Source organism: Sphaerodactylus townsendi, linkage group LG06, assembly GCF_021028975.2.
Source record: "Sphaerodactylus townsendi isolate TG3544 linkage group LG06, MPM_Stown_v2.3, whole genome shotgun sequence".
Taxonomy (NCBI): domain Eukaryota; kingdom Metazoa; phylum Chordata; class Lepidosauria; order Squamata; family Sphaerodactylidae; genus Sphaerodactylus; species Sphaerodactylus townsendi.
In genome coordinates this window covers 58,304,381-58,426,600 of record NC_059430.1, presented here as the reverse complement: position 1 = coordinate 58,426,600, position 122,220 = coordinate 58,304,381, and the positions used below count along the sequence as shown (strand labels likewise).

At 40.9% G+C, this 122,220-nt stretch overlaps 3 protein-coding genes and 1 long non-coding RNA gene across 5 annotated transcripts; 3 read left to right on the top strand and 1 right to left on the bottom strand.

Annotated features, from left to right (window-relative positions):
- The first annotated feature begins 15,844 nt into the window (after positions 1-15,844).
- TMEM19 (transmembrane protein 19) lies at positions 15,845-30,339 on the top strand. Its single transcript, XM_048501938.1, has 7 exons — positions 15,845-16,042; positions 18,692-18,845; positions 19,926-20,039; positions 22,328-22,465; positions 23,026-23,277; positions 25,792-26,001; positions 27,395-30,339. The coding sequence occupies exons 2-7, from the start codon at positions 18,713-18,715 to the stop codon at positions 27,556-27,558; spliced, it is 1,011 nt and encodes a 336-aa protein (XP_048357895.1). The 5' UTR covers positions 15,845-16,042; positions 18,692-18,712; the 3' UTR covers positions 27,559-30,339.
- Positions 30,340-46,706: 16,367 nt separating this feature from the next.
- Positions 46,707-57,140, top strand: RAB21 (RAB21, member RAS oncogene family). The gene is made up of 7 exons (XM_048501939.1): positions 46,707-47,114; positions 52,911-52,970; positions 53,096-53,203; positions 53,407-53,470; positions 54,286-54,340; positions 54,704-54,792; positions 55,340-57,140. The coding sequence occupies exons 1-7, from the start codon at positions 46,953-46,955 to the stop codon at positions 55,477-55,479; spliced, it is 678 nt and encodes a 225-aa protein (XP_048357896.1). The 5' UTR covers positions 46,707-46,952; the 3' UTR covers positions 55,480-57,140.
- A 1,630-nt stretch (positions 57,141-58,770) lies between these two features.
- On the bottom strand, positions 58,771-60,824 carry LOC125435656. Its single transcript, XR_007244899.1, has 2 exons — positions 60,122-60,824; positions 58,771-59,618 (listed from the first exon to the last, which is right to left on the bottom strand). It is a non-coding gene; the product is annotated as an uncharacterized LOC125435656 (long non-coding RNA).
- Positions 60,825-61,230: 406 nt separating this feature from the next.
- Positions 61,231-107,700, top strand: TBC1D15 (TBC1 domain family member 15). 2 transcript variants are annotated; one of them, XM_048500778.1, is made up of 17 exons: positions 61,231-61,380; positions 66,665-66,760; positions 66,945-67,019; positions 72,423-72,561; positions 80,091-80,301; positions 85,114-85,207; positions 88,338-88,535; positions 88,629-88,757; positions 90,047-90,150; positions 90,583-90,677; positions 92,699-92,815; positions 93,825-93,925; positions 97,118-97,217; positions 98,386-98,483; positions 104,247-104,363; positions 105,013-105,099; positions 106,292-107,700. In XM_048500778.1, exons 1-17 carry the CDS (start codon positions 61,357-61,359, stop codon positions 106,475-106,477), a joined length of 1,971 nt encoding a protein of 656 aa, XP_048356735.1. In that variant the 5' UTR covers positions 61,231-61,356; the 3' UTR covers positions 106,478-107,700. The 2 variants fall into 2 exon arrangements, with proteins under 2 accessions (XP_048356735.1, XP_048356736.1); XM_048500779.1 differs by lacking the exon at positions 66,945-67,019.
- The last annotated feature ends 14,520 nt before the right edge of the window (positions 107,701-122,220 follow it).

Sequence of the window (122,220 nt, the reverse complement as noted above, 5' to 3'; positions counted from 1 at the left end):
ATACTGCCTGTCAAAAGGCCTTCATGGGAGCATTTGATCCGGCAACTGGTATTTGTGTGCAGTTGCCTAATCAAGAAAAACAGTCTGGCATCAATGTTGAGGGCAGCCAGTTTTGCCCAGAGAAGTGCTCTCTGCACAAAGGCAGCCTTTAAATTAATAAAGGCAGTGTAGAGTTTATTATCTGAATTAATTGAGTGTTTACTGGCTAGGTGTAATAGCACCAAGGCATGGTCCAGAGGAAGGAGGAAAGACTCCAGTTTGTTTCACACGAGCCTGGGTCTTTTGTATTTACACCAAGCGTATCCGCACTTGTGCAAACATCCCCAGGGTAAATTGGTTCCCCCTCCACCCTGAAACATGTTGAGAGCCAAGGATCCCCCCTGCTGTTCCCCTCTGTCTGAGGCACAAAACAGGGGAATAGGCTGCGCTCCCCCTCAGCTCCCCTGCACACAGAAGTCCCCAGTGGGGAGAACCGGCCCCTCCCCCATGTTCTGTAGCTACCACATGTTGAGGTCAATGAATGTGCCTGGAAGCTTTCTCCTTCTGAGCTCTGTGCTCTTCTGGGGCCAGCCTTGCACAACAGCGACTATGGCGGGACACCTAGGGGAAACATGTGAAAAGACCCTCTCCCACAAATTCTGCTTGCCCGAGTCCAGGGGTCTTGGAGGGGGGTGAATGTCTGCCTCATTTATCATCATGAAGAGCTCCTCCGATTCCAGGGCAGGGGGAGCTGGGAGCAATAGCTACTCATCCACTCCAAAGCGTGTGGCTCTCATGATCGGGGGTGGGGGGGAGGTTGATGTTCCTGCCTTTCCTGACAATCCTTTTGAGCTACTCATAGAAGGGGCAGGTCGCCTTGTTGTTATCCGACACCCTGTTGTGTTTTACAATACACTTGTATTGTCACCACACTGTCTTGGTCTTGGTGCAGCATTCGACAGCACCAACTTCTCATCTCTGCAGCCACCTTCTCAAAAACATCAATGTTCCTATGGCTCTTGGTAAGGGCCCGCTGGACCACCCGCTTGCCCCAGATCCTGAGCAGGTCCCTGGTTTCCACCTCCTTCCAGGCGACACCTTCCCCTGGTCCCTTGGCAGAGTTCTCACCATAGACCCCAACAACAGCATTGCCACTTGTGCCAGCCATCATCATCCGTGCACGCCAATTGCTCAAAACCACACCAGCAGCTGCTGCTGACCCTTCCTTAACACTGAACTCAAACTGGCCATTTCCCACCAAGGTCCGTTTCGGGCCATTGCCACCCCCACAAAAAGGCTGCGCTTCTGATTGATTGACCCACAGCGAGTGGGAAAACAAAGTCCCCCCTTTTTTTCCAGTTCTGAATAGGGCCCGGCGTAGGCCTCAACATGGCAAGCGGCAGCAAAAAACAATGGGGCACAGCATCACATCACATTCCCACTCACGTTTTCATATTTTTGTGGGAAACGAGAGACACCTCCCCCCAATGATATGCCCACTAACATTCAGCCCAAAGTGCACATCTCCCTAGCTATGCGCTCCGAGCAACCAGTACATATACGGAAAAGAAAACGGGGACATTTTGAAACTCCACTCCTGATTAACCAGGCGAAATGGCACCTGGTTGATGCGATGAGCAGAAAACGTACTTGTGGGAACATTTCGGGAAGAGCAGGCTGCAATAGTCAGCAGGTGGGGAGATCAGGCGGCTGGGTGGAAAAAACAAACTGTTTCTACTCCTGTCGTGTTTGCACGTTAATGTGTTCAACGTGGGATTTTTGAAAAGAAACACCAAATTGGCAATTTTTGAAAATCCCGGGATGAGGGAAATATGGTGAAAACCGTGAACCATGAAACCGTGAAAATTGGGAACCGTGAAAACTTTTTGGCCAAACCAGGATATTTCCCTTGCTCAACCCTGAATATTTGGACTGTGCTGAAACAACCTTAGAATGAATGCAGGAGAGGAAACTCAGTGACACAGTCAAGGGCAACAGGGTCTGAAAATAGTTAGCAATTGAGACAAAATAATGAAATTTATGTAGAAAAACAAAATACTACAGAATTAGAATGCAGGATCCATGTATTGATTTCTCACAGCTGATTGTTTGCATTAATTTTGTCAGTTATTTCTGAGGACTTCACTGAAAGGCTGATCTTCACTACATTTTCGTGGAAGTAAGCTCTATCATTGGAACTTCCAGGAAATATAAGAATACAAAAAGATAGAAGCCCTGCCCAAACAGTTTAACAAAACTAAATGGTTTAACAAAAATAGAAAGCAAAACTGAGTAGCAATGCTAAATACATTCTGTAAGATTATTATATGTTCTTACCTTTCTGTGTTGTTAATGGATCACAAATGCCAAATTATCTCGGAATTACAAAAAAATGTGCAAAAATATTGTGTTCCCACATGTGCAAAAAAAAAAAAGCCCTCAAAGTCTGTTCCTCTTCTTGCTTCAATGAATGAAATGCAGTTATGGTCATTCTCTGATCAGTTTGTCGCTACAGTGCACTTCTCTTAAATAGACTTTTTATTAGCTGCTTTGCTGACAGTGTGACATAGCATTTTGGCATTTCCTTGCTAAAGTTGCTTGACAGGCTTGATTTGTAATCACCTGAAGGTAATTCTAGGGTGTTTACAGTTTCTCCTTATGCTGAAGTATTTTGTAGTGTTTGAACAAATGGAACCTTGCAAAAGGAATATTTGAATGTATCACTATCGCTCACAGATGATTTCTTATTTTCAGACTGCTGTTGATATCACAATCCTGTCACACCTTGAGTCCAACTTTTCCTAGTCCTGAGTATAAATTTCAGTATGAGCACGTTTCTCTGTATAATTAATAACCAAGGGCATACCTGCTTCCAAATGGAAAAATCAAAACAAAGGGTCAAGGCAATGGTACAATTTAAAATTTTGCAACCAAAGGGAATCCACAGGTTTGCAGAAATATTTTGTGGTATTCTTTTGTGGTACCCCAAGTTTTAAGAATTTTGACTGGGGTAAAGTGGGACCCCTAGGCACTTGTATCTATCACAGGGAATGTAGAGCTAACTGAGTTTTCAAGCTTCTAGACCACAAAGAGGAGTTCATCTCTTCACTATTCCTTATCACCTCTAAGACTACTCTTCAGTGCCATCAACAGGCCAACAGTTAGAGGTATCACTAGTGGTTTCCACACAGGGATGGGCTTGCTTGGTTTTCCTGATGCAGCTGCTAATAAAGTATAGCAGCAATAGGGCTTCTACATGGCAGGTTTCCTTGCAGTTTCCATGCCTCTGTCCTCATTCACTTCTGCTCCATTGGGCTACCAGAGCTTTTGCAATTAAAAAAATGGCACTAGAATATCATTATAGCAATATAATTCTAGTGCTGATTTTTTCAAAACAACAAGCAAAGGGAGGAAATGGCCTCTACAGGGACAGGGAAAATGCTGCCTCCAGATTTTCCCATCCACGAAACACTCATCCAAACTTTACTAAGATTTCCCCAAAAAAGCAAACCAGGTTTGAGAAAAATAAGGGGATGTGTGTGAGTGCGTATGTGCGTGCTTCACAACAGCACTGAACCTGGGGCACATCACTCATATGGGAATGGATTCTATCTGGCAACCTGACACCAGATCTTCTCTTCCAGTCTCTTAAGAGACTTTCCTCCAAATTAAAAATCACTCCCCTACCCCATACTCAATTTGGAAGTAGGAGAACCTCAGAAATCTAATTCTTGAGTCAGACTGCCAACCTCCAGGAGGAAACTGGAGATCTCCTGGAATTACAACTGATCTCCACACTACAGAGATCAGTTGTCCTGCAGAAAATAGCTGCTTTTGAGGATGGACTTTATGGCAGTTAATCCCGTTCATCCCATTCTCCATCCCCCAAATCTAAAGGAATTTCCCAACCCAGAGTTGGTAACTCTAAAGGTAGTTCTTTGCCTTCCCTCAATATTTGGTAACCCTGAGGCAAGTGTAGTCTTTACAGGGGTGCAGTGACCAGTGTGAGCATGCACCAGCAATGCAAAATAAATAAGAGAGTTCAAGCAGAATTTTAGGTTGCCATAGCAACTAAAATAGTACCCATAATTGCTCAAAGCAGCCACCAGTGGGAGAGGGAGGCAGAGTCAATGCCAGGAGGGAGAGGAGAGGAGACACTGGCAGAATGAAAGGAAGGGAAATTAGTTGAAGAGGAATGTGACTGCATCTTTTTCACACACAAGAAATCTTGTGTGTCTTGGCCTCTTTCATATAATTTGTTTGATCTGAGATAAATCAGAGACTACTTGAGGGAAAAATATTTTCCACAGTAATCTAAATCATGTAGCAGTAATGAATCTTAGTGATGATGATGATAATCTGTTCTGTCGCAGAACAGAACATGATACTCACTGAAAGGTTCAGGTAACGGCAACATTTATCCAGAGATTCTGGGCTGTTGTTGGGAGGTAGCAGTTATTTACTGGGTGTAAGGAAACATAAGAGCTGCCCTTGTAATCTAGTACCCTGTTTCTCCGAAAATAAGACACCCCTGAGAATAAGATGTAGTAGAGGTTTTGCTGAAGTGCTAAATATAAAACATCCCCCAAAAGTAAGACATAGCAAAGTTTTTGTTTGGAAGCATGCCCGTCGAACAGAACACCAGAGCATGAAGCTGTGGAGCGGAAAAATAAGACATCCCCTGAAAATAAGACATAGCGCATCTTTGGGAGCAAAAATTAATATAAGACACTGTCTTATTTTCGGAGAAACACGGTACACTGTTTCACACAGGGCCAACCAGGCCCACTGGAAGGCCCTCAAGAAGAACAGAGAGGCCAAAGACTCCACCCAGAGGTGGGATCCAGCAGGTTCTCACAGGTTCCTGAGAGTAGGTTACTAATTATTTGTGTGTGCCGAGAGGGGGTTACTAATTGGTGATTTTGCCATGTGATTTTTGCCTTAGTTACGCCCCTTCTCTCAGCAGTAGCACACAGAACTTGAAGCAGTCTAGCAGGAGGTGCACCGGCATGCGTGGCAGCCTGCGCCTGCGTGCATTCGTTTCCCGCCCAAGGACCAGCGCAGCGGCTGCGTCCTTGCCACAGCCCCGCCCAGGAATGCCCCACCCCTGGAATGCCCGGCCACACTCCCGTCATTCCCCGCCCAGCCCCATTGGCGCTACGCCACAGTTTGAATCCCACCACCATGGGAACCTGTTACTAAAATTTTTGGATCCCACCACTGACTCCACCTCTTGTTTTCTTTGCCAAGTAGGTATTAATTGAAGACAAACAACCATTTGACTGAATTCCAAGTCAGACAAATACATCTTCAGTGTCAACCTAAGCAGACAGTCTCCATTAAGTTTGAGAGAATTAGCTGAAAACAGAGAGCGAGAGAGGGTAACTGGGATCAATAACCTAAGCATACCAGCAGTGTCCAGGTGAAAACTCTTAAATGAGCAGGCAGCTGTACAATTAACAACTGAGTTTCATTAATAAACAAACAAAAAACAAGAAATGTATATTTTAAGTAAGGAATAGATACACAAGAGTTGGTGAAAAGCAAAAGGGATGAAGTTGGACAGGGTTACAGGGATGGGTGATAATTACCAGTCTTGAAGGGTTGTTCAGGGAAAGCAGTGCTGAAGAAAACAACCAGAATTTACAGGAGAAAAGGAAAGAGCCCACACACAAGGGTGTGTGTGTGTTTGCACATATGAATCCAGACCACATACACATTAGGAATGGCCAAAGGACTAATAGATATACCCCAAAATGGACTCTGAGGTGATATGAAGTAAGCTGACAGGAGAGCCAGAAACAAATAATTGTTTGCTTTTCCAGGGTTTAAACAATAAGCTGAATGGAGGACATTCCTCTACTGAAAAGGCCCTGGTTCTTATACTTCACTTCTGAAAAATGCATAAAGGAGGGCCTGTGAGCCATTTAGAGGAAAGGCATGCATATAAAGGAGCAGGTGGTCCGTCAAGTATAGTCCCAGGCTTTTTAGGGCTCTGACTATATGATCCCACGTTGTGTTAGTCCAGTCTAAGGCTATTGATTTCAGGTGGCTTAAACTGGAGTAACTCTGTAGAGAATTGCGCTGTAAAGGTCAAAACAAATTGTCAATCACTGCAATTGTCTGAACACCAGTGTCTTATCTTCTGCATAGGAAACACCCATCTGCAATCTGGCTATCACATTCTGCCTCAATTGCAGCTTCTGAATGTCTTCAAAGGTAGCTTCTAGTTAAGTATGTTATTGTAATTTAACCTGAATAGATTACTGTACCCAAATCTCACCATTCAAGGAAAAGCCACAGCTGGTGCACTAGCATTGGTGAAAGGTGCTATAATACTACAGAGGATATCTGTGCTTTCAGTTGTACATGTCAAACAGCACTCTCAGTCTGCCAACATGATCCTTCAGAGGGGAAGTTCAGTCCAGTTCTAAACAGGCTAACAGCTCAGCCCCAGATCGCCCTTACCGTAGACTAATATCACTTCCACCTTATCTGAACAGAACTTCAATATATTAGCCCTCATGTACCATGTTGCTACCTGTAGGGGTTGATGGAGTTGAGGTAAAAGATGAAGGTGGGGGTAGATGTTCATAGAATCATAGAGTTGGAAGAGACCCCAAGGGCCATCAAGTTCAACCCCCTGCAGTGCAGGAACACATAATCATAGCACTCTGTTTAAAAACCTCCAAAGAAGGAGACTCCACCACACTCTGAGGTAGTGTATTCCACTGTCGAACAGCCCTTACTGTCAGGAAGTTTTACCTGATGTTTAGGTGGAATCTCTTTTCCTTCACCTTGAACCCATTACTCCTGGCCCTACAGAGGTGAAGCTACCAGGGGATGGTGTGTGTGTGTGCACTGCACCGGGATCACGCCTGGGGGGGCAGCGGAAAATTGGCCCCTGTGGCGCCCCCCACCCTCACCCCCCATTTACCTAGTTCAGCCTGAAAGTGCAGGATGGAAAAAGCGGCCTGTTCACTTGAGGCTGAAAACGGCCTGGTGGGAACTACACTTCCCAGGAGACCTTGCGAGCAGAGTGCGCATCGGGCACAGTATGACCCAGCTATGCCTCTGTGGTCCTAGTCTCTGGAGCAACAGAAAACAAGCTTGCTCCTCACCAACATGACATCCCTTCAAATATCTAAACATGGCTATCATGTTACCTCTTAACCTTCTCTTCACCAAACATACCCAGCTCCCTAAGTCTCTCCTTGTAGGGCATGGATTCCAGACCTTTTACCATTTTGGTTGCCCTCCCCTAGACCTGTTCCAGCTTATCAATATTCTTCTTGAATTGTGGTGCCCAGAACTGTATACAATATTCCAGGTGAGGTTAAACCAATGCAGAATAGAGAGGTACAATCACATCCCTTGATCTAGACTCTAGACACCTATTGATACAGCCCAGAATCGCATTGGCCTTCTTGGCCGCTGCATCACACTGTTAACTCTTGTTCATTTTGTGGTCTACTAGGACTCCCAGATCCCTTTCGTAAGTAGTGTTGTCAAGCCAGGTGTCACCCATCAGAACATCTTCTCACCTGAATTAGATAAAAAGACAATTAAAGGTCAATATCAACCTCATATTGGAGATGCTTCAGTATAAAAATCTTTGGATGATCTCAATTAGCAATGGAGCCCCATGGGAGCCCATAGCACAAATGCTTGCATTTGAAGTGTCATTTCCCGGCATTTTCCCCGCTTCTAGCAGGCCAGGTAGGATGGGAAACACCAGAGTTCAATGCCCTCAGTCCCATCTCTGCTGATCAGCAGTGGCATACTAGGAAAGAAATGGGGCCTTGGGTAAGTATTAAAATGGCACCCCTCTCCCAAAAAGAATTGCACCCCCAGAGAAAGGCCCTAGGCCTAGGTCAGTGATTCTCAACCTTCCTAATGCCGCGACCCTTTAATACAGTTCTTCATGTTGTGGTGACCCCCAACCTAGGGGGTGACCTCCTAACATTTATGCATTTTACAGATGGAGAACACTGATGCAGAGAGTCTTAGGCGATTCCAGTGAAAGGGTCGTTCGAACCCCAAAGGGGTTGCAACCCACAGGTTGAGAACCGCTGCCCTAGGTAAAGGTAGAGGGAAAGGCTGCCCTTGTTCCCCTGTGGGGCAGTGGCAGGTTGTTTCCCTGTGGGGCAGGGGCAGGTTGGATTTTTCCTCTCAGAAGCCAGCTTGTTCTCCCACCAAGCTAAAGGGCCTCTGGGCTGTGTGCCAGCCAAGCATAACTCCTGCCAGATTCTGCCTCCTGCCATTTCCCCCTGCTGGGCTGGAGAGGTGGTAGCAGTGGCAGAGAGGCAGCCCCAGGCCAACTATGGGCTCTCAGAGGTCAGGCGGTGCCTAATTGTTTGCCTGCCTCCCTCCCTCTTCCCTCCCTCTTCCCTTCCCATTGAGCTCATACACAATTCTCTCTTGTGTATCGGGCACCTGGCCTAGCTTGGCCCTGACTGGCTTGCTCCAGAGCTGAGCCATTACCCTAGCTGTGACTGCTGGGCTGGCATTGCACAGTTGCTGTCTGAATCATTGAGGGAAATTCCACCAGTGATGTAGCAATGCATAGTTAGGAGGGAAAGAAGGAGGGCAGGTGAAGCAGCAGGCAAGCAAGCAGTGGGTTGGGCGTGCAACAAGTTGTTGTGGGGGGCAGGCAAAACGGCTGCTGCGGGCAGGCAGGCAGGCAAAGAGGCAGGCAAGCAAACAGCAAGCCAGGCTGGGTGAGCAGTGAGTTGAGGAGATGGGGCAGTCCAAAATGAGCCCCCAGGAGCCCCCCTGGAGCTCGAGCCTCCTTGTGCCCCCCCCGGCCCGTGCAGGTATGCTAGTGCTGATCAGCTACCATAGTTGATGATACCAAAGGTCACAGAGGGATCTGGTGGGATACATTCCCCTATCTCTCTTTCCTGGAGGATATCACCCAACAGGTCCTCAGGAAATCTTCCCCTGTCCCTTATATCTTCTGACAACAAAAGGCATTCTAATAGATGGACATTTGGGATGATACCTGATGTGGGAAAGTCTCTATAAGGTATAGGGACTCACTGTTTGGCCAGTATGGAAGTGTATTAACTATGTGTCTTTTCTGGTTCAAGACAACATTTTTAGAATATAGCATCAGCCAAAGTGTACATTGTTGCCAATACACCTGTCCAGTTTGTAAAGTTTAGAAACTCATTGGCCATTACATTTTTAGTCTATGTACTCCTGTGGCTACTGGACAGGTGTCAAGACTTGCAATTTAATGACTAAACTCCGGTCAGTACATTTTCCTTATATTACAAGCTGGGTGAGGATAGCTCATCAAAGAGAAGTGGTTGTTTGGTGGTTACTCTAATTGTACACCAGTCCCGAGATGCATAATCTTCCAAGATGACTGAAGTGTCAAGGCATTCAAATAGCAGGTCCCTACACTTATACTTACCATACCCAACTAAGGCTTCCCAGCAGTTATATTTGTCATTTGATTCCACCCCCACAAACTGATTGCAGCAGGAGACTTTTTGAACAACCTCATAGCAAACCTACCTATAGGAAGTTGGGATAGGTGGGATTGTGTTCACTAACAAACATTTAAATGTTTCTTTTTTAAAAAAATGGGGTTGTGGCAAATAATCACACCACTAGCCCTGTGAGAATTATCCTCATTAGCAGATCTGTGGAAGACTCTACTGGATGTGTCTAAGATAATGTGTCTGAGAGAGACTTATGTTTTATACCAAAATAAGGAGGAAGTGGAGGAGGAAGAGGATTTAGGCATTTGATTGTTAACCAGCAAAACTAATAGAGAATTCCTTTAACGACTTCATTTGAAAACTCTTCTTTTAGGCAAGAACTTGAAAGGTAAATACAAGTGCTAATTAATCCTGTTATCATAGAACAAATGCATGCAATCAAAATCAAATCATCTATATCATCTGTAACATTTCTAAAACTTATCTAAATGCATTAAGTTTAAGGCAAATTAGATTTTGGTTGACTGGCAGAATACTGTGCAAAGTTCTGAAGTCCTACACATGCACATGCACATAAAGGAATTTCACCTAAAATCTTCTCTAATAGAGCCACCAGCAGAAAAATGTTACATAGCCTTTTAACTGACACTTCTAATAGAGAAAGTGAAACAAAGATACATCTTTCTAATTTCTAAAACATGATTGTCCTCTAGAGACGATGATAGATTCTTCAAAGTGATAATAAACATTAGGGAAAAATAAAAGATCCTCTAGATTTTTTTAAACAGAACTCCACCAAATCCAGTATTAAATCACATGTTAAAGTCAGGAGCACAGACTTAACCATGAAAAAAAATGGATCCAGTAGTTCACAGGGCTTGCAGGGGAGCAAAAACATGAATCCAAAGCATGGATCCTCCTGAATTCATATTATGTTTACACTGAAACAAAATAAAGCCACCATCATATTGCAGATCATGTTTTTGTCCATAGGCAGCACCACAAAAATTGTACATATACTACAGACATTGCCACAGGGCAGAAATAAGTTTTCAAGCAAGGATCCTCATGAATCCTCAAGATTTTTGTGTGAGATCACACCAAAGTCACCATCAAATCACATAAGTCCATAGCCACAGATTGCACTACAAAAATCATACACCTGCTGTTTTCATGGCACTGCCAAAGTACAAAAATATGGTTCCAAAGGATAGATTCAAATGATTTTTGCATTATGTTACCAGACCAACCCATGGTGGAAGGGTCGGCTCTGTTTTAAGACAGTGATGCCTCTATCCATTGTGCCAACCTTTGGGGTGCCTAGCAGTGCAGTCCTAAAATGGGGAGCCCATGCTCTTCATTGGCTCAGTGTACCCACAAGGACACAGTAAGAACTTGTCTGGACTTGCCCTCGCCCACATCTGCCATGCAAAGCACCAATTTCACACCCTTCCTAAAGGGATTAAGAAAGCACAATAACCCTGCCCTGGAGAGCGTTCCCACATCCAGCCTTGGATCATACACCTGCAGAGACAAAGGACTTCTTAATGTGTTTGCCCCGAGTGTTTCTGCCTAATTCTGTATTAACACAATGCTTCTTCCTCTGACTAACCTCTCTAATGACCACCACATTTGCATTGTCATTGTTCTATAGCTGTAATTCCATCAGCTACCTTCCTGCATTCACGTGCACCAAAGCTTTGCCCATCAAGCTAATGCCTCAACCCATTAACTAACAACCCAACCATTAAGGTTGATGTCTGATCCTTGTGTCTCCACAGAAAGGCAGGACTCCCTCTTTGTTCTAGGAGATTAAGAGTCACTCTGCATAACCCTGAGGATCCCTTTTTCCCTATAAGAAGTCCCCTTGCCCAGTAGTCCTTGTTCAATATTTCTGGACACCTCTCTGTTTGTGATATTGTTTCACAACGCGTTGTTCTTCTGCCAAAGCTAAGTGCAGGCTGCTCAGCTCTCTTCATCAGACCATTCTGCTCCAAGATCAAGTGACTATAACCCTTACTCCCCAATTCCCTCATCAATTCCAGACTTATCTCCTCAAACTGCTCATATTTTAGGATTGTGTTTGTGTTCTGCTGTTTTGATTATTGTGTGTTTGTGTACCTCTATTATCCCTTGATAAAATTGTTAAACTTTATTTGCTGTCCTGTAGAATTTCTTGCAAAAGCTGATTTTTCTAAACATAGGCAATTAAGATACCGAGCTTGCCCAGCCTTTTGTAAAATCAATAACCTGCTCTTGCTAATTCCCCACTCTAAAAGGGAGACACTCCCAACATTTTTGATAACAGATTTCGTGGATTCATACTGGCATTGCCCTCTACCCTAGTATAATGTGCACTGTTCTGTGGCACAGATGTAGAAATACACTTTTAAGAGAAACCAGTCTGTGTGTGTGTGTGTGTGTGTGTGTGTGTGCGTGCGTGTGTGCGTGTGTGATTGAGCTCTGTGCGCTTGTGCCTATTGGTGACTATTGTGGGTTGGGAGGTTTTTTTCTTTACCACGTGAACCACCTTGTTCAGCTGCTAACACATGGCCACTCACTTTGTCAGTGACCCACGGTAGATTGCTAGTGGCAAGTATTGGTTGTATCCTGGCAATCCCTACCGCAGGGATGTAGCTTGTAATTAGTCTAGGGAGCAGTGTGTGTTAGGGTCTCTTATAATTTGTTAGGGTCTCTTTTAACTTGTTCAGGCCTCTTGTGAGTGATTAGATTGCTCAGTGCCATCTGAGAAAGGTTGCCTGTGCATCAGGAGAGGTGACAGGCCTGCCGTTATTTAAGGGTTAGCAGAAAATCCTGTCCCTGAGTGAGGTAGTCCCTGCACAGGTTCACAGTTGCAGAGGATCCCGGAATTTATGCCATCAAAAAGGTGGTGGAAGCCCAATGGGGGGCTTTCCAGCTGGGAGGCTTTTTTGCATTTTAAGTCTTCCTGTGTCACTGGGAAGCCTCCTTGGGGGCAGCAGGCTGGTGTGGCTGTGATGCCATGACCAGGCACCCAGCCCATTGGATGGGGTTGCCCAATTTGGTACTTGTTTGAGATTAGAAGAGCAACAAATCTACTATTCCTTCAGCTATATTAATTAATTGTCAAGATTAAAGTCCTTGACTTTTCCTGGGCACATGCTAAACCCTCTAAAGATTATTTTGACTACTTAGAAACATACATGACTAACATGAATACATGAGATTGCAGTCAGATATTGCACAAGGGCTTTGTAAATTACTATTTTTGTTTAAGGAATAAAGTTTTTTGATCAGTGGAAAAAAATTAAAACCTCATGATATATTTTATTAGGATCAAACAAAATATCTGAAAGCAGCGTGTAAGTTATAGAATTCTCCAGAACGCTTTGTCAGGCTGGATGCTAAAACATCAAAGGACAGACCTGGAGGGGGAAAGTATCTTATCTGCTTCTAGGTCAGTGTTTCCCAACCTTTTCGAGGTCAGGGTACCCTTGACCTCACTCTTCATATCTCACGGTACCCCTGCTGCCACCCCCACCTTCCCCTCCCATTGCCCCTGCTTGCCACACACCCCACCTTCCCCTCCCAGGGTGAAGGGAAGCACTGGGGGGGGGTGGCTGCTGACCTTGCGGCAGGCCCTGCCCCATGGGCCAGCTCCATGTCCTTGCTGGTGCCGGTGGGAGACACCACAAAAATGAGGGGGGGCAGTAGTGTTGCCGCAGTACCCCTGGGACATGCTCACGGCCCCCGGGGTACCACGGAACCTTGGTTGGGAATGGCTGTTCTAGGTAATTCCAGATGGGTAGCTGTGGTAGATGGATAACAGCAAAATAAAATAGGAGTCCAGGGCCAATTTAGAGAGTAAGAAACGATTCTATGAGTCACAACTTACTTCATCAGATACACTGAACTGTAACTTAGGGTTGCCAGACTTCACTTGGTGGTTGGAGAGCTCCTATTATTACAACTGATCTCCAGGGGACAGAGATCAGTTCCTCTGGAGGAAATCGCCCCATTGAAGTCCCTACCCAAGCCCCACCCTCCTCAGGCTCCACCCCCAAAATTTCCAGGGATTTCCCAGTCTGGAGCTGGCAGTCCTAGTGTAACTCCATTTTATATTCACAACAGAGGCAATAAGGTGGGGGTGGGGAGACAAAGAAAGTCTCATTTAGAAACATGTTCCAATGAAAAGTAATCGTGATTGGCTCTATTTTTGACCAATGGCATTTCTATATTATCTGAATTGAGGCCGAGTTTATTGGCCCCTATGAACTGTAATGAGAATTTAGTAACTCTAAAGTGCCTAGTACCAAAACAGTTCAGTACTCTTGGAACATAGGCAAGGCCTGGTGAGGGCCCTGCTAGACGGTAACCAGCCACAGCTGCCAACATACAGAACAGGTAAAAAGGGAAACTAAATCAAAAGAATTTCCTTAAAGGATAATCTTAAAATAACTCTTACAATAAGGGAACATCACCAAAAGTGCAGCTTACTAAGATATAACAGAGATTGCACTACTCTCCAAGAAACTGCCACATATGACAAAAGAAAAAAAAAACCTCACTTGGGAACTCAGTTAAAGAACTTCCAGTATTTTGTGTTGTTTGGCATCGTCGCGAGTCAAAAGAATCCCAACAGAAATCTGAGTGACTTCATGGAGAGTGTTTTTTATTTATTTTATTTATTTACATTATTTATAGTCCACCTTTCTCACTTGCACTTAAGGCAGATTACATCACAGAGAATCAATACAATCAACAGGATAGGTCATTCAGTGATCAATACAATAGGAATGTAGTGATGGTGAGGCTCTTAGTTATAATATGCTGGCTGTTGGCAATGTATGCTGATTAAAAACAAACACATTTATTATCTATTGCTGAAACACCAAGGGGGAAAAAATCTGGATAGCAAACCTTTTCATTCCATTGCCCTGCTCACTGATTTATAAAGTATGATTGAATGTCCTTAGCAGGCTTTAAGGGTAGCCCTTGGGTCACATAGTTCTGCCTGTTTGCTGAAATGACAGTCTGGAGGACAAGAAGGGTCTGTGGCAAATTAAAATTGTTTCTTTCTCAAAATCAGACCTCAGTTCTATCGTCCCTCTATGTCATGTTGCGTTTTGTGAAAACTTGAGAGAGGTAAACTGATAATGTAGAGGGACACTTTTAAAATCTAATAAACAAAAAGACTGTGATGTAGTTATTCTAAACACTCACATGTAGTCAGAACTGACCTAGAATTTAAATAAACACTTGGCACACATGTGCAAATATGCCTAGGCTTGTAGCACACTTATTAAAGCAGAGCCTGAGTTTACAGATTAGATGTACTAGATAGATAGACGTGATGCTAGAGAAACTATAGCCCTTGCCCATGTGACTCTGCATGTGGCAAGCAATGTTTTCTTTCCTCTGAGCTGCTGTCACCATGTCAAGCAGATATGTGTATTTAGTTTACATGAGAAAAAGGAGCTGTGCCGAACTGTAACAAACTCAAAAACTGAAAAAGCGAAAGAAGGTTGAGGAAAAAGGGTGCGGCAAACCTGTACTTCAAAAAGCTCTGTGTGTGTGTGTGTGTGTGTGTGTGTGCGTGCGCGTGCCTGCGAGCACTAAGCTTCTGACTTGTGGTGACGGGATCCTATGACTTAATTACCTTCCAAATGCCTTATTGTTAAAAGCCTTGCTCAGGTCTTGCAATTTTAGAGCCCTAGGTTTCATCTTGGGAAATTCCTGGAGATTTCATGACAATGCTGGGCATGACGGGGAAAGAGAGAGAGGTGACCTGGACAGATGGTGCCTGGGTCATATGCTCCCTCTGGCCTCCTTAGATACACCACTGGGAATCTCAGTAATCTGTCCTACACTATTTAACCTTCTCAAACTATGTCACACATATTAGTTCCACAGGAGCTGTAGCTGAGGGTTAAGTCCTTTTGATGGGGCTGGTTACTGGTCTGTTGTAATTTTTATCATATTATGTAATATTTGTTATCATTATATAATATCTTCTGTTCCTGCTGTTTTAACTACAGTATATTAATGGAAGCTACCTTGGATTCATTGTAGGAGAAGAGCAAGGTGTAAAGAATATAATGACTGAATTCTAAGTAAACTGTTTCCTACAGTTAAAGGGGGTATAAAGCCACGATCCCATTGGAGTCAGGTTGAAACATGAACACCAGACTTAGAAAAAAAAACAGGGGGTGGAGGTACGAACAGTGTAGGGTCACCTGCTGGGAGAGAATAATAATTTCAGGTGCTGCTGAGAGTGGAAGAGATAGTTGAGGACGCTCGGTTGTGACTGTGGGGAGAGGCCAAGAGGAGAGGGCAGAAACTTGGGTCGAGGGTGGGGATTGAAGAGGAAGTGAAAGAGAGCAGACTTTACGCTCAGCCTCGCCCAACAATTGCAGCGCATGCGCGCCGGAAGACGAATCGCGGGGCTGAGGCGTCCCTCTCTCGTTCCAGGAGCGAAGTGCTGCCGGGCGTTCTGAGGCGTTGGGGATGGGCCTTCCTTGCGGGGGTGTGGAGCGGGACACGTGTGTAGGGCCGTCGAGGAAGATGCCGTGGTTCGTGTGTATCCAGCGCAGTCAGCAGAAGTCAGATTCCGCGGCCCCAGCAGCATTCAGGTGCGTCCAGCTGTGGAGAAAACTTTCGTTTTATATGTATTGTCGAAGGCTTTTGTTTTATAGTCGACGGGGAGGGGGGAGGCTCTGTCATCTTCCACCTACTACCCACTCCTCCCTATAGACATAGGGCCAAAGTTCTACTTTGGTTCTCTGTTTTGCTTCCCGCTCGTTTTTCTCCGAGGTAACCGAGAGGGATTCCACACAGCATAACGAGTTGCAATCGTTATAAATGAATTCTATTCCATTTATAAAAACGAATTCATTTATAACGATTGTAACTCGTTATAAATATGCTGTGCGGAATCCACTTGAAAGAGAGACTGGTTATTTCTGGGCTTTTTTGCAGCTTGAGAGCCAGCGTGGTGTGGTAGTTTAGAGTAGTGGACCCTAATCCGGAGAACTGTGTTGATTCCCTACTTCACATGAGCGGTGGATTTGAATCTGATGAACTGGATTTGTTTCTGTCCCACACACATGAAACCTGCTGGGTGTTCTTGGAATAGTCGCAGGTCTTTCAGAACTCTCTCATCTCCCACCTACCTTATAAGGTGTCTGTTGTAGGGAGAGGAAGGGAAAGGAGTTTGTAAGCCACTTTGAAGCTCCTTACAGGAGAGAAAGGTGGGTATAAATCCAAACTCTTCTTCTCTTCTTCCCTGTCTGTGTGCTTGAGGTAGAGACCAAGCCAATATATACTGGCTTAAAATTATTTTAATGGTTGTAGTTTCTATCACTTTGGGAGCTGAACTTTGCAAAGAATTTGTGACACTGGCTGCACAGAACTGTGTTCTGAGGGAGGTTCGCTTAGGTAATGTGGTTTTGATGTGATGTAAAACATTCAGTATGGATTAGTCTCTGCATTGTATTTCAGTAGTTTTCTGGCAGTGTTCAGCATATTGTGCTGAAAGATGATGGTGCTAACTCATCCCAGATAACAATTGTGGTTGGGTCATTTCCATAGTCTTATTTGTAAAAGTATTAAATTTTCCAGCACTGTTCCTTGTATTGTATGTTAAATTTTCAAGACATATTGATTTTTCAGCTTTGAGTGGAAGCCTGGAACAAGTGGCTTAGTTTGCAGCATGAAAAAAAGGGGGGGGTGTTGCTGTCAAATCCCAGTTGACTTATAGTAGCCCCTTGGGGTTTTCCAGACGGGAGATGTTCAAGGGTGGTTTGTCATTGCCTGCCTCTGAATGACAACTTCAGACTTCCCTGATGGTCTCCCACTTCAGTACTAACCAGGACTGACCCTGCTTAACTTATGAGATCTGTCAAGCGAGAAGAAATGTACATATAAAGTGCTGCCAAGTCACAGCTGATTTATTGTAACCTGGTTAGGTTTTCAAGGCAAGAGGTGGTTTGCCATTGCAGTACTCTGCATAACAACCCTGATATTGTTCCATCTAAGTACCAACCAGGGCCAACCCTACCTTTTCTGGTTTTCTAAATACTAGAACCAGGGGGCATTCATTGAAAATGCTGGGGGAAAGAATTAGGACTAATAAAATGAAACACTACTTCACGCAGTGTGTGATTGGTGTTTGGAATATGCTCCCACAGGCGGTGGTGATGGCCACTCACCTGGATAGCTTTAAAAAGGGCTTGGACAGATTTATGGAGGAGAAGTTGATCTATGGCTACCTATCTTGATCCTCCTTGATCTCAGATTGCAAATGCCTTAGCAGACCAGGTGCTCAGGAGCAGCAGCAGCAGAAGGCCATTGCTTTCACATCCTGCATGTGAGCTCCCAAAGGCACCTTGTGGGCCACTGCAAGTAGCAGAGTGCTGGACTAGATGGACTCTGGTTTGATCCAGCAGGCTAGTTCTTATGTTCTTACCTAAGTAGGGTTGAGATCAGGCTAGCCTGGCCATCTAGGTCAGGGTGAGAAGAGAGATGAAGATAAATAATAATAAAATGCAACATTCATAATCGAATAGTGATATTTTCTGGGTTGACTAGATCTGTGATTCCTGAAAAGTAAAGGTTACTACTAGGTTGTGAGAGGATACATTATCAGGCTATAGACCTAAACTCATTAGGTCCTTGCACACCGGTGGTAGAGCTATTAGGAAAGCCAGAGGCTAATGTAACCATTATGGGTCTTCTTGACAGGCCCAATTTTTTGTTGCAAGCGGGTGACTTGTGTTTCATACAATATGTACGGTCCATGCATCACCTTGATACTGAGTTTTGCCAATGACAGATGCTAAATACAGTACTTCTTCCAGTTAATCTGTTCCCATTACAATTGCTGTGAGAACTGTAGTATGCCAGTATTAGACTATATTTCTCCCGCAGGGTAATGTCTTTGTATAGAATCAGATGCTGTGTTGAGACTGACAGATGGAACACATAATTGCCTGGGTAGTTATTCAAGTATTTATTCAGACATATAGATAAACAAAATGAGACTTAAATTCATCATATTTAATTTTCCCCTAATAAAGCAGCTCTCTGGTTTTCCACCACAGTAAAGAGATTCCTCACGCCACAGCATGCATTATCAAGCTGCTTCTCTTGGTTTATCTTTTAACTCTTCACTGACTTTGTATTCATTGTTTGGGAACTACCTTAATTTTACAATATTTGATGTATTCTTTATTAATGTGTTAAATGATTAACTGAACCCCTTTTTTGCTTGTGGCACACAGATAATACATCTTGGATTTTCCATGTCATTTTATTCGTGGGATGATCTCTACAAACAATACTTCAAAATGATAACAAATATTATCATATTGAGTGTTCTCATTTGTATTTCTTTATCCTTTTGGATTGTGTCCATGACCGTGAGCACCTATTATGGTAAGGCTTAAATCATTACTTTTTATCCAATATTACTAGTTGGTATGTTTTTACACAAGTATTTTACTAATTCTGCATATGCATGTTTACTCAGAAGTAAGTCCTGTCTTAATCATTTAAGTTTACTTCCCGGTAAGTGGGTTCATGAAGTCAGGATGGCGGTTAGAAGATGCTCTCAACCAATGGCTGCCATTGTATTGACAAGCTCTTGACAGTGTGTATGTGTAAAGTGCTGTCAAGTTGCAGCCAACTTATGCTGACCCCAGGAAGGGACTTTCAAAGACAAGTGAGAAACTAAGGTGGTTTGCCATCAGCACTTGGCTACTGTGTTTAAATTTCCTAGATTCAGAACAAATAATTATAGCTAAAGTAGATAGGTATTTGTATTTGCAAAGTGTGCTGATTTTTTCTTAGACATTCAAGACAGGTCTCCAAAGTTCTCAGCTATAGCCCTTTTTACCCCAGCTCTCCCCCCACCCTTCCCCGGTCCCTCTCCTAGTTACCATTATTGTCCTTCTTTCTCTCCTCAGTATGTGTTTTTAATATATCTGTTGTAATGCTAACCAAGATTTTGGCCAGCTTTTTCAGTGCAATCTTGTGCCGAGCTATGCTAGTCTAAGCCCATGGTAATGAATGGCACACTGAAGTAACTTCTTAGGACTGCACTGTTAATCTGTTTGAGTTCTGGTTTTAGACTTTAAAACTGTTTTTAAAGAACATTTGAGATTTTCATGGAACCCTTGAGGATTTAACAGGATTTACCAAAAAAAAAATATCCCTTGAATCTGAACATGGCATCACTTTGTAGATTCTTTGATCCTTACTCTGGGGCAATTGTTCAAGAGTGCATGACTGAATTGGAAAGTATCATGTTTGTGAAATACCAGTAATTAAAACTGAAGAACACTTGGTCTATTTGTCTAAATAAAGAGTTCAGAATGTACCTATTTAGGGTGCAGACAAAAGTGTTATGAGTTGTGACCCTTAGTCATTTGAGGATTCTTGAATCTGTTTTGTAAGATATAGAATGAAATCTTACTTTTCTGGTTTTCTAAATGGTATTTTCAATAACTTGTCTAGGTACTTTACGCCCTATTTCTCCATATCGCTGGCTGTTTTCAATTCTAATTCCATTAATGATTGCTTCACGAGGATTTAAGAAGAAAAGTCTAGATCATGGTGGAGCAATAGGAGGTCGGTTGTTGTGACTTGTTGACTTTTGTTTTTGTATGTACTTCTCTCAATTTCTTTTTCATCCTTCCATGGAACATTTAAGTGTTTGGTTTTAAACTTTACCATTCATAGGCTATTTCATATTGTAAAAGTAAGGTGCTTATCAAATGATACTATTTTCTCCCCTTGTTTCGCTGAAGATTTAGATGGTTGTTCAGATGGATAGGGTCATAAAATTATTTATTGAAAAAATAATAAAATTTTCAGGAAAGACACAAAGGCCCATAATGCATGGAATGCTTACCTCGGGGTTCTTTGCTGTGCAGTGAGGTTGTAGTGGGGTTCTTCGCATTTCTCCACTTACACATGATGAGACACTCCATTGCCTGGTGCACAGCTTGCTTGCTGAACTCTCCCAAATCTGTGTTTTTCTTGGTTCTCTTAACTCTGCCTATCTACGCACTCTTCAGGGCACACAGTCATATGTTTGGTGGCTTTGTTAAAGCTCTTTAAATTGCTGTTATATCGATATTGCTATTATTACAGTTATAATGTATTGTGGCCTCTTTCAAAAAATTACCCCCCCCCAGTGAGAGCCAAAGCAATTCCCTGAACCACATGGGCCAAATATCCCAGTAGGCAGCCAGGATACATGTCCCCCAAACTGTCCTGGGCTGTTCGCATGGCCCACAATAGGGGCCCACGGGACTGCAGTGGGTTGCCACCATGGCTCTGCACGGAGTGTAGCTGCCTCCCCGGCGACCTCCCCCCCAAATCAACCAGCGTCGCAGCTGCGACCAGTCAGTCATCACCGTAGGGTGGGGGGGAAAGGGGACGGTGCAGCCGCCATCAACCCAACTCCTGCGAGGACCGTTTGGTCAGCCCCGCCTCCATGCCGGGTTTTTACAAAAAGAATTGCAGAAAGTGCGATTCACGTAAAACCAGGCATGGGGGGGGGGGGTTTCCCCAGGATATACCCGGTTTAGGGACAGGAACTGTGCAAAGTTCCAGGCCAAACCAGGTTACATCCCATCTCCACCACGGGATATTTTGCCCTTGCAGAAGGGGTCTCTGTTGAAGAAGGGGGACCATGTCTTAGAACTGATATTCTCCCCACCCCCCACCCCCCCCACACACACACACTTCCTTCTGCTGCCTCTGCCTCAGGAGAAGAGAAAGGCTTGGAAGTTCAATATTTCTTGGTATTTTGATAGTCCTGTATTAGATGTATTATTATTTGGATAGATTTAATGTGGTACAAATGCATGGGCGCATTGGGTGTATGGCCTCTCAGTTATTATTATATCGAGATCTCAATATGAGAATTTACAGGTCGGTCTGTTTTGGCTAAGCCCATTTGGTTCAGCTTCTGTTTTTCCCCTTCCACTTGCTGACTACAGAAAGATGCTTTCTGTTGATTTGGAAGACTTTGTGTACGTGTCTGTGTATATGCACACACAGCCATACATTTATAAGTGTAATTGTGCATATTCAGTATTCTGAACTGCCTGCAATATTTTTATTGGGAACTTGGGATACAAATGTTAAAATTCAGCACAGAGAAAGACACCAACTGGTGTGTGTGAGAGAGAAATAGCTCACTTCGTATCCATAAATGCTGAGATTCTTTTCCACAACTTAGGAAGAATGCAAAGTATTTACACTTACAGTGTTTATAATGCTTTGTACACATTATCTTGTGAAACAGTCATGGAGGATAGTCCCTGCAGGGTGGATGAGGAGCTGAGGATGAATTACACAAAGTCACCTAATGTGTGGCAGATGTAAGAGTTGAATCTTCTGCTTCAGAACTTGTTCTTGCCGCTAAATTATTTCATTTCTGAATTGTGTAACACTAGCACAGGTTTAGAAGCCTTTGATGAACTAGGAGGGAGACTTTATAAGTCATCAGTCTGTGACACACAAGTGCATGGAAGTAGGGGAAACAGGTGGAAAGCCAAAAGAGAGGGTATCAACAGAAGCTGGAATTGATCCAATTTAAAAGGAATGCAAAAGAATATAAGTTGCTGAATTTGGAAGCATTAGTTCTGCCATCTAACAAAATATGAAATATTCAAGTGCATTTTCATCTCATCAGTCTTCGTAGATGAGTGTGCCTTTCTCCTGTCATGTTTTCCCATGTGAAGAAACCTGCGGTGTATACTTTTCCTTTAGCCTCCTCTTGAATTATTTAATCTATTTGTCTATAGACATAACAATATCATTGATAAATGCATCACCTTAATCTATATTTTTGAGTCAAGAAGTAACTTTGCAGGTAATAACTCTTATCATTTTTCTCTCCTCAGGTTTATTAGTTGGATTTGTTCTTACTGTTGCAAATTACAGCTTTTTCACTGCCTTGCTCATGTTTTTTGTTACATCTTCAAAACTTACAAAGTGGAAAGGAGAAGTAAAAAAGAAAATAGATTCTGAATACAAAGACGGTAATGGTTTGGGATTAGCCTTTTTGTTTTGTCTGTTTTTTCATTCCGTGTTGTTGCCCTTCCCATGGTAGTTTGACTCTCTTGCTGCGTGTGACTTGATCTTAAGCTGCTTTCAGTTTGTATCAATTTAAAATATTTTAATGTTTTTTATTATCTGTTTATATAAGCCACCTTGGATCCCATGTTGGGGGAAAGGTGGCATAGACACCTTAACTATATTTCAAAAGTTAGTTTTAAGCTAACGAGTAACTTTCATTTCCTCTTTTAAGTTAAGAGGGTAAAAGTTGGCACAGAGTGAGTGATACTGTATTAATGTGTTTACGCTGTTTTTTTCTGCTGCCTCAGTCATTACCAAGTAGCTGGATGAATATTATAAAGTACATGTTACAATAATAGCGCTCAAAAAGTTAGCAATAGTGATTGCATTCCTTGGTCCAATCAAGGAAAACTATAGTGGAGCAGACATCAGTATTTTAAGCAGTGAGTTCTTTCATTATAGCTTTTATTCCCTTTGTGTCTTTACTGATGCATTTATCTGTGATTTGCTTACTTGTACACAGGTGGACAAAGAAATTGGGTGCAAGTTTTCTGCAATGGTGGTGTACCTGCAGAACTGGCGCTACTGTACATGATTGAAAATGGACCTGGTGAAATTCCAGTTGACTTTTCCAAACAGTATACAGCATCCTGGATGTGCTTGTCACTGTTAGCGGCTTTGGCTTCCAGTGCTGGGGACACATGGGCTTCCGAGATCGGTACTGTCATAAGTCATGAACCCCGATTAATAACCACCTGGGAAAAAGTTCCAGTGGGTGAGGTCCTAATTTATCCTTTTATTTCCAGAAATCATCTCTACTTGAAAGGGCAGTTGGAAAAAAATATTTTTGTGATGTGGGATATCGTGAAGCACATTTTCATTTAGCCCTGAATTTGACTGTTGACGGGTTACTTTGTGTTATCTTGGATATAACTCAGCCCATTAGTACTAGATTTCATTCTCAAAGTCATACCACCGTGTAATTGGCAAATAAGGTGGAACACATTATGGCAGCTTGTGGGTCTTACTGTCTAAGCAGTGTCTAGTTTTATGCAGATTACTGCAGACATATCCACTGACATTGTTAAAACAAACTGGACAGTGATATTCCAAAATGTCTTTCAGGGTAGGAAAATGTTGTGTATACACAGGTATCAGAAAAAAGAAACAGTATTTTAAATATATCCTCATATTCTGATAAGGGATGTATATTTTAGTGTATCTGGTGTCTGCTATATTTGTTATATTTGCACATACCGGCCAGATTTAGATACCACAGCAAACCTGTGTTTAGCCATAACTGGCAAGTTCTTATGTACACATACTTTGTTCTTATGTACACATACTTTCTCGTACTCTGTCTCTCACATTGGATAACCAAAATTTTCCTGGTTTGGGAAGCCTTAATTCTAACTTGAATTTGCCATGACATCAGAGTGCTTCAGATTGGAATTTACTTCCTCCTTACAAACAGGATTAAAAACTGGCATTTGGGCCATGAGCACAAGTTATTCTGGTGCCAACCACAGATAAATTTGTCATGACATCTGCTGCTATATATTCCAGAATGAATTGGCACTTTTTTTAAGGCGCTGAATTTTGTCTCATAGCCCAGTTACCTACATAATTACATCTTTCTTCATCTTCGTCTTTCCTGATCATCTCAACTCAAACATTTTAATAGATTCTCAGTAGCTATATAGTTTATATCATGGCAGTTTAGTAACAGTGGTAAGTGACTTGGAATGTTTCAATGACTAACTTTGGGCACTTTTCCTCTCATGCAAATTTCCTCTATTCCTTCCTTAGCCATAATGGAACATTTCATTTATACCAGACACTACCTTTTAAGAAGAGTTTGCTAGCCATGATAAATGTTGACATTGAGTTTGCCAGTAGGTTTTTATGGAGATATTATGGATAAATGCTCCATTTATGGGAATCATTCTATTTTGGCTTTGGTGCCAAAAATTCACGTAGGATTCTTAGCGGACTCCCTTCAAATCTGGCAACATTTGGATAAAGTTGAATGTCCTTCTTCTCCTAAGCCACCATCTTATCTTTGAACCTCAATCAATATCAACAATTTAATAATACAGAAAGACAAGACCTCTATAAGACTTTTATACTTCAGACCCGATTGATGAGGAACAAGTATCAGCCACGATTCTCAGCAGAAAAAACTGTTTGTTTCAGCTGTATTAAGTCAAAACATTTTCTTTCAGTTCCACGCTAGAACAACATCATCAAATTAATTTTGAATCACTAATCTGTACTAATGCTAATATAGCCAAATTTTGTTCTCTCACATCTATGAATGTCTGGTTAATTGCATATGTTGTGACTTGAACAATTTTTGTCTTGTCTGAGATCAAATATTAAAAGTATTCTCTAGTCAGAGGCATAAAGAAGGGTCTGGAAAGCCCTCTGTCTACAATTAGATAATGTTTTTATACGGGTGGCATCTTTCTGCCATAATATCCCTTCCCTGCTATACTATCTCATGCTGTAAGATGTGCTGGGCATGTAAGGCAGTAACAATCTTTGGCAAGAAGGCTTTCTGCAAAACCAACAAGACTGGAAAAGCAGCCTAAACCCAAATTAGCACTTCAGACTGTTTACAGATGAGCACAAAATTGTAATGAGTAAACCTCTAAATTAATACATGCTAGGTTTATTATTGGAATATTGAAAGTTCTAAGCACAACTCAAAATACTCATGCGACTGCATCTGGAGGGTAGCACTGCTGCTTGATGAAGTGATCCACTAAATGAGGCCAATAAGACATTCAGATGTCTTGTATATGATTTTGTGACCATTTATCTTGTATGTCAAAGGAGATCCATGCCTGGTTCACCGTCCATGTAGTAAGGGTCCCTGGAAAGGAATTTCAACTATAGTTATTCTATTCTATGTGTACTAAAAAAAATCAAAACAGTATTTTGCAATGCTAAACATACCTCTATTGTACAATAAAATAGTAGAGCTATCTGTATTAATCTGTTACGAGTTCTAAAAAAAAAGACAATTTAACAAGGTTTAAACATGCATTTGCAGCGTCTTAATTCTAGTGTTCGGTTGCTAAAGACAAGTTTCTTCTGTTGCCTAACACATTTTGTTAATGTGTTAAAGGTTTGTTAAAGCTAACGCAAGGGTTTGTTAAAGGTAACGCAAGATTCTGCCTATCTCCAAATGAGTGATGGAAATGTATGTCTGATTTTTCTTTCTGCACTATTGAATGCATGTTCTAAAACATTTGGAGTAATTTCTGGTGTTTTGTTTGTTTAGGCACCAACGGTGGTGTCACTGTAGTTGGCCTAATCTCAAGCCTGCTTGGGGGCACAGCAGTAGGAGTGGCTTACTTCATTTCTCAGTTGATCTTTGTGAATAATCTGGATATATCTGCTCCACAATGGCCAATTATTGTGTTTGGTGGAATAGCTGGCTTACTAGGATCAGTGATTGATTCTTACTTGGGAGCCACCATGCAGTACAGTGGTACGTTTTTAATGTTATTCTGAAGTGGTGTGTCCTAGCTTTTCAGAGGTCATAACTCTCAGTTATTTTATTGTATGGGGTCTTCTGTACTTTGGGAGCCCTGTTGGTAAAGATTGAATTCAGATCATTGATTAATATGGAAGCACTGGAACTTTTCTCCACACTATTTGCTTCCTTCAGATGAAACATGTGTTTTGTAATCTTTTTATTGCATTTACCAACAGAAAGGAAATCATAAGTAACCAAGATGGGTGAATAGGATGAACTTGCTGTATCCATTATATAAATATGGTGATGCTTAAATCCTCCAAATTCACACTTTTCTTGTTTCAAAACAAATTGTTATATTTTAGTTTTGTTGGTTTCTTATGAGACTGTCACCTAGTTTGGGGTAGGGGAACCATTTAAATTAAATGGTTTATAAAGTACTTGTAGCAATATATCTAATTCTCAGTTTGTCCAAACATACTTAAATCTGGAGACTGGAACCATGGCAGATCTTTCTACAAACCTTAAAGCTCCAGGTTTGTGGGAAAAAATCTAAAATTGAATATGGGGGTTAACCCCTTAAAAACAATAGAAGCAGCCCTTGTAGCTTTAAGAAATGAATGCTCTCAGTGGCAGTTTCTAAGCAACCACAACAGTATGACTAGCCTTCAAGACTTGATTTCTATTAGTACAAGACACCAGGTGGGGGGACTTTATTGCAGTCAGGCCCAGCAACAATCACCAGGCAACTTGTTACCACCCAGGTTGCATGATTCACTTAGGCCTGGCTGATTACTACTGGTTGTCAGCAGGCACTCCACAAAAACCAAGTTTAGTGTAGTGGTTAGAGTTTCAGACTAAGATCTGTGAAGTCCAGATTCAAATCCCTACCTTGCTATGGAAGTTGGCTGGGTGATCTTGGGCCAGTTACATACTCTCAACCTAACCTGCCTTGCAGGTTGTTAGGAGGATAAAATGGAGGAAATGAGAATGTAAGCTGCTTTGGGTTCCATCTCGGAGAAAGTGCGGGTATAAATGAAGTTAATAAATGTATATCTGAAGATGGGGGCTGATGAAAGATAGGTTGTTGGGTAGGAATGAAAGTAGAAAAGGGGATAGGCTATAGGGTCTTTCCGAGAAGGGGATAAGGGAAAATGAGATGCCTCCTTGTGAGTCCCTGCTTGTAACTAATACTAGATGAATGATAACTGATATAGAATCATTAGTACAATTTGTGTGTTTATTGTTTCTACTGAAGGCACTGAACACTGAAAAGCAAGGGAGTTCCTTCATCGCCTGTGATAATTATTTATGGGATACACATTCAGTTAATGACACACATTATAATGATTGATAAGGATGTCTGCCTAACAAATTGATTTTGCTGTTTTTCCCCCCCACCCAGGTTTAGATACTCGCACTGGAATGATTGTGAACCATCAGACAGAAGACACAAAGCATATATCTGGAAAACCTATTCTAGATAACAATGCAGTGAATCTTTTTTCCTCTGTAGTTGTTGCTTTGTTTTTGCCTGGTCTGGCATGGGGATTTTGGCCAAGAGGGTGAAATCTCATACAAATATCCTGAATAAAGCTATGACTGAAGAATTCTTTACAAGACACCTTAAAACTTTTTGCTGGAGATTTTATCTTACAACATTTATGAAGGCATGAGAAATTTCTAAATGGCTGAGACTGGACTACCTACAGCAGTTGCAATCTTTGCTGGCAGAGGAGTCTAAGGAAACGGTGCTTTGAAAAATTATCTTCTGTAACAGAATACAATTGTTACTTGAGTTATGAGTCACTACAGTTGAATATTGGATCTCAGCACATTCCCAACAGGCTACCAGATAGGGGAGTATGATATGGGAAACCAAAGTTTATCTTTTGAAGCTTAGTACTTTGTTCATAAATCCAGTCAATGGGTCTCCTCCTAATTTTGCATTTATTGCATTGTTTTGCTATAGTAGGATTTGGAAATCTTGTATTTCTCCTACAAAAAGAGGGATGTGTTTGTGTGTTGGGGGGTTCCTACCTGTTCTTTTAAGAGGTATATGGGAAGTGATCACATTTAAGTTTTTGGTGATAGACTTTGAAACAACAAAACATTTCTGTACAGTAAGGATATATTTGTTAATGCTGGCTTTTGAAAGCATGTGTGATGTTTCTGTTGGCTGTAATCATACTAAATTATTGTTTTCTGAGGATTAATTTATTGAATAAGTATTTTGGAAATAGTTGATGTCTTTGTAATGTGTTTCCTTTCTTAGCTAAGATTTTTTTACTGGTGTATTGAGCAAATGGTGTTATTTGCATTTTTCTGAGTAGTTTTTTATGTTTTGTTTTTTGGCTTGTCTTTTTACCTGTAGATAGTAGTGGTGACTAAAGTGAATTCTCAGATTATCATGAAATGTGGTTCTTGATTGCTCATGTTAAATGGTCAATCCAGAACTGAATTTCTGTGGTTTGGGGAAGAGTTATTTTTAGTCATGGCTGCTGTAATGAACTCTGGTTAAGTTGCAGTCCATTAATACAGAGCATAACTCTATCTTTTAACTATTTGCATCGGTGTCATTTGCAAATTTAATTATAAGGGCCCGAAAATATTTAATACATTCTTTATTTATGTAGCTTTTTGTCTGCACAAAGCTTATGTCAAGATAAAATTGAGATGCTACTAGTTTCGTGTATACTACAGAGGCTAACACTTCATATTAAGAATAAAAGAAGAAAACATACATATACAATAAAGAGGATATGCATGTAGAAGCTCAGTTCTGTCAAGCCTAAGTGGACCAGATCTCATGGAGGCCACATTTACTCCCCCCACCGAGTCTACAATGTATTTGCTAGTTGATGGACCCTTGGGATCAGCATGTCGAGCTAAGTGGAAGCGGGGATTGCCAAAAGTTAGCCTTCCCGTTTCTGCTGGCAGAAATGTCTACCAAAAAAACATGGTTAGGATCTCGATTTTAAAATCTTTATAACATAGTTAAACAGTTATGCAACTTGCCTTTATCAATCATTTGTTATAAATCTAGCAAAGAGTTTATGCTAACAAGTAATGTGGACAATAGAGCTGAAATACAAAGCAAATTGCAAGACAATTTATAAACATTAGTTATAAAGATAGTGCCTTATAATGCATTCTTTCCTGTTACTGACATGTTTTATGTTATGTGTCAAAAAAGCAGCCTAGCCTTTTACCACCCAGCTCACATAGGTTCTTGAGAGTAAGTGGACACATAGCAGACCAAATTTTTTTTAAGTTTTATTAAAAAAAGAAAATAAAGTCAGCATGAAAAGTCCTTCAGCATAAATAACATCTGCATAAATAGCAGAAGATTAGCTGAAACATAAGACAGGATAAAGTGCTCACAAATATGCAAATATTAGCACAGTCCTTGAAATCCATTAATTTCTTCCAGCAAGCATAAGTCAAAGAGAAATTTCAGCATTTCAGGTAGGTTCAGATTAGAATAGCAACTCTAGCCCCAAAGCAAGTTTTTTGTAAGGATTCATCAGTCATGGTCAACTAACTAATTCATCCAATTAAAGCCAAATTTAAGTGGAACTTTCCAGTGCTAAGCTTCTGGTCATACTTACACTTCAGCCAAGTAGTGACTTGGGCCAGCGTAGCACAGATAATCACATCTCTTTAATGTTTTGAGAGATTGAGATGGGTAGCTAATACTCCCTGCTCATTCTCACAACATCAAACCAGTGAAACAGAATCTAATTAGGACAGGGCCTTTCAATTAAAGGAGAGAGAGAGAAAAAAAATTCACAGGCCTGTTTTAAAACTGTTCCCTTTCACAACTTGACCAAAGTTCTGGCAATGATGGAATTTCTTGACATTATGCATCATTCCAAGTAGGGACAGTTTGTATAGTATTGTGTTATACTTGGTATGATAGAGAATACCAGGTCAAAATGCTAATTTTACTATAATTGAATAGTTGTCAGCCTGTGAAGTTTATGGGAAGATAATAAAAGGAAAAATGGAATGTGGAATGAAGTGACATAGGGTAAGGTCAGAGGAAATAGATGGAACTAGAAATGAACTGGCAGAATGTTGTTCCTCTATGCATATTGTGGGGGAAAAGAAACCATAAGAAAGTGACAGCATGTGATAAAGGGAGAAGAAAACCAGGATAAGCAAATGGATATATCAGTGTCATTCAGAACAGCAGGTAAGAAGGAATACCTGTGCTTTGCATTAGTGCCCTTTCTTTGAGATAAATGGGGCAGTAGTTATTGAAAAGGTAGGTACTGGGTTGTTTTTTTAAGATAAGGCCTTGTATGATTTTATAAACATGTTCAAATAAATTTGACCATAATCACACAAACTAGTATTTTTTCCCAATGTATTCATAAATCAGTGAAGGATTCTTGCTTACAAAGTTTATTACTCTTTTACCTCATGAAGCCATACTGGAAGTGGCGGGAGTCCTACATGAACATCCATGCCCACTGCACTGTGCAAAGTGGCATGAATGCTGGAATTGGGCCACTTACCTTGGCATTGGACTGCCTTGTGGATGTGTGGTGACCAAACCTGAAAGCTGGTCCCTGTGGTAGTGGGGTTCTGCTGCAAAAGGTAAAGGCAGTCCCTTGTGGAAACATGGGTCATTACTGTCTCATGAGGTATGACCTGCAGATTGTTTACAGAGTGATTTGCCATTGCCTTCCCCAGTTATCTGCACTTTATCCCCAACAAGCTGGGTACTCATTTTACTGACCATGGTCATGAGCAGAGCTTTGACTGCAGTATTGCAGCTTATCACTCTGTGCCACAGGGCATTCCAGATCCCAACTTTGCCCTTTCTGTGTTCATCCTATATTCTGCTTGGTTTTTAGGAGACTAAACTGATAAAGAAGAGAGAAAATGCCGTACTGCCCATGTAAAATATTTTATGGACTTTACAATATTTGTTATAGTTTGATGTATTTGCCTAAAATTATAAATCATTGCAAAATAGTATTCACAGAAGAGATTCATAGGAAAAAATGTGCACACAAGTATTACAGCTAGCCAGTAAATCATTGTAGGAAAACCTCTAAATACTTATGTATTTAGGAAAACCTCTAAATACTTATGTTATAAAAACAGATTACATTATGAACTTCATAAGAAACAGCAGTTTATAGGACATGTGTAGCTCTTACCTTCCTAGTTGCAAACAGCAAAAAAACATGTTTCAATAGTTGCATCATTGTCCAATTCAAATAGTAAATAAAAATCATAATTCCCTGCCCCCTCTCCCCTCCCCCCAAATCTATTCTTATAGTGATTCAGCTATAGTGGCCAGAAAAAAATTGATTTCTGGGATTTAATGGGATTATAAAATGTAATGAGTTAAATTATCAACAATAATTTAAGAATAATACCATTAAAGGGAGTCTACTGCTACTTGTCTCTGGGAAGTGCAGGAAAAAAATGTCAGCTGTGTAACTACTTGTTTGTTGGTATGCCAAATGTGGATATATCAGTAAACCAGAATATGTCAGTAAGCAAGAATAGCATATGTCATCTTTTCTGCAATCCTGGACAACTCTTCATTTATTCAAATGAAGGCAATCTATCAGCTATTTATGGTGGAACAACATGAATATCTTCTGTGTCTGCTATTTTACTTGTATTGGGTATGTGTGAAATTTAACAAGCTGGTGAGCTGTGATCAACCTATAGGCCTGTTTGCTGAAAACTGTAACTTGGATCAGAGTGAATCTGGCAGATAAGGTCCTTTTTCTGCTCAGTGGTTATAAGACATAAGCAATTTACTCCAGGTTACAAAAAGGATTTTCCAATGATGCCCTCCAAACAAGAAAGTCATTAAAGTAATCCTTTATTAAAAGGTCAAGCTAAGAAGTGGACAGGCTCCAAAGTGGACAGGCTTCTGTCAACTGTTAGAACAGGGGTAGGGAACCTTTAACACTCAAAGAGCCATTTGGACCCGTTTTCCACGGGAAAAGAAAACACTTGGAGCCGCAAATATTTTTTGACATTTAAAATAAAGATAACACTATATATATTGGGTTTTTTTACCTTTTACTCCGCTCATTCTGAGAAGCGCATGGATGCGTCCGCCCTGCTGCCTGCAGGGCGGGCAAGGATGGGGCCAGCAGCTCGGCCTCGCCGGCCGCTGGGAAAGCACCCACCCCGCTCCAACGGGGCGGGCGAGAGGGGAAGCCCACAGCGCGGCCCAGCCGGCCGCGGGCAGTTGGTGCGCCTGCCCTGCTGCTTGCAGGGTGGGCAAGGATGGGGCCGGCTGCTCAGCTCACGGAGCCACAGTGCAAGGGCAGAAGAGCCGCATGCGGCTCTCGAGCCACAGGTTCCCTACCCCTGTGTTAGAACTACCACTTGTTCTTTTGACCCATGCCCCTCCTGGCTAGTGAAAGCTTGCTGGGGGGGGCGGGGGGGGGAGAGCTATGGAGCCACCTGTTGGATATTGTTAACATCTCTTGAGCAAGGAGCCTTCCCAGGTTGGCTGAAAGAGGCAGTGGTCAGCTCCCTTCTTAAAAGTCCAAATTTAGATCCTCAGGACTTGGCCAATTACTGCCCAGTATCGAACCTTCCATTCCTGGGTAAGGTAATTGAGACAGCGGTGGTGGGTCAGCTACAGAAGTTCCTGGAAAATATGAAAGTGTTGGATCCCTTCCAGTCTGGCTCTTGCCCTGGTCATGGGACCGAGATGGTTTTGGTCGCTGTTGTGGACGAGCTCAGGTGCCAGTTAGACAAAGGCAGTTTGGCGCTGCTGGTGTTGTTAGATCTCACTGCAGTATTTGACACGGCAGATCATGACCTTCTGGTCCACCACCTCACCGATGGGGAACAGCCTTTTGCTGGATGACCTCATTTCTCCGAGACAAGGGACAGTGGGTGATGTTGGGGGAGGAGAGCTCCAGGCGATTCTCCATTGAATGTGGGGTTCCACAGGGGGCGATCCTCTCCCCTATGCTTTTTAATAGCTACATGCATCCTCTGGCCAAGCTGGTCCAGAGCTTTGGGCTGCGGTGTCATCAATATGCAAATGACACCCAGCTTGTCTTTACAATGGCAGGCAGACCGGACTCGGCCCCTGATGTTCTCCAGTGGTGTTTGGAGGCTGTGGCTGATTGGTTGAGAGCTAGCAGGTGGAAACTGAATCCAGCAAAGACAGAGTTCCTGTGGGTGGATCACGGGGAGATGCTGGCCAACTTCAGTCTGCCTGTGCTAGACAGCGAGGCATTACACCTGGCCTCGTCGGTGACTAGTCTGGGGGTCATCCTGGACTCTGGGATTTCCCTAGAGGCCCAGGTTGCGAAAACAGCCTAGGCTACGTTTTATCATCTCCTCCAGGCAAGACAGCTGGCCCCATATCTCTCCTGTTTTGACCTGGCCACAGTGATCCATGCAATGGTCACCTTCAGACTGGATTATTGTAACTCACTACACTGCCCTGCCCTTGAATCTGATCCAGAAGTTGAAACTCGTTCAGCATGCAGCTACGAGACTTCTGGCTGAAGCCTCGAGTAGGGATCGTATACCTGTCTTTTTCCATCTTCATTGGCTGCCTATCGAGTATCAAGTTATTTTCAATGTTCTGGATTTGACCTTTAAGGCCATGAACAGTCTTGGACCTGCATACCTCAGGGACTGCCTCTCCTCATACTGCCTAGTAGGTCCCTCCGCTCCTTGGAGGGAAACCTTCTGGAAATCCCTGGCCCGAAAACTATCCGGCTGACCTCGACGAGGGCCAGGGTCTTTTTGGTCCTGGCCCCTACCTGGTGGAATATGCTCCCGTTTTAGATCAGGGCCCTGTGGGACTTGAATAGTTTCCGCAGGGCCTGTAAAATGGAGCTATTCTGCCGGGCTTTCCCGGATGGCCAGCTGGGTTAACATCTTTTCCTGGCCTCCTGGGGTGGGGGTGGGGGGATCTCTTATAATCTGTAAGTCGCCATCTAGACTTAGGTTTTTAGTATTCTTTTAAACTGTTTTAACTATTTATTATTATTTTATTGTATGATTCTGGTGTTGTTGATGCCCTGAGCCCCTAGGGGAAGGGCGGGGTATAAATGCAAGAATAAATAATAAATTTATCTGGTCTAAGTAGCAATTTGAAGACCAGGGAAGTTCTACTAAGCTCATTATGTGTACAGCTGTTAAAGTTTTAATGACATCACAGTCTTGCTTGGAAAGCATTACAAAAAATTACCCCATCCAATTAAATATAAGCAAGTATTAATGTATTCTCATGGCTTAAAATTTGTGTCTAGTTTCTTGAAAGCAGAGAGGGTTAGTCAAAGTTCTGTTCTGTACCCCCTTATCAGCACTCAAGGATGGACACTTATCTTTGACAAGTAGTTTTTTTTTACAATTGCAAAGCTTGAGAAAGACTTGCCATGGTACAAAGGCTCTTTTTTATCCAGAGAGATAAAGATCAAATAAAGATCAATTCACTTGAGCTAACTTAGAATTCACTCACACTGCTTTGGTAAGCCTCCTACGAACAACTTTGTCAAGCAGCCAAATTAATCACGATGCACAGCATTTTCATTTTAAAATCTAATGGATGTTACTCTCACAGATATTATATTGCAATGTGCATTGCCTAATTAACTTGCTGCCAAATGCTAATTCCATAATTAAGGGTTTAATTTTACACTTAATTTCTTTGTTCATTGCTTACCTATGATGCATTTAACATTATCTGTTCTTCACCTTAAAGCAGTTAATTGAGACCAGAAGCAATCATGTAGATATTCAGCAAAGATTTTTTCTCCATCCCCTTTGTTTTGAGTTCTGCTGCTCAAAGAGGAAACAGAAAGAAGCCTGTAGAACTTAATTCAATTGTGGATAGTCCATTGACTGAGTTTCTAATCTCCTTATCTGGGGCAACTCTCATTGGAGGCAATCAAACTTCCCCTCCCATCTTTTTGGTTTTAGACAGTAGTCCTAACTTTACAGTCAATTGCCAGGGGTTCATGTCTGAACTTAATTCCCTGATGCAAGGGGGCCGGATTCAGACTGGGACTTTGATGGATAGGGGATGAGGCTTAAAACTCCCCTAATGTCATTTGCTCCCCGTGGAAAATTATGGGTTATATGTAAGCTTCTACAATAGATCGAACCATGGCTCCCCAGGCCATTTCAGAGTAGGAAAATGGCCCTTGGAGTAGAGAAAGTTTTAAGTAATCTCTTCCTGCATACCACATTTCTGATCTGAACAAGGACTCCATGCTCTTGGAAACGAACGTTTGAATGACCTGTAAACAATGTAACATGGAGTTATACTCTTCATTGTCTTCAAGTGCAGAAATTTCTAACTCTAAAAGACTTTGTGGTCCTGTTAATCTTGTACAAGTTTGCAGGAGACCTAGCATAGGCTGAGAACTGATGTGCCATATGAATTACAATGTGCTATATGATTACAAAACATGCCATTGTACTTAAATGTGATGTAAAAATTGTTGCCTTTCTCTACAGTGGGCAGAATAGGATCTTAACTGGCTACCATGAAACATTCTGAAAAGCATCGTTTTGAACAGAACTGTTTTGAACAGAACTCTGGAAGTTGCAGGTGTAAGAACATAATGGCTTGTTGTTTAAATCTATTTTATCTACCAAGCTAGCCTGATCTCATCCAATGTTAGAAATTTAGAAGGGTCAGCCCTAATTAGTCCTTTCATGGGAAACCATCAAGGAATTTCAGAGTTGCTATACAAAAACAGGTAAATCAACTCTGAACATGTTCTGCCTTCACATCCCTCTGGGGTTACTGTAAGTCAGCTGTGACTTGACTGCAAAAAACCCAACAATTTTATATGCCCTTTGGGAAAAGAATATACTTAGAGAATCTCTGGACAGCATCTTTAGCATAAGATAAGGAAGGTTTTGGATTACTTAGTATTTAGTCTTATTTAGTAAATGTGTTTTGGATTATGTCTGTCAAGTATTGAGATACTAATAAATTGCCAGACTAATTGGGAGTTCATTGTATGTTCCAGATTATCATTGAAGGAGGTATTGCGTAATGTTTATTTTTTAGTAATGCAAGAGGTGATTCATGCCCTCAGTAATAACTATATGGTATTCTTTCCCAAGGTTGTGCAAGTAGCTCTTCTACTCTACTCTTTCCTTTGGAATTCAGATGAAAGAAGAGCATGCTTACTTTTGGGTAGCACTGTGTGAGAAATGTTTTATTAGAAGCTGGCAAAAACAACCCTTTAAGTCCGGCTGTAATGGAATCATAAATAGGTACAGATTTTTGAGTTAGACGAATACAGATACATTTTTATTCTGCTTTTCCTCCAGTGAGCGCAGCATATATGACTCTCATTTTCTCCTTGCAACAGTTCTGTGATTGGCTGCTTCAGTGAGTGATTGCCCTGAAATCACATAGTGAGCTCTGTGGTTGAGTAAGGATTTTAATCCAGATCTCTCCAGTTTTAGTACAATTACATATAACTGGCAGCCCAGTCGAAAAGTGGTGGTGGTGGTGGTGGTGGTGGTGGTAGAGCAGTGCCTGGGGACAGAGCCACTTGCCTGTCTCCTAACAGACAATTGGTCACAAGGGTGCAAGGGAGAAGGGGAAAACATTTTCTCCCCCTGGAAAGCTCATTGTTCAGAGTGACTTACATCATACTTTTCTGTGGTGAAAGTCTACACTGCTGAGAGGGGGAAGTCCTGGTCAGAAAGAACACTGAGAGCTGACTAATGTTGGCTCTGCCTCCAGGCACACTCCCCATGACATGTTGGCAGGGGTCGTTTCAGCTGGGACCCACTACCACATGGGCCAACATCCGGGTTTGGCCACAGTGGATCTGTGCTGCAGCCCAACATCAAGGTAAGTGGCCCAAAGCCAGCGTCCATGCCACTTTGTGCAACACCATGGGCAGGGATGTCGGTATAGGGTTTCTGCCACTTCTGCCCCCCCCGGATTGCACTGATTTAGTGATATAGTGATGTTATTTTATCTCCTTTATGCTCAGAGAAAGACCATTCTAGCATTGGGTTCTTTTAACAATAAAAGACTGAAAGCCTGGCATCATGCATAATTTTGTGAAAAGTACGTAACATGAACAACATAGCAGCAGACTATACATATTTTATAATGTGTCAAACCTACTAATGGGTGACAGCAGTGCGTTTAAAAATGGATGAATGGAAGGAGTGTATCTATATTGTTCTTCGTTGTTTGTTTGTTTGTTTATTTATTTCTATGTCGCCCATCCCAAAAAGGTTGTTAGCCAAGCTCTGTTAACAGTTGCATGTTTCCTTCGCATTTAGTTAAGGAGTCCATAATAAGCCAGAGTGCTACTGCAGTGGACTGATTTGTGATGTTGAACTAATTCAGTGAGTTCAAGGCTAATATGAAGGTCTCCTATTTCACAAACTTGGCTTTGGTTAAGTGCAGAAGTTTCCCACGTTTGGCACTGATATTTATCCAGAAGCCCTAGAATTGCCAATTCTTGTTGGTATTGATTACACAAAGCAAATGACTGAAATGTCAGTGATACAATAAGCAAATTCTCTCTTCAGTTTTTTTAAATATCTGAAATGACTCACAATCAGTATTTATTTTCTAAATTAACTAAGAAATATGCTAAGGCTCAAGAATTTTTTTTTAAATGTTTTATTTAGGTTTTGCAGACATATAATAAATGTAACATTACAGTATTTTTCATTCATGCCTTAACTGAGAAAGAAAAAGGAAAAAAGGGAGAGAAAAGGAAGAAAGTCAGCGAAGAAAGAAGATCGCCATCATAGAAAAGAAAAAGGAGAAAGGGAAAAAACAAGAATAATTTAACATCTTTCATCTTTCAGAAATATCTATTATACTCTTTAACATCATTATTTCTCAAATTCAGAGGCTTCCGTCTGTGCATACTTTGTTTTCAAATAAAATTATTAAACAGCATGAAAGTTTTGGACAATATATTTTTGTTCTATATATGTAGTCCATTGGTCCCATTGTTTCTTTGTGTTATAAGTATTTTCCAGTTCATCATTACCCTGTAGTTGGGCAATTTTTACTAGTTCTAACATTTTCATATGCCACTCAAATATAATTGGAATATTAGAGGTTTTCCAATTTCTTGCCAAAACTAATCTGGCTGCTGTAGCCAAGTACTGAAATAAAAACCTTTTTTCCTTGTCTAATATTTTACTACACATACCCAACAAGTACAGTTCAGGTTTACATTTTATTGGTATGTTAAGCATTCTTTGAACTTCCTTATGAATTTGTGTCCAAAACATTTTTATTCTTGGACAAGCCCACCATTGATGGAAAAATGTACTGTTTAAGGATCCACACTTCCAGCATGTTACCGGTTTCTTTGTAATCTTTGCTACTTGGGTCGGCGTAAGATACCATCTAAATCTGATCTTATATACATTTTCCTTTATATAACTACTGCTTGTGAATTTTAAGCCCACATTTCATATATGTTCCCAATCTTCATACATTATTGGGTGGCCCAAATCTTGCGCCCATTTCACCATATAGTCCTTTACTGTTTCGTCTTCTTGTTCTAACTGAAGACATATAATATACATTCTTTTAATTAAGAAATCATCTTTCTTTAATAAGTCTTGTTCTAACCTATCCTCTTCTCCATGTTTCCAAGGAGGTTTTATTTCTTTAATATATATATTATAAAGTTGGTAGTACAACCACCAACTTATTTTCCATCCTTCATTGTTTAGTTTTTCGATAGGTTTCATCTTCCATTCTATATTTTCACCTTGAGAATGCCTTTCCAGTATATCTGAATATTTGAGCCAACCTTTGTCCAGATCATTTCTATTTAGTAGAGCTTCATGGGGTGAAAGCCAAAATGGAGTGTTCCTGTATAGAAGTCTCCGGTATTTCTGCCATACTTTAAGGAGGGCAAATCTGAAAGGATGGTGAAGGAACTGTCTATTCATTTTCTCTTTTCCATACCATAAGTATGCATGGAAACCAAATCTTAAATCAGCTCCTTCTATTGTAAGTAGATTTTTATTCTCTAATGTGAACCAATCTTTTAAACACATTAGACTAGCAGCCTCATAATACATTTTTATGTTTGGAGCAGCCATTCCCCCTCTATTTTTAGAGTCAGCAAGTACCTTGAAACGAACCCTTGGTTTCTTCCTCCCATAAGAATTTTAGCAGATCTTTTGCCATAGTTTGAATGGTTTGTTTGTCTTTATAATGGGCAAGTGCTGAAATAAGAATAGTAATTTCGAATTATATTCATTTTAAGGGCCTATTTTGCTCTATAAAGGATAGCTGAAGTTTCGTCCACCTATCAAGATCTTTTCTGATAGTTTTCCAGACCACATCATAATTATTTTCATAAAGGTTCAAATTAGTTGGTGTTAAATTTATTCCTAAATATTTAGCTTTTGGGGAGATTTTTCCTCCCCATTGTTCTTCCAAATTATCCTTCTCTTCTTTTTTCATATTCCTCACCAGGATCTGGGTTTTTCCTTTGTTAACTTCCAAGCCTGAGATGGTGTTGTAAAGCTCCAGATGTTCTTTTATGTATTTTATACTTTGTAACGGGTCTTCTAGAATTAAAACTAGATCGTCCGTGAAGGCTCTAATTTTATAGTTTTCCTTCTTAATTCTAACTCCCTGTATTCGTTTGTCTCCTCTAATTTTTTCTATAAGTAATTCGAAAACTAAAATGAATAGCAGGGGGGGACAACGGACAACCTTGCCGAGTGCCACGTTGGATTTGACATTCCTTAGTTCTTTCTCCGTTGATTATGATTCTTGCGTACTGGTCTGAGTAAATTTTTTCTATCCATCTGGTAAACTTGGATCCAAATTGCTTTTTCTGCAGAACTTCTTTAATTAGATCCCAGTTTAGGCTATCAAAGGCCTTCTGCATATCTAGAAAGAAGAGGGCTAATTGCTTTTCAGGGTGGTTTGCAAAGTAATCTATTATATTAATAATTATTCTAGTGTTGTCTTTCATATATCTTTTTGGCAAAAAGCCTGATTGTTCTTGAGGGATAATTTCGTTCAGGACTTTTTTAATTCTATCGGCTAGGATTTTGGCAAAGATTTTATAATCAACATTGATCAAGGAGATAGGTCTATAATTACCCATCTCTGTTTTATCTTTATCTCCTTTTGGTATAAGAGAGATGTTTCCCCGTTTCCATGATTCTGGAATGCCATGCTCAGGGATTTCATTAAATAGTTTTACTAAAAAGTCAGTTAGTTCTTCATAGAATTTCTTATAGAATAGGTTCGTTAACCCATCGGGTCCTGGAGTTTTATTCAATTTAAGGTTTTTGATCGCTCTATAGACCTCTTCCTTGGTGAAATTTTGATTTAATGGCTCTTGGAATTTGGTGTCTATAGGTTCCATTTTAAATGATTGTAAGATCTTTTGATATAGATCTTCATCTGTCAGTTGATCTTTTCTTTGATACAATTTAGAGTAGAATTCAAAGAATGTTTCTTTAATTTGTTCATTATCAGTAACAAACTGGTCTTTAACTTTGATTTTAAGGATCGTTCTGTCTGCCCTCTTCTCTTTTAGTTTCCAAGCAAACCACTTGCTAGGTTTGTCAGCATGGAGAAAAGCTTGTCTTTTGCCCTTATATTCTTGTTTATATGTATCTTTCAGGAGCAACACTTCTAGCTGGTGGTTCAGAAGTTTAATTGATTGTTCAGTTTTTGTTCTGTCTTTACCTTTAATCAGGTCTTGTTCTTTCTTTTTTATCTGTGCTTCTAGATTTAATATAACTGCATTTTTTTCTTTTTTTAACCTAATTCTATGTCCTATAAAAATTCCCCTTATAAATGCTTTGAACGAGTCCCAAATTAGGTTCTTTGAAAACATCTGTTCAGTATTCCACATAAAAAACTCTTTTATATGTGTTTTACAATCCTGAATAATATTCTCGTCAAGCAATAATTTATTATCTAGAGACAATCTAAATTCATACTTTTTATCATTCAAGTTAATATTTAACAAAACAGGCTTGTGGTCTGTAGTGGTATTTCCTAGAATTTCCACTTTTTTAATCCATTTAATGAGTGACCTTGAAGCTAGCATCATATCTATTCAGGTACCCGTATTGAATTGTGATGAAAAGTACGTGAAATCCTTTTCATTAGGATGTTTAAAGCGCCAGGTATCTATCAGTTCCAATAGTTCCATACCTTCAAAGAACTTTTTAGGTAATTTTCCTTGATCCGGTAAAGATGCTATCTTCCCTCCATAATGCTTATCTAAATTCACATTAATTACCCCATTCATATCGCCCATGATCAGAAAACCTTCATATTCAGACCAGTATTCCAGAATTTTATCAAACAACATTCCATAAAATTCATTTTTGTTTGAATTAGGAGCATAAATACCAATCAACAAAATTTTTTGCCCATTGATCTCCACCTTAACTAACAGAAATCGTCCTTCCGGATCTTCACAAACCAAGCAGGGTCGAAATTTATCTTTAACAAAAATTGCCACTCCAGCTCTCTTGCCCTTTACTCTAGCCGCTACAAATTCTTTACCAAGTTTTGAATTTTTAAGTAAATGGATGTCTTTAAACAAAACATGCGTCTCTTGTAAACACGCAATCTGTGTTTCCCTCTGTAACAGGTAATTAAAAATGTTTTTTCTTTTAACAGGATTATTAAATCCATTAACATTCCACGTAATAATATTCATCATTTATTAGAAAAGAAGAAAAAAAGCAAATAAAATAAAGGAAGGGGGAGAGAGCTGGTTTCTAGTGTAGAGTGTACTTATTTCAGTTCTTTTTTGGATTTCTTCAAAAATTCTAGCGCCTCAGATTTGTTAGTTACAAGTCTTCTGGCCCCTTTAAACTGAAAAGACAGGCCTTCTGGAAACTCCCATTTGTAGTAGATGCCTTTTTTCTGTAGCATAGAGGTTAAGTCTGTATATTCTTTTCTAGAATCCAACATTTTACTAGGTATTTCTTTAAGGATGATGATTTCTAATCCACCCTCCTTCAGTCTTCCCTCATAATGCTTGTGGAGAATTTCATTTCTGAAGGATTTTCTCAGGAAAGAAACAAGTATATCTCTTGGGAGATTTTTCTCCCTCGCTAACTTTGAGTTAATTCTATAGATCTCATCAATTTCTTGCTCCACTTCTTTACTTGTTCTTCCCAAGAATTCTGCCAGTAGATTTACCATTCTGTTTGATAGAGCCTCGTTGTCTTGTTCTGGAAGCTTCCTAAATCTCAAAAATTTCTCCTTATGTTTCATCTCCAGCCAAAGACTGTCATCTAGATAAGATTCTCTTTCTGTCTCCAGTTTTTCTATCTTGCTCTCCACCTTCTCAAGTCTATCATCCATATGTTTCATTTCGTCTATTAGCTGATTCATTCCCTTTTCCAACGTTCCTATTTTTTTAACTTCCGTTTTTATTCCAATTAAGTCCTCTTCAATCTTTTTAACTTTATCATTTGTTTCTAGAATGGTATTTGTAATCCGATCCAGCTTGGCCAGCACCTCATTAATTGCCAGCTTATCAGGAGTATTTAATTGGCTAGCTGATGTTCCTTGTCCTGTGGGCTGAGATCTCGGATTTTGCTTTCTAGGAGTCATATTCAGGTTTTTTTCCCTTCCGCCTTCCTGTGCAGCAAATAGTCTATGCAGCTTAAAAAGCTCAGGGGCTAGGCAAAAAAAAACCCTCTAATTTGAATTCCGCTTCCAGCAGTTCTAGTTTATAAATTTTTTTGACTTGTCAAGCATTATTTAGTAAGCACAGACTCCGTAATGCAATACAGTCAACTAATTAATAAACAACTTATCTCCTTGCATTCGGCGGTGCCTCCAGAGGAGTTCTGCCTATTGGCTCGAGACGCAATTAGGAGATGAAGCTAGGGAAGTAGTTTTCCGGGGCGACGCCCCTGTTCCCCCGTGGCGTTTCTGCTGGGGGCCTGCGGTTTCTCGACTCTCCGGGACTTCGCCCCCACGCCACCGTTCTTCGGCACCCTTCTTTTGTGCCTAGTCCTCACGGCTCAGCTGCTGTTAGCCGCGTGGGTTGCGCCTCCGAGCTCAGGAATTCCGCCGCCTCCGCGGTCCGCCTCCCGGGCGCGCCTGTCGTCCTTTCCAACCCGACCCGCACTTTGCCTTTCGCAAAACCCTTTGTACCTGGGCTTTGATATTGCAAACAGTCTTTGCCTGTAGCAAAGGTTTGTGTTTGTTTTGCGTCTTCAACACTCCGACCGCTCGCGGAGCTTCTCCCTCCACCAGAAACTGCACCGGAAGCCCGAGGCTCAAGAATTGATGTAAGCTTGGAAGAGCTATCACTGTGGCTAGATGAGTGTGGAAGGGCTGTAGTCCCTGACTGATGAAGGAAAGGAAGACTTACTTGGGATATGTCCATTACAATGTCACATGTTCTAGGTCCCATCTTTCTAAGAGACAGAATCGAAGGAAGCTGATTCTTCCCCCCTTCCCCCGCCAATTAATTCTTGTATTCAGTTTTGACATAAAGAGAGCATCAAAAACACATCAACATAAGTCAGAACAGGCATTGCTCTGGCACAGCTTGGCTCCGTTTGAGTCTTTGACACAGGAAATGCCATTAGAAAAACATGATAAGATCTGTACAATGGTTCAGAGGAAGAGTGCCACCTACTGGATTTGTTCTAGTACTTCATTCACAATTTATGAAATCTAGCTTGTTTACAATTTCAGAAAACACATTAAATTGCTGAAAACATGATGCTTTCTGAGCTCCCATACTTCTTGTTAGGATACTGGGGTGATAATAAAGATTGCCTGGAGCAGAAGTGTGCTGGGGTAGGGAGAGGCAGCTGATCAATAGTGTCCTCCTTACTCAGGGATGTAACACCTTGGCTTCAGTACTACCTCCTGGGCCATGTGAAATCTGGACACTGTTTTGGACAGAAACCCCAAATGTGGGTGTAACATGACCGTAGTGCTGAATACTTTTAGGAAGGGTAGATCAACACTCGGTGCAGCCAGTTTGCTTACCATCCTAGTGGAGGAAACTGCGATCAAAACATCCACCTCCATGGTGAGCAGTGCTAATGACCATGAGGTCAGTGGTTCAAACAGGGGCTCCAAGATCTTGGAGAGTATCAGTGACAAGGACCACTGTGGGACAATTCTGAGGAGTGCGGGAAACACATTGTTTAAATCCTTCAAAAAGTGTTTGCATAGAGGGTGCCTGGTTAGGGATTCCCTCTCTTTCTCCTTGTGGTGCACTGAGATGGCTACTAAGTGCACCTTAATAGAATTATTTGCCAGACCTCCCTGTGCCAAAGTCAAGAGGTATTCCAAAATCAAAGGGAGAGGGGCTAAAAATGGAGAGACACCTCTAGACTCGGCCCAGGCTTTGAATCCTTCCCATTTCTTGGAATAGGAGTACATCATAGAGGGTTTATGGGTTTGTATGAGTATCTCTTTAACCTCCCCAGATATAGTAATTGCTGGCCCTGAATCAGCCAGGTCGTCAGGTAGAGACGGTACATATCATGGAGAGGATCAGCACACTTTAGCAGGTCTGTTTTTAGGGGAAGTGCTATTTTGTTCTGCCTGCTAGCCTGTTCAGCTCCATGAACCATATTTGTCGGGGCTAGTGGGGTGCAATTAATATGCATTTAGTGCCCTCTGCTTTGATCTTCCCTATGACTCTAGCTATGAGAAGGGACTGTATAAAAGAGATGGTGCTCCCATTTTATCTGAAAGGCAATTTTCCAGGGAATGTGGATTGTTTCCTGCCAATGAACAAAACATCTCTGCCTTTCTGTACTCCCTTGAGGCAAACAAGTTAACTTGTGGGAACTCCCACATTTTGAAAATGGGTTCACGATATTTCCACTGTATTCCTATTCATGAATTGTTGTATGAGTCCTGCTTAGTTGGTCTACCCTTGCATTGTGTACTGCACTCAGGTTGTTGTTCTGGAGGACAGTGGTCTATGTAATTTCTGCCTCCAAACACAGGGTGAGAGAGCCCATGCCACCCTGTTGGTTGAGGTAAAACAATGTTGTGAGAGTACACGAGAACTCTCTTGCCCCAAAGCACATCTGACAGGGGAGGTAAGGTCAAATCTTGACAGCTCTAAATTCTGGGACATTAATGTGTAATGTGGATTCTTCCTCATTCCAAGTCCCTTGGGTCGAGATACTTCTACAGTGTGCTCCCCACCCAGTCTGAGAGACATTAGTGGTAACAGTGGTATTGGCTACCCAATATCTGAAGGGGGTGCTTGCGAATATGTCCTTTGCACACCATTTCAGGGTCCTAACCACTGGATGTGGTATCGACAGCCTGAGTCTCTAGTGCATTTTGAGTGAATTAAAGCATTTAATGAACCACTTTTGTAAGATTCTTATGTGAAGCTTTGCGTTAGGTGTAGTGGCAGTGGTCAAGGACATCCTACCTAAAAACATTTGAATAGTAATGGCCTGTTGTCACCTATATCTGGTCACGGATCCTATCAATTGCCTGATTGCTAGGCTCCTGTCCTGCAGGATAAATGCCTTTCTCTGAAAATAATCTAGTGTGGCTCCAATAAATTGGGCCTTGTGTGGGCATCAGTGTAGACTTCTTCCAGTTTATGACCAGACCCAGGATGGTAAAAGTCTCTGTGATGAATGCGACACCAAACACGTCTCTGTGATGAATGTGACACAAAACCCTCCTTGGAATGGGGCCATGATAAGCCAATTGTTCAGGTAAGGGAATATCGAGCATCCCAACATACCAAGATGGGTCATCACCACAGCCATGTACTAAAAAAAAAAGTCTAGGTGCAGTGGTAAGACCAAATGGCAAGGACATATATTGGAAGATGCTACTGACATACCAAAAATGCAGGTGCTTCCTGTGTTTCCTATGGAAATTTGCCTTGAAGTCTAATACACCGAACCAGCCCTATGAAGTTATTCCACCAGCTCAGGGATTGTTAAATGCAAGTGAAAGAGGAATACGGTGAGGTATGTTAACAAACTCAACATTATAACTGTATTGAATTTATTTCCAACACCCAATTATCAGAACGAAAAAGCCATCCAGGTCTGCAAACAGGATGACAACCTGCCAGTGAAGAAGGGTAATGAAGCCAGTGAGGGGGCCTACTGTTGTTCTTTCTGCGGAAGGGTAACTACTCGTTTCCGACGGCCAATATGAGGGACTAGTCACTAGTGTGTGCGTGCCCTCTCCTGCAGAGCCCCAGGCTAACCTTAATCCTACCAGATCTCCGAAACTATAAGCAGGGTCAACCCTAGCAAGTATTTGGATGGGAGACCTCCAAGGAATACCAGGGTCAAGCCATGGAAACAGGCATGGCCAACCATCTCCCAACGTCTCTTTCCTTGAAAACCTTACGGGGTCGCTTGTGTACAAGGGAGGAGGGGAACCTGCGTTCGAGGTAGAAGTGAAGCATTACTTCCGGACGACAGTCCTCAACTCTTACCCGGAAGTAAACTCCATGGATGTTGCAGGAAGTACTTCCAAGTAAACATTAGATAGCGAGAAAGCTTGGAATGGTCTGCGGGAAATTTTCCTTCCTTAAGACTACGAAACTCTCCACCGGAAGACTGAAGTCTCAAAGAACGGATAAAAAGTCACGCCCCCCTTTTGCGTCCTATCACGTGCCTTCCAGACACTTTGCCCCGCCCCCCTTATCGCTTCCATATATGCAAGCAATCCTCCCCTCGCTTCGCGTCCTTCGTTTTCTGGGCGGGGCTTGGAGCCAGCGGCTGGGGTGTCGCGTGACAGCCCGCCACGTGACGTAGGAGGAAGACGGAGGCGCCATTAGAGTGGGGAGGGCGGGAGGAACTAGCCCGGCAGAGGGAAGTGTGTTTCTGTTTCTCTTCCCCTCCCGTTCGTTTCCTCCGGTGCGCGTGCGGGGCGGCCTCTTCCGCTTGGGTCAGCGTCCCGTGTCGGAGTTGGGGCGTGGTGCGACTGTCGCTGATGTGAGGCCGCGGCGTCGGCGGCGACTGCGCTGCGGATGGCGACGGCGACTTCTGGCGCAGGAAGCGGTAGCGGCACGGCCGGGCGTAACTTCTCCTTCAAGGTGGTGCTGCTGGGCGAGGGCTGCGTGGGGAAGACGTCGCTGGTCCTCCGTTACTGCGAGAACAAGTTCAATGACAAGCACATAACCACCCTGCAGGTAGGGCTGGCCGGAGGAGGCCTCTTCGGCTCAGCTTGTCACTCCCGCTTCTCAGGGTTGGCCGAAGGAGGCGGGGGTGTGGGGAAAGGTGACTTCTTTCGTGAACGGCTCCGCGACCAGGCGACGGATGTTTCTGAAGGGATTCGGACGAATTATTTGGGGTTCTTAGACGTGTGTGGGGGAACGCGCCTTTTGTTGCAGTGAGTAAAGTTTCTCGACCCGGGTGCACCAGGTGCGCGCCATCCGCAGCACAAGTGCAAACAAAAGTTCAGTGGTAGAACTTGCGCAGTGTAAGGCTATTCACGATTGCGCGGTAGGTATGCGTGAGATTGCCCAAAACCTGTTTGCGTTTGTTGCAGTAGATGGCTGCAAAATTCTGCAGGGCTCGTTGTCGCTTGTTGTGGCAGAAGATTCCTGGCGTGGCCTTAGGAACCAGTTGCCAAATGCCATTTTGAAAGCCAGTAACCTAATTTTCAATAACTATATTTTCTTGTGGCTATACGGGGGCGTGAGAAACAGTACTCAGGCTTCCGATATAGTATACGTACTAAAACTGCTGAGTTGGTTGTTTCTGGTTTAATTTGTCCAGTTGAATTGTGTCACTACCAGGCCATTTGTAATAACAATGAATTATCTGGCTTGTGGGATAGTTTGAAGTAGTTTCAAAAGAAAGACAAGTATCTCAGTTGTACACATCTCTAATTCAGGTGGGTTACATTTACTTTGGGAAGAATATTTTGTTGACATGTGTAGTATCATTTTTTGTCCTGGTAGGAGAGATCTCATTAATTACTCTTGTAGAAATCCCCAGCTTCCTGAAAAACCCCATACAGGCCAATGGAATATGCCACAGATTTTTGTGGCTTAATTCCATGGCCGCTGTTGGGAACGTTCCCCGGGCTGAAAGCCCTTTGGAAGCCAACTGAGGTCGGTTCCGTCTTCATCTGTGCTGGTGTGGACTCCAGCATGGCAGCAGCTTTCGGGTTCAGACACCCTACTGCCAGTGTGTTGTCTCACCTTGCTGTCTTATCTACCCCTTACACCGGCAGAGTGGGCACCTATGTCAACAGTGTCTTTGTGCCACTTTCATGAGTCCTTTCAGCCTCTCCCCCCCCCCCCCCCATTGCACTTTTAGTTTTCTACAAGCATAATTGCATATATATACAGTTCTTAAGTGGAAGCTGGTGATGCACCCTGTGCTACTTTAGCCCATAAACATCAATTTTTTTGCTCTCTGAAAAGTAGAAAAATAGGAATTAAACAGAAAAAAACAAGCTTTATGTTAAATAATATAAAAGATTTCATCAGAAAAAAGAGTCACACAAAGTTTCAACAATTTCATCTCCACATCTTGGTGTAGGTCCTGCTAGATGTGTCATCTTCCTTCTGTAGCTCCAGGTTAGAAAGAGCTCAGTTCTCAATGAAACTTTCTGAGTTCTCCTCTGAGGGTTTGGTGCAGTTTCTGCCCCACCTTCTTTTGATCTTTTCCTATCCAGCAATGAGGTCCTTTCCCCTCCTTGATATCCAGTATATAGGTATATGTGTCATAGTGGTTTGAAAGAGCTGTGAAAAGGTCAACACCACCAGAAGAGGCCAGTGAAAAGGTCCACAGAACCAATGAAACCCTGCATGGTTGCCCTCCGGAAGATCAAATATTTTCTTAGGTGCAGAAATACAGTTTGTGTGTAAGAGCTGTATATGTCTGCAGCATTACTACCTTGCATCTCACTCATTCTAAATGACAACATATTTTATAGGAGGTTCTTTTTTTTAATACTCCCCCAAATTTCCAGTTTTTCCATTGGGAATAAATGTTGGGAGGCCTCAGGAAAAAACTTTCCTGTTCTCCCTGAGATTTTTTGGTTCTTTCCTGGGCCACCACAACTTTAATTCTCATGATCCTTAATGTTAAGTAGCCTGCTGATTAATTCTCAAAGTTTAGCAAGGAATTTCTACCTCTTATATTAATGTTTGTAAGATTGCAAGGCAACACAAAGTGCTATTCAGCATTAGAAGTAGTAATTCAAGCATTAACATTGATGAATTACTCTGACTAGTTGGAGTTAAATCCACGGCCCAGAGGCCCAAGCCTGATGCTGCATGTGTTTTCTTCACAGCTCTTAAGTTGCAGATCTATCATACCAAGGCTGCTGTTCAGGAGAATCAAATGCCATGTGACAGCTATGCCTCATATACTCAAAAGCAGCCAGTAGCAAGCTTCCCTTTATCTAACAAGAAACTTAATATTTCTTCCTGATCTGTCCTTCAGATATGGAGAGTCAGATCTGTGGCTCTCTGAGTCCAAGCATAAGCATGGTTAGTAACTTGCAGTCTTCCAGTCAGTGAATGGCTTCCAGTCAGTGAATACTCCTGATCTTTGTGGTAGTTTATTAGTGAAAATTACCTTACTAGATGGTATATGCAAACTGGGGGGAGGTGGGAGGTATTGGCCTGCCTAAGGGTAAACAGGGAACCTTTGCTCATATATATTGCAGTTACTTAGCTGATGGCAGAAGGATTGCCTATACTTGTCCTATAAACGTTGGAGAGACCAGTATCTTCAGAAATTTTCAAAGTGTTTATAGTGAATCTTTTAGGGGTCTCTTTCCCTGTGGTTGATCAGATAGCAGGAATAGGGATTTTTCTCTGCATGGACAGGTTGACAGACTTTCTCTGTGATTCTGGAAGATTACTAATATTTTGCTGTCATGTGGAGGAGGAGGAGGAGGATAGTTCTCACCACTTTCATATCTACAGTCTTGGCTTGTTGAAGGAAGCTTTCTTATATTTCCTCTTAGAATATAAGAGAAGCCTCCCTGCCAATTCCTGGTTGTTCAAACTTGACTTATTCTAATGGCCTGTTTTTTAAATTGAAACTCTACAGTTTTTCAATCATGAATATGCTAAGCATGTGAAACATTCTCCATGATTCAGAATAAATGATCTTGATGCCTCTAAACAAAAGTATATATTAAATAAGAAAATGTTTTGGGTTTCATGAAACATAAATTGGAGAAAATGAAACCAGAGACCCAAATACTACAAGATGTTTTAGAGTTTCAGTGAAATTCTTGTTTTGAAGCAAAGAGGTCTAGTTTAAAATATTTAGATCTTACTAGAATCATATTGGTTCTTATAACAAGCAGAAATGACAATTTACCTAACCCTGTAATGCCATGTCCTTGACTATTAAAACAGTACATGTTTCGAACATTGATTTATAAATTTGTGGTAACTTGGTCATAGTAAAATGAACATATGTTCCAAACAAGTAACTAAAAGGGAAAAAAATCACATCACAACATTTAGCATACGACTAATTGCAGTGATGTGACCAGACATTAAAGTTAATTATTTGAATTAACTTATGGGTTTCTAAGTTTGAAGTAATAGCTGGAAAATATTGCAATATACTTGTAAATGGGTCAGTAGTAAAGGGGCAAAGCTGCATGGTAGACTCTTATTCACAGATTAGTGATGCATGGTTGTTCTTTATTTGTGGTCTGATTTATTCCACCTTTCTCACTTGGAGTCAAGGCAGATTATACCGAGCAAGTCAATACAGCTGATGAATGGAACATTCAATAAACAATGCAATAGCATTCTAAAAAGAGAACTGAATAAAAGCATAAGTATTAGCATAACAAATTAAATAATCCAGAATTTTATAATTGAATCCTAGTTTCAGCAAGCTATGTACATAGACCACAGTCCCTAATAATTTTTCCAAGTACATTTGTGAATCATTTTGTACAGTGTAGCCCTGTTGTCTGTGTAGAAGAGCCTTCTTGAATAATTCAGTTTTACATAGTTTGTGGAAAGCCAGGAAGGTGGAGGCTTTCCTAATGTCCTCAGGCAGACCATTCCATAAGATGGTCACAATAAAGCAGGCACATGTACAGGCAGTTGTTGATGTCACCCATTTGCAGAAGACTCTTCTCCAATGAGCAAATCTGTGACAGAACAGATATGAGAGTCCAAGGCCATGAAGGACTTTGTATGTGATAAGTAATACCTTAAATGAAGTCTGGTAACTAATGGGCAATCAGTGAACTGACTGTAGGGTGGGAATAGTATGCATGCTCGACCTAGTAGTTCCTGATTACAGCTGAGCTTCAGTATCTTTTGCCATCTAGAGTTTCCAGATTGATTTTGAGGAGAAACCAGTGTATAGTGTATTGCAATAGCATAGAGTCAGTGTTATTGTGATGTGGATCCAGGTGGCCAGATCAGCCATATCAAGGTAAAACCCAATAGGTTACACTGAAGAAGGCTCACAGCAATAGCTGTATGCTTTCAGATGAAGTCTTGTTATGAGTATAATGCATGTCCAAAACCATAAACATACAATAGTACCACAAGGTATCTGAAATATAGACCCTAGTGACACTGATAAAAATCCTGAGTAGTACAACATAAAGATCCTGTGTCATACAGTGAATGTCCACTGAACAAACCAGAAACTGGATGTGTACTGGTCTTGTGCAAGCTTCAGTGCTAGTGGAACATATGTCTGTGCTTCTAAAATGTATAAAAGTTTGCATGAATGGCAATGATTTGAAACTGTCAGGGACTGCAGTCTGCTCTGAAAACTCTGAGTGCTGCAAAATATCCTTCAGTATGTGTGGAAGTGGAGTCCCTGTCTTCCATTTATTGTTTTCATATATAGCCCAAAGTTGGCTTCTATATATGCGCTTTGTATGTAATAAAATGATGTGAACCGGTGTTCTGTGATGTTTTTAGGCCCTGGCAGTGCTGGTTGATTTCTTTTTTTATATTTTTTTATTGTTTTACCAATGGAAAAGATACGGCAAAAAAAGTTAAAAATAAATGCATCATAACAATAATAATTAAAAATAATTGTAATAAACACCACCTTATATAATCTAAATCAAATACAGTCTATATCAGAATTACCGGTAAGTATAAAATGGATCTGCATTCAAGATCTTATTAGTAAGAAGGAAGTTGCATCAGGTATACTGTAGGAACAGTTTTGACTGTCAATAATTTGGATAGCCTAACTGATTCTAACTATAATCTATATCTAAAATTAATAGACACATATAATTACATATACAAAGACACAGAGAGAAAAGGAAACTTACAGTAATATAAAGAGTCTCTATTCTAGCATCATTACCATTAGTATTTACATATTTAATTTACAGTTATCTATTAATGCACATTTGCAAAACAAAGTCTAAATAATATTAATGTAATGAATAGTATTGATATTTTCTCAGCATTATATAATAAGGCAATATTGTATAATATTTAAAGTACAACTCCCATTTCTCATTAAATTCATATTTTGGTCTTCTGTTCATAAGATTAGTCAATTTAGCCATGTTGGAATACTTTCTCATTTTGTCTTCCCAGTTGTCTAGGTCAGGGAATCTTTCCATTTTCAAACCTGATGCGATTGAAACTCTGGCTGCTGTTAGTAGGTACAGGAATAATTCTTGTCATTTTCTTGGTAGGTTTTTTTGGGAAATGCCTTATACCATGAATGCTGGATCCATTTGAAATTTGATCTTCAATTTTTTTTTTTGCATTTCTGTATGAATTTCTATCCAGTTAATGCTGGTTGATTTCATGTTCTGATTGAGTCTTATGACTGACATAAATAAACCACAGATCTTTGGCTTGATTTTTCTGTTGAATTGTTATCATATTCTAGGTAGTACACTTGTATGTAATGATAAAGGTCTCGGTATGGGCATTATTTTTAATCTCTGATAAACTGGCATCACTTGGGCATCTGAAATACTGAAAATTTTCTCTTCATTTTAGGCATCTTTTCTAACAAAGAAACTAAATATTGGAGGAAAGAGAGTCAACCTTGCAATATGGGTATGTCCTTCTGTCTTCCCTGAAACTCAGATTACTGTTCCAAAATAATAAGGTATGTTGATATACTGAATTTTGAATTCAATATTATTAATGAGAAGTAACATACATTTATTTGTTAAATTCAGGATACAGCAGGACAAGAAAGATTTCATGCACTTGGTCCCATTTACTATAGAGACTCTAATGGAGCTATTTTAGTATACGATATAACAGATGAAGACTCTTTTCAGAAGGTAACTAATTGCATTTTTCCATACAAGAAACAAATTCAAAGCTTGTTTGAGATGACATTTTAATAGACAATATAAGGAACAATATGGAACAAACTGAGCTTTTTTGTTTGTGCTAATATTTAATGTTTTAATCAGTTGTATTCAGTTGTAACAGAATTTATTGTAATAAGTGAAGTAAAACTACTAATGTTTCTACTGTACAGGTAAAAAACTGGGTCAAGGAATTAAGAAAAATGTTGGGAAATGAAATTTGTCTATGCATAGTTGGTAAGTTTTAAACTGTTACATTTTCTGTGATAGGAGAATCTTGTTCAAAATACAGATTGTTGAAGTGTAGTTGCATTGCTTCCAAAATCTTTATAAACATGTTTTTTTTGCTGTTAGTACAGGCAAAATTACATTTGAAGAATAGTTGATGAAGAATAGTAATTGAAATGGTTATAACATTGTTAATATGAAATGATGGTTTAGAGATGAGCTAAACGTTTAATTGAGCAGATGTCAAATTGCTAAACTTTTTGTTACCCTAATAAGGTTACTGGTTAGCTACCTGCTGCCAAAGAAACAGTAGAAAACTTGAAATATTTAATGTTACTAATTTAGGAAGTTTTAATAAGGTAGGATTATATTACCCATGTCATTGTCTCTTGTATAGTACTTCAGGATCTCTTTAAAATTAAGCCTATCTGGTCTCCTCATGGCTACTTACTGATCAGTTGCAAAAATTAATACACTGGAGTAATGATGTGGCAAGAACTGGCAAGGTTTAGGGTATATGGGTAGATGCTTATTCTACTCTTTCTTCAGTAGTAATACAAATGGGCTGGCTATTTGTTCAGCAATAAATACTACTACTACTACTATATATTCAGCACCTTTGTTAATGATCCTGGAGTTTGAGGTAACTTGGTTGAATAGTGGTGCATTTCAATAAATGGTTGGGGAAAGGAAGAGCTAACTTCACCTAGGCATGGAAAAGGAAAAGGGTAAGAGTGTGCAACTAATTGGAAATCACTTTTAGACTGCATTGATAATGCATTTGCTAATGTATTGGACACTAAAGAAGTCTAAATTCCCAACAGGTAACAAAATAGATTTGGACAAAGAAAGACATGTCTCTATTCAAGAAGCAGAAATGTAAGTTTGTTTCTTTTAGTACACTAATAGTTTGAAAACCTTAGGACCCAATTTTTTTTTTCATGGGAATTAGCATGCCTACCAGTTCTTGAGAAAACTCAGTCATTGTAGGGGAAACAGCTCCGCTGTTTTATGGTTCATGAAGCTGCCTAGTGGCTCCCTAACTTCGTGTGGATTTTCTCTTAAATTCTTCTGCTTAAGTATGGAAAGACTCCACTTGGCTTTCTAGCCCATCATATTTAATTTGGTTTCAAGCACACCATCAGTTAGTTGTATACATTATGGGTATGCTAGATGCAGGAGAAACCCTAAATACCATATTTTGGTAGCAAATTACACTTGTTTGACTTACCCTATTTACAGGTATGCAGAATCAGTGGGTGCAAAACACTATCACACGTCAGCCAAACAGAACAAAGGAATAGAAGAACTCTTTCTTGACCTCTGTAAAAGTAAGTTTGTGTTGTGTTTATGGACATCTTAGCCATGCTAAATGTAGTCATGTTTAACTACAAGGAGATCTTTAGATTTCATTCTGAAGTCTCATAGTATTTTATGGAAGCAGACTAAATGAAAGCTGGTTTTAAACAAGCCTATACAGTACATGAGATGACCGACTCTATAAAGGAAGCTGCAATTGTACTTACTGACAAAGCTGCAGTTATCACTGTCTGTGAATTTACAAGGTACAGCCAGCCAGCCAGATTCTTTATTCAGTCATTTGACCAACATGAACAAATAAAAAGGGGGCTAACAACAGGGACTTAGAAGGTTAAACTTGGCCAGTCTAATTGCTGAATGTTACAGAAACTAGCTTAATGGAAACTTAAAATGGTGTTCTATTATGAACTTTAATATGTAAATGTTTTTAGAGTTTATTTTGAAAAATATCTAAAATATTTTCTGAATCTTCGAAGTGTTTAAGTCACATGTAATGAATTATGTTGTGAATCTGGCTACATAATATTACAGATCTTAATTACAGATCTTACTTTCTAGGAATGATAGAAACTGCACAGGTTGATGAGAAAGCACGAGGCAATGGATCCAGTCAGTCAGGACCTACAAGGCGGGGAGTACAGATAATTGATGATGAGCCACCAGTTCAGAGCAGTGGCGGTTGCTGCTCATCTGGATAACTGTATAAGACTGTGCATCATGCCCCCTAGTGAATCAGAATTAACAGTATTTAAAATCATTTGTAACAATTCAAAAAACCATTAAGTGCTAAACTAGTGGAGTATGTGACCAGAGAATTGGCATTTTCTACAGTGGTTAACAAAACAAACCAATGGCCTTTTTACATGTTTCTTTAATAATGAATAATACTGCATGTGGGGGAGACTTAAGGCTTCATTTATATTTTAAATGAGATCTTTATTTAATAACTTATGTACACTATTGGAATGAGACATCTTTTGCAGCCCTTTGTATTTTGTGGTAGATTGAATTGTATCATTTCAAAATTGCAAATTCTTTTTAATTAGCAGATACCCAAGTACTATTTTTGCAGGGTTGGCATCAACCTATAACTGTCTGACTACTTTGATATACTCATCCTGTACTCCATGCTGGTAAAATAAATTGTAAATTACATATTAAATATTTTATCTGCTTTTACAAGTGCAGGTGCAGAAATATGTACATTAGTCTTGTTGATGATTGTGAAGTGAATAACAGTTGGTGAAAAAACACAAATGTCATTGTCTACCAGCTCATTTGTCTCCCCTCCATTAGATTCCATAATCATATGCTCTGATTGCTCTGAAGTTTGCATACCCTTTTTGAAACTCTTCTGGCAAATATTGGTTTATATAACACTTAGGCTAATTTCTACTCTTGAAAAAAGTAATTGGAACACTGTGAATTGCTGCTACACTTTTTTTATGTGCCTGAATTCTTCAATGCTCCAGTTTCCTGTGTTGCAAAGAAATCTAATCTTATGAACTTGCCTTCCTCTATTTGAAAATCACTGAACAAGAGTTGTTCTTGTATCTTGCGCCACCAAAATGTATTCACCCTTTTCCTGTTCAAAGCAGGAATGAAGTGAAAATAACTTCACTGCCACTGAAACTGATACCAACTCCTGATGTGTTCTGTGTAGAGCTTGTTTAAATATAGTTTGTGTTTTTCAGTAGGAAATATTTCAGCTGCCACCACTGTATAGTAAGTATTTTTCAAAGGAATGGAAATATGAAAACTAAACCAGGCACTGTCAGGACTAGATCAGTAAAGCTAATCACTAATTACAAAATGGAACACAACAACTTTGTGAGGGAAATACCAGTTAAAGTGTATGTTTTTTTCTTTTTTGTTAAGTGGATATATTTATGACGTGGACAATATCTGTTAATGGTTTACTCTTTACCAAGGTGAGCATGTAAATTATTCTAACTTCACGTGTGCAGGTTTTAATTTCTTATAACTGGCCCAGAGATGAATGTACATAGTTCAAACATCAAAATGGTGGGAATATGACATTATCTTCACTTTCCCAAACCTGACACAAACTTTAAGAGCAATAGTTTTAGAAAACACTGCATGCTTTCATTATCCTGAATAAGTTGGTTAATGAAGATCTAATAAGGTATATGGGAAGGAACCAGCTGTAGCACATGACCATAATATGAATAATTTAATATGTACATTGTGCTGTGTACCCTAACGCTTACTGGAATTGTAAGTTAGATGACCTGTTAAATTTCATATGTCGCAATAGTTTGCTTACTGTGACTTTACCATGTGCTGCTTACTGTAAGCTGCTCTATCTTCATTAAATATTCACATTTAGTACCTCTTACAACCACTTTTCTGTAGTGAATACTGTCTAGCATGGTAAAGCTGTGAATGAGCAGGCAGATGGAGGTGGCTCAAACTGTTAGAAAGAATTTTTTCTGCCACTTCTGTTAATATTTGACACAGAATGGGAATGGATCATAAAGTAGAACAATCAGAACAAGAGATCTGAGAGGCAAGGCTTTATAGTCTCTCCTACATAGACATCAAAAGTGGAACTTTCATTATGTCTTCCAACCATCTGTGATGCCTTTTTCCCTTGTACTCTTTCAAAGTATTTTCTTTACCTTAAATTGTAAACCTCCAACATAAAGCTCTAGTCACTTTTACATTCTTCCTAGTACTAACAGCCCTGATATTTTTAGCTTTTTACTTTTAACATAAACCTCTGAAAGCAAAAATAAATCATTGGCCGTTTCCACACGGGCGGAATATGGCGGCCTGGGGACAGCAAAAACGCCGTCCCCAGGCCGCCATTCGCACAGGGGGCGCAGCTGCATCGCAGCCGCGCCACCCGACCACCGCGAAGCCGGCGTTTCCCCAGTGCGCTTAGAAGCGTACTTGTTGCGGAAACGCCGCCTTGAAGCCGCTGCCGAGCGAACGGCAGCGGCTTCAAGACGCCTCCCCCCTCCACTCCCTCCCGGCACTTACCTTGTCCCCGGGCCTCCGGCGCGTCGCCGAGGCCTGGGGATACGCCCCCCTGCCCTGCGCCGCTGGAGCAGGCACGCAGGGCCGGGGGGGCATGTCCCCAGGCCTCGGCACCGTGCCGGAGGCCCGGGGACACACCAGGTCGGCCTGGTGCCAGCGCTCTGTGGCACCGGCGTCCCGGCTCTTTCCAGGACCATCCATGCAGACGGTCCTAGCGTCGTCGGGTCGGCGTGAAATGCGCCGACCTAGCTGCTTCCGCCTCCGTGCGGAAACGGCCATTGTTAGCATTACTAATGTTCAACAACCTCAGGAGGAATGGCTGGCTGTTAAACAGCTGGGCAACATCCTTTTGGATGCTCTAAAATGGTACATATCTGGGAGTCCCTGTAGTATTAATGGTAGAAAAGAAAGGGGGGATTGATTGATTGGATTCATATCCCGCCCAATCCCAGAAGGGCTCTGGGTGGGTTACAAGCTTAGAACATTAAAATATGGCACTCAGCTCAAACTGGCTGAACACATCATTAACAACCAGCGACCCATGCTGGAAAATGATGCTCTTCTCACAGGCTTCTCCATATATCTGGAGAAGTAGTGAACCATGTGGTAGATATCGGAGGATGTTTTGGAATTTTTATGCGGTTGCAGAGGTAGAGTTACTACTGTAGATCTTTGTAGTGAGTTCAACATCCCTGCTTCGGTACAGAATTTGCTGAAGTGAATGACAGCTGTGTAGATTGTTCCCAATGTAAACAGAATCAAAGTATAGTACCTCCATACTATTTGGTGTCTTAATGTTGAGAAAAATAATTTGTTGTTTAAACATAAAATTCCTAGAAGTACACAAATACACAGTTTTGCAATGCAACTTAAATCCAAGGAGTTGGTGTGACTTTCATATATGAAGTTATAACTTGTGTTAGAGGAGATACAAGTAGATAAGGATGGTAGTATAAAATGCTTCCCTAACCATTAAAAATCTTAAATTTTGGGAAAACCAGACAACTTTAATGTTAAAAAATTATTTGCATGATTCTAAATACCTCATTAGAATGGTTTTCTGGCTACAATTTTTTTTATGAAAGCGGTTTCAGGAGTTACTACAGACTCTACCAGATACCAAATAAGCAAAAGCAAACATAAACACTTTGAAAAACCAAATTAACCACCAGGCATTATAAGGCGACTGCTCAAGTTAAATCTCTTTTCAGCAAATTTCAGCAAAAACCAAATTAACCACCAGGCATTATAAGGCTATTGCTCAAGTTAAACCTCTTTTCAGGGAACTGAGAATGCTTCATTTAATACTCTTAACGTCTGTCACTCTGCAATGTCACCTATTCTTCCCATTCTTTTCCTTCCACGCTAGGGTTTTTTCCATTAATTCTTAGTATATGTAAGATTTTCGAAATTAATACTAGAGTCTAAATTCTTTATAGCAAAGTCAGGTCTAAAGGAGCAGGAAAATAGTTTTCTGACTTCCATGGAACTTTAGATGTGTCTTTAAACAGCAGTTCCCACTATCAAATGGCAAATTAACAATATTTAAGTTTTATCTACAATGGAATGTAACATTGAGGACAACTACATTCCATTAAAAATAGCACAGTAACATTTAACACAAGTTGTCATTGACGATCCATAATATAGCTGTCTCATATTACATATTTTATATTAAGGTAGACCTTGATACCCAGGTTACCCTGATCTTGTCAGCTCTCAGAGGCCTTGATTGTAGTTGGATGACAGAAGGCTAGGGCTGCTATGAAGAGACAAATAGTGGCAAATCACCTGAGTACCTCTTGTCTGCAGGGTAGCCATATGTTAGCTGCGACTGGATAGCAAAAAGATAAAGTTTTAATTAAGTTTTACAAAGTTGCCAGGTTTTCCCTGTAATCCTCACTCATCTCTCCCCCCCTGCCCCCGTCTCCCAATCCTGGTAAATGTACTTCTGGTTTGGTCAATATGACTGGGTAACATACTGTAGCTGCAGTTTTTATTTGAACTCAATTTAATGAACTTTAGCAGCTTTAAATTCTGAAAGGCTACAAAGCAAAAGAGGTACTCTGAAATTCTTTTCGTGCAACCAAGAGGCAAAATAGTCACATGTGTTTGAATTATGATTTAATTGATCATTGCATTGCTAATATAATAGCTACTGAAAGCCTGGCTATGGAAGGGGGTTTAGACATGTTGTCTATGAAGTCTGGTATGGCTTTCTGCGAAGTCTGTATTACACTGTACTTCCAAGTTCTCTGTAGTAATTCACTTCCTATGATGAAAGTGGGCTTCAGCTACTTCCCCTGTATAACCTCATGTAGTCCCACTGTAACTTACTTGAAAAGGTAACACGTTCATAAAACGAGGAGCCAGAGAAAAGCAGCTAAAGGCATCTTGAGAAATAGGTTCCAGTTCAGAGAAACAAAGAGTTGAAATAACATTTTGGTGGGGCCTGAAGATCTTCAATAATTTCAGCGAAGAAGAGATCAATTGCCCTGAAGAAAGTGGCTACGTTTGGACTCTGCCGTTATACCCAACAGCAGTCCCTGCTCTCTCAAGACTCCACCCCTGAAATCCGCCAACCTGAAATTAGCAACCATCCGGTTTAGTTCTCCTAGATTTAACAGCTACCTCTGTAGTTAGTGTGGTGTAACTGTGTAGAATCTGGAAAACTCAGGTTCAAATCCTCTTGTCATGGAATCTTGCTGGGTAACCTTGAGCCAGTCATTCATTTTCAGCCTAACTTACTTCGTACGCTTGTGAGGATAAAAGGGAAAAGAGGAGAGAAGAACCATTCAAACCGATTTGGGTCTTCACTGAGGAGAAAGGCGGGATGGGAAATGGGAGGCATACTAAAGAATCTGCAACCCCACCACCTCGAGTGGAAGATCCCGCTCGACATTTTTGTATTCTGCTGTCAGTCTGAGGCGGGGAGATAAACGGCAGCTTAAATGTATGCCATTAACGGCTGTTCAGCCGAGAAAGACTACTACCAAGGCAACCTCGCTACGCCCTAAGGATCAACATACAATGACCCCGCCCTATGAAACTATCGAGGTATTAGTTCCGGTAGCCAGGGCAGAAAAGTCTAGACTTTCCCCAATGTCCTCGGCACTTCCGGCCTAAAGCGGGTCTGGTTTATCTCTTCAGCCACTCCAAATATTTTATCCTGTTATGCGTTTTTCGGTTCCTAATAAAGGCATCATATAGTGTTTGGATTTTTTTGTGCAGTGAGTTACGTTTGGACTAACACGCCTTTAACCAACGTTTCCTATTTTACGCTGTCATATAGAGTGGAATTCACCATAGAGTTGATGAGCAATAGAAGGTCACTAGCGTTCCCTTGGCAGCGTTCGATTTTTAACGGAAGTTCAAGTTACTTCCCAGTCTTCCGTCCTCTCCTTTTATGGTGCTGCCCCGCGGACGCCTCTGTCTTCTCGTCTCCTTTTTTTAAGTACGCATGCGCCAGACCGCTAGTCCCTGCAAGGTGGGGGTGGGGTGGGATGGAGTTGTTGTGAAGCAGCGGGAAGCACGTGAAGAGAGCAACGTCATCATAAACACTAGTAGCCAACATGGCGGGCCCTACGAGCGGAAAGGTAACCAGACATATCAGAGAGTTTGGGGTCCGCGGTTGGGGAAGGATGGAGAGCTGGTTTCCTTGAGGTGTTTCGTTTGTGCGGAGGAGTCTTTCTCAGGCACTGTCTTTGGGCACTTTGTGGGTGGAGGCTATGGAGCTGGTGTAGGACTCAAGCTTCCTGGGCTGTCTTTCCTTGTAAGGAAACCATCGTGGTGCAAAAAGAAGTACTACGGCATAAATTAAAAGCCCAGTTTATCCGATGTCTGTAACATTTTCTCAGTTGGTATCTTACCTGTCCATCCTTAATATGCTCTTTTTGAGGTAGGACAAAATTGTATGATGAAGAAGCCATGCAATATAAAAAGTATGGTCTGTGTCACTTATAAGGAAGCTTGCATATTATGTAATAAAACATTGACAATTAAACACTTTTGCGAATTACGGGTATGCACAAGATCATTTGTATTATTTTAAGGCCGATTAACTATCATACAGTACTTGCCTGTGTCTCCCCCCCCCCCCCTTATTTATTAACTAGCCTGTTCAAGGTTAATATTTTACACAAGCATCAGGAGCTCCTAAAAGGGTGGTGGTGGTGGTGGTGGTGGTGGTGGTGGTGGTGGTGGTGGTGGAGAGAATCTATTCTAAGTGAAACTTTTTCACCTTTTATCCTGTGTATCCGAAAGAGTAAAGCCCATTGAAGAGCACAAATCAATTTGCATTGTGTGAGTATGGACCCTTGATAATCATTTATTATATTTGCAGGCATCTGTTAAGCACATGTAGTCCAAATACAAGTAGGTGCAACTCAGTAACTTGCAGATGTAAGGTGCACAGACTGTACTCAGAAATCATGAACAAACTGTAGTGCACTTGTGATAATAATGAACCTGACAACTTGCTTGTGTGTTTTTTCATCCTCACACTTTGTTGCATGCTAAACTGAAATTGGAGACTTGTTAACAAGTTTTTGTTTGTTCCTTGCTCACAAAATCAGGAAGCCTATCTGATATGGAATCCACATTGTGAGCAAGAAATAAGACTCAATTTGTTACAGAGTGGTGTGGTGGTTAAAAGTGGTAGACTCTAATCTGGAGAACTGGCTTTGATTCCTCACTCCTCCACATGAAGCCTGCTGGGTGACCTTGGGCAAGTCACAGGTTTCTCAAAACTCTCTCAGCCTTACCTACCTCACAAGGTGTCTTGTGGGAATAGGAAGGGAAGGAGTTGTCTGTTCCTGCATGGCAGGGGGTTGGACTTGATGGGCCTTGTGGTCTCTTTCAACTCTATGATTTTGTGAGTTTGTAAGCCGCATTGAGATTCTTTAAAGGTACAGAAAAATGGGGTGTAAAAACCAATTCTTCTAAACCACTCCAATTTGAACGCCACAACATATTGTGGTTAGTTTGGAGACTTTAGTTTCAAGCTGTGTGTTTCATGGATAGAGGAGGGTTAGGATTTTTGAGACTTATTTGTATCATAGGCAAAGTTCTGATTTATTCTTATTGTTTGAATCTATCCATTGCAGATAGAAAGGCTCATCCATATCCCAAAGTGAAGATAGCTTACTATTTTCAGTACACACATTGTACTTAGCAGAGAAAGCAGCTGTAAATTTTGCTGTTGGTAAGAAAGGGCACAAATAATGTCTGTATGTTACTACAACCAGTTTGTGCTTAGTGTCATCATCGCTTCCAACTCATGGCAACCCTATGAGTTACTGTCTTCCAAAACGTCCTTTGTTTACAGCCTTGCTCAGGTCTTGCAAAATAAGGACCGCGACTTCCTTGATTGAGTCAGTCATGTCAGGACTTCCTTTTTTCCTTCTGCCTTCAACCTTTCCTGGCAGGTTAATCAAAGGATATGTTTGCATTTGCTGCCACAAGGTTAAATTTGTTTTTGGTTATACTTTTATTTTGTGCTCTGTTGCTCAGGGTACAAACAGTGGTGGGATTCAGCAGGTTTGCACCACTTTGGCAGAACCGATTGTTAAAATGGTGCTTGTAAACAACCAGTTGTTAAATTATTTGAATCCCACCACCAGAACTGCTTGTTAAATTATTTGAATCCCATGACTAGGTACAAGCACACCTTTTTTCTAATGTAGAAAAATTCTGTGAGGCATACATGTTTCTACCCTGAATTATCTTCCAATCTTGGTCTTCGAAATCTTGCATATTGTGGCTGATTGATGGATCACACTAGGGTTGAAATTGGAAAGCAGTCTGCTCTTATTTTTTAAAATCAGTGTTAACCAAATAGCTGTAGTTTTAGTTTACAATAGAGAAGTTAATTAGCTGGACATGCAGAACAGAGCTAAAAATGATTTTAATAAGTGTACTCATTAATTGGTTAGAGTAAATAAATGCCCTCACAGTGTAGGGAAGTAAGCACTGGAATCCTGCAAGGATCTGTATTGGAAGAAGAGGAGTTTGAATTTATACCCTGCCTTTTTCTCCCAAAAGGAGACTCAAGGCGGTTTACAAACTCGATCCCTTCCTCTCCCAACAGACACCTTGTGAGGTAGTGGGGCTGAGAGAGTTCCAAAGAGCTGTGACTAGCCCAAGGTCACCCAATAGGTTTCATGTGTAGAAGCAGCCGAACAAATCCAATTCACCAGGTAAATATCTGCTGCTCTCGTGAAGAAGTGTGGAATCAAACCTGGTTCTCCAGATTAGTTCACTGCTCTTAACCACTACACCACGCCGGTGTAGGACTGGTGCTACTGTTGGTAAGTGGTACAGAGTCAAGAGTGAAATACCCATGTATGTAGATGATACTATATGATTTCACATGGTAAAATCCAAATGATTGCAAAGGGCACCAAGGACATCTTGCCCAGCTAAATCAGTGGACGCCAATGTGGCAATTGAATTTTATTGTAAATGAATGTGAATCTCCACTTCACACATAAAAGGAAGATAATTTGAACTAGGTGAGATTTATTTAGGTCATTGTGGGCAGCTCAATAAAAATATCAGCAGTGTCTAAATAGAGTGACAAAAGCAAATTGTATATTAGGGATTATTAGAAAAGGAATTGAGGATGAAATTAGCAGCATCAGATTGCCTTTATATACATTTGTGGTGGGATTTGGAATATTGTGTGCAGATTTGATCTTCCCAAGAAGGAAGATATTTTAGAGATGGTAAAAATGCCAGAAGGGGCAGTGAAATTGTCAGGGGTTTGGATTGCTAATCTTTCAAGGAACAATTAAATCACTTTTAAAAAGAAAAGGAAAGAGGCCAACTAAGGTGAATAAATCATCACAGGCTTGTGGAGTTATTCATGGCATGGTGTAAGTGGATAGACAGAAATTTCTCCCATAATTGGCTTGGATCCAACTAAGCCTTTCCACAAGGGGTGACTTTCTCACCTTTCTCCTCCCACTGCCACCTAAAATACTGCTTCTAGGATACACAGCTCCTCCCCTGGGACAGAATGGTAGGTTTGAACTGCAGTGGGAGGGTGGTGGTGAGAAATTTGCAATCTGTAGGTGGAAATCCTTCTACTAAATCCAAACAATAACTTTGGTGGCAACCAATGAAATTGGTCAATAATAGTTTCTTAGTGCAGAGCTCTGTTGAAGTCAGTGAGGATGTAATTCTGTTTAGGATTGCTCTGTCAACCAGCCAAAGGAAGGCACTTCTGTTCATGACATATAATTCATGTAATTTGCTGCCACCAAATGTAGCAATGGCAAGTATCTTAAATAGATTCAAAAGAGACTGGTTTATAACTTAAGGACAGCTACTAATCATGGTGATTATTAGAAGAGTTTGAAGAAGAGTTTGGATTTATATCCCCCCTTTCTCTCCTGCAGGAGACTCAAAGGGGCTTACAATCTCCTTGCCCTTCCCCCCCTCACAACAAACACCCTGTGAGGTAGGTGGGGCTGAGAGAGCTCCGAGAAGCTGTGACTAGCCCAAGGTCACCCAGCTGGCGTGTGTGGGAGTGCACAGGCTAATCTGAATTCCCCAGATAAGCCTCCACAGCTCAGGCGGCAGAGCTGGGAATCAAACCCGGTTCCTCCAGATTAGATACACGAGCTCTTAACCTCCTACACCACTGTCACCTAGTTCAAATTAATGAAACTTCTGTCTGTAACCCAGGGGTTGCCAACTTTTTCTTAAATAAAAATGACTTGTGAGTAATTAAAAATATCCTACTCACCTCTGCATGTCACCAAGTTTTGTTCTGTCCTTAAAAAAAAAAGATCATGGATTAGGAAGACTACCAGAAATGCTATCAACTAAGCAGCGCAGGAAAAAAAACACCTATGAAATTTTTAAAATGCACAAGTTCCTTTACAGTAGCTGGCAAGTGTTAGTAGCAACTTGTTGGAGACATTAGCTTTAGCATACTATACTGATATGGTAATACTGGATCAGTGCCATGAGTCATTTAGTAGCATATTTTCATACCTCTGATATTTTGCATTTATTGCATGTGGTGGAATTTTGACTTGTTGCTTTCTGGAGCAGCAGTGGCGTAGGAGGTTAAGAGTTTGTGTATCTAATCTGGAGGAACCGGGTTTGATTCCCAGCTGTGCCGCCTGAGTTGTGGAGGCTTATCTGGGGAATTCAGACTAGCCTGTGCACTCCCACACACGCCAGCTGGGTGACCTTGGGCTAGTCACAGCTTCTTGGAGCTCTCTCAGCCCCACCTACCCCACACAGGGTGTTTGTTGTGAGGGGGGGAAGGGCAAGGAGATTGTCAGCCCCTTTGAGTCTCCTGCAGGAGAGAAAGGGGGGATATAAATCCAAACTCTTCTTCTTCTTCTATAATTTGGAAGAGGAATTTCTTGTGTATGTTCAGCACTCAATAGCTTCTTTCCTTCCCTCCTTTTTCCTATCCCTCAGTTTTGGTATTTTGTTAAATCATGGTTGTAAATTTTTTTGTTACTATTTTTGTCAGAAGTGGATTCAGTGACATCTGATAAGATACTTCTTATTAAGTATCTGCTCATGATTGAAGAATAGTTTTTCTCTTGTAAATGAACTTGAAGCCAGTTGGTGAGGGTTTCATACTTAAATACTTATGGCCTGTATTTGAACATCCTTACACAGCATCCACTGCAAAACTTCAACCATATTTTTCTTTCCAAGCCCTTCGGCATATCAGTAGGCACACCTGATTCTGTGACCACTTTAAAATAAAAACCTGCATCCTATTGGAAATATCTGGATTTGATTACAGAATGAAACCCTGTTCCCAGAACTAATTCCCGACAGCTTATTGCAAAAAATGTTTTTATGTAACAAAACTTTAAATCCATTTTTCTTTTTTTTTTCTTTTGTTAGGTTGTATATGAGCAAGAAGGAGTTTTCATTCACTCTTCCAGTGGAAATGATGATCAGGAATCCTTACTGTCTGGAACTCTGCGGGTCATAGAGAAGGTGTTCAGATCAAATTTCCAATATCTTTCTTTTGTCTGTTATGCACTTAGCATATTCTGAGATCTTGTTATCTTGGGGAAAAGGATGCATAAAATAAATGTGGATCTCTATTTTTGTAAATAGAAAAAAAACCAAAAATGGTATATAACCTTGTATATAAGTAACTGTAACATTTGTGTTATAGGAAACTGATGTGATAGTAGATTGGAGACCTATGGATGATTCATTAGACTCTTCTAATATACTGTATGCTAGAAAGGTATGTTAATTACTTCAGTAACCCAAATGGAAATATAGACATAGTAAAATAAGGACAAGAGGGTTAGTCAGCGCAGAGACCCGCAGTAAGGACTGTCATGAGATTGATATTAGCCTTCTTCAAGTTCATTTCCACTCAGGGATAAATATGATTTTTATTAGCATGATAGAAGTAGACTGTATTTGGTAAAGTGATTTTGTACACTTTCTAGAAATGAAATGTTTAGTAGCTCGCTGTTGCAGATAATAATCAGCTGAGGTCCTCATCCAACTCATAATGTCTAATTGCAGATTTCACTCTGCAAGAAAAAAAGCTGAGTTATTCATGCTGTCATTTAATAGGTGGTATTAAGACTTCAAGCTTACCGTTTTTGCATTATGCACTATGAACACATAGAAGCAGTAATTGTCTTTCTGTAGTTCATTTTTTGTTTGCCTGTAGTGTAGAACCTCAAGGCAGGTTACAGAGTTATAAAAGTCAATGCCAAAAAGAATATACTGCATACAACGTACAATGCAGAAGAATAGGATTTCACAAATTTTAAAAAAATGAAATAAAGAAGTACGCTGCAAGATACTCTCCACCCCCAAATGTCCTGAGGAAATTTTTGTTCCCTTCTAAACTTTGATATCATCCACGTCAAAGTAAAAATTTCATTGCTGATGCTTTATCAAGGAACATCTAAAGAACATGAAGGAACAATTGAACTGTAAGACTGTTTTAGACTAATTCTAACATGTAGCATGTGAGTGATTTTTTAGTTAGATGTAGCATATGAGTGATTTTTAGTTATAATCTTGTAATTGCTAACTCCACCTTATTCTTGTTAGTAGTTTTTGCCTTGTTTAACCACCTCAAAGTTGAGAGATCAGTGTGGAAGGTGAATTTCCTCCCCCACAGCTAAGGTTTTAGTTTTCCAGTAGCCCATACAATGGCTAAGCATGCTTAATAACAGTTGTTGCTCCCATGTTTCAATTTTGTTTTACCTTTAAACTTTGAAAAGATTTTCAGGTACTCAGAACAGCTTTTACCTGCCATTCTTGTTCTTTAGCCAAGGTAGGGGACAACAGTACTTCATTCAAGGTACTTTCTTTGCTTAGCTCCCCAAAGCGATGGCTTGTTTTTCTTCTCCTCTAGTCCTTAAGACTAGATTCCCCCTAATAGGGTTTTAGCATACTTACATCAAAGATCTTACAACGTCCACCTTCAATGTTTGTATCAATCAAATAGTTTACATTAGATATTTTATTTACAACATGGAAGGGACCTTCCCAGGAAACTTCCAGCTTTTGTCGTCTTCTGAATCTCAATGCAAGAACTTGGTTTCCTGGTTTGGAAACTCTGTCCCTGTCTCTCATACTGTACCAGGTTTTCTGTTGAGCTTGATACATGTTGTCAGCTGCAGTTCTTTGAAGTTTTCCTGGAGCTCTTGTAGATAGGTCACCACATCTTGGCTCTCAGTTTGTTCTTGTCCAGTCCACACTTCTTTTTAAAATGTCCATTGACTCTTTAGATTGACATCCGAAGAGCAACTCAAATGGACTAAATCTGGAACTTTCTTGGGGTACCTCCCTGGACCCAAACAGGAAATTCTGTAAGTGTTAATATCAATCATTAGGGTGGTTGTAGCTATGGTCTCTAACATATGATTGAGAGTGCCATTAAATATCTCATTAAGTCTGTTGGACTGTGAATGATAACTGTCATTGTTAGGTGCTTTATATTTCAAGCTTTTAATAGTCCCTTCATCAGTTGAGACATAAAAGCAGTTCCCAAATCTGTGACGATTTCATCAGGGAATCCTAGTCTGGCAAATACAGTCAGCAAAACATTGGCTACTGATTTTGCTTCAACATTTCTTAGTGGAACTGCCTCAGGATATTTTGTAGCTTAATCCACTATAGTCTAAAGGTGCTGGTTTCTTTTTCTAGTTGTTTGGAAAATTGGACCAACAATATCTATGCTGGTCTTTGGCAAGGCTTCTTTCACAACTGGTATGGATTGTCCCTTAATTAACAATCCCTTAATTTTATTTTGTGACTTTCCAATGAACTGGCACATTTTGCTTGACTGGCAAAAAGGCTTTGGTATCTTTCCCATCCATGGCCAATAAAAACTGGCTTGGACTCTATCTCTAGTTTTGTTAATGCCCAGTTCTGTCATAGTTGTTTCATGAGCAAACTGCAATCATCAATTGAAACGGCCTCCACATAATCTTTATTTATAACTTCTCTGATCCTCCAGACTTGTAAAACTTTATCACCTTCCTCGGTTTGGTTCTACTCAGGAGTCAGGGTTGGTGTTCTCGCTTATGGTACTATCTGTTTTCTGTACCAATTTCACAGTTTTAGCAGTTGTAGGGGTCTTATCTTTTTCTAACTTTGGACATTGTGATTTTACATGTTCCACCTCCTGACAGTGGAAACAAACTATTCCTCCTGGTTTGTTTTGTACAGGAGTGGTCTGCCTTACGGGCTGTTCTATGGTATCCCAGCTTTCTCTCTGGTTCTCCATTCTTTACTTTTCTTAAAGGGACTTGGGACTACTGCTCCCAGTAAATCTCCCTTTGTCTCATCCAGTAAAAAAGAGACCTCATTCACAGTTTCAAGCTTCTTGTCTTTTAGAAACCAGCAGAGTTGGGAAGGAACTTGTCTAGAATTGTTCCAAACTTATTAGTTGTTTCATTCATCAAAGGTCTTAACTTTGCTTATTTCCACCCATCTGTCTAATACTTTGGGGTGCTGTGTGGTTTCCGGGCTGTATGGCCATGTTCTAGCAGCATTCTCTCCTGACGTTTCGCCTGCATCTGTGGCTGGCATCTTCAGAGGATCTTCAGAGGATGCCAGCCACAGATGCAGGCGAAATGTCAGGAGAGAATGCTGCTAGAACACAGCCATACAGCCCGGAAACCACACAGCACCCCAGTGGGCACAAATACAACATTTTGTTTTCCTCATGAATGTCCGTTATGGCATGTTCTTTCAAAACTAAATAAAAATGCTTCAACATCATCCTCTTTCTAATAATGTGGAAGCCTTTTCATATCTGTGGAAAGAAACTCACCATTCCCTTGTGCACTTGGTACTTCTGAGCTTTATTTCCTGCATTTTGAGAGAAAACATTTCTTTTTCATGAGCCATCCTGGAATTTGACATGCCAGCCAATCAGAAGTCATGATTGTTAACTCTTTGTGTTTCAAGAACCTTTGCTCTGTTCCAACTCAGCAAAGTCCTGGAATCCATCACATGTTACGTAAACTGGATTTTACAATTAGAGAACAGTGATCCAATACAGTGGCGTAACTAGGCAAACTGGAGCCCTGGGCAAAACCTGAGTTTGATGCCCCCCCAGGCGCATGCCCGGTGCAACGCGTACCCCCCAGCTCCCTTGTAGCTACGCCCAGTGGCATATTTAGGCAAACTGGAGTTTGGCGCGCCCCCTCCCCCATGGCCAAGCAATGATTTTTTACACCAGGTCGTTTCAAAGTCACCATCACATTATAGAACATGCCCCAACTCACAAATCTGAAAACAGCAATAGACCATGCCACACAGCAGAAATATTTTTTTTGAAAACATTTTCAAAATGCTTTAAAAATGTTTTATTACTGCTATGGAAACATTTTATGGTGTTGTATCCAGTCCCGCCAATTGGGTGAAACAGCAACACTTTCAATGTTATTTAAATATCGACATCTCGCCATATAATAAACATCTGGCCTCCCGTGGGTACAAGTAGGGGGGAGGGGGGAGTTTTAAAGCCGTCTGTAATGCATATATGGTTCTTAATTATTGAGTCCTGATTGTTTAGTTGTTTTTAATCTTATAACTTATGTTGGACACCACCCTGAGCCCTTTGGGGGAGGGCGGTATACAAACTAAATTAAACAAACAAACAAACACACAAACAAACTGGGAACCCCAGATTCTCCCTTTAAGGTGGATTAAAAAGGAGAATCTGGGCTGCCTAGTTTAAACAAGTGATGCTGGAATCCACCCCCAAACAGCATAATTTTCAATGGTGTTTAAACTAGGGAGCCCAAATTATCCTTTTAAATCCACCTTAAAGGGGGAATCTGGGGTTCTCAGTTTAAACAACATTGAAAGTGATGCTATTTTGGGGTTGATTCTCCCCCATCCTGAAACAGCGTCACTTTCAGGGTTTAAACTGGGGACCTCAGATTCTCCCTTTAAATCCATGCCAAAGGGGTGTGTGTGTGTGGGGGGGGGTTAAACAGAAAATCTGGGGAAATTTGGGGGGTGCCTGCTGTCAGGGGTACAATTGTTAAGCTAGCAGCACCAAACTTTCAGGGTATATTTAGGAGACTCTCCTAATGATACCACCCAGGTTTGGTGAAGTTTGGTTCAGGGGTCCAAGCTTATGAACCCTCAAAGGTGTAGCCCCCATCTCCTATTAGCTCCCATTGGAAACAATGGGTGATGGGGCACCCCCTTTGGGAGACCATAGCTTTGGACCCCCTGGACCAAACTTCACTAAACCTGGGCGATATCAGTAAGAGACTCTCCTGATGATACCTCCCAGGTTTGGTGAAGTTTGGTTCAGGGGGTCCAAAGTTATCGATCCTCAAAGGTGTTGTCCCCATCTCCTATTAGCTCCCATTGGAAACAATGGGGGATGGGGCGCCCCCTTTGGGAGTCCATAACTTTGGACTCCCTGAATCAAACCTCACCAAACCTGGGTGATAGCATCAGGAGAGCTTCCTGAAACATCCCTGAAGTTATGGTACTGCTAGCCTAAAAACTGCACCCCTGCAGGCCAAAAACGGAAAACCCACTAAAATACCAAAAAACCCACAAACGAACCCTGAATTTTTGGCGCCCACCACAAGGGGGTGCCCTGGGCAACTGCCCACTTTGCCCAATAGCATTACGCCCCTGATCCAATAAATTAGGGAATTGTTGAAATATAAGTACTATTTAGTATAAACAGAGGGGACAAGCTGCCTACATGTTTCAAAAGCAATTAAATAGGCAGCTTCTTCCTGCATAATTCTGATTTACTATATCTGTGTTGCCTTTTTAAAAATGTCATCTTGAATAGTTAAGTGGTCAGGACTCTGAGCCTGGATGGTGCTTTAGGATAGCAAAAAAGGGTAAGCTGAGGATTGGAGAAGAACAGTGGTGTGGAGAAATGCAGAGAGGTGTGACTCTTATAACCGCAGGACAACTATTTTCAAAGCCAGCTTACTTTTAGCACTAAAGGACTGATGTTTCTTTTGAGTTGTATTGCATTAAAACTTCCTCACTCTTCTGGGCACAGCTCACTCTACTTTAACTTTAGTGGGCTTTTCCAAATGTATACTTGTTTAAATAGGAAATGATCTCATGGTTAAGAAAAGTGGTTTTATAATTGCAAGAAATATTCCTTTGATTTCTTATATAGGATTCTAGTTCAGTTGTAGAGTGGGCGCAGACTCCTAGAGAGAGGAATCTACAGGGGCTAGAACATATGAACAGTTACGAAGCAGAATGGGATATGGTCAACACAGTCTCCTTTAAGAAGAAACCACATTCAAATGGAGGTACGTCATTGTTTATTACACTATTTTAGCAGCACGTGGTCTGGCTTTTGAAAGATGATCAAAGGTGCATTGGCATCTCTGCTCCCTACTCTTAGCATGTAGATGAGGCTACTGCAGGGCAAGGACAGGCTTTTATTTGGCTCTGGGCTTGTGCTGGTCTTGCAAATGTAACACAAGTCTGCATACCTGCTGCTAGACTTGCATAATTCTTTTCCATTTGGGCTCCTGAGCTTCATCCTACATTGGTGATCAGCAGCAATGATGGTAATAATCTGTCTGGATGGGGAATGGGGGTTATAAGCAAATTGAAGCAAAGGTGTGCATTTATTTGGTTAGCTTATTTATTTGGTTAGCTTATTTATAGCTTGCCTTTCTTACTGAGACTCAAGGAGGCTTGCACAGTACAGAAAGAGAAACAAAATGTAATCATACGTTATAGGTCCTCAAATGAACAATGCAGTAGGACTGGGAATACAACATTGAATGATAATGAGAACAACAAACTGCCCAGACTGATATAGTAGAAGCAGTTCATAGTTTGGGATTACAAAGCTACAGGACAATGCTGTACCCAGTCCCGTATGAAGGTGTGCACTTCTGAACTGTTCTGTCCCACTACAGATCTAACTCCATTACAAGAATTCCCTCCCAAACTCTTATGCTTCACACATTTTGTGAAATGGTAGTACTGGGGGAGCCTTCTTGGACTTCTTGGTCAGGCCATTCCACAAGGACTTCTTGGTCAGGCCATTCCTCCTGATAGAACGCATGTGAATATGCTGTTACTGATCTTACCTGTTTGAATGGAGAAAGTTTCATTCAGATGACATAAACAGCAGAGCATAATGAAAGAGGCCATCCGACAGGTATGTGGGTCCCAGGCCATGAAGGTTTTGTATGTGATAACTAGTACTTTAAATGGAGCCTGGAAACTTATTGTTAGCCAGTGTAGTGTGGAAAGATGGGTGTGACATGCATGCTGTGCCCGCCACCCCCTAGTAATAGGGCTGCCATGTTCTCTACCAACTGTAGTTTCCAAGTGAACTTCAAGGAGATACCCACTCAGACTATGTTACAGTAGTCTATCCTTGAGATAACTGTGGCAAGAATCCACATGGCCAGATTAGCTGAGAAAGGATAGAGGGCCAATTGCCAGACTAGATGCTCTAGAAAACACCCTGTAAACAATAGAATGTTGAGATGTTTTTGACATTGCAAAGTTTCTTTGTTTATGACAGAATTGTTGTCAGCAACACAAAAACATTCTGTTGCTTCCTTGCCAAATATCATGTTTATCTTTTGGTAACTATTGAAGTGGGTGAAGAGGCTTACAGTTTGCCTTGTTTCAGAAAACAGTTCTTTTGATGTAATTTAGACTGTTTCTTCCCTGGAATTATTTATATCTTTAAATAAGTAATATTTGGGGTGTGTGGGTATGAGTAAATAGAATGTTGCATTGGTACATTTTAGGATGGTGTATATATTTGGCCACCGGGGGCTAGCTTAAGTATTACTATGTGAGATACTGGAGCAATTTGGGAATGCTATAGGTCAGTGGTGGCGAACCTTTGGCACTCCAGATGTTATGGACTACAATTCCCATCAGCCCCTGCCAGCATGGCCAATTGGCCATGCTGGTAGGGGCTGATGGGAATTGTAGTCCATAACATCTGGAGTGCCAAAGATTCGCTACCACTGCTATAGGTGGACCTGATAATTATTTCTTCTAGGTATTCACAACACTTACCACTTAAGAGTTTATATGCTGTGCAGGGGCTTGTATATGCAAAATGACACTCTTTCATGAGTTCACAGCAAAAGAAAATTTTTACTAATGTGACTGTCGCATACCATTGTGCTTCCGTCTGCCTTTAGACTGTTTTATTCATAACATTCCTAGTTTTCCAGTTGAAAAACCTGTGAAAGAACCTGACATTTAGACAGAGAATTTTAAAATACAAAACAGATGGGGCTGTGGCTCAGTGATAGAGCATCTTCTCGGCAGGCAGAAGGTCTCAGATTCAATCCCTAGCATCTCCAGTTAAAGGGTCAGGTAGAAGGTAATGTGAAATACATCCACTTGCTGATTTGAGTAGTGAGTACTGATTTTGATTGATCTGATTTGGTATAAGGCAGGTTCATATACACGGAAAAAGAATTTCAGACTTGGCATTTTCGTATTGAGTGGTTAAGTGATGTTCTGCTTTAGGCCCTGAGAATGGATTGGCGACCTAAATCAGTAACAGAACATTTAACATTTATTGGTGACCTTTTCTTTCCCTTGTTCCTATTACAGAAACATTGAGGTGGTAAAATGGTATGGATTGGATTTTTCCAGCTTTTCTACTGTCTGATTTCACTCTTTACTGGAGCTTTGTTCTGTGTGGCTATGATGCATACTGTAGCCTTTTTCAGGATCATAATGGTCCCCCACCTTCCTCTTGTGACAGTTAAAAATCTGGTGGCATCCAACTTGGTTGACTGTGGGTGCAGAGTCTGTTTATGGACGAATATTACTAGCACAATAGAGCTTTTTATTATTTTCTTGCTGCCTGTTGTAATACCGTGTTTCCCCGAATATAAGGCATACCCATGAAATAAGACATAGTAGAGGTTTTGCTGAAGTGATCAATATAAGGCACCCCCCGAAAATAAGGCGTAGCAAAGTTTTTGTTTGCCCGCCACGGAACAGAACACCAGAGCAGGAAGCTGTGGAGCGGCCCCTGGAGGAAGTGCACCAGCAACAGCAACGTTTGGCTTTTTACCCCGCCTTTCTTTCCCATAGAAAGAAACCTTGGGCCACCGAGGAAAGAGCAGCTTCTTTGTGCACGTTGGGAAAGGTCGTCGTGCCTCTTTTCTCCCTCTCGCCTTCTACTTGAAAGCCACCTTGAGTCTCCTTACAGGAGAGAAAGGTGGTTTATTAATCCAAACTCCTCCTCTTCTTCTAGTAAGTTAAAAAAAACCCTTCTAATATTTTGAGGCGGTTGCTGCCCGCCCCCAGAGCTAGCTGGCCGAGCAGCAAGCGGGCATTTGAACCTGCGCCCGAGGGCCAGTCTGGCCTGTGTTTCTGGCTGGTGGGGCTCGCCAGCGGCAGTGATGGCAGCGCCCAGGCACAGGAGCAAGTGGGCTGCCGGGCTGCTGCTGCCTTCCTCTCTCCCTCCCCGCCACGCCTGCAAGGCTCGGGCTCACCTTGGGGCCTCGGCCGCTGCCCCCTCCGCCACCCTTGCTGCCTCTCCCGCTGCTGCTCCTGCCCCTATCTCCCCAGGAGGGATGATGACAGGGCCGCCTGTTGTGCTGAGGGAGGTCGTCGAGGCGGTGGTCAGGAGCTTCACCAAGCACACGCAGGGATACGGTGGCTCCTTCTTCCTCCTCTTGTTTACCAGCCCGCTTCTCCTCCACCTCCTCCTCCTTCCCCCGCACCCTGCAAGTTTGCAAGCTTCAGCTTGCAAAGAGATCCCAAAGTTGCAGCCTTTCCCTGCACCCCCCACAATGGCCCGGGGGGGGTTGCAACTAGCAAGCATTGCCCTGCGGTTTGCAAGCAGCGCTGGAAGGATCGTGGGTATTGCTCCCTCCCATTTTTTTGCAAGGGATGCCCGGAGATGCAAAACTGCAAACTTGTCCCCGGGCCTGGGCACATTTGTGTTGGTTGGAAAGGCTGGCCCAGGCGGGGGTTTGTTTTGGCAATGGGTCCCTCCCCACTCGATTGGGCGCTGGGCTTGCAAGGCGACTGGGTCGGTTTCTGCATGCACGGCTGAAGTGGGGAAGGGGGACCAAACAGCTCCCTAGCGTTGCTGGATTATGCAGCGCTTGGGCACCGCTGGTTAGGCCTGTCGGGAGACTTCGGTGCTTTTAGGCCCCGTTGGAAGAAGCAAAGAGTGACTTTCGAGGGACAGGGTGTGGTGGTTCATGCAGGCGATGGAGGGCGGACGGGATTCCCCTCTCAGGACTTAGCAGCCCTAACCTGCAGCTCACTTCAGAGCCCAGCAACAGCTCAGCCCAAGCCCCTCGAGTCTTCCAAGAGGGGGAGGAAGGGTCACTGGGCTGTCAAGAAAGGGGGGGGGATGAGACGAGGGAGGCTGGCGGTGCAGCCAGTCCGGCCGGAGGGGACAGCTTGGGGGCAAGCAGGAGGCGCTGGGGTGGAGGAAGGAGAGCGAACGGAGCAGGGAGAAAGTCAGAAGGAAAGGGAAAGAGAAAGAGAACGGAGCAGAGAGGGAGCCAAAACAGAAGAGAGAGAAATGCAAGGGGGAGAGAGAGAAGACGAAGCAAGACAGGGAGAGAACAGAGAGAAACTGCAAGAAAGGGCTACCAGGAAGGGAAGGGGGAATTGGAAGCCCTGAGAGTCAGAAGGAGGGGAAAAGAGGAGGGTATCTAGGGAAGAGGCAAACCCTGGGTGGTGCCTCTTCAACAACTCCCGGGACATCCTGCAGTCTGGAAGACGGGTGGGACAGCAATCACTCTGTGGCTAACAGCCTTATTGAATGACAGACTCCCTAAAACCGGGGTCTCAGACAGGGACAAGACCACCCCAGATAGGGAAGGAGGGAAGGCACAAATTCTTGATAGGATTCACATTTTGTCTAGTTATGCTGGTTTGTGATGACAACTACTGTACAGTATATAATAAATGTTCATTTTTTTGTTCAACAATAAATGTGAATTCTTCTTCATGGAAAAATAAGACATCCCCTGAAAATAAGACATAGCGCATCTTTGTGAGCAAAAATTAATATAAGACACTGTCTTATATTCGGGGAAACAGGGTATATAACCGTGTGTGTGTGTGTGTGTGTGTGTGTGTGTGTGTGTGTGTGTGTGTGTGTCACACATAATTGGATTGAGCTCAGTTTTACTGAAGGACATTATCTGTCATAGCAATGACCCCCTTTTAGTCTCCCGCAGATGATGTGATTGTTCTGAATTGTATTATTCATCTACAAAATTTCTAGTAATATATTCCTGGCAAGGTCTTTGTGTTCTCTTAGCTGTGCCGTCATATGTGGGTTGGCAGTTCAGTGAAGTATGTTGGAACTCTTTTTGAATTAAAGCATACAAAAAATTGGGAAGACCCTAAGTAAGCCTGAATTCTCCCCCGCCCCCTTGTACACACAAAGGCTGTTTAATTAAGGAAAGTAGCAGTAGTTCCAGGGCTGACATATCTACTGTGCATGAATCATGATCTCTCTAAAAGAAAGTGAGCCCTGCCGGGGAGGGCGGAATATAAATAAAAATATAAACTAAATAAAATATGCAGTTACTGTTGAATCAGCTGCATGCTTGGCTATTCTTTCTTTTCCCATTGTCAGTGTGGTAATGATCTCATTCATCTCCTTGGGGACAATAAGTTTTGGGGAAAAGGTTGCGTAGAATTGTTTTAACAGCAACCCTAATAGCAGCTATTGATATATTAACTACATTGATTAACTACATTTTTAGTTAGAGATACTATATCCTTGTTAAAGGGAGATTGTAAGAATTATATTTTTATGCCTTTAAAAGCATGACAGCTGTTTCAGGAAAAGTTAATTGACTAAAGACTTCAAACTTGATGGTGTTGCACCAGAGGCATATCTAGGAAAAATGGAGCCCGGTGCAAAATCTGAGTTTTCTGTGCCCCCCCCCCCCCCCGCTCCATATGGGCAGCTGCTCTCCCCCTTCTGCCCTCCTAGGACAGAACTATTGATAACTCTGGTTCCCTTTGCATACTTTTTCTGCAACCTGTTTTACCAGGAGCTGTCTGCTCTAGTTTCTGTGGGGGCGGGGAAAGGTTTCCAGAGGGGGGAAACATTGGCTCTTTTTTTTGTTCACCTTCCATTTGACGTACACTTGAGTAGCTCCATATTTCCACCTTTCCCTTCATCTCTTTCCAGCTGGTTTCCACCTAGCCCCCCTTGTAGGCAACTCTGTGTGTGTGTGTGTGTGTGTGTGTGTGTGTGTGTGTGTGTGTGTCTGTCTGTCTGCCTGCCTGCCTGCCTGCCTGCCTGCCTGCCTGCCTGCCTGCCTGCCTGCGTGCGTGCGTGTGTGTGTGTGTGTGTGTGTAAGGTGGTATTTCCCTTAACCATGGCCATGTCCCCTCTTTACCTGGTTGCAGTAGATCACAAATGAGGAGTAAAAGCTTTCCATCCTGGACATCTGAGTTCTTGGGCTGGGAAGAAGCTTCAAAAGGGGGTGGCAGCTTTAGGGTTAAATTGTCTAAGGGGCATAAAGGCGAAGGCACTGGAAAGGGAGTGGGTGTCTCTGAAGTCTGCGTTCCTTCAGTTGTGTGGGGAGAAGTGCTCCAAGAGGTGGGGAATAAAGAAATTGCGTGGGTGGGTTGCTGATGCCTGGGTTCTCCAGACAGGGAGTCGGGTCGAGATCAGCCAAGAGAACAGACCCTTCCAACCCGGGATCTCCTACCTTCAGGATGCCCAGGCTCCTGCCCCTTGGCATGGGCAGTGGGGGGTGGGAAATCCTCTTTTCTACCTCCAGCCAGACAGGCACCAGTTCAGGTCCACGCAAGCCAAAGGGGACTCTCTTTAGCCTGGGATCCCATTCCCTACTTTGCTGTTCAAGGAGTGCAAAGGCTGCTGGAATCGAGGGGGCAGGTGGAGAGGGAGAAAAAAAAGAGAGTGTTGCTCGAGGCTCCGCTCCCAATCTTGGAGAGTGGGGAAGAGTGCTTGGAAGTGTGGAAGAATGGGATGGCTATGACATCAGAAGGGGAAGACCCAGGTGGAGTAGGACCGGAGGAAGTGGTTTGGAGCAGGAGTAGAAGAGCAGGCGAGCACAGAGCAGTGTTGGAGGGGTGCCGCGTTGAAGACTTGTTGAGGCTGGGCATGCTGCCTTTCTCACAGGACCGAGTGTGCACACCTGGCCACAGTACTCAGGGATAGGCGCAACCAAACTTCTTCAGGGCAAACACACCCTGCCAGGACCCACCCTGCCAGGACCCACCTCTGCTGCTGCTGCTTGGGCTGGGAGGGAGGGAAAGGGCAGAGGAGGCTCAATGCGGACTAGCTGCTTGCCTGTACTCAGTGGCTGCGGGGGGGGGGGATGGTTGGGAAGGAGAGCTGCGATTTTGTGCCCCCACATGACTGACTGGCCTGTGCCCAGGGAAATGTGACACCACATGTCACCATGGCTGGTACACCCCTGTGCTGAACACACTGAACAGAATCTGCTTTGATTGGCAGCGAGTCCAAGGTTTCATCTTTTAACCTGACAGGCTGAACCTTTGGCCTTCATGCAAATCAGGCTGACTTATCCCCTTTGCTCAGTATAAATGAGGGTTTATATCTTATAACTCTGCTCAGCTAATAGTGCTGCAGTCCTCCAATGCTAGACCCTTTCCCAATGAAAGAAAGCTTCTTGCGTTGAAGAAAAAGTGTGGGGATATGTAACCCACCATAGATAAATGGGAGCAATCATAAATTAAAAACTGGATTCAGAGCATATTGGCAAATGTGGTATGGTGACTCTTGGAATTATCGGTGATATTTTCCTGTGCATGCTGGTGTGGGCCCTAGTGGCTAAAAGGTAATTTTTTTCTGTTTCAGATTCTACTGTTCGTACAAATGGAGAAAGCAAGTGGTCCTTTCTGTTCAGCTTAACAGATTTAAAGACCATTAAGCAAAACAAAGAAGGAATGGGATGGTCGTATTTGGTGTTCTGTTTAAAGGATGATGTCGTTCTTCCAGCTCTTCACTTTCACCATGGAGACAGCAGCTTATTGATTCAGTCTCTTAAAAAATATGTGGTGCTCTGCGAGTAAGTATTGAGGATTACCAAAGTGAACTTTGCTAGAGTTAATTAGCACAGCTAGAATAACAGTAGGATCTAGTAATGTTAATAGAAATTAAGCTGAGCTACTAACTATATTTAATAGAGCTCTCTGGTCCTTCAACCTTTGTATCAGTAGGCTCAGTATTTGCTTCGTTTTTAAAAATGGTGTAGTTGTCAGTGTCAGTTTTTCAAAACTTTTGGCATTTTGTTTTATTATTCATTACTGCTTAATTTTATCACTGGTTTGGAAACTGAAGGTAAGAGGAAAGGTTTTTCTGAAGAGTAGTTAGATGACTTGATTTGGCTGTTCACACATGCATGATTTTTGGTTGAAAGCCACAGCCTATCTGAGGACTGAAATTCTTAAAGATGGGAGAAGAAATGCAGCACTGCTGGAACTGGAATCTCGTGTCCCAGTTTACTGTCTATAGCAAACAACTTAAGGAAGATAGGGAATAGTTACATTGGGTCTGGTGTCATTTTTATCAATGGTTCCACTTATTAAGAAAGCTGACAAGAAAATTTAATATGGACTAGTCCAGGGGTCTGCAACCTGCGGCTCTCCAGATGTTCATAAACTACAATTCCCATCAGCCCCTGCCAGCATGGCCAATTGGCCATGCTGACAGGGGCTGTTGGGAATAGTAGTTCATTAACATTTGGAGAGCCGCAGGTTGCAGACCCATGGACTAGTCCAACTTTCAAGGGTAGTAGATCAAGAGAGCTGGTTCCTTCTGGAGATGTTAACAGGCTTCTGAATACAGAAACGTATTTGACTATAAAACAGAATATTCAAATGCAGAATTCAATTGTAGCTGCATTGAGATCCTTTGTAGTGTAGAGTTCTAACATTTCCAGAAATCTTGAAGTTTTAGGGTGGGGTCTTCTTTGGAAGAAATAAGTATCTTTATACATAATTGGCTAAAGGTTAGAAGTCCGACAATGAATCCTTAGCCAATTACCATACAGAATGCAAAGAGTATTCCTGCACTCCCATTGGCCATTGCCGCCCAAGTAGCAGCTGCTCCGCAGCCTGGCAAAGGCCCCCTCCTTCTCCTGGCCCCAAAGCACACTAGGCAATGCCGCCCCAACCATCTGCATTCCACCCTCCCCCACCCCTAACCCCACCATTCAACCCTCCCCCCAAAAATCACTTTGCTGCCCTCACTTCACCCTAGCCACACCTTTCAACCCTCCCCCAACCCAACACTCACCTTGCCACCCTTCCCCCACCCCTTGCCATACCTTTCAACCCTCCCCTCACCCCAACACTCACCTTGCCGCCATCCCCCCACCCCTAGCCACACCTTGCAACCCTCCCCAACAATCATCTTGCTGCCCTTCCCCATCCCTAGCCACACCATTCAACCCTCACCTCACCTCAACAATCATCTTGCTGCCCTTCGCCCACCCCTAGCCACACCTTGCAACTCTCCCCTCACCCCAAAACTCACCTTGCCGCCATCCCCCCACCCCTAGCCACACCTTGCAACCCTTCCCCAACAATCATCTTACTGCCCTTCCCCCACCCCAGCCACACCTTGCAACCCTCCCCTCACCCCAAAACACCTTGCCGCCATCCCCCAATCCTTTCCTTCCCATCTACCCCAAGCCACACCTCTCCCACCCCCGAGCCACAGAACTAGACCAGGTATGTGGTGCGCTGTGAGGAAGGGTAGGGAGGGAGCTGCTACAAGCCCAATAAAGCCCATTGCAGGGGAACATGCTTTCTCTTCAATCCTTTGCTGGGGCTCATTGCATCTCCCCTGCAATGGGCTTTGCTGCTAGTATGAAATAATTAGCAAACTAAACTTATTTTACTGTTTGAACAAAAATGTATCATTTATGTTGTTTGTAAATTATGAAGTTTAAAAGTGTAGTGCCTTAGTTTTCAGTAAGTGAAATTTCCAATACTAAACAAAGAGAATCTTTGTCTTAGCTCATTTCTTAGTTTTTGCCACCTGAGAGTTAGAGGAAAAAAAAAAGCTCTGAAAAGAGAAAACATAAATTTTACAGTAAAATGGTGTGGAGTATGGACAGAAACATGCATATTTTACAATAAAATGATGTGGAATAAAGACGGAAACATACATATTGTGACTACATGAGACTACAGTCGAATGTAGTCACAGTATGGCTGGTAACTTTGAATACTGAATTAAATTACATTGAGCTCTTCAATAATGTGCTATACATGTTCTGGCATATTTATTGTGGATAAAATTCCTTTCAATGTGTACTTCAAAATGTGTTTGTATGTGTCTACAATATACATAGGAATTAATATATCCAATTCTCAGAATGGCCCAATCTGTGAATATTTACAACTGAAGGCTGAAGTCATGAATATATAAAACAGATCTTCCGTGATGGCCTTTGTGAAAAAAGTGCATACATTTTGTAAAAGTAATAAATACAGACCAGAAAAATCTGAAATATTTTTTTGAAAAATAGTAGAATACCCCTCCCCCCAAAAAATGATAGAAGCTGCACTTGCAGCTTTAAGAAAGGACTGTCTTTAGTAGCCATTACGTGGCAACCACACAGTATTGTCTGCCCTCAAGCCTTTGTTTCTGTCAGCAAAACACAAGGGAGGGACAGTCTTTTCTATGGCTGTTTTTCCTTTGAGAGAGGATTCAATGGGACCAGACCCATCAGCAACAACTGAGTGACTTAGTATCACCTGGCTTTTATGACTTATCCAGGTCCAGCTGCTCGCTTTGATTCAACAGCAGCCATAAAAGTCAATATGTTGTGGTGTTTAGTTTGGAGTATGAAGTGGGAGACCCAGATTAGAATCTACACTCTGCCGTAAAAGCTCACTAGGTGTCCTTGGGCCAGTTACACATTCTCAGCCTAACTTACCTCACAGGATTGTTGTGAGGATAACATGAGAGGAGAATCATGTAAGCTGTTTTGGATCCCCATTGTGAGAAAGGCAGGGTATAAATTAAATAATAAATATAGCTGAAGTTAGGGGGAAGATAAAAGTTAGGTTGGTTGGTAAACAGGAATGAGGAAAAAATCGAAAAGGTGAAACTTCAGGGTAGCTAGTAGGAGGGAAAGTGGAGATAGTGTGGGGAGGGAGATGGCAAAAGTGAGGCATCTCCACAACTCCTCGCGGGTTCCCCAACTTGCAACTGGACCTGGCAGCAGGGGCGTAACTGACTAAAATGGCACTCAGGGCAAGCAATATAACTCACCCCTTTCATCATTTGGCCAGGTCATGTGGGGGCACATTGCTAAGCCTCTTTAACTGCATCCCTGCCCAAACTCATGTGGAGTTCTGGATCAAGGATGTAGTGAAACGCTGAGCCAGCCAGTGTGGGCTAACTCCGCCCCGAACTCCATGTGAAGTTCGGAGGGTGGCTGACCCGTTCAGTGTTCAAACAGGCCCACCTCCACTCTGAATTCCGTGTGGAGTTTGGGGTGGGGTGAGTGCGCACTGACTGGCTCAGCATTCCTCTCTGTTCCTGCTCCCGAACTCCACATGGAGTTCGGGTGGGGGTGGCTTGCCAACATGCCCCCATGTGACCTGACCCAGTGCCCCAGGATCCAGCCCTAGACACACACACACACCATGGTTATGCTAGTGCCTTACAGCCATCACCTTTCAACTCCGCCAGAGTTTTGTTGAGGAAAAGGTTCCTGAGGTTTTCAGGAAAGAAACAGAAAACAATGGGTGGAGGATGATGGTTTTGCATTTTTTCGTCTGGATTTTTCCTGTCCCTTCCTCAAGGCCATTTCATTTCTGGTGTGATAGTTTGGTTAGAACAGGAAACTAAGGTTAAATGGGCCAGGGTACACTTTGTCATAAAATTCACTCAATGACCTTGGCCCAGTCACTCTCAAATTAATCTTGTGGAGAGGAGAAAGTGGGGGTGGGAGGGACACTGTGTCTGCCATGAGCTACTTGGAGGAGACATATAAAACTCTCACAGCAAATTTAAAAAGCAGCCTTTTTTTAGTCACTTCCAAATTAGAACTTCAGTGAGATGGAATAAATTTTTTGAGGCTTTGTCTCTTTGAAAGACTGAGTTCAGTTCGTTTTAATGTTACTGAAACAATATATATTTCAACTCTTAGAAAATTAGAAATAGTTGATTAGAGAGTGTGAATTGGTTTTGAATATTACCCAGAGCAACTTTCACTTTAATTAAACTGGCTTTGGGTAATGTTGTCCAATCAACCATCCGTTACTATCTCAAGGGGGCATTCATTTAAGTGGGGTAGCTAAGCGTGACACAAGACACAGTCTGGGTTTCCTGGTTTGTATTAGCCAGTTTCACTTTTAGTTTATTAACAGTCATGTTGTCAGGACTGATTATGTGGTCTCTTCTGATTTGAAGATGTAATCTCTTCATATCCTCTGGTGTGCACACAGTATCTTTTTATGTTTCTATTGGAAAGCGATAGCATTTTATTAAAAGTCTTATCTAAGACTTTAATAACAGAAGAAGTGGTAGCTGCTCCAGGTAACTGTGATATAAAAGTAATAAAGTGATTTGTTGCAGACGCTAGCAATAGGAAATTCAACCAGCTAATTTCCTGAATAAGCCTGGGGGTGATGATCATATTCTTTTAACTTTCTAAATGTGGTGTCATATCCATTCCCAGATTATGCACAAACTGTCCTTTTAAAGGTTTGCACAATTTTTGGTTAGTTTTGCAAAAGCAAAGATGTACTTCAAGGCATTTTAAAATATAATGGTTGCATTGTTGGTGTGCTCAAAAGAGAGAATGTTAGCTTATAAGAAAGTATAGAAATTTGTAAAGAAAAATTGGTTTTGTTTTCAGATCTCCACACGATAGAAGAGTTCTTGTGAATTGTCAGAGTATTTCACAGTCCTTTGAAAATCTCCTTGATGAACCAACATATGGTCTGATACAGGTACATGTAATTACTGTTCTTCTAATTCCTATAGTAAGCTTCAGGACATAAAAATAACCATTTCTTAAATTAGATATTAAAACTGGTGACAGATCCCTCTGCCTATTTGTTTGCAGTCCTTTCTTAGTTGTTTCCAAATAACCTTGAATGGATCTGGGTTCATGAAAGCCATTTGTGGCAGCTCCATATTTCCATTTTAGCTTCAAACACTCTTCAGACAATCTCAAGGGAAGCCTTGGCAGGTTAGTGAGTTGCAGCATAGCAGGGTCGGATCTGTAGAAGAAGAGGGAAGTGGTGAAAATTGTAACTCACCTCTTCCATGGGTTCTTGCATGAATAGGGCCAACTTATGCAGGTGGGGGTGATGATTTTTGTCAATTCCTGATTGTTTCCATGTCCCTCTTTGTTTCTGGTTTTCTGATTTCAAGGAGTGGCTTTTGGAAGGAGGGAGTTGTGGTGGCTGGAATGGGCATTGGCAGAGATTCACACCATGAACACTGTTCCATTTGTACTTTTTAGATAGACTTCTCCATATAACATGAGGTACCAGCAGATTCAGTATTGATTCGGGGTGACTGTAACTTTAGTAAAAGTACAAGGCAAATAATTTGGATATTGTACCAAAAGTTTGTAATGGGTAACTATTTCCTCTTTGGGATCTTTTATATAGTCTTGTAGGGCTCTTTCTTCAAATTTTTTCTCAGTTCAGAGTGACAGTAAGGGCAGTGATTGAAACCATACCTTCTGTGGTATAGATCCGTGTATTGGATCTTGCCTGACTTCAGATGAGCCAATTTAAATTGAATTGAGAAAAATGAGATAATGAATTGAGATAATAGGCATGTCCTGTTGTCTATATTAATACCGGACATTTGGGGTTCAACCAAGATGTTAAAATGAACTGACTTGGGATACTTCTTGTCCAGCTAAATTGAGGAGGGAAGAGAGAGACTAATTAGGCTTGAGCAAAAATGAAAAAAAATCAGTAAAATTTGGATTAGCTTTATCAGACCTCCACATTATTAGTAAACCTGAAAAACCTGAATATCTGTTTTGAGAAACCCGAAAAAGCTATGAGGAATTTTTTGGTGTTTTTGCGGTTTTCTATCTGTAGGGGGTTTATTTTTCAAGGTAACATCACCAAACTTTCAGGGTGACTTCGGGAGACTCTCCTGATGAGACCATCCAAAGTTGCTGAAGTTTGGTTAAAGGGGCCCAATGTTATGGGCCTCCAAAAGGTGTCCCACCATCTCTTATTTTTTTCCAATGGTTTCTGGTGGTAGATGAGGACTAGTTCTTTGATGACCTGTGGCACTGCCCCCTCCCCAGACTTCACCAAATCTGAGTGCTGTTATCCAGAGAGTCTCCTGAAGCCACTCTGCAAGTTTGGTGCCTCTGTCTTGAAGAATATCCCTTTAGACATTCCCAGAAACCCCCCCGATTCTCCTGTTAAAGTTACTTGGCTTCTTTATAGCCAATGGGGAGTTTCTGGGTTTGTGTATTCAGGGAGCACATTTCAAAGATAAAGACACCAAACTTTCATGGTGGCTTCAGGAGACCCTCCTGGTTAGAATACTCAGGTTGGGTGAAGTTTGGTTTAGGGAGGCCAGTTCTGAGGGTCCTCAAAGGGGTGGCCCCCATCCCCATTGCCCCCTGAGCCAACCTTCACCAAAATTGGGTTCTCTCATCAGGAGACTTTTCCAAAGCCACTCTGAAAGTGTGGTGCCTCTATCTTAAAAGTGCACCCTCTACAGACATTCCGAGATATTCCCCATTGGGTACAATGGAGCCAAGTTAAGATTGAAGAATCTGGCAGGTTTCAGCAACAATCTATGTGTGGGAAAATTTCCCACCATAGACTTACGTGTGTGGGAAAAAATGGTTTATTTCCCCCCACCACAGACTTACATGAGGCTTGCTGTTGTGTTTTAGTTGCACTGCGCTAGAGATTTTATTGGGAGCTCTGGTAGAAGTCTTGTTCTGGGTTGAGGCACCAAATTTGCCACACAGCTGCTGGTGACTCTCTTTGTAAGAACCACCAAATTTTTGAAGTTTGGGTGGGTTGGGGTCTAATTCTCTGGGCACCAAGTTTTCCTTCATTTGGTTGCACTACTCAGAGCAAGATTCTCACCAGAGCCCCCCCCCCCCCTAAAATAAAATCTCCAACTAAGTGCCAGTTGGGGATAACAGTGATCCCATCCCTCCCTCTGCTTCCCATTGTTTCAAATGGAGGGAAAAAACTTTTTAGAACAGGGGAAAGTAGCTAAATCCTTAGTCCTACTGTGCAAGTACTAAAAACTGCTCCAAATTCCAAAGGAACCTGGAAGGAGCTGGTCTAAAAACTCTGAAGCCTAAGTAACCAGTGTTTTAAGTCAGCCCATCTTCACGTATGGTGAAGGTGGGACTGAATCCCGAAAGGTTACTTTTACACTTTTTAGCTATTTGCAAATCCAGAACCTTCACTCTTATTTGAACCTGCTAATATCCCATTAAGAAGGAAACTGAAACCCTATAGTACTAAATGAAGTGAAACTAACAAATCCTATCAAGCCCATTTATTACACTGGAAACCAACGGACAGGGCATGTAGAGGCCAGACAAGGAAGAAGATAAGACTATAGCCAGCCTCGCTTCAGCAGTGCAGGAAGGGTGGGCTTTAAGCAGTCCCACAGACCCAAGAGAAAGCCCAGAACAGACAGCAAAAGTGGAAGGGGAGGAGGGATTTGCCAGTCTGAAAAAAAATTCAAGCTGGTTTAAAGAGACTCCTAGTGGCTAGACACTGTGGAAGAGTCCCTTTAACCAGCCAAAACCTGATAAGCCGAATACCAATTTGGTTTATTGCGTTTTCTAAGTATACATCTGGGAGTGTTGTTGCAGCTTGTATTCGGGGCCAAATAAAACCCGAAAAAAGTTGAATCTGGCTTTTGAGGGGTTTTTGGGCTTATTTGGCTTTACCGAATCACCAAGCCTAACTGTAATCCATTCACTTGAACTTGGATTTGTCAACTTCCAATAGGCTTCTGGCACAATTTATCACTTGTTCTTAAGAGCAGACTTTTAAGTTCTTGTTATACATTTTCAAGCTTGTGAGACCCTTTCTTAAAACTTGTTCTTTTTCTGCTATTCTTAAGAAACTGAAAAAAGATCCTTACACAACAACGATGGGAGGATTTTCCAAAGTGACCAATTTCATTTTTGATAGTTTACGTGGGAGTGACTCAGCGACTCAGCAGCGACCACCATCAGAAATGGCAGACTTCATTAGTGATGCCATTCCGGGACTAAAAATAAATCAACAGGAAGAACCAGGATTTGAAGTCATTACACGAGTGAGTTGTTTGAAGATTAAATAGCAAGGGAGAGAGCTTTAAAAAAATTAAATAGTTGACTTGACAGTTATGTAATTCTATCTCTTTTAAAAGATTGATTTGGGAAAACGGCCTGAAGTTCACAGAAGGCAGCCAGTATCTATTGAAGAATGGATGAAGAATATGGATTCTGAAGGAAGAATCTTAAATGTTGACTCTGTGAAGCAAATGATATTCAAAGGGGTATCTCTTAATTTGTATTTTTCTTACTTAATTTGTACTTGTTTATTTTGGGGGAATACCCTTTTGTGGCAAGCTATAAGTAGGTAAAAAATTTCAGACTGCCAGAATTTTGAGTGACCTTAAAAACACACACAATTTGTGGTTCTCCAGCTTAACTGAAAAGAAACTTTCCAAGTTCTTTTTCTTTTCTTTTTTTTTTACCAAGGGGCTTTCTTCTGCTTTTCAAGTCTACAGGGTCAGGTTCTATACCATGTGACAGCCAGGTAGTACACCAGTATTGCCAGGGGGTAATACCATATCAGTAGTATGAGTAGAGTTCTAGGAGTACAATTGCCAATAAAAGGAGAAACACACTTGTTTCAGGATGAAAATTAGTCAAATGATTAGCCTTTTAATATAAAAAATTTCACTGAAATCCATAAGGTGTTTTGCTTTTAAGCATACAGGATATGAGCAAACTGGATTAAGAAGAGAGGGGGAAACAGCTGGCTCCACAATTCTAATTGGGTATATAATTATATATATATTTTAAAAAGGTTCTTGGGATGGCTTCAGTTAAATCCTGCTTTACCAATTTTGGTAAATATTTAGAAAATGTAAGATTGGGCTTTTGTATAAACATTGGTGCCTGAAGAACATTTTCTAATTATTTCTAAAAAAAATTGTTGGAATCCGTTATTATTAAGTGTTGCTAACATTTTGTGTATTGTAAGCAGTTCAGGGAAATTTTAAAGACTTGTCCATGCCTGAAGGCATATAATTTAAGCACTGATGAGACATAAGGGAAGGAGACGGGGGAGAACAGAGAAGATGGTTTACAAAATATGTAATGTTATGAAGCATACTAAGTTAATAGAAGTATTCTTTTTCATTCTGAAATTTATCATCAGAAGCATAAACACATTAAGGGAGGAACACCAACAGACAAGGGCGGGACTTAGTGAGTATGTTGACATATTTTGAAAGAGTGCTTCTTGTAGAGTGGAAGAAACTTACTGAGCATTTAAAGAAAGAGCCAGGAGTGAGGTGTGTTTGACAGCAGGGAAATGAGAATTCTGATCAAGGGGAAGTGATGAGGGCACTAGAAACCAACCACCCTGGACAGTCCAAAGGGAAGCAAGCAAAGAAGATGAGACCGTAGCAATAAACAGAAGTGATACAACCTACTGTGGCATGACGTCATTAATGGATCTTTGCATCTAAATCAGTTGGTGGTGTGGCATTTTATGAAATGCCTAATGTTGCCTTTTATTCATGTTATACGTCTCTCTCCCTGTCTCTTTCCTTAGGGGCTTTGTCATGCTTTACGAAAGGAAGTGTGGAAATTTCTTTTGGGTTATTTTTCTTGGAATAGTACTAGGGAAGAGAGAGCCAATGTGCAGAAGAGAAAAATGTGAGTAGAGGGCCTTAATTGAGTGACATTTGTGTATGCTTTCCAGAATGTATCATGGTTCTGCTGTGGACATCTCCTTTGCACCTGTCTGGGGCAACTCCTTAATGTTGTGCCATTACCTTGCTGTCTTACTCCAGATATTTTCTTTCCTATATACTGAAGAGTAAGGGAGGTTTGCAGTTGTGCTCATGGGAGGAAATTGAGGTAGTGCTCAGTGGCGCCAACTTTCCTCCTTCCAGCTTTGAGTCACACAGTGTGGCCATTGTGTTCATCCCATTCACATGTCTTCCCCCCATGCCTCAGCCTGCAGTTTTACTCATGTTCCAAGTATTGCATAGAAAATTTGTTTTCTAATTATGTTATATAAAAGGTCCCAATTTTTCCTACTATTTTAAACTACACCTTCCAAATTAGTTTCTTTTTTTTCTTCAGAGATGAATATTTTAGGATGAAACTCCAGTGGAAATCTGTCAGTGAAGAACAAGAAAGAAGAAACTACAGATTGAGAGACTACAGAAGTCTTATAGGTACTTCAAAAATATAGAATGAGAATGAGGAACAGTGGTGGTTGGGGTGACCTAATGAGCACCTGGGATTGATCCACGTGGCAAGTTTTGGGAGTTCTTTTGTAGGCAAGCATGTGTGATGATTAGCATGCTGGACTTAAGATAGTCTTCCTTTTTTCTTCCTCTGTTTTCACTGTAGGCAGAAGGTAAATTGCCTAAAGGGATTACGATCACTATGAAGAGGGAAAACATGTCATTGTTATTCATGCTCTGCCCATGTCAAAACATTTTATAAGTAACAACAGCATTATTTGGCACTTGTGGAAAATGGGGTGTGCTAGTTAATCAAACGTGCTGAATACTCAAACTTATTTTCTTTCTCAGCCCTCCCAAAAGAATCAGTGGTGAGCAAACCTTACCCCTCCTTAAGACTGTCATTGTGACATCCCCTGTGGCTGACAAGTCCCTCCTCCTTGGCCCAAAGAGCTGTCCTATACAGACAGCAGACCAGTGAGCCAACTCCCTGGAAGCCAGCCAGAAGAGTTTGTTCCTGGCAACTTGAGGCAGGCTGAGTGGTCATGAGGAGGCACCTAAGGAATGCTATAGTTAGCAGCACAGTTCACAGAAGTCTAGCAATGGTCAGAGGCTTCACTGGTCAGCAGGAAAGACAGGAGTGGAGCACATTCCTGAAGAGGCAGGGGTATGATGGTGGAAGGAGAGAAACTTACCCTTTGGGCAATGCTGGTTAACTGATCATTCTGGATAATCAAGTGCCAGATAGCAAAACTTTTAGTGTATTTGACTGAACTGTACTTTACTGTAGAATATTGCTTAACTTCACTGGCTAGTCCAAAGTGCTAGTTGTGTATGAACTTTTGTAGAAATAATTCTTGAAGGTCTGTAAAAGCAAGCCTGACTACAGAATACATGAGAAGTGCATTTTCCCCTGGTGCCAAGGATGTGTAGCATCCTTTCATAGTGTTTTGGTTCTTGCGCATATTATAGCGGATCACAGTTGAGCAGCAGCATGTGTTGCTTCTTTTTGCCCTCAAAATTTGCTCAGATTTGCTTTGGTGCCTATTGAGTGGGAAAGATGCAAAGAAGCTGTGAGTTTCCTTTCAGAAATTGAATATGTATTATGTATTACTACATGTATCACATTGTAATTAATGGAAGTTCCTCTTCCTCTAAGGAACTTTGAGCAACATATATCCCCTGTCCATTTTTTAGTCCCATGAGGTAGGTTAGGATGAGAAAGAGAGGGGGACATTCTGTACTTCATAGAAAAGTGTAGATTCGAACTTGAGTCTCCTCGTCTACTACGTCATTCATTGCAGCACACTGACATTCACTCCTACTCTCAGTGGGTAGCATGCATTTTCTTGTTTGACCATAGTTTTTCCAAGTATATGATAAATTTTATGGGTCTTGAGGTAGTGTGAACTTCATGTCACTCTGCAGTAATGTAAAGTCTGTATAGTGTATGTTGAAGGTTAAACAAAACTTAGCCCAGCAATGATTAAGGAAACATGACAAGATGGCATTTCCTAATAAAAACCACCCTATGCTAAACCAAATAGTTAAAACAGCAACACAATCTCTTTGAATTAGGCTTGTTTGCATAACATCTTTTCGCTGTTAAATTTAAGGTAATACCACATCTTTAGAAGATTTGAGCAGCATTTTACATTTAATATATCTGCAATAAATGCCTGTGTGGGTTAAAAAAACCCATTGAAAATGTTTTACATTTTAATCATTAGGTTTCTATAAAAAGTATGTAACATTTAGAAAGTGTTTGAAAATCTGCTTATAAGAAATCATCTTATTTGAGACAGGATTTTTTTTCTTTTAAATACTCTTAAAAGCTGCTTTAATGCATTTTAAATGATGTGCCATGAATGTAGTTGTCTAACTTGACACTTCAAAGCTCAGCTCAGTGTTTGAAAAATTGGAAACTTGAAGAGCATTCTGCATTTTTTAGATATAGGCTTAGTAAAAGCTGTTTTGAAAATTCATTAAATCTCTGCTTTATTTTCCAGAAAAAGATGTAAACAGGACAGACAGAACAAACAAGTTTTATGAAGGCCAAGATAATCCTGGCTTGATTTTGCTTCATGACATTTTGATGACCTATTGTATGTATGACTTTGACTTAGGTAAGTAGGAATCTTTTTGTATATGTTTACTTAACCTTGACTTTTAATCATCAACTTTCCCAGCAGCTGCTGTATTTTGTATCTAGCATGACTATTAAATTAGAGCTTATCTTATCTATGGTGATATGTGTGAATGCCAGTCTCTAAAAGTATAGATAATGTTTGTCTGTTTTATTTGATCATTCCCTGTCTTCTGTGTTCATCACAAGTATGAAGTTTAGCTGTGGAAGGTAAGACACATAGAACCGAGCTGCTGTTTGCCACTGTTGTGGATTTGCTTTTGGAAATTGATGGTGGACAATAATTCTGAGAAGGCCCTGATATATTTATTCTGGTTCTGGTATGAAATTTGAAATCTTCAATATACTGCAACATGTTTATGGATGTTTGGTAGTTTGTTGATAGGGACATGTGACGTGTGCATTTTCTGTCTGGAAGGAGAGTGATTTTTTCATCTTTAGAGGGAGGTTTTTAAAAAGTTTGCTTTGAAACTGGGGAAAATCCAGCCAAGTCTTAACCTTTTTTGTGTTAGGATATCTGGATGGGATGGGACAGGGTGGAGATAGGGTAAAATGAAAACACCCTTTGTGGGGATAAAAGGGGAGTTTTGAATGGTGAAAGCTTTGATTCATCTATGTTTGTATTGTAATGATGTGGTGTAAAACTGTGCCATAAGTATGGTGATTTACATTAAATCGCTGCCTCCTGCATTGCAGAATTAAGAACCAGTTGCATGTCTACATTCTCTGAACTACTGCAGAGTTTGAAGTTTGTACAAATGTAGTAGGGCTTCTAATACATTGGTGCATGTTTGGATATTGGAGACCATTTAAAAGTAATGGAAGTTTCAACAACTTGGGTGCTTATTGTAAAAATACTTTGGTTTTTGTTTTTCCATACAAAACGATGCACCTTAGCAAAGGAGAGACTGATTGTCAATGATTGCTTAGCACTTTCGAGTGAAATTTAAAGAGCCAGTTCAGTTGATTCTAATTTCCTTTTATTTTAGGCTATGTTCAAGGAATGAGTGATTTGCTTTCTCCTATTTTATATGTGATAGAGAATGAAGTGGATGCTTTTTGGTGCTTTGCACTGTATATGGATCAAATGGTAAATATTTTCATTTTTGTTCTTACCGTGGTCTTAAAATAGCTGATTTTCCCTGTTCAAAATGTAAAGGTGTTCTGGCTGTTTTATTTGGGCAGTATCTCTTTTATGGTATAAGAGAACTGATCAAAGTATGAAATGTATTTTTAATATGTCTAGGAAATGGAGGAAGGAGGTTATGGAGATATTTCAGATTGTACCGATGTATTCAGAAATGCAAGTTTTCTAAATTAAGTTTATTCAGATAATCAAAACAGACTTTCTGTGCTCTTGCCCTTTGTAAAATTTCCTTTTATGGTTAGCCATATGTAAGCTGTACCTGCTGGTACTTCCCACGTGCCAGATTTGTGGCATCAAAATAAGCAAGCCACTTACGATCTGATCTGTGGACCGTCTTAAATTTCCCGGCATCACTTAATCTACTGCAGGACTGCTGGTTAAGCCTTTTAACAGAATTGCTCGTTTGCATTTGAAGATTCCTCTGAAGTCATAACATTGGATGCAGAGAAACCAGAAAGCATGTAAAATTAACTCTGTGGTCAACCTCTTACATGTGTTAAGCACCCACCATTCCTCAGACTGTGTGTTTGGGCAGCTTAGATCTATACAAGCAATGTGGAGGAGGATCTTGGCATATCAGAAGAGGTTAGGGAAACTGAAGCATGACTAGCTCATCAGTAGCATAAAGTTGGAAACAGCTATATTGGTCCATTTAAAACCCGTGTAATACCTTTTATTAGAACCAACTAAATTTACAAAAGACACTTTGCATGCTTTTGAGCTTATTATTAATTTTGTTCAAGCTGGATTAGACAAAATTTTGAAAATTGAGTGGAGGAATTGGCTTTTTTAGGTTGTTACAAACTGATCTTACTGGCATTTTTTGAAATGAATGTGGGCAAATAGCAAATGACACCAACCCTAAATTACAATTGTTTGCCCTGTGCACTTCAGAGAATGATCTGACTGGAACCCTCAGTCCCTTTTCAATTTTTGTAGCATCAAGTCTGAAAAAGAATTCTGGTGAGCTTGAAAACTTGTACAATGTTTAATGTAAATTAGGTTGTCTCTAATGAAAGGTATTGTTTGGATTTTGTTCGTGTTTTCAGACAGTTGTTGAATGTTGTGAAACAAGAGCTTTTTGTTTATGTTTGATGGAACCTCTTCCCAGTCTGCATGATGAAGAGATAGGATCACGGCCCAAATTTGTGAAGATACTTTGACTTGGATCCTATAGTGTTGCTCTGTGTACACTTTTCCTGGGTACCATTAGAGGCAGCCTTCAGCTGCAGAACACTTTTTTTTCACAGTAGGTACTTTGTAGCTCATTGATGGAAATTGATTCAGTTCAAGCAGAAGTGCCCATTAAAGTAAGCTTCCCAGCAAAGAATAGCCTCTGCAATGCCCAGGAAGAAACATGCACAGTGGAAAAGTATAGGGTACTTTTTCATTGGGTATTGAGACAGCTTAGATGGTATGCCCAGTAATTTGGTACAGGAGATGGTCTGCAACACTGTGTATTGTCGATTCGGGAGGTTTTCTCCTACAGAGCTCTTCCTGCTCTGGAAATACCAGGTATGTGTTGTTCTGGTGTGAAGCTCTGAGGAAAGTTTGGCTATCTGTTTGGGGGTTTACTGTCTGCCTAATGCACTGGCAGATACCATCCCAAGGCTGCATGAGGTGGTGACTTGGAGTTTCCCAGACTAGCCATAGACTTGGAAGCTAAGATAGGTAGAGTAAGTTTGGAGAAAAACTTGTGACGAAGAGGCAAGAACATCTTATAGGATACCTATGAAAGCCTATGAGATGGCAGTGAAAGGTGAGAAAAGAGATTATTTCACAGCTAGTATCTCATCCACAAGCTGGCATCCAGCACAATTATTTAGGATAATGTGGCAACTGACGACCTTTACTGATAGGTCCCAAATTTGCAGGGAATTGACTTTCAGCTGCGACGAGTATGCAAGCTGTTCTGCAGGTAAGAACTTGTCTCTCTGCCAGGCCTTCCTGCCAGTCTTGGTCCAGTAAGTAAACTGGGGGCCCATGGGCCATCTTTGGGCCCCCATTGGACCAACTCAGCAGACTCTCCCAGGACGATGTGGAGAGAATCCTGAGGGCAGCTAAACCTACTACCTAGCTCCTAGACCCATGGCCATCCTGGCTGGTAAAAGCGAGTATGGATGAGGTGCGGGCACCTCTGAGGGATATTATTAATCTTTGATTCAATACTGGGATTTCCCCCAGTAGTTTGAAAGAGGCTGTAGTGAGCCTGCTCTTTAAAAAACCATCCCTAAATCCTTTTGATCTGGCCAATTACATCCCAGTGTCAAATCTATCTTTTCTGGGCGAAGTAATTGAGAGCAGCTCCAGGCTTACCTGGAGGAAACATTGATCCATTCCAATCTGGCTTCCTCCCTGGCTATTGAGTGGAGATGGCTCTGACTGTCCCCACGGATGACCTCCAGAGACACCTGGACTGGGGCAGATCAGCGCTGCTGTTGTTCCTGGACCTAACAGCAGCATTCAATTTGGTTAGTTTTGACATTCTGACCAACCACTGTTGGTGTTGGGATATCTGGGACAACCTTGCGGTGGCTGGGCTCCTTCCTTCAAGACCGAAGACAGTGGGTTGGTGAGAGAACTTCCACGTGATACAGGTTTGTGTGTGGGGTCTCACACAGGGCAATTCTCTCACCAATATTTAATATCTATACGGGCCCTGTTGCCATGTTGATCCAGAGGTTTGGACTGAGTTGTCATCAGTATGCTGATGACACCCGGTTCTATCTACTGATTGACAGTCATCCAGATGCCACCCCTCTGCTGGCATAAGTGCTCTAGGGAAGGTATTTACACTGGTGGAAGCCCACACCGCATCCAGGGGGGGGATTCCCTCCTATCTTAGATTGCACTGTTATTCTTACATGAGTTATGACTTTAAATACAGTTTAGGAAAATAAATCAGGGCTATGGACGTAAGAACTTGAGTTTCCATATGCAATATAGTCATGTTGCTAAAGTAGCTATAAAGTTACCAAACTTGCATCTGAATTAGTAAATATACAGCATATCAAACTGTTATGTTATTAGATCCCAAAGTTAAATTAATTCTTAGGTTTGTGATAATGGTTTTTGTTCCATACATTTTCTGGCAACCTGTCAAATACTTACATTTGTCATTTCTCTCTCATTAAGCATCAGAATTTTGAGGAGCAAATGCAGGGTATGAAGACACAACTAATTCAGCTCAGCACTTTGCTTCGCTTGCTAGATAGTGAATTTTGCAGTTACTTAGGTATGTATACTAATGCAAATCAACATACCATGGTTCTTACAGGTATTTTCAACTATACCAGAGAGTTGTTCAAATGTCCCAATTAGTATCTTAACTATGCGAAGCAGAGGTTAATGTTAATCTTATATTACTTTTATCCAACCTTCCAGGTGTCTTTTACTGTTAGTTCCAGACTGTAGCAATTGTTCAGTTTCTGGCCTGCATTGACAATGAATGTTCAAAGGTGAAGACTTGGCAACATTGGATGAATATGAGGCCAAAGTACTCATTCTTCCATTATTTCTCCCTTTATTCTGAAGTACTTTAGGCTAGAAGGGTTTTAAAAAATAATTTTACTTTTTCTATAGATTTCTTCTACCAACCCACACAGTAAATTGAGGTACACTAATTGTGGCGAGGGGGGGGGGGGGGCAAAGTGGTTTTATAACCTTTTCCTGTTAGGACATTGTCACCTGTACTGTAGTAAACAATGTCCCCAGCCAGCTACACCTAAGTACAGCCAGCCACCACTTAGTTTGCTTTTTAAACTAAAAACCACCTGGGGTATAAAACAACCCAGAAATCTGATCTTTTCCCATTAGGCTTGTTTTTATGCCCCAGTAATTTGTAATCCAGGGGACCATTTTAAGTACTCTAGATTTATTGAGCTTTCCTGACAACCTGTAGAATATTTACCTTCTGATAGAGAGATATTTGTGAGGTAGAAGTACACTCCAAGGAGTAAAAGTGTAAGAAATTTAATTTTAGATGTCTTATTTAAAAATTCATGGAAGTTTGTTAGTTGTCTAATATCAGGTTCAAAACAAGTTTTTGGGATTAAAAAGTGAAACAATAAATGAACCATACTGGTGTGAGATTTTCAGTATGAAAAATGAGGAATGAATGTGTGCAAAAAAACCCCATTCTACTTCTTGGTGAAGTGCAAGCTCTGGATGTTTTAGTACTATTAAAAACAATGACCTCTGACACCACAAACAAACAAAAAAAGAGTATTTTTAACACTGTAAACATGATGTGGTTTGGGAAAGATATATTCCCCAAAGGCAGTTTGTATAACCTCTTTTATCGGTTAATTTAAGGGTTAAATTTTATTCCTTAAATCGTACTTCTTCAGAAATAACTGTAACTTTGTGAGTTTTAATCAAGGATTTTCCCCATTTCCCAACAGAATCTCAAGATTCAGGATACCTTTATTTTTGCTTCCGATGGCTCCTAATAAGATTTAAAAGGGAATTTAGTTTTCAAGATATTCTTCATTTATGGGAGGTAAGAAAAATTGCTAAAAGTTAATGCTTTTATTAAAGGTGCACCTTCTTAAATGCTGAAACTGTGATGATCTGGGCAATGTCGTATGTAATCAAAAGTAGTCACAGAATTTAGGGGCTTAGTGGTGGTGGAGCATCTGCACTGCATGTTGAAGTTCCCAAGTCCAATCCCTGGACTTTCCAATTAAAAAGATCAGTTAATAAGTGATGTCTCTGCTTGATACCCTGGAGACCTGCTTCTAGTCTGAGCAGACAATACTAACTTTAATAGACCAATGGTCTGATTCACTGTAAGTTGGCTTCATATGTGTTCATTTACTTCATAATAAGGAAGATGCATAACAAGTTTGTCAGTTTCCGCTCTTCAAATGAAAATGCTTCAGTTAGCTGTTGTAGGTAAAATGGCACAACACATGACATTTATTTATTTAAACCATTTTATGCCACGTTTCCGCCCTATCTCTGGATGACCTCTCCTAGTAGCTTATATAGTTGCTGAAATGCGTGTGGATGAGATGGAACCGTGGGGAACCCTAAAGGCCAAGGGGCAGAGCAGTAGTCCCCCAGCACCTTACTTTGGAACCTACCCTTAAGGGAGCATCAGGACCTACAGAAAAGTGCCTCCCAGTCCCAAAAGGCACTCCAAATAGATATCACTTCAGTGATATTAAAAACCTCTGGGAGGTCCAAGAGAATTAAGAGGGTTCGCTTTCCTTATCCATCTCCTGGCATATAACCACCAGGGCAACCAAGGATTTTTCAGTCCCATAACTAAACCTGAAAATAGATTGCAGCAAATCTAAACAGTATGCTTCAGGAATCTCTGAAGCTGACCAGCCACCCCTCAGTCACCTTGCCCAAGAACATAACCTGAGACTGGTCAGTAGTTATTCACCTCTTCTGGATCCAAAGTAGGTTTCTTTAGTACTGGATGCACCACTGTTGCTTCAAGTCAGAAGCAATCACCCTGTCTCCTGGACCTAGTCCACCAGCAGATTTAAGCAGCCAGAAAAGGCAAGAATTGTACAAGCAGATGGTAAGTCTCAGACTTTTAGGAATCCTGCCACATCTTCAGACTGGAGAAGATAAAAGGTATCCCCACACAGTTGGGGAGATTGGCACCCTGGGACCATCTGATCCTGTTCCTGCTAGTGTAGAGTCCAAGTCAGAATGGGTGTGGATGACATTCCATTTACTCCCCCCCCCTGTGCCTTCTCCCAACCCCCAGGAGCAAGCCGATTCTGTGAGACCTCAACCCCTCCTGGTTCCCCCACCCTCCCCCACCCCCAACAGCCCAACCCACCAACACCCTCCTAATCCCCCCACCCACCCCCAACAGGCCATCTTTGCCAGTGGAGCAGTGGCTACTCTGCTGCCTCGTCAAACCCTTCCCTTTTCTACCCCACCTCCAAAAGGTCATCCTGGCTAGCGGAGCAGCAGCACCTTGGCACCTGCTGCTCTGTTGACCCGGCAAAACCCTCCCAGTTCCCCTACCTCAAGCCACCCCTTCCACCCTCCCCCACCTCAATCCTCACCTTTCCACCCTCCTCCACCTCTTGTCTTACTTTTCAACCCTCCCCTAAGCCACACCTTCCCACCTCCAACCCACTTCTTTCCATCCCCACCTCAAGCCTCATCTTTCAACCCTCTCCCACTCTAAGCCTCACCTTTCTACCTTCCCTCACCCCAATACTCATTTTTCAATCCTCCCCCTCCCCAGGCCTCACCTTTCAACCCTTCCCCAACCCAAGCTTCACCTTTCCACCCTAAGCCACTGCTTTCCACATTCCCCCAGTCCTCACCTTCCCCACCTCTCCCACCCCAAGACACACCTTTCTACCCCCCATCCCCCACCACAAGCAACAGACCCAGGATCAGGTTGGTGGAAGCATCACACCAGGAGGTTTGGGAGGAGGGGTGCAACAGCCCCAGTAAAGCCCATTGCAGGGGGGAATGCTTGCTCATGCCCCCCCATTTGCTCGGGACTATTGCATCACCCCCTGCAATGGGCTTTGCTGCTAGTGTTCTATGAAATGTTGACCATTTTTAAACTAATTTTCCTGCAGTAAAGTTTTATTGTTAACATTTAAATTTCCTCAAATATACTAGAATGAAAACAAACTGTCTCCAGATTTAGTGTGTGTAATCACTTTTCAGGATCTACCTGTTAATTCATTCTGAAAACAAAACATTGAACAAGAAAATTGTTCTGACTTCCCTGTGATAACAACAGATAGTTTCAGACATACTATTTAGCGATACTAATGATAATACAGAGTTTGGTGGAAGGATTTGTTTTCCCTTTTATTTTTCTGCTTCTGGTAAAGGATAGTTAAAATTGCCAGAGTTTTAAGAACCCTAAAAGTGTTTCATAATTAAATCTGTCATATTGTTCAGCCAAATATTATCCAGTGATGCTTTCAAAGACTATTAGTTCTCTTCTCTTAATTTTAAACTCCCACATAAGGACCCAACAAACTTACTGGAAATATTTCATACTCACTGTGAATGGCAGACACTGCCAGAACCTAGCCATGCTGTTTGCTTTCAGGTCCTCTGAAAAATCTGTAACAAGAAATTAATTATAGATAGAAAAATACAATACCTTGCTTATGAACTATGTAGATAAGGGTTTAATTAGAACCACTAATGCGGAAACATTTATAACCTTTAATGAAACCTGTAATGAAAAAATGTTGAACTTTTTTCCCCCTGATATAATTAAGTTTCTAGAAAAAAGAATTCTTTGGAGATTTTTGAAATTATACATACAGGCAGTCTTAAATTGTGGAAAGAAAGGTTTATAATTTCCAACTTATAAAAAACTCATATGGAAGCATTTGTTTGTACTACTATAGAGTATAACTTGTTCTCTTTCTCTTCTGAAGTATGATGCATATTTGGGGATTAACCACTTGCTCCTATGCAAGTTACACCCATCTAAGCCATTGAAATGATGAATGTCCTTAGCTTGGAGTTAGGGTTGCACTATAAAGGGATAATCCTCTTCAAATTTACTTGAGAGTAAGAAAATGGAAGTCATTGGAGTTTCTTCCATGTGAATGTATAAGATCAGATTGCAAAAGTAGTAACTGCTCACTCATGTTAAGAAATTTGTTTGACGAGGGTTACCATATACACTCATGTATACCGTATATACTCATGTATAAGTCGAATTTTTCAGCACATTTTTAATGCTGAAAAAGCTCCCCTCGACTTATATGCGGGTCATTAAAAATTTTTGTGTGTTTTTACTTTGCCGGCCAGCAGGGGGCACAGTTTTTATGCTAGCGCAGGGGTAGGGAACCTGCGGCTCTCCAGATGTTCAGGAACTGCAATTCCCATCAGCCTCTGTCAGCATGGCCAATTGGCCATTCTGGTAGGGGCTGATGGGAATTGTAGTTCCTGAACATCTGGAGAGCCGCAGGTTCCCTACCCCTGTGCTAGCGGAACCAAAATTCCAGGGTACCCTCAGAGGACACTCCTGATGATACCAGCCAAGTTTGGTAAAGTTTGGTTCAGGGGGTCCAAAGCTATGGACCCCCAAATGAGGTGCCCCCAACCTCCATTGTTTTCAATGGGAGCTATTAGTAGATGGGGCTACCCTTTTGAGGGTCCATAACTTTGGGCCCTCTGAACCAAACTTCATCAAACCTGGCTGGTCTCATCAGGAGAGTCTCTTTATGATACCAGCCAGGTTTGGTGAAGTTTGGGTCAGGGGATCCAAAGTTATTGACCCCCAAAGGGGATGCCCCATCCCCCATTGTTTACAATGGAAGCTAATAGTAGATTTTCTATTTCTGATAATATCCCTCTTAAAATCTAAGTTGGGTTATATTTGGACATACAGATGATGATGAGGAATCCAGTTTTGGAGGATTTTAACTCTTGTGTTTTAGCTTGGTTGCTGGTTGAGCTAAGGTTTTTGTACTTTTAAAGTTATTGTTGATACCATATTGTTCTTGTTGACCCTCTTTTCCACTTACGGAGCCAGTTTACTGTTTTTCTTTGAAATAAATATTCAAAAACATTTAACCTACTGATGCCTCAATTGATGTAATTTTATTGGCATCTATTTTTATTTTTGAAATTTACCAGCAGCTGCTGCATTTCCCACCCTCGACTTATACGCGAGTCAATAAGTTTTCCCAGTTTTTTGTGGTAAAATTAGGTGCCTCGACTTATATGCGGGTTGACTTATACGCGAGTATATACGGTAAGTCGAATTTTTCAGCACATTTTTAATGCTGAAAAAGCTCCCCTCGACTTATATGCGGGTCATTAAAAATTTTTGTGTTTTTACTTTGCCGGCCAGCAGGGGGCGCAGTTTTTATGCTGGTGGCACCAAAATTTCAGGGTACCCTCAGAAGACATTCCTGATGATAGCAGCCAAGTTTGGTAAAGTTTGGTTCAGGGGGTCCAAAGTTATGGACCCCCAAAGGAGGTGCCCCCATTCCCCATTGTTTTCAATGGGAGCTATTAGTAGACGGGGCCACCCTTTGAGGATCCATAACTTTGGACCCTCTGAACCAAACTTCACCAAACCTGGCTGGTCTCATCAGGAGAGTCTCTTTATGATACCAGCCAGGTTTGGTGAAGTTTGGGTCAGGGGATCCAAGGTTATTGACCCCCAAAAGGGATACCCCATCCCCCACTGTTTACAATGGAAGCTAATAGTAGATTTTCCATTTCTGATAATATCCCTCTTAAAATCTAAGTTGGGTTATATTTGGACATACAGATGATGATGAGGAATCCAGTTTTGAAGTATTTTAACTTTTGTGTTTTAGCTTGGTTGCTGGTTGAGCTAAGGTTTTTGTACTTTTAAAGTTATTGTTGATACCATATTGTTCTTGTTGACCCTCTTTTCCACTTACAGAGCCAGTTTACTGTTTTTCTTTGAAATATTCAAAAACATTTAACCTACTGATGCCTCAATTGATGTAATTTTATTGGTATCTATTTTTATTTTTGAAATTTACCAGCAGCTGCTGCATTTCCCACCCTCGACTTATACGCGAGTCAATAAGTTTTCCCATTTTTTTGTGGTAAAATTAGGTGCTTCGACTTATATGCGGGTCGACTTATACACGAGTATATACGGTATATGCTTAAAGTAATTTTCCCCAAACAGTGTTTAAACTAGACTGTTAATTTGACATGTAAAACCTTATTAAGTTACGTATTCTTACATCTTGCAATTCCTGACTATTTTCCTTCTACAGCTTTACTGTTGTTGTGTTATTTGTTAAATATTTATGCCAAGCAGACCTCAAAGGATTTGAGAGGAATGTTCTCTAAATGTGATGTCTACTGTGAGAAAGGCTTAGGCTTCATACCACCTGCATTTACTTTAGAAAGCTGGTTCATTCAAAGAAGGGCCTCTCCAGAAGGCCTCAACGGCTAGGAAGTCCTTCTGACTTCTTAGTAGCTTTGGTAGCTTTGGCCCCTTCCACACACGCAAAATAATGCGTTTTCAAACCACTTTCACAACTGTTTGCAAGTGGATTTTGCCATTCCGCACAGCTTCTAAGAGCACTGAAAGCAGTTTGAAAGTGCATTATTCTGCATGTGCGGAATGAGCCTTTGTTTAGAGTATGAGAGAAGGTGAAAGATGCCATTTGGTTTCTTCCAAATACAGAAACGTTTCGCAGATCAGAATAATTCAAGATTAGCTCATTTAGGTGGCTAAAACTATACCATTATATTTTCAGGGAAAATGTTCAGGTTCTCGATTCAACAGCAACTTTAATATTTTTACCAGGTAATGTGGACAGAGTTGCCTTGCCAGAACTTCCATCTTCTTATCTGTTGTGCTATCCTAGAATCTGAAAAACAGCAAATAATGGAGAAACATTATGGCTTTAATGAAATACTGAAGGTATTGGCTGCACATTAATTTAAAATCCAAATTTCTGCTTTTCTTGTATTTTTGTCTTATGTTGAAAATGAAACGTGTTCATGAGGATTTGTAATTAGTTTACCATTTGGGTGTCCTACAGAATCCTCCAAGGAGTAAGACTGTTTAACAAATGTTAGTAGTCAGCTGTGTGTTTACTCTTGATAAGTGGTACTAAAAATTCATACATGTTACTGACATCTTAACCCATCACATTAAGGAGACACTGTTTTAGGAAGCAGCTTTCTTATTCAGTTGTGTTTTTTAAAAAGGCTAACTGGTCTTCATGGCTAACTGGACAACTTTTTATTGACTTGGAGCAAATGCCCTGGGCCAGGGAGTTCTATTTGGTACAAAATGCTGGCACTGAGTCTGGCAGTGTTGCTTCGGGTGACCTCTGTATGGTCCAGGAGAGATCACCTAATTCTCATTTCAAGCAAGATTACTCGTGGATGCTGAGAATTTCCTAGAATGACAGCAGTCTTCCTTCTGGCTAAGAGCCAGGGGCGCTGGTGGTAGATGGCCACACCTGAGCCCTGCTCAGTGTTGCCATATGACAGACCTCTTAATCTGAATGCTACTGATCATGTACATTTGGTTGCACTTTGTGATTCTTTTTGTTACGTTGTAGCATATAAATGAACTGTCTATGAAAATCAATGTGGAAGAAGTACTTTGCAAAGCAGAGGCCATTTCTATACAGATGATGAACTGCAAGGTAAAAGTAAAGCATATATTGTCTGAGTGTTGCATGTAGTAAGAACATAAATGAAGCATGTTCAGAAAATAACCCTTAAATTTGGATTTGAAAAAGAGATGCTGTTTATTTCAACTCTCATTGTTAGCCCTTTTCAGTCATTGCATCCATGCATACTGAAAGCCTCCTCAACAAGCATAGATTTTCTGGATATCTGAAGATGCCATTGGGTCTGAAAAGTGGGAATGTGTATATGTAACATGCAAGTACAGTTTTGATGAAAGTTTAACCTTGGTAAGCTGCTTAGAGATGCTTGAATGAGGCAGGGTATAAATCTCATAAATAAATATGTGAACTGACCACTGGATTTTTCAGCATTGATTTGGGTGCGTCCAAGATGTATGCACATGCAGAATATACACATGGTCACCATACATATTGAGAGCATTGTGGGTAACGCTCCCAGTATACACATTTGTTGGGTACAGTTGGGTACTGAAAAGTACTAATTTTTTTCTGAATGCTAATAAAGTAAATGCATGTATGTAATATAGAATGTAGCCATTGAGAGTATAGAATTGTAATAATGACAGGAAAGGTTGAAGAAGGCAGGCAAAGGGGAAGACCCAACATGAGATGAATTGACTCAGTCAAGGAAACAATGGCCCTTAATTTGCAAGACCTGAGTAATGTTGTTAGCAATGTGATTCTTTTGAGATAATGGTCATAGAGTTGCCATAAGTTGGAAGTGACTTGATGGCATTTAACATATGCACAGAATGCACAGCAGTTACCTGTGGTGGTCGAAAACAGCTTTTCTTCCAGAATTATCAGCGTATTGTAGTAGTTAGTGGTTAAGAGCAAGTAGACTGTAATCTGGAGAACCAGATTTGATTCCCCACTCTTTCACATGAGTGGCAGACTCTTATCTAGTGAACTGAATTTGTTCCCCTCTCCTACACATGAAGCCTGGTGGATGACCATGGGTTAGTCACAATTCTCTCAGAACTCTCTCAGCCCCACTACCTCACAAGGTGTCTGTTGTGAGGAGCGGAAGGGAAGGAATTTGTAAGCTGCTTTGACTCTCCTTACAGGAGAGAAAAACAGGGTATCAATCCAAACTCTTCTCCTTTTTAGTGTATGTTACATTGTATGTATTGTGTACAGTTCCTCTGTACAGTTCCTCTGTAAACTATTAAATATTGCTTCACAGGAATTGCCTCAAGCAGTCTGTGAAGTTTTGAGATTAGAAAACAGTGCCGTGACGACGCCGGACTCAGACACAGGAGAAGATGAGACTGTTGGTGATATCAGCTGCGCTGCACCAGCACATCCGGTTGTGAGCAATGGAACAAAGGAGAGCACTGAGCAGGAGGCCCACACCATAGCCACAGATTGACACCTGTACAGTTGTTTATTTTTTTATTTTGGAGAGACACTTTATTACAATTGTTTCTTTCAAGCATTTGAGGTTGGATATTTAAGATTCTGTGTTGATTAAGCTTTAAAGATTTGGGGGAAGAGATGTGTACTGTAATGCATCGAAGCGTTACAACATGACCTGATTATTTTTGTAGTTTCTTCTACCAAAATAGCCTTTTTGTTTTCAATAACATTCCTTAATATTTTTATAGTCAAGTGCATTTTTTCTCTTTGATGTTATGGAAATCAGCTGAATGGGAATGACTTGGGAATAGATGCATCTGTATTACTTTCACTTCTGCAACTTTTCAGCATTGATGGTTCTTAGATTTAATGAGATTCAAAAACTCTTCTGTACTGTTTACCAAGTGAAAAGATGCTAATTTCATAATTAATAATGCTTTGTAAATGAAAGGATTGAAGTCTTTTTCAGATGTTTACAAAAATACTTTCTAAGTATTTGTGGTGGTTGAGTATAGATTTGCAATGATTTTCTTTTGTGCTGCTGCTGGATTTTGAATTTTTTGTAATCCAAGGTGGCTGAACAGTACTTTTTACATATTAGCATCTCTTCACTGATACACGTGTATGTATAAATGAGATACATATCCAAACTTGTGAGTATTAAATGATAAATCTATTTTCACTATTTTGACTAGGTGAAGCTTGGTTGTTCATTCAAACAGTTCTGACCAATTTTAATATAGCTTCAACCCTGGGTATTTTTGAAAACCATTTTTTTAAAGTAAGGATATATGTTTGGAAATAGTCCTACATCTGATGTGATTTATCAGCAGCTGTCTTCATTACCTAACTAATAATGTTTATCTTTGCTTAATACCATAGTAGTATTTGATAGGAACCTACTTAAGTTGCCTTTATGCTAGACTTCTTGGTAATCTTTACAAGCAGGAAAAATTTAAATGCAAAATACTAACCCCCTTGGGTGTGATCTGCTATTTTGGTTCCCTTGCGCAAGTTCAGTGGGTGTGGATGGGGCTTGGTTTGCTTGGAAAAAATGGCTATTGAATTATGTCCTTTGCCTTTAACAACAAATTACTTGCATTTGAGAACTACAAGCTCATATTATGCCATTCTGTGACTTTTTATAGTTATGTGGAACCTGACTGAATTAATTCAGGATACTTGTTTCCATTTGAGAACCACTGTACATATTATGAAATAAAATGCAAAGTTTAATGGTGTTAAAAACGTATTTCTTTAGGGGAGAGGGGTGATGCCCATCAAAAAAGTGTGAGACATTTCTGTGATTTGCACACAGATATCAAGTGGATCTATTCTGCTGTGGCAGATTGTATTAATGATAATATAAGGTTGGAAGTGCTGTAAATATGGAGAAATTTAAATGTGCTTGTCTCATTGTGTAATAGAATTAAACCCACATTTAAGCACTCGAGAGACCCACTGGACAGATTTGATTTGAATACCTGGACTGTGTAATTCATCTTTGTGGTCTCTGTGCAGTCTTAGACCAGCCATGGAGGACTGATTTCGAAAGCCTCCAGAATCATCTACTAACTGGAGTGCTCCCCTTCCCCTCTCGAGTCAAGCTGCACATTTTTCCCCTTAGCAGATCACATGATAGAGGGGGAGGGAGTGCTCCTTCCCTCAATTCTCTTTCTGCCGCAATAGAGAGTGAATGTACATCCAGATTGATCCCTCTCTGGCAAACTTTTTCCTATGCTTTTTCTTTAAGCTCCTGTTTTGAAGAGTTGTTTTCATTGACTCTTGTATTTTTCTGTGAGAGGAGTACTTCCAACTTCATTCTTTTGTACGGTGCCATTATGGAGAGCAAGAAATCCGTGCTCTTCAAGAAGTGCCAAAAATGAGGCATTAAGATGGCAAATAACAACAAACATACCGAGTGTTTCATGTGCTTCGGAGAGGGGCCCATCCCCTTTTCGTGTCATTCCTGTGTACTTTAAACACCTAAAGTGCAGAAGGAAAGAGCGGCAAGGCTGAGAGCAGCCTTGTGGGAGCAGCCCTTGCTGACTGGACTGGAAAGAGCTGGCAAGATATTGCAAATTTGATCGGATCCAGGCTATTGACAGAGATCGAAGCCACTGAATCTTTGTTTATCAGCTTTGTCTGAACTGTTGGAGAGGCCTCATTAACCTACTTTATTTTTAGGAGGTGCTGCTTCCTTTTCTTCTGAGGATGAGGATATAGATGTCCAGCCTTCATCATTGAATATGACTTACCTGTATGAGATGCGTGCTGAGCTTTGGCAACTCATTCCGGGGGGGTGAACATGTCCAATGCTCTTGTCACCACCATCAGGCACCTACCTTGCCTTAGGAACTTCAACACAACAGAGTGGTCCCGTCTCAGCCAAATCAAAGCTGAACAGCATTGCCAGGCAAGGATCGACATTGACTGCATCTTGGCACCAGTGTTCTTCCCCAGAGCCGGCCCACTCAAATAAAACAGAACAACATATGAAAGAAGAGCTTTTAAAAAAGTACAGATTTTAAGACAGGAGATAAACCATCTGGATACAATACAAAGGAAAAAGTGAGAAAAGAGGTGCAAAATATAAGAGAAGAATTGGCAACTGGGCTCACTGAAATTAAGGCAAGTATCCAGGAAAACTGTGTGGTTTCCGGGCTGTATGGCCGTGTTCTAGCAGCATTCTCTCTTGATGTTTCGCCTGCATCTGTGGCTGGCATCTTCAGAGGATCATCTGAAGATGCCAGCCACATCTGAAGATGCCAGCCACAGATGCAGGCGAAACGTCAAGAGAGAATGCTGCTAGAACACGGCCATACAGCCCGGAAACCACACAGCACCCAAGTGATTCCGGCCGTGAAAGCCTTCGACAATACATTATCCAGGAAAACTCTCAAGAGATTGTGGAAGTTAAACAAAAGCAACAAGAAACTGATTTCCAACTTGGAGTTCAAAATAAAAGATTGCAAAGAGCAGAGGATAGAATTGACGTTTTGGAAGTACAGAGATCGAGATTTCAGAGAACATAGGGAAAAACAGTCCTGAAGAAGAGCTTCGTACTATAATACAAGAATACCTCAGAGTGAACAATTATTTCTATTACATCGAACAAATCCATCAAGTTAATTCTAGGTTTGCATCAAGTTCCAAGAGATATATTGAACCTCCAGCTGTAGAAAAAGCTATTCTAGTAATTTTCCAGAACCTACCCAATACTCTCCTGAGAAAGAGAAGTGAGCCTAACTTCTTGAGATAAGTTTTGATTAAAAAAAGAAAATACTTCTGGAGAAGACCGTTCGCATTAGAAGTTATCCTACCCACCAGAAGAAGAGTAATTAAAACAATAAATCAACCCAGTCAATTAGTAATACATATTACAGGAAAAGATCCTTCTGAAGATTTTGGAACTGACTCTGAAAAAGACTATCCAGAGATGGCTTATTCAAGGATACTGAAGGCAACAAACTCAGAACACTGTTAAAGAGGAAAAACAAGCCCTTACTTTTGGAAAATAAGAGTGAAGATAATTTTAGTTAATGTTAATGGACTAAATTTCCCCTCTAAAAGAACAAAAATATCAAACTGATTACAAAAACAAAATGCAGATATCATTTGTATTCAAGAAATTCATAGTAAGGCCTGGCATTATCATATAGTAAAAAATAAGAAATTAGCTGGAGCCTACAAAGCATCAATATATACAAAGAAAGAGAGATTGTTACATATATTAAAAATCAGCAGATTACCATATTCAAAGAGCACAAAGACCCCAGTGGAAGATATCTCTTACTGAAATTTGATTTTTGAGATGGCAAGGTATGCACAGTAGTAAACATGTGATCTGAATAATTCAAGAGACAGGTTGTTTTTTTAAAAAAAACTATTCCAATAGATCCTGAATTTTCAAGAAGGTGAGTTAATACTGATTGGTGATATGAATGTCATGGCAGATTACAACAAGGATAGATCTAAAACAGTCAAAGGAAGCAGTCTACCAGAAAATGTTTTTCAGTATATGAACTTATTGAACTCTGTGGACTTAGGGAGTAACGAAAATCCATGGACAAGAGGCTACATTTAATGTATTGTCAAAGGCTTCTCTCTATGATACACCTCTGAAGATGTTGGCCACAGATGCAGGCGAAACGTTAGGAACAAGATCTACCAACCAGACCATGGTCAGACAGCCCGAAAAACCCACAACAGACTACATTTATTCTTCCTATCAGCACCATTCTTATTCCAGAATAGATGTGTGTTGGATAACCAAGACCTCACATATGAATATTGAGAAAATTGAATACACCAAAGATTCTAGCAGACCACAATCCATTAGAAGTACAATGGAGATTGAATAAAAGTGGACGAACATGGAGACTAAATGATAAACTCATGTATCTGAAATTTTTACTAGTAAATGTTTATTTGCCACCCGCAGAAGAGGCAAGCATTCTTGTAGAGAACTGGTCACGATTCCATCAATACATACTCTCGCTTGAGCAAGAACATCCTCTGACACCCGTCGTCATTGCTGGTGATCTAAACACCAGGATCGGAGAAAATGATTCAGCCCTAAGTCAAAGATGTGGCTTAAATTTGGATGAAATTCAATCTGACACCATATCTCAATGCAGGTTGTCCAGCGATCACACCATAAATCAAGCAGCTCCCCATTTGATAGACCTTTGCCTATCAGCAAATAGGGTAATTTTAAATGGTCTTCCTCCCTTTGATTACCCTGGAAAGTTCACGTTTAGATCTGCACGTGGGGTGAGTGTGATTGATTATGTAATAATATCGCCTGAACTAACAAACCACATTGATCACTTTGCAATTATGGCTCGAACGGAAAGTGAGCACTCTCCCCTTCTTCTTAGACTAATAAACAAATCCCTTCAAAGCAAATCAGCTCAGGAAGAAGGTTCTTCCTGTCATGTCCGGCTTCGCTGGACGCAAGAAACTGAACTAAACGTCGCTCATTCTATTTCTGATGATCGGATGGCTAACTTTCTTCAACAGTTAACTGCTGCAAGGACAGCAGAGGAGGTTTGTCAAATCTATAATGAACTGGTTTCCTATCTAACCATTCAGGGTTCCAGTAATCAATCACATCATAAATTTTCACATTCAGTGAATCCCTCCACCTGGTTTGTGACGGAGAATGTATGAGCAGCAAGTCCCAACTCCGGAAGTTATTTCATCATTGTGAACTTAGAGGAAAAGTGTCGCTATCAAAAGAGTACCTCGCAGCTAGAAAGTCCTATCATGATCTTTTAAAGACCAAAAGAAATTACATCTTACAAAGATTTGGAACAATCTCCATCAAGCCTTTAACTCCAGAGACAGCAAAAGCTTTTGGCGATAATTAATTCAAGTGCCGGGCGAGCCCTATACAGCCATCAGTTCTCAGATTTCAGTGGAAGCATGGAGGACACATTTTACAGCCATTTTCTGCAATCCAGAACTTTTGGATACTCCATGTGCAACTGGAGCAGCAAAGCATTTACCTGAATGGCCTCCTGTCAGCTGCGACGAGGTGATCACCCTTATATCTGACCTAAAACAAGGGAAAGCGCCAGGCCCTGATGGCCTGCCACCTGAACTCTTTAGAAGATTCCCGGAGTTCTGGGCCCCTATTTTGGCTACCCTGTTTACCAAAATTAACAACAGTGGCTGTATCCCTAAGCATTGGACTGAAGCTATCATTGTACCTCTACATAAAAAAGGCGATCCATCAAATCCATCTAACTATCGCCCCATAAGCTTGCTTTCAGTGGCTAGTAAGCTTTACGCAAGGTACCTTATGATACGCCTCACTGCCTGGTCCTCTTCAGTGCTAGGCCCGGAACAGATAGGATATGCCACAGGTAAATCCACCCTTGACCATTGTCTGGTTTTAAATCCATTTATGGAGAAATATTGCCACCCCAAGGGTGGGAAACTCCTGCTAACGGCTTTCCTAGATTTGAAATGCGCATTTGACTCTATCCCCAGGAATCAGCTGTGGGAAAAATTGACTGTGTTGGGAATAGACCAGAGATTACTGTTTCTTATTCGCCAGTTGTATTCCTCAACTACCTGTCAAGTTCGTTGTGATCGTGCGGGCCGCGATTCCTAAATATCTGTATGAATGGACCTGTTCAATCAATGTACCGTTTATTTTCCACGTGCTGAGTTTTTTTGAATTCGAAAAGATCAGCACTTTGGATTTGTTATAATTAATCGACAGGGCACTGTTTGTGCAGTACGTCGCAAAGGCTTGAAGTAGTCTTTGCAGGCCCACCTTGGACCGAGACAGTAACACAGTGTCGTCTGCATAGAGAAGTGCACATGTGGGTCTTTGTCCCAAAATGGGTGCGTGACTTTCAGTCTGAGATAAATGAGGAGCAAGGTCGTTTAAATAAAGATTGAACAGGTCCATTCATACAGATATTTAGGAATCACCTTCCATCATTCCTTAACCTGGACCTCTCATATCCACCAGACTCTCAATACAAGTAAAATCAAAGTGTTGGCAATATCCAGATTTTTTCACACCAGAGGCGGTCAATTTTTTTCCTGCCGATAATACAGAAGTCTCTTTTCAGTTAAGGGGAAACTACTGCCACAATTACTTTACGGAGCTCCAATCTGGGGAGCAAAACGGCCTTGAGAGAGAGAATTAAGGAGAGTGGTTCAATCTTTGTTTCTTCTGTCGCTTATTGGGTCTTCCAAACTCAGTCGCGATCAATGACAAGTTCTTTGTTTTAGAAACCGGAGCCAAGACGAATTTTTTCCCCCCGGTTTGGCTCTCTTTTTGTTTAAATACTGGCACCGCCTTCACATTATAGCGCCCTCCCGGGCAGTCTCACATATTTTCTGTTAGCGGTTAACCTACTTCCACTCCACCTGGCACACCAAAATTATCAAGCAAATAAAGCAACATAGGTGTATCTTTTTGACCAACTCCTACTGATGGACCTAAATGACAAGGCTTTCGGAGTTTTGAAACAACGTATTCTTTTGACATTGAAGGGCAGCTTCTCACAGCTGGAGCCTGCAGAACTTGTTCTCCCACATTTTATGGCATTTCTCACCTCACCATTGCGGGTTTGCTCATGTAGCTTAAATATATGAGTGCAATTTAATTCAATCCACATCTCCGCGAGAATATTTGGTATGCTTGCCTCGGCTAAATGTGTTACCGACTGCCCAAACAAGAGGCAGATATCATGGCATCCCACAGGAGAACAGGACTTGTTCCTGTGCAGCGGGCCTACCCGAAACAACTGAACACGTGCTCCTTCATTGCAAAGATTTGGCAGTCTATCGGTTTGCTTTTTCCTCGGGAGGCCATCTTGAAGAGACAGCCCTTTTTCAGTGAGATCAGACAAGGAAATAGTTTTGTACACCTCGCTTAAGTGACCCATCATCCCCATTAACACCTACTGGAAAATCTCAGTTGCCAGGTTTTAAGTCATTAAAGGCATCTTTCGAGATCAAGAGTGAAACCTTTGTGTAAATTTTAGTCAATTGGTTTTAACATAATCTGTATTTTACCACTCTTTATATGCCATTAAAGGTTTTGTATTTGTTTGTTTGTTTGTGATAAACTCATGTTACAAGAAAAGGTTGTGGAAAAACTGCAGCGAGGACCTAGAGTTTTTCAAGTTCAACAAAACTGAATGTATCCCTTTTGCTACCATCTGAGAGGTAAGTGAAGCACACATGAGAGGAAGGCTTATTGCTAAAGCATCCAAGCAGAAGAAAGACAAAATAAAATAATAAAACTAAAACACTAGAAGGCCAATATAAAATCTCTTCCAATAAGAAAATATTAAAGGAGATAAAATTATTTAAAAAACCAGTTGGACTTTCCTGAAGATATGCAAAACAAGCTTAAATTCTGAAACAAAGATGTTTTGAATATACAAACAAACCAGGAAGATTTCTGGCTTATTGTTTAGGAAAAGCAATAGAAAAAGGACAATTGCCAAGAGGCTCATATAACTTTGATTCACAAAGAAGTCATATAGACCTATATTATTGTTAAATATGGATTATAATTTTTACAACAATGATGACAACTAGATTGAAAAGATGTATACTTAAACTGATTTATGATACCCAAAGCAGATTTATTCCAAAGACATATATGAAAGGATAAATGTGTTATTAATGCTTTTGAATATGTCAGATTTAAGAAAACTAAAGCAGCCTTTATAGTCGCAGATGCAGATTAAACAAGATCCCAGAATTTGAAGTATAAAAATTGATAATGGGGAATTCAAGATGAAAAGTTATGCAGGTGATATAGTTTTAATAATCATAAATTTTCAATGATCAAATATTTGATGGATTAGATCGAGTAAATTGATCTATCAGATTATAAAATTAACAAGAAGAAAAAATATTTTAAATTCTTTAACACAACAGGTAGTATTGGAACATCACAGTTACAAGCTGTGATGTTCATTCTAAAAGAGTGAAATATTTAAGTATAAATTTGAATGAACAAAATGAAATATTTAAAAATAATTACTCAGCTATGTGGGGAAAATACAAGAAAATTTATCAAGCTGCACTAAGTTAAAAATAATTGGAAAAATAATATTTGTCAAAATGAATATATTACCAAAACTAATTTTCTGTTTCAAATTTTACCAATTTACATACAGGTCAAAAACTGGAAAGATTGGCAAAGTCAATTAAACAAATTTATACAAAAACCCAGAATTGATGACAAACTCACAAAAGGACTGCTAATAGATTTAATGATCTAGGAGAAAAATTAATATGAATTTAAACTTAAAAAATCGGAGAAGAAATTTGATCTTAAGGAGGAGATGAAATAAAGGAATTGGAAGGATAATATGGGTCAGACTTACTACAAGTTGAAAGAAGACCAAGATATTTTGAGGGGAAAAGTAAAAGAAGGGGATATGTTAAAAAATGGAAAACCAAATACTTTAGATAGATTTACAGAGAAAGGGGAACCTCCTACGTTTTAAAGTGCCTGAAAGGAAAAAGATATAAAGATAAAAAATGTAACAAAATTTCTGGATACTGAGGAAGATGTCATTGATGATTATGTTGATAGAAGTCATAATGTTGAACTATAAGATGCCAGAAGGAAGGAAAACCGAGTGAGATGTGCTGGTCTATTTTTCCATGAAAAGAATTAGAGAAGAAATTTCGATGAAAAACTCCAAAACTAAAATGAAAATAGAATCTAAAGAGATTTTAATTCTTTAAAAAATTTCTTCAGAGTTGTTAAAAACAAGAGCATATGATCCTTTACTGAAATATCTGAAAGAGAAAAATATGAGATTTAGATGGGAGGAACTAGAGGGCTTATCTGTGACTTACAATATGAAAAGGCATAAGATTACCTCACCCAAACAAATGTTGGAATTTCTGGGGAAATTGAAGAAAAAACATAAAGAGTTGTGTATTAAATATAATTTAAGAACTTAATTCTCTGTTTTAAGTATGAATTTGAAATTAATCTCGTGGAACATTAAAGGTGCAAATAGTCCCCCACAAAGAAGAAGAAAAAATTTATCTGGATAAATTTAATTCTGACTTGGTTTGTTTACTAGAGATATTAGAAAGGTAGTTGAAAAATATTTGGTGAATCCTAATGTGGGCATAAATTTTCCATCAGTATGTGAAAAAAGGGAGTTATCTATGTGAAGGAGATAAATAATCCCAAACTAATTCTGAGTGATGTAAATTGGAAATATGTGACAATTGAAGTTGATTGGTTTGGGAAAATCTTAATGGTGGATATTTATGCCCTGAATAAAAAGAGTTAATTTTACAGAAATTTGAATGATCCATTAGTGGATTTAGACTATGAAGGTTATTGCATTATTGGCAACTGGGACGGTGTGATTTCAACCCTCTTAGATAAAAAATCTGATCAGAAATTAAAGTTCAAGGTGCCCCTTTTCTAAGTTAAAGGAAAATTGGTTTTTAGAAGATATTTGGAGAAATTATAATGGGAACTCAAGAGAATTTACTTTCTTTTCTGAGCATTTGAAGTCCCATTCAAGGATAGATGTATCCTGGGATACAATTTTTTGAATACTCAGACTAAAGAGATTACAATTATGCTCAGAGTTTCATCAGATCATAATGCCATTTAATATGGTCACTAGGTGATAGGATAAGTTCAAGAATGTGGAAGATGAAGGACTACTTGTTAAATAAAAAAAGAAGGCTCTGAGGATGCTGGGGGACAGTTTGGAGGAAAAAACCTTTTGGAGGGGCAGAAAGGGATGAGGGCAAATGACAAAATAGTGATTTGCAAATGCCCTGAGGATGCTGGGAAACTGGGTAAAATGCAATTGAGACTCACCATAACTTGAAAGGTTCACTGATAGTGGAGACCTAAATGAGTGAGTTTATATATATAGAGGGAGAGGGGGGAGAGGGAGAGGGAGGGGGGAGAGAGGGAGGGAGAAGATGGATAAAATGGACATTGAGAAGATGGATAAATAGCACAATGGAAGTACTAAGAAGAAATAGGATCATTTTATCATATGTAGTGGTGGAATTATGCTGGAAGTGCAAAGAAGAAAGGATCATTTCATCATATGTGGTGGACATACAAAAAGATGAATTTTTTTGGAAAGGAATTCATACAGAAATTCAAATAATTTTGAAGATCAAATTTCAAATGGACTATGCATTTAGGTATCTTTCCAAAAAACTTGCCAAAAAAGTGGTGGCTGTGGGTTTTCCGGGGCTGTGTAGCCGTGGTCTGGTAGATCTTGTTCCTAATGTTTCACCTGCATCTGTGGCTGGCATCTTCAGAGGTGTATCACAGAGAGAAGTCTGTTATACACTGTGCCTCTGGATACCATGGAGCATATTTTGTTGACTTGTAGGCAATGGGAAGAATTGAGGCAGAAATATTTTGGCAGTTTTTATTTTATAAAGTTTATTCTTTGCACAATTGAACTCAGTTTTTATTATCTGACTCAGATAATAGGATTTCGCTACTAGTAGCTAAGTTTTTGTGGGTAGTGATTAAATATAAAAGAAGTTAATTTCTTTTTTGGATTATATTAGTGTGATGCTGTTTGTGACCAGTGGGCCATTAAAGTAGTATCATTTAAGAAGGAAAGATTATCTGTTTCATTAAAGGATGATGGTCTATCTATCAAATTCATCAATTAAAGCTCACTTGGCAGTCATTTCAGTCTTCCACATTGGCATCAGTTCTTTGTTTTCCAAATCTCATTCCTCAAAGGTCTAAATAATATTTACATACCAGTTAAGCCTCCAGTGCCACAGTGTAGCTTAGTAGTAGCTCAATTAATGGGCAAACCTCTCCAATCTATGGCCTCATGTAGCTTAGACATTTTCTACAACACATCCTTCCTAGTGGCTATAATTTGGCATGCAGGGTAAGTGGTCTGCTCATCCTTAGGCATGATTCACCATCCAATTTCTTAAGATTCATACCAATAAGATGGTTCTGAGACTGAGTTTGGATCATCTACCCAAAGCGGTGCCAGTGTTCCATGTTTCCCAAGATATTACTTTATCCATTTTCTTTTCTAACCCACAAATGTAGGCTAACCCACAAATGTAGCATACGCTGGATGCTAGAGGAACACTTAATTTTATTTATGTTGTATGAAGAGTTTCAGAGTAGATGACAACTTTTTCATTTGTTTCTGTTGGCCCAACAAGGATAAGGTGGCATCATCCCAAACCTTATCTCACTGGATCATTGCAGCCATTAGAATAGCGTGTCCATTAAAGCACTTTTCACTAAGGCCAAAGCTGCTTCACCACACTTTGGTTCTAACATCTACCTTAAGGACATTTGCAAGGCGGCAGCCTGGTTGGATCCATTCACACTCATCAAGCACTGCATGATGGCTGTTGAAACCAGAAGTGAAGCAACCGTCAGGAGAGCGATATGGCAATCATTATTCAGATAAGCAGTCATACAACTACAATAAGTGAGCTTGCTACTATCCCATGTGGGACTGCACAGAGACCATAAAGATGAATAACAATGTTGCCACTTACCTGTAACTGTTGTTCACTAAGTGGTCCTCTGTGCAGGCACACATCCCTCTCCTTCCCTATTGTGGCCTGCCCTATACACTGCATTGGGGGTCTAAAGCAGTGGTTGGAAAACTGAGGAGATTAATGTTCTTTCCCTCTCTGCCTCATGACCTGCTGAGTAGGAGGGAGGAGGGGGAAATGCTCCAGCTAGTAGATTATTCTGGAAGCTTTCAAAATCAGCTCTCCATGGCTGGTCTTCACAGACTCATGTATGCCTGTGCAGAAGATCACTTGATGAATATCAGTTACAGGTTAAGTGGTAACACTGTTCTTCATAGTATTTAGCTATTGCTGCAAGCCCCCCTTTTTTTACTCCTACACAAAGCAGTTTCCAGATTCACCTATTGGCAATGAAACCAGAGTCCATTTCTTTTTAAGTTTGGGGAGGTGGTGGTGCTTAAAGAGTGTGAGCAATTGCTTCAGTTTTCAGGTTGCCCGTGAAGGATTAACTTTTCAAAAACATACCATGAGCAACAAATGAATGTGTGTACAGACTCCGTCACTGCATGAGATAAAACCAAGTTGTTGCAATAACGTGGGAGAACTGACTAAACTTCCATTTACAAGAACACACGTCAGTAGGTGAAATCTCTGCAATCCTCGGCTTTAATATGATCAATGTGTTTATCTTTGATCAGTTAATAACAACGAAACCTGTTCTACAGAAAGACAGGGATTCAAGGTCTGACATGCCTGGCCTTTCATTTCCTGTTCACAGGAAATAATTTTTGAACCACTTTGCTCCCCCCCCCCCCCTTGTCTAACACTGCTTTTGGTTTTCTGTGTTTTATGTTAAATGTTGCCCTAAGGCTTAAATATTAATGATTATTCTAATACAGTCTATAAGCTAAATGTGGGAAAGATTCTAAAATGAACATATTTATACTAGAAGGCAATTACTATTATATTGAGAACTTTAGTGAACTCCTGCCTATTGGAGAAGTGAAGGGTCATGTGGTATGGCTGCCACAGATCTATATAAATTGTAATTGCATTTTATTGATGTAATTTCCATGAAAAAGTGGCAGTGTGTGTGTGTATTTGAGGATCTCTGACGCAGTACAGAAAACTCCTTAAGGCAAGTGCAGTACTTCTCATGTACATATTAGAGATTTTCATGATTTGGTTTTGCCCCCACCCCATCAACTTGCACTTGGAAAGAAACATCCATCAGTTTTAGAGGCTCGTGTGCAGTGCTTTTAAAACATAGGACTTGCTTGGTTCCAATGGTACTATAAAATAAATGCACATTTTAAAGGAAGTAGTAATTATTTTCTGCTCACCCTAAGAAAGCAAAACCCAGATTTCTTCCCTTTCCATGAGCATGGCCTTGCCAAACAGCAATGTCAAGATAGGTAACTTGCAGTGCAATCCTATGTATGGTTATTTTAGTCTATACCCACTGATTTCAGTTAGTTTAGAGCAGAATAATCAGTGAATAGGATTGCACTCTAAAGTGTGCAAATAAAAACAATGGAAAACAGTGAGACTGTTTATTTATAATATTTATATCTTGCTTTATCTCAGGCTCAAGGCAGCTAACAATGTAACACCAGGATTGCGAGGACTTACTATGTAAATTCCAATTAACAAGATTTTTTAACATGCATGCTTCAGAAGGCACAGATTACAAATTTAAAAGTACATAAATGAAATGCAGAGTGTTGTCAAAAAAGCAGCCAATGAAAAAGAGTGCAGCTGAGTCTGGAATAGTTCACTCTCCCCTGCATACTCCCTTCAGTAAAGCACTTGCATGTCTTCTAACTATACAGCACGTGGGTAGGCCATTTCATAGGACAGGACCCACTACAGAAAAAGGCCATGGTCTAGATGTTATTATGTAGACAGTCCTAATTGTGCACCATAAGGACAAGGATGTCTGCAGAATATAGCTGAAATATGAGGTTATATTTGAGGATGCTGTTTTATAACCCCTGAGACACCTTGTTAGCCACTCTTCTTTTTCTAGATAAAGATAGTCTGGATTTTTCACAGACCTGTTGAAAAGATTCTGTTTAACTGTTTGTTAATTAACACAATTTGATTTGTACAAATTGGCTGGGGTATCCCCCCCCCCCCACTCATGGTCTTTAACATTCGGGTGAAATCTTGAGTTTTGGAAGCTCGTGAGCTTTTCAAGAGAGAAATAGTCTTCAGTATTGCTGTTGCCTTTCTAAAATAATTAGGTAAAGGTAGTCCTCTGTGCAAGCACCAAATCATCACTGTTCCATGAGGTGATGTCACAACTCGACATTTACTAGACAGACTATATCTACAGGGTGTTTTGCCATTGCCTTCCCCTACAATTTACTCCTAGCAAACAGAGTGCATATTTTACCAACCTCGGAAAGATGGATGGCTGAGTCAATTTTGAGCTGGCTAGCTGACCAGACTTCCATTGGGATTGAATTCAGGTCATGAGCAGAGGTTTGACTCCAGTACTGCAGCTTACCACTTTGTGCCACGGGGCTGTCTCATAAAATGACTAACAAATAATTACCAATTAATACAATTTCTAATGACATTTATTTGAGGCATGGCATCCCTGGGTGACTTTGATCCAGTTACTGAGCCTGATATAGCTCTAATGGTGGTTGTGAGAGGAAAATGGATGAGAAAATTGTTGGAGGAAATTATAAAGAGGGTTCTAGGTCCCAGTCTGTTCTTTGGACTGGCTGCAATCATCCTTCCACCAGCTTTTCCTCTCTAGCAGCAGATGCAGCAGCTGGATCAGAATATAAACATCTGAGCCCTATTGTAACACTGTGAGTCCCAAGTCCTTTTGATCTGTTGTAAAAACACTAATCAGAGTGTTTCTGAAGAATGAATTCTGTCTACTAGAGCAAAAAATTCTGTGTACTGTAGGAGGGGGGAAATATTTTTTTTCTTCAATGGATTTTAGTCTTCCATGTAAAAAAGTATTTTCTAGAAAGTGTCTGTTCAAAGACAGGCAAGTGAGAGCACAGCAAGTTGTTTCAGTGGCAATGCAGATTGGGAACCATGTGAATAAATACAGCACTCCCTATTTTTGTTTTATTCCTTTGGAAATGTATAATTGCATTTCACATCTCACATTTGCAGAGTGTGGTAATCGGTTACTACAGATGAATTATTCAGACACATTAACAGAAGACAGCAGCACAATGGTTTAAAAAAGTAATATACAAACAAAACACAAAGTGGTTCCTGTTGCAAACAGAATCCACTGTAAAATATAGGTAGTCTTAACCTATATTAGAAAATACATAGATGCATAGGTACCTATATGTACATAGGTACCTATATGTACATGTACCTATGTACATAGGTGATGTCAGTTGCCCTGAACCTGTTAGGGGAAGGACAGGGTATAATAATAATAATACTATTAATAATACTAATACCAATAATAGTTAAAGAACTGGCAGCTGTGTTATTTATTTATTAAATTTCAAGACTGCCCTCCCCCTAGGGCAGTGGTGGCGAACCTTTGGCACTCCAGATGTTATGGACTACAATTCCCATCAGCCCCTACAATTGGCCATGCTGGCAGGGGCTGATGGGAATTGTAGTCCATAACATCTGGAGTGCCAAAGGTTCGCCACCACGGCCCTAGGGGCTCAGGGCGGTGAACAACAGTAATAAAAACAGCTTAAAAACACAACATAAAACAACTAATTATCAATACTAAAACCAGGAGAA

Bases quoted from the DNA above. Each gene is read 5' to 3' on its own strand.
- TMEM19 (XM_048501938.1), top strand. From the start codon at position 18,713: ATGTCATTTTATTCGTGGGATGATCTCTACAAACAATACTTCAAAATG. The intron at 18,846-19,925 runs GTAAGGCTTAAA...TAACTTGTCTAG, and splicing joins GACCGTGAGCACCTATTATG to GTACTTTACGCCCTATTTCT. The intron at 20,040-22,327 runs GTCGGTTGTTGT...TTCTCTCCTCAG, and splicing joins TCATGGTGGAGCAATAGGAG to GTTTATTAGTTGGATTTGTT.
- TBC1D15 (XM_048500778.1), top strand. From the start codon at position 61,357: ATGGCGGGCCCTACGAGCGGAAAG. The intron at 85,208-88,337 runs GTACATGTAATT...GCTATTCTTAAG, and splicing joins CAACATATGGTCTGATACAG to AAACTGAAAAAAGATCCTTA. The intron at 88,758-90,046 runs GTATCTCTTAAT...CTCTTTCCTTAG, and splicing joins AGCAAATGATATTCAAAGGG to GGGCTTTGTCATGCTTTACG.
- RAB21 (XM_048501939.1), top strand. From the start codon at position 46,953: ATGGCGACGGCGACTTCTGGCGCAGGAAGCGGTAGCGGCACGGCCGGG. The intron at 53,471-54,285 runs GTAAGTTTTAAA...AATTCCCAACAG, and splicing joins AATTTGTCTATGCATAGTTG to GTAACAAAATAGATTTGGAC. The intron at 54,341-54,703 runs GTAAGTTTGTTT...CCCTATTTACAG, and splicing joins TCTATTCAAGAAGCAGAAAT to GTATGCAGAATCAGTGGGTG.